The following is a 117,336-nucleotide window of genomic DNA, read 5'->3' as shown; positions in this document are numbered from 1 at the left end:
TTTTTGTGAACTCAAAATTGAGATAAGGGACCCAAAGTTTAAGAAGCAGTATTTTAAGTGACTGAAGGAGCAGGTAAGATTGCTCCATCCAGGAATGACTATTGACAAAATTCAAACCTCTTATTTTCCTACACAGCATAAATGTGTCTTAAATACTTGGGAGGCCTAGACAGATATCCCATCTTTCCAAGTAATATCTAGTGGAAGATATGATGCAGTGTGTTTTTTATTAGGCCATATTTAAGAAGTATACCAAAAAGGTCAGTCAACAGTAAAGTCTTCTTAATAATGTGCACAAGAAGAATGAAGAGATTGTCTGAAGAGATTTTAGCTTTGCTGTTGAAGTTTTTAAGTAGATCTGTAACCACAAATCATAATTTGGGCCTTTTTCCTAGCTGCATTAGGTCTGTAATTTCCCATTTGTGAGTTGGCAGGGAGACTTATGCCTGGCTTTTTTCAGTGAGGTTTTCTGCTAGCATTAACCCAATGGAACCAAAAACTACAGAGAACGAAATTCATCAAGTTTTCTATTAGAAGTTACACAACAGCTGGAAGCAGTTTTACATTCCATGTTGGAGCAATTAGAATAAGGCTCTAGCTAACCAAATAAAATGCAAGGCAGAGTATAATGTATTTGCATACTTATTTACATGGAAAAATTATAATTTTCTTCACTTATTAGGAAAAATAGCACCAGCACTAGTCAAATAAGTAAAGCAGAATTTATTACTAAAATAGAAAATTCAGTGAAAAGGCCCTGGCCTTTTATATTGGTAGAACTGCAGAAATTAGGAAGCCTCCTAGTACTGGAAGGATGCCAGTGGCCTTCCAGTGTCTTTGCAACACCTTTCGCTGTGGATTGTTTCAACAATTTGCCTGGTGTGTTGTTTGGCTGGTTGGGATCCTGAACAAGTTAAAGGTCACTCCACCAGGTCAGTAGCAACCTCCACCTTCTTGAGGGGCGTTTCCTTGATGCTGTTTGCCATGCTGCAGCCTGGTCTACGCTGCTTACCTTTGACTCTCACTACAAATTGTATGCTTCCTCCAAGAGAGATGCTGCATTTGGAAGAGCAGTCCTCTTGTCTGCAGTGGCACGACGCCCACCTGCCAAGGTCAGTAGCTCAGTAGTCTACCATATGTGTGCTTTCACAGGGACCACATTGGAAAAGTAATGGTTGCTTACCTATAACCATGTTTTTCCGAGTGGTCACCTGTGAAATTTGCACATCCCCGCCCTCCCTTCCTGCTGCATGTCATGCCTTGGTCCTTCTAGCGGCTACTCGTAGCAGAGGAACTAAGGCAATTCCCCCCCCCCCCTTACTGACTTTAGGGAGAGTGGGTGGGGCTACCGTCTAAAAGTGTCTAAAATTTTCTAGAAGATTCCGAACCTGACTGTGCAGGCACAGGAAATAACAAGTGCGAATTTCACAGGTGACCACTCAGAGAAGCATGCTTACAGGTAAGCAACCATTACTTCTGTGTAGCAGTATTCAAGAAAGTGTACAAACTTCACAAAAGATGCTTTTGCAATAATTAGAATTGTAAGTGTGATGTCCCTATGAACGGAGTCATTTATTTGATAAACTTGAAACTCGATGCTGTAGATAGGCAATCTGTACTTCTAGTCCTGGAAGGTGGTTAAATGTTAGCTTTGTACAGTATTGTACTTCAATGAACTGGTTTTAAACAACTGGCTTCGTGTCAGTTGTGCAAATAAGTAGAAATATTTGCATATCAGCAATGTTTCACTATTTGAAATCTGGGGTGAGAGATCCAAGTACAGTTAAATTGAGTCTACATCAACTTCCACTGACATTAAGTGAAATGGTAATTCACATATTAGGTCAAATGAAAGAATCAGCAGGAGTCGTAAAAGTTTAATTTATTAAAAATTTCCAAAGATGGAGAATATCAAAGTAATAATTTTATAAATTTTGTTAGCTTTGATACCTTATGCTCTAGATTTCCCATACAATTTTCCCTACAAATAGTGATAATTCCGTAACAGCTGAATTACTGAAGTAATATTAAAGACTGAAGCAATACGATGTAGTGATTGAACAAGGAAGCTGGAGACCATATTTTGAATCCCCCAAGAACAAATCTTGCCAGGAAAACCCCATGATAAGATTCACCTTATAGTCGCCATAAGTTGGAAATGACTTGAAGACACATAACAAAATATTAAAGGTGGGCATTCAGGTGCTTGGCTTGTTCAAGAAGTTCTCGTTTTGCAATTGCTGAGAGGTGAACTTCATCAGGCCCATCAGCGACACGTAATGACCGAATGTGGGCATACCTATGCAAGGGATGAGATATCAGTTTGTAAAGGTCTTTTTGACTAAATGAAAGCACTACAGGCTATTTCTTAAATCATATTTTTAACACCAACATTTGTTTAAGATGAAACATCCAGAAATAATCAATGGTCAGGACTTTTAAGGCTCACTGGACATTCTACGAGTACAAGATCTCATAATTCTTAGTGTAACATAAACATTTTTATAAGGGGGGAACTACACTATCTCTTTCACTGCCACCACCCATTACCATTCAGTGAGGAAGGGAATGAGATGAGTGCCTTGATACATCCCCAGAGCCAGATGGCATCCTCTTAGATCTATTGGGGTCCTCCAAAGAACATGGTCTGGTTTTGGAGACAGACATTTCTCAGATGGCCACAGCTCTCCATCAGCTAACGAATGAGAATGTTTTCAGACTTAACTTAAAAATTACAACCATCCCTCCACATTTGCGGATTTCATCATTTCTGGGTTTGATTAAAAATATCCTCACTAGGAATCTCTAGGTCCTCCAGTGTGACTATTATGGTCAACTTTCTCCAGTCATACTGGAGGACAAAAAGAGAATACCTCTCTAGAAATGTCTATCTCCTCCAATGTGGTGCTATGTTCAGCCTCCAGTGGAAGTTGACCTCAGAGACATGCTGGAAGACCTAGAAATTCCTATGATGTAAAAAAATAGCAATTTCTTTATTCATTGTTCATTATTTTCACAAAGGTCCTCTGCAAATGTGGAGAGCTGTGTTGGAGTTCAGCCTGTGATTGTGTCTAATGATCAGGGTACTCTGGATGTTGGGAGTGACCATGAGGTTCATGTATCTAATGATGTTTCTAATGATGAGGTTGCTCTACATACAGAGAATGGCAATGGGATTCCTGTTCAAAGTGACTTTTCTGATGAGAATGTTCCTGAAGGATTTGGGGATGATGGTATGTTCCCTGGGCCTGAATTGCTACCAGAGAATTCCCAAGGCTTTGAGCCTGAGAAAAGCTCGGCACCTGGGCCAACTGCAGAAATTAATGAGCCAGTAGATAAGAGAAATGCTTTCAGTCAGCACAGACAAACAAACCAAGCTCTTAGGCGCTCTGCCAGATTGCATTTCAGTAATCATGTTGGCCAGCCAAGTAAATAGCAAAAGAAAGAGACTTGAGCCAAAATCTTCTGGGGGCTTCAGATGGGTTACACCAGTGTAAATCCTTGTTCTGCCACAAGTCATCCTATAAAGATGTTAACTTGTTAGCCACCCTGAGTCCATACGGAGAGAAAGGCGGGATAAAAATAAAATAAAAAATAAAAAGGAATTATATACCAAAACCATTTATGCAAGGCATATGCCTGAAATGGAAACCAGATATGGCAGCCAGAATGGTTAGGAACCCACCAGGCATCATCCATGCATGTATACCAGGAAGCCTTTATGCTCTGCTAGCACTGTAATAAGATTCCCACCATGATCTACTACCTATCATTGGTAGGAAAAAGTTTGAATTTGTGTATTTGTACTAATATCTTTCACTCACATTTGAGCCAATGGGAAGTCTTCTGAAAATCCAGCACCTCCACACACTTGAATGGCACAGTCAATTACTTTAATGACTGCCCGAGGCACTACCACTTTGATCATCGCAACCTGCAAAGATGAGTGAGAAATGCTTAGATTTTTGCAGAAATAGAATCACAGTTCTACTGCAGAAGACACACCAAAAAACAACAACTGTGCATCAGCTTTTATTGTTTGTTAACCTGCCTATGATAAATGGTCTCAGAGTAACAAAAAGTAGGACAGTCTTCAATTAATATACAGGGTGTGCAAAAATTACAATTTCAATCCTATATACAATGATTTCAGGACATTTTATGGACATCAATGTTTTGATGCGCAAATCCCATTATATACAATCAAGGAGTAAAAAGGTGTATGCTAAATAAAATGGATGGACATGTTAAAGTTTGCTTTTTTAATTCTTAAAACATTTTTAAGCCATGGATAACTGAATCAGTGGGTGCAGAATCTCCAGGTACACCGGGGGGGGGGGGGCGTATCGTGTCAATTGAAATTGTAAAGATAATTTTCAGACATGCTTCTTTTAAAAGTCTAATGGCAGAAAAATATCAAAAGATGAGCAAGGGCCTCTCTAAAGACACTCAATCCCAAAGTGGGATCAGCACTCGATTAAATGGGTCTATGCTAACCAGGATTAACTAATAGGATTTAGGTCTATATTGCTCAGAGGTGGTTATGAAACCTGACAATTCTTTTTGTTCTCAACTCAGGCAATGGAATTCTCCTCCTGCCCCTTTGCACTTAGACACTTAATTTTGTTACCTCTTTTGTGGCAGCTTTGTTGCCCAAAGAGTCTATTTTGCTGGCTCCTTTCAATGTAAGAAGTCTTGCCTGTTCAATAGCAATACGGCATTCAGCAATCCAGTGAGCCACAACTTCCTTTAGGAACATAAACAGAAAAAAGAAAGGAAAGATGAAAAAGAAAATGGTAACTACCCTGCTATAGCAACACAGTCATGGATCTAAAAAAGGATCCTACTTTGGAAAAAAAATCAGGTACATATATTAATGTGTAATACTTCGTACAACTGCTAAAGATCAAAAAGAGGCTGGAAGGGATATCAGAGCACAAACAGCAGCTCTTCTGAGGCTCCAGAGACTTTTGGAGCATTTTTGGCACCGAGAAATTGGGGTGAGGTCGTAATAATAACAACAACAATCATCATAATAACAATAATTTTATAAATAAAGTTGTTGCTGTTATTATTATTATTTTATTACTATTATTTATTAAGAGGGCTACAGCATGATGGGGGCCACACAAAAAAAAAACTCCTGGTAAGGAGCCATGCTCTCCTCACCCCCAAAACAGATATAGCATTACTGAAGGTTTACCATCTCTCAAATATACAAAACAAGAAGTTCTTCTTTCTTCCTGAATCGGACCTTAAGGGCATAGAAAATGACAAGAGACTATGGACTCACATGATGGTACAGTTTCTTTCCAAATGTCACCCTCTGGGCTGCACGTTCACACAAGATCTTCAGCGCAGTTTCAGCCGCCCCTATTGACCTCATACAGTGGTGGATGCGGCCTGGCCCAAGTCTTCCCTGAGCAATTTCAAATCCTCTTCCTTCTCCTGTGTAACAAAAAGTCAAAGAGAGGACCTTTCAGATGTGACATTTGCCTTTCTGGGACATCATCTACCTCATGGCAACTGACATCCTTAGATGGCTGGCACAAGACAGGATTTCACTAGGGAAGCAGGAACACTTTCATGTTGTTTGTATTGATTTTGCTTCACACAGCAGTGAGATCCATGCATATATTTTAATTACCAAATGAATTCTGTTTGAATTTGGTTGCATTTCCCAGCATTCTGATCTCCTCCAGGTGCCATATTGGATTGTATAGAAGCAACCCACCAGCTGCCCCAATCCAATATAGTATTTGGATGGATGAAATGTGCATGTAGTTTTCCTAATACAGCCAGTCCCCAAGTTACAAACAAGATAGGTTCTGTAGGTTTGTTCTTAAGCTGAATTTGAATGTAAGTTGGAACAAGTACAATTTTTAAGTGTGACTCCAGCCAAAAATATATCTTTTTAAGCTTTGGATTGCATAGGGAAGGCTTAAAACCCCTGTGGTATTTGTTTTGCTGTCTGCGCTCATATTCAGATTTCACTTTCTGTCCCTGTGAGAATTAGATTTTGAAAAATTTGGCTTGTTGCAGAAACAAGGATTGGTGAAAAAGCTTCAGTGGAAATACTTTTTCTCCATGATAACTCTTTCAGGTGTAAATTTCCCTCCCGAGGGGCAGATTTCTCTCAATTCCTGTCTCACCCCTGTTCTTAACTATGAATCATTTGAAAGTCAGGTGTTTGTAACTTGAGGACTGTTTGTATATGCATTGTAGTTTTTTTGAAAGTCACCATGTAATGGTTTGAATGTTGGACTATGGCTCTATCTTTCATGGAGACCAGGATTCAAATCCCAATTCAACCATGAAAACCTACTGGGCAACCTTATGCAAATCTCAATCTCTCAGGTTCCAAAGAAGGCAGTAGGCAAATCCACCTGAACAACATTAGTCAAGAAACCCATGATAGGTTCACCATATGTCAGAAACGACCTGAAGACACACAACAATGTATTTATATATTTTTCTTAATGCAGCCACAGACTGTAGCACCTTTGTGCATTTTTCAAATATCTGCAAATAAGTAGTGAGGAGAAAGCATCTTTCACACATAATTTTTCTGAAATATGACACTGAAAGGTAGAGTTGCTAGTCTTGAAGATCTTGAATTAGATACATTCATTTAAAAATCAGAGAATCACCATTTCCTTTGGACCCATCACGAGAAAACATGACTCAGAAGAATATACAATAATGCTGGGGAAAGTTAGAGGATCATGGAAAGAGGAAGAGCATGTTACAGAAGAATTGACTCAGTACAGGAAGCCAGAGCCATGAGTTTGCAAGACCTGAGAAGGGCTGCTGATGACAGCTTCTAGAAAATCTTTTCCACTCAAGAGTCACCATATATTACAGCTGGCTTGATAAGAGCACACAATTCATCTTTATGGCTACTCAGCATCTTTATAACGCCCACAAAATCAGATGTAGCAAATATCTATCTGCAGCTATCTGCAAAGATCTGTTTCAGAGACAGAAGGGAAAACAGTCTCCAGTGTTATTTATTTATTTATTTATTTATTTATGGCATTTCTTTCCCACCTTTCTCCACTCTGGAGGGGACTAAAGGCAGCTTACGAGTAGACAACCATACGAAGCCATGGGATATGTACAATTACAGATATACAAATAGTTATAAAACACAGGTTAAAAACATATAAAACAATACATTAGCAGCACTTTACAGTCTGACTTATTATTCAAAAATCATATCATATACCAATTTTGTAAATCAGCTATCATCATTAATATTATCAGCCTTGGATGAGGGAATATACTCTAACATCTCTGTCTGCTGGACCAAGAAGCTAAGAAATACAATGAAATGCTCTACATGACTACTATTTACATTCTATTCAACTGGGGCTTCTCCTCAGTAGACACGCAGACCATTGTGTAGGAAACATATTTCTTAAGTCCCAGTACCAGAGGCAGAACTGCTAGCCCGTCTACATTAGTGATTTAAATCCATCACCAGACTGTGTCGCCATTTCTTTAAATGGTTTCATATCACACAGATCAACAAGTGAACTACACAATATGTTGTTGTTGAGATGTAACAAATTCAATATGCAATTAAACATTGCTTTTGTTTGAATCTCAGGTAGGTACACAAGATCCTAATCTACGTATATCCAGTCCACTATGGACAAATAAGAAAAGCTTAAACCTTTCTACCAGTGCTTTTTCACCTAAACAAGAAAGAACGAACATTAGTATCAATGTTTTTTATTAGTTCCCTGGTTAAGGGTAAGATTATGTCATGTACCCACACAGAATAGGAAAGGAAAGATTGAAGCTTGTGCCATGTACCCATGCAAAATAGCCCCAAAAAGAATAAAGTGCCTAGTTTAGCTAAAATACTCTTCTTGTTGTGTGTGACATGGTGACCAAAGAAGGAGCTATCACAAGATGTGGCAGTAAGCCTTATTTTGAGGCTGAGAAAGTATGACTTCTCCATGGTCATCCAGGAGGCTCCCATGACTAAGTGTGGATTCGAATACTAATGTCCAGAGTCATAGTCCAACACTCAAACCGCTATTATGATTATAAGTATTATTTGAAACACAACAAGATGAGTCCACAGCAAACAAGATCACTCTGCTGGCTGTTGTATTGGATCACACGTCAGATACTTCCCAAGTGTCTAGGACTGCGTGATGTATCAGCGAATAATGTGTGCAGATCCCAGTAAGGTGGCCTTTTGCAGATGGCAGATGGTAATTTTGTATTTAAGTGCAGGCCAAGGTCTTTAGGCTCTGCACCCAGTGTGCTGATCACCACCAGGACCACCTTCACTGGTTTGTGCCAGTCATCGACTTATTATTATTATTATCATCATCATCATTATCATCATCATCATCATCATCATTATTATGCTCATTATTATACTAAATTTATAACCCACTCTTCTCACCCCAATGGGGGACTCTGGGCTGCTTACACACCATGGCATACAATGCCGCATTACACATATAATAATAAACATGATATATCAATTTAAACAATTAGCATATCAATTTAAATTAAACATACAATAATAAACATGACATATCAATTGAACAATTCAAATATAAATACAATAAGAAGCTATGCCACTTTGGCTCCAGTGAAATTTAGCTGCACATTGAATGTGGCATGTAGTTTAACTCAAAGTCCTGAACTGTCCAACAGAACTGTAGATATAAACCTGGCCAAGCTCCTCCTGCCTACAGATGTTCACAAAGTTTCTCAGGTTTTTGACAAGAAAATAAATACTCACCAAGTATCAAATTGGAGGCAGGCACACAAACATTGTTAAAATGGACTTCAAAATGTCCACCATGGAAATAATCTAGAAAACCAAGAAAATAACCAAAGTGAAGGTCAGTGGAGATAAATTCTGCTAATGTTAATATTTATTTAAAGTAACAGATCTGTGTCATTCTTTGTATACACAGAAAATACGGCAAATAACCTTTTTAAGGGTGAAACAAGCATTTAAAAAATAATCTGCTGCTTGTCATCTGAAAAACAAACAAAGGAACTTGACAGAAGAAATATTTTCAGCAGTTCTTTATCTTATGCTAGTAATTGAGACTGCTATATTCCTCATTTCTTTTGTCTCTTTCTCTGCCCACATCTCTGGGATAGCAGTCGGGTGTGCACTGATTTTTATTACATCAACACAATGTTGTCTTCCTCATTTCTTTTCTGGTCTTCCTCTCCCTGTCCCCTCAATTTAGAGCAGTGCATCACCAATCAAAATGCAAACCAGCTGCACAAAAGGTAAAGGTTTCCCCTGATTCTGGGAGGTGGTGCTCATCTCCATTTCTAAGCTGAAGAGCTGGCGTTGTCCGTAGACACCTCCCAAGGTCATGTGGCCAACATGACTTCATGGAGCGCTGTTCTCCTCCCACAGAAGTGGTACCTATTGATCTACTCATATTTGCATGTTTTTGAACTGCTAGGTTGGCAGGTGCTAGGGATAACAGTGGGAGCTCACTCCACTCCCTGGATTCAGACCACCAACCTTTTGGTCAGCAAGTTCAGCAGCTCAGTGGTTTAACCCGCTGCACCCCCAGGGGGACCAACTTGTTTACTATCGCCTTTTACTTATTCTTATAGAGACCGCCTTTAGGGGCTGAGGGATTGTCTGGGGGGAAGAAATCAGAGAATGGGTAATTTACGAATCCAGAAAAGCACTTTTAGAGTGAGAGAATTACAAATCTCAGGATCTCAGAGTCTCTAAAGACTATAATCAAAGCAGGTTGTTTTCCCAGCTCAGCTAGTGTTGCAGTGTCAGATTTATTCATCACCTCAAGAGCTGATGACCCAACTACATAAAAAGGATAGGAAAGAGGAAGGACTTTAGCATGTGCTTTCAAGGATATCAATCCATTTCTTCCATACGGAACAAAAAGATGCAAATTGTGCCCCTGGCCATAAACCTTCAAAGAGCTGTGCGAGATCATATATGCCTATCAAGGTCTGCTTAAACTATCAAATACAGTTGGAGTATCCTTGACCAAAAATGCTTAGAAACAGAAGTGTCTTGGATGTTGGATTTTCTTTGCATGAGAATGCCTTCACAGGATTTGCATATACATACATACACTAGAGCAGAGAACCAAGTCCAAACGTAAAATTATTATTTTAAAATTATTTTATTCCTGAAACACAGTGTGGGAACATTGAACCATCAGAAAGCAAAAGTGTCAAAGGTGTCTCAGCCACTTGGACATGTGGACAATTATGGCTTTTGGAGTATTTTGGATTTTGGAATTCTTTATATGTGATGCATGATCTGTACTGCACTATTAATGTCACTCTATCAGAGGATCTGATGCCTGAATTGATATCGAGGGAAGTTCAGCCTAAAACAGATATGTTAGTCTTAAAAGTGCTGCTAGAGCTAAATTCTTCCTCTGCCTCCTTTTTAAAGTCATTGCAACATGACTATTTCTCCAATAACTAAACTACAACTATCTTATCTTGTAAAAGTTTTGCTCGTCAGAGTCTTCTTACTCCTTTAAAGTGGAGGCAGAGGAGTAAATGAATGATAGGTGGGGTTACAGTTAACAACAGCTAATATCTGGAATGTAGTTTCTATTTCACTCTCAGAATTTCCAGTTTTGCGTAACCTCTTGAAAAAGCTTAAAGTTGTGGCCATCCACTGGAGGAAGTTCTCTACATTCATTTTGCCCTAGGCAAAAAAGGTGGGTAGATGGATTTAGTTCTTTTTCTCTTTGCAAACACACAGAAAAGCTGGAAGGAGGAGAGAGGGCAATAAAGGCCATGCAGCAAACAGCAGTCAAAGTTGTATTGTTGAAGGCTTTCATGGCCGGAATCACTGGGTTGTTGCAAGTTTTTTCAGGCTATATGGCCATGTTCTAGAGGCATTCTCTCCTGACAGGTTTATATAAACACATTTTCCTAGTTCCAACAGGCCTCACTACCTCTGAGGATGCTTGCCATAGATGCAGGCGAAACGTCAGGAGAGAATGCCTCTAGAACATGGCCATATAGCCCGAAAAAACTTACAACAACCCAGTCAAAGTTGTGATTAGAAAAAAAGAGAAATACTCTCTAGAACACCCATTGGGCTCAAAAGAGCTTTGAGAGCATTAATACAACATTGCAACACAGATCAGCTCCAACTCAATTATAAGAAAACCAAAATCATGGCTTTCGCTAATAGGCCCAGGACTTACTCTTGGAGCATAGATGGTCATAAAATTGAACAAGTTACATCCTTCAAATATCTAGGTGTAGTTTTCCAATCTAATGGTAGCAGAAGAGCTCATGGGGATCAAGTATCCAACACTGCGCAGGGGAGCTCAATTGCCATTCTCAAATATCTCAGGACAAGAGGGGGCCACTTCACACCGGCAGCGCTCAAGCTGTTTGAAGCCAAGTCATTAGCCCAACTCTTGTATGGTGCTCAGCTGGGCCCCTTCCCCAGTTTTGCCCCATTAGAGCTGGTCCAGTCCAAGTTTCTGAGATCGGCCTTGCAGGTACCTAAATGTGTTTCTAATGCCACCCTGCGACTAGAGACTGGTTTTATGAGAGTGGAGGCCAGGGTGTGGGTGGCCATACTCAACCTCTGGCTCAGACTGTCCAGTGCATCCCTTGGCCTTGCCCCACTAACCATGGAGGATGACTTCCAATCCACATGGAAGCAGGCGGTAGCATCCAAAATCTCCTCGTTGGGATTTTCTCCAGGTCTACTATTAGCTATGGATTACAATCAAGCCAAAGCACTTATTAAACACCGTATCACAGACACAGAGCGCCAACTAGATCTGGCCTCGGCTCCAACCTTCCCTGTCAGTGAAGACAGCAGATACCTTGCCTCCCCTATGGCATATTTAACATACTTAGAGGTTCCTATTCATCGGAGGGCTTTCACCCTGGCCCGATGCCACGCTCTCCCATCAGCTGTACTCGAGGGCCGCTACCGGAAGATCCCTTTCCCAAAGAGACTCTGCCCCTGTGACTCGGCCCCTGTGACTCGGGTCATGTGGAAACAATAGAACATGTGCTCCTTCAGTGTCCGTTCTACAGGGATACCCGTGCCAGGCTTATCTTACCCTTGATAGACAAGCACCCAGGCCATTCAGGACAATTTTATATCTCCCTGCTACTTGCGGATACTAATTCAGCTACAACCTACAATGTCGCAAAGTTTTGTGCAGCAGCATACAAAATCCGCCAGGGAATGACTAGTTCCAAAAGTCAACTGTGTGTCCAGTAATCTTCTTCCCTGAATCTACAATTTGGTGATGGATCTGGGCATTGTATGTTTTTATCCTGTTTCCCCTTCTGCTCCCTCACCCATATTGTGTTTTTAGTAGTTGTATTTATATTTTTAATGTACCAAACATGACAGGTTTGTATGGAAACGTGACACTATTTCCTGTGCTGGTCAATGACCGAAATAAATGTTTTGATTTGATTTGAAGGCTTTGTGTTTGTGGGCTCAGATTCCAATTCTGTTTCTGTTGATAGTCTTGAGCAACTCTTTTGTCTCTTATCTACTCCAAGCCTTGATTTGCACACATTTCCATGGACTGACATGAACAGTCAGAAAAAATGGAAGAGATTTCCAAACTAAGGAGCAGCATTCCCTGGTCACAGATGGGGCCACAGTCAAAAGCAAATATGGCCTTCTTTTTCTTTCTGTCATTGCTCCAACTCACCCTGGCTCATCCATTGCAGTGAACTGCTTTTGTGGTTTATTCGTTCAGTTGTTTCCCTAGCCCATGCCAGAGCTCCCTGTCAGCCTTCGCCACCCCCAGCTCCTTCAAGGTCAAGCCAGTCACTTCAAGGATAACATCCATCCATCTTGCCCTTGGTCGGGCCATCATCCTTTTTCCTTCCATTTTCCCCAGCATAATTCTCATTTCCAAGCTTTCCTGTCTTTTTTATGTGGTCAAAGTACTTCATCTTTGCCTCTAATATCCTTCCATCCAGTGAGCAGTTGGGCTTTATTTCCTGGAGAATGGACTGATTGGATCTTCTTGTGGTACTCTCAGAATTTTCTTCCAGCACCACAGTTCAAAAGCATATATCTTCCTTCGCTGAGCTTTCTTTATGGTTCAGCTCTCGCATCCATAGGTTACTACAGGAAATGACATTGCTTAACTATATGGATCTTCATTGCCATTGTGATGTCTCTACTCATCACTATTTTATTGAGATTGGTCATTGCTCTCCTCCCAAGAAGTAAACATCTTCTGATATCCTGGCTGCAGTCTGCATCTTCAGTAATCTTCGCACCTAGAACTGCGAAAAGGTCTGAAAATGTTGTTTACAGAGAGATATTGTTATTGGGTTGAGGGGCACAGGATTGGTCTGAGAGCCACAAGTTGTCCATTCCTGGATTTAGATAAGAGAAGGTCAAGTCCAGATATCTAGGACTTCCAATATTATTTTTCCTAACCGATACTACGGACAGAGTATAGATATGTTCATCCAGGAGTTAAAAATACTCCTTGTATAGTTATATATAAATCTAAGGACTACTAAGAATCCTAAACCTATGCATTGAAATTGGCTTTGGTAGGTGCACAAATGTTAATGATTTAAAGCAGACACTAGGAAACCTGCTCAATTTGATTTATCAAGCACACAATCCTAGGTTAACAGGCAAACCTAGACAGAAATGGGATGGAACCTTGACAATTCAAGACGTATGATCAACAACATCAATTTTTGATGAACCAGGTCTGAAATGCATCAGATTTAAAATTAATTTGACAGGTTGATACTCTAAAGTATCGTATGTTCAACAACTCTACTTACCCATATATCCAAAAACGGAAAGTGGCCTTACGATCTTGAGCCCTGGAGTATCCATCGGCACAATTATCATACTGTGCTGTTTGTATCTAACGGAAAAACAACATAACTGAATCTCAGTCTTTAAAATGTAAGGGACATGATACACAGGGAATTGGCTCTCAAAATGTTATGGGGATTTCCAAACTTTTATTACCAATGCATCTTAAACAAAATCTATCCAGGTGCTTAGATTTGCAAGATAATGACATTGGCAAGAGGGTGAAATAGTCCAATGTCGCCTATGCAAGATGCTCCAGAGTTTTGAGTGCAAAAAGGACATTTTCAAAGCTCTACACCAGAAAGAGCACAGCCCAATGCTGCAGAGCTATACACACAGGACTACTCTCAGAATAGTACAAGGCCACCCCATAGTTTCCTTTCTTTCTCCAAATCTTGTAGGCCAACAGAGAAATGAGGGTGCATAAACATTTCTGTCCCCAAATACAATGCTGAAAAATGAAAGGTAATCAGTCTAACTGCTCCTCTGTGCCTCTTTGGCAATATGAAACCCATCACAAGTTTCAGTTCCTGATGCTATTATTTTAAAATTATACATCATTTCTTACCTGGATCCAGATGTGTTTTTATCTTTGACCATCACAATAGCTAACTTGCAATTTGGATTTCCTGCTCCTAAGAGGCAAACAGAAAGAAGACTGCTCAAGGAACAGTTTTAGAATGATTGGGCTGTAAGGCCCGTTTGGCAATGAAGACAATTCAAACAATGGCTCTGTTAACAGGAGACACAGAAATTGCTCTGGCTGAGATCCTACAGAAGTGCTATCATTTGGAACTGAAAATACTGGGTTAGATTAATATACTGACATGTTGTAAATGCTTGCAAAAGTTACTTGTTTGAATTACAGTCCCTAGTATCCAAAAAGGAAAGTCTCCAGGCTCTGTTTAAAGCTTGAAACCTGATACACATTTAACACACACATTTGAGTAATGCACATGATAGTTTACAGCAGGGGTGTCCAATCTTTTGGCACACTGGAAGAAGAAGAAGAATTGTTTTGAGCCGCACAGGGCTGTAAACCCAAGTCATGCAAGAGTACAAATAACAAAAGAGTGTAGCATGCGTCAGCACTATGCCTAGTACAGAATGCACACTTGAATTCTTTTTTGCGATTTACAATTTCACAATTGTACCTCTTGCTCTTCTTTAGGAAATTATAACAGGTTTTGTTTCTTCTGACTGAAGTATTTGCAATTATAATGTGAATTACTCCAGTATTACTGGATGGAACATACAATTCTTTTATTCCATTCGGTTTTCATCTATAAAGTTTGTACTTGAGAACCATGTGACGGAAATCGCAAAAAGATCTCATAATGTGTTGTTGAAGGCTTTCATGGCTAGAATCACTGGATTGCTATGAGTACTCCGAGATGTATAGATGTGGGCAAAACGTCAGGAGAAAATGCTTCTGGAACATGGCCATACACCTGGAAAACTCACAGCAACCCAGATCTCATAATATTTTAAGCAAGGTCACTTTTTTTGTTATATTCATAGCCTTCCTAGACCACATAAAACCCATGGGTCAAGGGTTGGACAGGTCTCATTTACAGCCTAAATTGAGATGTTTTTTCATTTCTTTTAGAACATAATCTGGTGATTAACACTTGTCCTCCTAAAATGAGTACTAAATAATGAGAGAGATATATTTTAAATCAAAAGTCAGACATTTACCCAGGGGTGGAAAACCTGTGGCCTTCAAGATGTGATGGGTTACAGCCTCCATCTTTTAACAAGACATGAGGTCTTGGTTCTCTAAATCTTTGCCCTATGGACTGCATTAATACCACTGATCACACAAAAGCCATATCTATTTTCAAATGTCTTCACTATTCCTTAAGCTTAACACTTGGGAGCTCTGTGACTTTAGTGAGATTTTTAATTTTTTTGCAAAGCTTTGGACTTGTAGGTCGAGGGCAAATTTGGAGCAGTCCAGATGTGACTGATGATTTTCAGGAAATCCCAACCCATGCCGACAATGGCAACTCATGAGCAATGATGCACTGGAAACAAAAGGCGTGGTAATGTTGGGAGAGAGGCAAAAATCCTGAAAGCAGAAAAAGAAACTGCATTCCACCAGCAAAGATCAAAACAGCAGCTCCTTTTACTGAGAAAGAAAAAAACCAGGTTGGTTTTTCTTTTTTATTCTGAATTGTAGCAGGCTTACTTGCATTTGAAAAAAGGAGGAAAATCTGGGAGTGTTTAGTTTAGAAACAATTAGCAGTTTTTCCATCATAGAAACAAGGGGATGAAGAGACAGAAGAAGTTGTCTTCTATTAACTCTCATTGCTCTGTCTATCTCCATCTCAACTTCACTAAGTGGAATAGAATAGGTTTTCTAGAAATGCTATTATAATGATTTTACATAGCTTTGCATGGAGGTGGCAGGAATTGAACCTAGGACTTTCTGCATCCATGGTGAGTGAAGGACAGCTTCTGTTCCCCTTCCCTGATGTTGTCTATAAAGATTTCCTTTTCCCCTAATAATTTTCTATCTGGAAGAGGAATTACTGTGGAAGAAAATAATGAGCATATATGTTGACGCCACTGAGATTAAACACAATTCAGATTCAAGTTATATCAATCCAGCCTCCCTTTGGGTGTTGTTGATACCAGAGTGCTATAGAAAAGTGAGCAATTGTATGTATGTGTGTGTGTGTCTACAGAGAGAGAGAGAGAGAGAGAGAGAGAGCATATGACAGTGTGGTGTTGTAGCTAGAACCAGTGATGATGGATGGAAATTCAATCAATCAAATCTTTATTACAGTCCAAAGACCAATTTGCTCAGTGGTAAAAAGTGCACAACTGCAAACAGATTAATAAACTGATAAGACTAAACACAGGACGACGTACAATCCAAGATGCATATGAACAAGGGTAAGAACACTGAAAATAAATACAGAACAAGTTTCAGCCTGAGTCTAATACAGGAAGATAATGAGAGTTGCAATCCATAAGTTCTTCCAAAAACTAGGAAGCTTGCCGGGTAACCTCAGATCAGTCATTGTCTTAAAGTCTAATTTTCTTCTCAGGTGAACATAAAATGTGGAGATAAAATGAGTGATGGAAAAATGAAGGCTGTCTGGCTTAAGAAATTATTATAATCCAAGAATGCTTTTTACCTTGTTGTATTTCTAACTTTCCTTTTGAATATGAAACATGCTTTTAATACGCACACATTGGTTGCTCCCTCACTCTTTTATTTGAGTGGAAGGGTAGATAATGGCTGCCTATTTTGTGGGTAAACACCCTTTTTATTTTGTTTTAATTGGGTTTTTAAAAGTTATTTTGTGGCAGTCACATCTGCCCACAAATTATTCTCTGTCTTAGAAATGAGCAGAGATGGCAAAACCAGAACAGTCCTTGAATTTGGAGCAAAATGTTTCACATACTTTCAAAGTTCCAACCAAAGAAAATTGCTGTCAAGCATTTCGAAAACATTTTCAAACTATTTGACTAATTATTTGGATAGGCTCTTGTTTCTCATTTCTACTTCGCTAATTATTACCAGACTGTCTTGCAACATCAGGCTTTATAATTAGTAAGACTGATAGTTGCTAGATGTATCCTGGGATCTTTTTGGTGAAGGAATTAGGATGGCTAGATGCCATTTCCAGCTTTTCTCCTGTTGGGAATAGATTGTGCACACATTCTTTATTTACCTCCTTACTGGCACGATAAATACATTCCTTAGGCTGCAATCCAAAAACTGGATAAACCATAGACAGAAATTTGCAAATTATAACCAATCTTCCACATTCATGGGGTTCTCTTGCTTTTTTGCATATTTGCTTATATGCAATGTTGTACCTGCATAGTAGGTTGGCATGCAGACCTGCATTAAGCTGAGTCTTTGACTCACTGAACAACATCTGATGCCCCTCACTGCTACTACTTGCTTAATGGGGATCAAAAGGGCCTGTAGATGGAAGATCCTGACAATTCATAGTGCTGATATCGTCATTTTTGCATCAGGCTAAGGCAGTGGTTCTCAACTTGTGGGTCCCCAGATGTTTTGGCCTACAACTCCCAGAAATCCCAGCCAGTTTACTAGCTGTTAGGATTTCTGGGAGTTGAAGGCCAAAACATCTGGGGACCCACAGGTTGAGAACCACTGGGCTAAGGGGAGGCACTTCTGTAAACCTTTCTACTCCCCACAAAGCAGGGAATGGCAGTGGTTGCAAGGGAGGGTGTGTCAGAGACTGTTCAGTAAGATGAAGAGGAGAGGTCAGGCTCTGAAGAGGAAGGAAAACAAAAAGATTCTCATGTATAAGGGAAGCTTCAACATGCATATGTCCTAAACAGGATGCCGACCATTGTTTGGATATTTTTTAAAAAAACAACCCCCCTCCTTGAGAATGACAACAACAACTTCCAGCAACCACCGTGCACATTTGTGGGGACTGGAAGAACCCAAAGTCTCCTTCCCTATAACTATTAATATTTTCACTAGGAAGAGTAAAGGGAAGGCTGGGAAATCCCAATAGATCGAATATAGCTCTTGAAATCCTGGCCTTTCAACATCAAAGAAGCTTGAGGATGTTGTTCAACATAATCATCTCAAGAAAAGACCTTTTCACTCACATCTGCAGGCTGCTATTTAAAAGATGTGAATACAATGTTAAATGTTAGCAATCTCATAAATGCAGCATTTGGACAAATTCTTCTAGAAATCTCAGTTAGTGCAGATTTCATTTCAAACCTTGCATACAGCCAAAGGTATTATGGATCCTTAATGGAGCATTATGTTGGAAGTGCCAGTGCTACGCTATATAGGAACCCATATTTGTGCTGGGATCTACTCAACCAATATGGTAGGCCTGGGCAGGGATCAAGGATCTCTTGACAAACTGCCCTGTTTCTGTCCAGCCCATCTCCCAGTTGCTCTAGGTCAATGGTTTCCAAACTATGTTTCTCCAAGAGTTTTGAACTTTAACTACCAGAAGCCCTAGGTTGAAGTTCAAAACCTATGAAGGAACAAAGGATGGGACCACTATGTTCTCAATCACTCTGCTGCAGTTCCCATTTTTGACAGCAGCTGTGCATTTATTATTTCATCTTCTTTTGCCTGACATGCAGAAAAGGTACATTATTTAAATACATTTGTGTTTAGAGTCTCAAATTCAAATTATCTGGCCTTCTTTAGTAATTGAAAACATGCTCATAAATGTTTCACAATACAAATAACAGTGACCTTTTGTATCATCTGCCAGCTTCTTCCATGGAATCCTCTACAAACTCTTCTGAACTATATTACGACTCCTATTATGATGAATCTAATGATACTTTGGATTATGCTTTACATGAAATGCTTTGCCTCAAAGAAGAGGTGAGAACATTCAACAAGTCTTTCCTACCAGCCTTTTATTCCATTGCTTTTCTTATTGGACTTCCTGGAAATTTGCTTGTGGTCGCAATCTATGCCTACATCAAGAAGCTAAAGACCAGGACTGACGTATACATCATGCATTTGGCAATTGCTGATTTATTATTGCTTTTTACTCTTCCATTTTGGGCTACAAATGCTGTTCATGGATGGGTGTTTGGTACCCCATTATGCAAAATCACCACTGCCATCTACACCATGACCTTCAGTGTCAGCATGCAGTTTCTGGCCTGGATCAGTGTGGATAGGTACAATGCCATTGTCAAATCCACAGGTCAACAAGGAACCACAAAACTATGCAGTAAAATCTGTTTCTTTGTCTGGGTGGTGGGTACAATTCTCTGCCTTCCTGATCTCATTTTCAAACAAGTCAAGGAGTTTCACGGCACGACTGCATGCATTCCTACATTCCCAGAGAGTCTGGGCAAAATAATTAAAGTAACAATTGAAGTAGGAGAAATGGCCCTAAGTTTTGTGTTGCCCTTCTTATTCATGATGGGCTGCTATTCAGCTGTGGCCAGGGCTCTCTTCAAGAGTCCCAGGGTTAAAAAGTCCCAGCCTCTGAAAGTTCTTGCAGCAGTTGTTTCTGTCTTTATTGTCACCCAGCTGCCCTACAATGTGATCAAACTTTGGAGAGCCATAGACATTATCTATCCCCTGATCACAAACTGCAAAGCAAGTAAAGCCATGGATGTTGCATTTGAAGTAACCAACAGCATTGCTTTGTTTCATAGTTGCCTTAACCCGCTCCTGTATTTTTTTATGGGAGCATCCCTCAAAATGCATATGGTGAAACTGGCAAAACGTTATGGGTATTGGAGAAGACAACAAAACACAGCACCTGAAGAGATTCCCATGGGCTATGAAGAGTCAGCAGAACAAACAAGCAGCCTTATTATTTAGAAAACTAACAGCCTGTTGCTGGACATTTCAATATCTTTGACCACTAGCCATGTTGGTCAGGGACGATGGGATTTGAAGTTTAGCAACATCTGAAGTTTACTAACAACAGGGGCTTCAACCATTTCGGAAAATGCAGAGATAAATTACATTTAAACTCAGTCTGTTTTGGTTCCTCACTGCATAATAATTTGGGAATAATTCCTCTGTTGTTGTTAACTGCCATTAACTTATGGTGACCCTGTGAATGGCATTCTTCCAAGTCATGCTATCATCAACAGCCCTGCACAGTTTCTTCAGATTCAGAGCCAAGGCTTCCTGCCTTCCAACATATGAAGCATTACTAGGGTTTTTTTTCTAGTTAGTTATGCCTTCTCATGAATAATCTAGCTTATACAACTTAATTTACAGGTAGAGCAAATATTTTATTTTGAGCAATTTATTTCAGGCAAAATGAGGGATGTGTTTAAAGCCGGAAAGTGGGGTATTCAGAAACTATTGTTCTTCTTTTAACATTTTTGTCTGGAAGCCTGGATTAGAAAAGAGGATGCTGTTTTATCTGATCCACTTGAGAGTTTCTAGGAAAAAGGAGGAGAGCCAGGCATGTCTGGATTTTCTTCTGAGATAAAAAAAATGGCTATAAAAATCATCCTCTTCCCCCAGATTCCTTTCTTCCTTTGTTATTGGTTTGTCCTTGGGACTGGAATGCAAAAGGAAACACACAAACTAGCCAAATGGGTTTTATTTAGATCAGAGAGCAAGCTACAAAGCTGCATGACGCCTGAAGTAATTGAAGTTTGAGCCTCCCAATGAAGATGAAGATGATAATAATAATAATAATAATAATAATAATAATAATAATAAACACCAACAACAAATTTATTTTTGTATTCCACCACCATCTCCCTGAAAGGACTCAGGGCAGCTTATATGGGGACCAAGCCCAGTCAAACACAATTAAAACATAGAACAATAAAATGCATGTAAAAGCATCATAAAAACATAACCATCATAATCAACAATAAGTGGCCAAGCACAGCGAGCATGTTCAAAACTAAAGTGTGAAGCAAGGGCTTGTGCGATACAACTACCAGGACGGGGTTGATAGTAAAATGCAAGGGCCTGAGGCCTGATAAGGGCTAGAGGGGGCAGATCAATTAGTAGAGTACACAGCAAGGGGAGAGATAACAATAAAATGCAAGGGACCAGTATTAAATTATAGTTTGGGGAGTCATATCATCTAGTGGGCCCGATTAATCAAAAGCACACTGGAACATTCAAATCTTTAGGTCTTTATGGAAAATGGACAGTGTAGGTGCTAATCTAATCTCCCCAGGGAGAGAGTCTAGAGCCAGAGGGTCACCACTGAGAAGGCCCTCTCTCTCATCCCCACCAACAGCGCTTGAGACGGAGGTGGGAGCGAGAGAAGGGCCTCCCCAGCAGATCTTAACATTTGCACCAGTTCATAGAGGAAGGTGTGATCGCGAAGATAGGCTGGACCCGAACCATTTAGGGCTTTGTAGGTAATAACCTGCACCTTGAATAGGGACTGGAAACTTATCGACAGCCAGTGGAGCTGTTTAATAGGGGAGATGACCGCTCCCTATAATTCGCTCCTGTTAGCAACCTGGCTGTCAACTTTTGTACCAATTGCAATTTCCTGGCCATCTTCAAGGCAGCCCCACATAGAGTGCATTGTAGCAATCCAATCTAGGGTAACTAAGATAGAGAGCAAAGTTATCCCCCAACTTAAATAAAACAGAGAGGTTTTCTTCTATCTTGCAAAAGTTAATTTGGAATCCCATTTTACTCGGAACAAGTCAGAAAGAGGGAGCAAGTAATCGAGCAAGAAATTTCAGGAACATTGAGAAATAAACTCTTTAAATAAGTGTTTCATGCGACCTCCCTCTCCCAGCCATAATCACATAATCAAAGGATCTTGACACAAATATGTATCTGCAAAGGATTACGCTTGCACCAACTTTTTACTGCTGAGTAGATCTGAATTCATGTCCTGTGCTTCTTTTTACTGTGGTAGATATGCAATAAAAGAGATCTCCATACTGCACAGTTCTTAACAATTAGATCCCACTTTATGTAATCTTAGGATTTGTAGTTTGCAACTGTGCTTAGAATTCTCAGCCAGATAACTAGTATTTTAGCAGAAGTACTTCAACGAATTACACATTCCAGAATTCTATAGGAAGGAGCCATCATGTTTAAAGTGGGATCAAACTGTTCACAAGTATGCAGTCTGGACGCTTGGGCAATATAAATCCCTATCTAGTCTAATGGGATTAACTGTTAATTTAGCCCAGAAGGCAACATATATCATACTGAAAGAGGAACAATTAAATTAATCTTTTTAATATCTAACTCTCCTAGCTTCCTTTAAAGAAACTAGTTTTTGAAGACTTTGATTCAAACATGCCTATTTCAACTTATCAGGCTTCAGCTGTGGATTTAATCACCCTTTTCTTAATTTTCTTTTGATTAAAATTTTATGTAGCTGAATATCAGGAATTGAAAATGCTTTTATTAACTGGGCAGGAGGGAGTACAGTGAACAATTCAAGGACTCTTGAGAATATTTTAACTGCTGTTACAATAATTTTCAAATTGCTGCTATTTTAATATTTGTTTCTGATTTTAGCTGTTGCATTCTGAGCATAGTTTTGCTATAATTTTAGTTTTGTTGATTGAATGTAATCCCATGTTGCACTTGTTTTACAACCTTTTTAATTTGCATCACTTGATTCTGTATTTTATTTGCACATTATCACCTTAGTGCTATGTTCGATTTTGGTTCTATTGTAGAAAAATGTACTCAATTGCTTAGCAACCTCATGCTCTATTTTCTTTTATGCCTCCAAGCCAATGCCATTGCATTTTGCAGGAAATAATATCAGTATAGAAAACATAATATGCTTTTTAAAAAATTATTTTTTTGGAAATATAGTTTTGCAGAATTTTAGCAAAAATATTCCTTGTGACTCCCCAAATAATAAAAAATACTCAAAAACACATAAACTCAATTTACAGGAAGACAGTTTTGGAAATGCTTCATTTTCACATGTCTAAATGAAATAATGCAGATTTCCCATTGCCATGGGTTCTTTTCTGGCCAGACATTCTGGCTTTTCTAGTCTGAGCTGGAGATTTCAGGGCTTGAACCTGAAACAGTCTTCATGTCAGAGCTATATTCCAATGTGTAATAACAATATAATAATAGGTTGCTGGGAGTTTTCTAGGCTGTATGACCCTGTTCCAGAAGCATTCTCTCCTGACGTTTCACCCATATCTATGGCAGGCATCCTCAGAGGTTGTAAGGTCTGAGGATGCCTGACATAGATGTGGGCGAAATGTCAGGACAGAATGCTTCTGGAACATGCCATACAGCCCAGAAAACTCACAGCAACCCAGTGATTCCAGCCATGAAAGACTTTGACAACATAATGATGGAAGTTGATTTTTTTTTGGTAGAAATTAACAGAGTTAGAACACAGAGATAAAACATAATGCCATTAAAATATGTATATTAAAGTACATAAGACAAAAATGAAAACACCAATACTAATGAAATTAAAATTCATTGTTTAAAATTGACTGGATAGGCCTGCCAGAAGAGATATGTTTAATTCTGTTTTACAATATGATAGCTCACAACAGGATGCTCCTGACACGACAAAAAAGAAAAAGAAAAAAGCTCATTCAGTGGTCAAATATCTTCTGGCAGGCCATTCCAAAGTATACTCTATATCAGGAATGGGCAACCTTTGGCCCTCCAGGTGTTTGGACTTCATCTCCCACAATTCCTAACAGCCTACAGACTGTTAGGATTTGTGGGAGTTGAAGTCCAAAAGAAGAGCCAAAGTTTGCCCATTCCTGCTCTATGTGATAATAACACATCTGTAGGCATTTCTGTGTGCTACTTAAAGACCATGATGTATCATGATAAACCTAAGCCTAGATTTATCAGTGCTTCAAATCAAGTAGGCTGCATTTAAAAAACAAGGAATTGTATTCTGGCATTTGGGAACTTAGTAGGATATCATTCCAGATTTTCCATAATAATATAAGTTACTGTCACTGAATACGCAGTTATGTTAATGTGTAATGTTTGAACAAGATTTGCATTGTATCTTTTATACTACCTTTTAACTCTGAATTGTAAAAAAATAATTTGTATATGTTTTACTGCTATTTTTGTATGTATTTTAATCATTTTTGTTTTAAATTTGTAAGCTCTTTTGAATCTCAATGTTTGGGGAAAGGCAGGAAATTAAATAACATGCTTGGTGTAAACTTCAGAATTTGTTTATATTAGGCACTATAAAACATAAACACTGCATCTAAATAAAACAGTTTTTTCAAACAGCTTTTGAAACATTTACAAGCTTTCTTTAAAAATATGCATAAAGCATATTCCAACAGTTATTGGATTTATTTACATCCAAGAGACACAGAATATATAACAAGATTCAGGCTCCAGCTTAAAGAGAAGATTCTATATTTAAGTCACATGTGGGCTAGTCCATGAGTGAAATAAACATTGAATTTGTAACTTCAGGTTCGTACATGCTATTCAAACAAAACATATGCTCTCCAAAGTCTATCTTTCTAGCATTTGTGAAGTGAATGCAAAAATATGGATGGAATAGATTAAGGAGTAGAATCAACACATTTTGCAATGGAAAATATTTTAACTTACCACTGCTCCACCATTTCTTGCCATTGATAATACAGATGTCACCATCTCTCTGAAGGCTGCACTGCATATTGGTGGCATCACTGGAAGCAACATCAGGTTCTGCATTAAACAGAATGACAGAAAATTGGAGTTAGCTGTCCCTGAAACAGAGCTTTCCAAACTGTGTGTTGGGAGACACTGGTGTGTTGGCTGAAGTCCCTAGATAATTGTGTGAAAAATGCTCTCCCTCGCCTCAGGGAAGGAGCCCATGTTGAGAAGAGAAATAAATATTTAGAAGGGACCATTAGAAGGGACCATCAAAGAGCATCCACTCCAACCCCCTTCAGAGACACAGTCACAGCCCCTCCAACATCTAGCCTCTGTTTGAAAACCTTCATAGAAGGAAGCTCCACTGGACTTCCAGGCAGACTATACTTCCCCAGAGTTGGAAGAGACCCCCAGAGTGCATCTAGTCTAACCGCCTTCAGCTAGGCAGAAAAACACTGTCAAAGCACCCCTGAGTAGCCATCCAGCCTCTGTTCAAAAACCTCCAGAGATGTTTAATCCCTACAGAAGTGGGAGGTAATGCTGCTCAAGTGTAGGTATAACTGCTATTCCTTTTATTATTTGCACAATGTGTTGATTGAGTTGCAGTAATTACCACGACAGTGGATAAGTTTCTAATTAAAAAAGAAAATATGTTGACAATGATGTGATTAACCCTACAGTGCGAGAATCCACTGTAATACATAAGAAATGGAAAGGGAAAAATATCCAAATCTCATATATACTGTAAGGATAATATGAAACACACACACACACAAGTAACATATATTATGTGTTGTATATATAGTATGAAATTCTTTTAAAGGGATGGTTTAACTTCCCATTTGCTAGTAAAACTAAATTGCCATGTCACAAAAGGATGCATGTCTAAAAAGCCTGTCACCAGCATGAAAAGTTTGGAAACCTCTGATCTAGACGTTCATGATCCAAGTGGAAAGAGGAGGCTTATGCAACCATTTTGGGATGAAACATGCCTGCTGCTTGGGTCATCGATCACTTCTGTCTGAAGCCACACTAAAGAGACTTGGAATATTTTTATCTATTCTCATGTGCAAGCAACAGGTGAGAATAATATTATCAGGGTTACTAGGCAAGAAGAATGAAGTAAGATCCTGCAAAAGATGAGAAGCACCATAGAATAATGAGTTAAGAGATACAGTAGGATTCCATAGCTGAGTGAGGTTTTAATCCCCATTCAGCCATGGAAATCCACTTGGTCCAGTCACAGTCTGTCGGCTTTGCTAGGTGCTTTCAAACCATTCTTAATTGATGACAAGCCTACAAACATATCATGAGGTTCTCTTGGAAAAATTTGTTCAGGGTAGGATTGTCATTGCCTTCTTCTGAGGCTGAGAGAGTGTGACCCGAAGGTTTCTATGTAGAGATTTAAACCCTGGTCTTCCAGTGTCCCAGTGCTATGCTCAAATCTCTACAGCATGTTGACTCACTATGTTAGCCTTAGAGGAAGGGAAATCTTGTCAAGATAGGATTGTTCTATGGCTGTTCTATGTCAGACACAACATGAAGGCACACAACAATAATGGGTTGTAACTCTTCAATTGTTTTTCCCTCATGGAGAAAAAGTCTCCCTGCTGTAAGAGAATACAAATACTTTACACACTATTATTTCCATATTTGAATGTTCCAATGTGTTATAGATAATTTTCTGTGAAAAGAAGGTGGGTGTTTTGTGCACAGAGAGTATTCTTCCTTTTTTATTGTCAGGAAATCCTACTTCCAACGGGGAAATGAATAGGATAGAATATTCTTTCTATCCCTAGTTCTCCCTCTTTTTCATCCCTCTTGAATAGCAGCGCATCAAGATGCATAGACTGTAATTGCAGGTATCTCTCATACACAATTCCCCATCATGCACTCAATGCTCCTATATGCTCCTATAAAAAATGGGAGGATGATGGGGAAGGAAGAGCAAAAGGGAAAGCAGCTTCCTTCCCCTCCCTTCTTCCTCAGTATATCTTGTGCTGCTGCCACCATCAACTGTGCAAGGAATGACAATAGGATTTTTCAGGGCTGAAAGCAGAACTTGGAAAACTTACCATTTAAAGATTATAACTCCAAAATTTCCCCAGGCAGCATGGTGATTGGCTACATCAGAGTTTCTCAAACTGTGCTCCTCAGGATGTTTTGGACTTCAGCTCCCACAATTCCTAACAGCTACTAAACTAGCTAGGAATTGTGGGAGGAGCACAGTTTGAGGAAAAACTGGGCTACACTGCTGGGGAAATTATTTTTCCAAGCTCTGGCTGAGAGGAGAGATTGAGGTCCCTTCCACTCAGCTGAAAAAACCCCATAGTATCTGCTTTGAATATATGGCAGTGTGGACTCAGACAACCCAGTTCAAAGTAGATATTGTGGGATTTTCTGCCTTTATATTCTGGGTAATATGGATGTGTGGAAGGGCTCAGAGAAGACTTGGGGGTCAAAAGGCTTGAAGGTTTCTGAAAGAAACTTGGAAAAATCAAAAGAGGTTTTACATTTACTTTTTGAAGATATTTAATAATTTCTAGATTTCTATAAGCGTGGAAAACCTCAACTATCCAAACAATATATGCACATTTGCACTAACCATTCTTTCTAATTAGATTTGAAATACTACATAGATATTTAATTCTATGAGACACAGAAAAATGCAGGATGTTGAGCAAGAGAGAGATTTGGAAATGGGTTAATCTATATTTCTGTTAGAACAGAAGTTATGCCCAATTTTTTAAAAAATGTGTTATTCCCCCATATTGCATGTGAACAGTTCTAACTACAAAAGAAAAAAACCATTACCTGTCATGCAGAAGCAAGAGTTAATTTTTCCTTCCAGGAGAGGTTCCAACCACTGCTTCTTCTGTTCCTCTGTCCCATACAAGTGCAAGACCTCCATGTTTCCAGTATCTAAGGGACACAAAGAAGGATATGATTTTAAAGCTCAACACCAAATGGCATAAGGTATAAAACCTATAAAAATATTGACAAGGAAGTTGGATTCTCACAAACCTGGTGCATGGCAGTTGAACACCTCTGGAGCATAGAAACATTTTCCAGTCTCTTCTGCAATTAATGCATAGTCCAGTTGGCCAAGACCACTGATTGCAGGCAAGAAAAGATTCCAGAGACCCTCCTGTTTGGCCTTTTCCTGACAAAAGGAGGAAGATGAACCAACAATATGATCACAGTATGAAAAAGTGGTGGGAGGGTTTTATTTTAATACAGTTCTCCAAATCCCTCATACAGCAATTGTACTGGAGATTCCTTGGAGCAGGAGTTCAAAAAAGTAACTTTTCAAATCTGAGGTGCTCAATAGTAATTGTAATATAATTGAAATCCTAAGCAGATGTTGGCTGGGGTCTATTTGTACAGAAATCAGCAGCAAACATGTCCATGTATAAATACTGTATTTAGTGTAATGCTCAATTTTTTTGGTTAAATTACCTTCCCAAAATTAGGATATAAATTAGATTTATAATATGGAAAATTGGTAATCATAACACAGACACAAAAAGTTTAAAGTGCTGCAGAGAACATCATCAGTAAAACTTTTGTAATTAATTGTTTGATGCATAAGCCAGTGAAAATAGAGAGGAGCTTGGCCTTGTCTTATCTGCTGCTAAAATCAGTGGAATAAATCTCTTTTACATCTGGATCATCAGAATCCCTTTGTGTGGCCTATGGACTGACCAAATACACTGTATTCCCCCTTTCAAGCTTTATAAACGCCTCTAAATTTCATAAGAGATCCTAAGTACAACTTATTTTTCAAGACATATACTGTATACATCATTCTTCAACTAAACATGAAAAGGGTATAAAGCTACATAAAATAAGTCTTGCTATTACAGTATCCAAAATTGAAAGATGAGTACCTTCAGTCTTTCAATAACAGCAGGCTTTTCCCATATTTCAGGGGAATTTTTATTTTTGACATAATACTCTACCATTTCCTGAGAAAATGAATGAAATCAACAGAGAACACAATAAGGTAATATACTGAGATCAGTGCATAATATTTCATCATATTATTATTACAACTTCATTCTATTTTCCTCAAATTGAAAGGAATGTGTAAATAACTAAAGGAAAGATCATTCAAATCAATAACAAAAAAAACCATGAAATGGACAAATAGCAAAAATACAAAACCATAATTATGTTGCTTCAAAGTAAAATCTATTAAACGTACACATTACTTAATATTTCACCTATTAATTCAATCACAAAAAAAAACTGTTACACGCTGTTTCAGTGTCTGTTATTTCCTTATTATTAACACAGCCATTTACACATTGCCAAGCAAAACAAGACACAGTGGCATAAAATGTGTGGGTGCAAATTTAGAAATACAGGTACAAATTCTGAAAGTACTGTAACACACTATAAAGAAGAAGAGTGTGATCATCAGGCAACTTATGTATCTGCCTTATCCATTGCCCAGGAAATGTTTGTATCAAGATACCCATTTTTCTTACAGTTCTTTATATTTGTATCAAATTTGGATTACATAGTTTTTCATATCGAGGGGAGCTTTAAATAGAAGACTGCCTTCTGCCAGCCCACAAATATGGCACTATTTTCTACAAAAATGACACATGGCCTTGAATCTGACTTAATTAGAATAAACTAATTGAGTACAAGGAATGTACCTATGTTTTGAATCATCATTTAGCGAGTCAGCCATAGCTGGTATTAGCCAACAGAATTCAAACTATGATCACCCTACAATTATGAGAAATGAAGATGGCAGAAAGGTCTAAGATGCTTAATGCAAATCACACTACACTACTTAGTTGGTGGGACCGAGGGGGCAACAAGAGAGGTAATTTCTCATTAAAGGACACTTTTAAATGACCTAAAGGGACTCCTTGCCACAAAACCAACTGAAATCTCTTCATTATACACCTATTCAGGAAACCCATGGAAATCTCTTTATAGATGTTACTAATGATACAGGAGGGAGCCCCCAGTGGCGCAGTGGGTTAAAGCACTGAGCTGCTGAGCTTGTTGATCGAAAGGTCGCAGGTTCGATTCTGGGGAGCAGCGTGAGCTTCCGCTGTCAGCCCTAGCTTCTGCCAAACTAGCAGTTCGAAAACATGCAAATGTGAGTAGATCAATAGGTACCGCTCCGGCGGGAAGATAACGGCGCTCCATGCAGTCATGCTGGCCACATGACCTTGGAGGTGTCTACAGACAACGCTGGCTCTTCGGCTTAGAAATGGAGATGAGCACCACACCCCAGAGTCAGACATGACTAGACTTAATGTCAGGGGACTACCTTTACCTTTACCTAGTGATACAGGAATCCTGAGATTTTTTTATATGTGATCGCCTTTGTCCAGTAAGCATGGAACCAATCAGGAAGAAACGAGAACCCTTATAACTAGAGTTATTGAGTGGTACTAAGGATTAAAAATTGTGTCTCGTGTTTAGAATCAATCCCCGTACAGATACAATATAAACTAGAGCAAAATCAAGCCTAGTTCCTGTTCACAAAGTGATGGTAGGACCCCAAATTCTGCGTGTTTACATCAATGTTCTTAGTTCATCTCACCTTTTCAGCTGGGAAGACATATTTTTTCATGAATTCCTTCACCTTTTGGAGCATTTCCACACCCTCCTTAGACTGCTGGAACCCTTCCCTTGTGCCACTATATTGGATATCACTCAGGGAAAATGTCCTGGAAGAAAAACTAAAATGAGGCCAGAAAAAAACTTCCAACTTTTTCAAAACAGCAACATTTTAACCCATTTATTGGTAAGAATGGAATCCCTTCCAGGGTTAGCTAATAAAAGAGAGAGCTTATTGGCTATGGAACTCCTTCCCTGACAAGTTTAGATCAGCCCCCTCCCTACTATCCTTCAGAAAGATGGTAAAAACATGGTTGTGTGACCAACTCTTGAGACAGTGCAATAAGGTAGTCATCCAGTATAGCTGGTTTGAGATGGCTTTTAACAATTTAATTTGAAAGTGGTTACACTGATTTCAATGTTTGTGTGTATTTATAGCTTGTTTTTATTCTGGCATTGAATGTTTGCCGTATTTAAGTTGTGCTCCACCTTGAGTTCCCTTCCAGGTGAGAAGGGCGGAATATAAATGCTTTAAATCAATCAATCAATCAATAAAAATTATTCTACTATGGAACTGAATAGTTTTGGCCTTTTGATGACCTTGCCAAAAGCTGGGAAACTAACACTGTATTTAATCAGCAGTGGGACATCAAGCAACTGATAATGATGGGTGGAAAACAATGGGATATAGTGTTCAACCTGCCCTGTATGTCCCTAAAGTACCCTGATGCCATCTATGCATTGGAGGACGCTGTCTCATTGCCAGGACTGAAGTAAAACTCAACTGCCAAATCAGGAAGTTGCTGGATGTGGAACAAAAGGATACCATTTTGTCCTTTATCTCCAACAGCAGAATGCTTTTAGTTAGCCACTTGTAAACCTGACACTGGTGCTACTGCCATATTGATTTAGGGCTACAGATGTTCTATAAGCTTTGCAAATATGAATTACATCTTTCTCTTTGGACTAGGAAGGATTATAATTTGCATTTTTTCCCATGTTAAATGGACTAGGGGGTTAGACTTTCTGCTTACTTTTCACAAGAACCCCAAGATCAAACAACCAAAGACCATTCCAAACTATACACATTTCGAATTTCAACAATTCTTATCTCAGGCATTGAATACAACAGAATGGAGAGTTGCCATACATCCACCACCACTCATAAGTGGCAACCTCAATTACTTTGGCATGAATGAGAAACATGCCAAAAACCTTCCAAATAAACAGTGCTTACTTTTTTGTGAACTGCAATCCAACTTCTGCCAAAGGTTTTACCATCCCACCAAACTCAACGCTGCTTTCCGCAGAAGAATTTCCAATGAGATATCTGGCATAAACACCCTAAAGAACAAATATATTACATTTGGGTGATGAAGCTGGCAGCTCAGATAAATTGATTTGGCTGTGGTTTTTAAAAATATATCAAAATATGAAAGACAAATGTGAATTGTGGCTAAAGAAAGAAATACATTCCATCACTTCCTCCCAGCACACCTTCACATTCCCATTTGAAACTTACACAACATTCATATATTCATAACAGTGGGTATATTACCTGGCTTATTGATGCTAATTTAAAATATGCTAATGCACGAAAGAAATTCAAGTCAGGCAGAGCATGACCGATACCTCTGCACCGAGAGTAAACCGTGCAGAGTTCTTCAAATGAAGGAACTCCTAGAAAAAAACCACACAGAATGGGGTCAGAACTTTGATTTAAGCATATGATTTACACAGATGTTTTTAAAAAATCTATATCCCCCTCAGATATACTGATCCAAAGCTTGGACATTGTTTTGGACTTCAGCTGACAGAATGCCTTGTTCCAGTCAGCATGGCCACTGGGACTATGGTCACACTTACCATAGCAAACTCAGAGAACAATACAGCAACTGGTCAACCTAGGAATCATCTTGAGGCCCAAGTATTTGATCCACGGAGGAATAACAAGTGGAAAAGGGGACAAATGAGTGACAGAAGCCCAGACGTTTGAAACTGTGGGAAGAGCATGAAGAAGGAATCCAATACAGAAGGGTACATACCTTCAACATTTCTTACATTCTTGAAAAGCCTAGAGGATACATGCAGAAGAGATCTGGGGGCAAAGAGGAATGAAGTAGCATAAGCAAAGTCTGCGATAGGATGTCCCACAGTTGAAAGTTCCCAGTCCAGCACCGCTACAACACGAGTCTGGAGGTGGAGAAAAGCAGAATCAGGATTCACCACCTTGAAACAGCAAATTTATATGCATGTTATTTAGATATGTGCCTATAAATTTTGTAACATATATATTTGCAGATACAATCCCCTGTATCTGCAGGACTGTTATCTGTGGTTTCATTTATCCTTGTCCAACAAAACATGACCATTCTAGGCACTTTTTACATCCTTCAGCATGACTCTATGGTATTCTTGGGCTCCATCCATTTTAAAAGGATGCACTATTATCCATGGTTTTATGTACCCATACGAAGACTGGGAATAATCCCCTGAGGATATGGAGATTAAACTGTATAAACCTTTATATCCATATTTAGTCACACCATTGCTAAGAAAGAAAAACAAATGTGATAGCCAATGTAATAGGATTTTTTCCACTTTTAAATATAACTGAAATATACCAAAGCCTCTGAACTGAGCCCTACCATTGCTTCCAATTGTATTTAACAGGTGTTGATGCTACAACACAATCCTAGAATCAATCATACTAAAGATCAATCTTGGTATCTAATACCCTATGTGGTCACCTGCCACAAATCCATTCCTTTTTGTCATAACAGTTTACAAACAAATTGCCTTGGTCATGGCTCTGTCATTGTGTACAACACCCTGAATTCCAGATGCTTGTGTTGACTCATTACCTAGTTTCCACATTCTTAGGATCTCACAGAACACAGTGAAATGGTCCAAACTAGTGTCACTACTTGATAAGCAATTAAATAAATCCATAGAGGTTGGATCCCAAAATAGTTGACATATTATCGCTTCCATGATCAAAATCAATAAAACCATACCCGATTTAGCAAAGCTTCTACCAAAGGCACTCCTTTTTACAAAGTCTTTTTATACTTGCTCCCTGTTTCTTCTTTATCTTAGTAAGGTTTTTAACATTATAATTACTACAGGAATGTTAAAACAGAGTTGGAGTAATACTATTAGTATCATGTTGCAGAGTATGCAATAAAGTATGAGCTGAAAAAGAGTGGGATTCTATTGAAGCTGCATGGGCTTGTCTACAAAAGGCAAGGTGAACAGCAGCTGCTTCCAGAATCCAATACCAACCATGTGTGAACAGCAAAATTAAGAAAAGAGAAAAAAGCAGTTGTTTATTTCATCAGCTCTATCCAGCATGTTAAAAAAAAGCAGATATATATATGCATGGTGATCAAAATGGAACCATAACAAAAATAGAGACTAGTGGAATAAAGAAAAATGATCCTTGGATATATATTTTTTTGAAGAAGTATTCATGTGGTATTTAGCACAGACATTTCCTCAGTCATTTTTAATTTAGTACTTAGATTAGGATTGCAAATTCAGTTGATATTAAGTTAAGATATTAGATTAGGATTGCAAATTATGTTGATATTAAGTCTCTATGCCAAAGGAAGGGCATAGAGGCTTAATATCAGCCACTACCAATGTCTGAATTTTGGAAGGTCAATCTCTACAAACAGAATTGCGAATGTTACAAGCTGCCTGACAGATACCTCTCGTGGATGAAATATGACATTTTCTAATCTGAAGTCTCCATGGGTTATCTTTTCTTCATTATCATTGGTAGGTAGATTGTTCATTAACCATTCAGCCAACTGATTCATTGCGGGGATGTCGGTATGAGCAGCTGCTTCATACTGTCTTTTCCAAGCAGATGCCTAAAAACCAAATCCAAATGGAAATGTCATTTGCATTTCCTGAACCCACTGAGAATTCCCAAGTCAGTTCAGTTCCATCATGGTTTGACAGTCTTCCAAAAAGCAATGGCCATGATTCGTACTAATAAATTACAATATGGGGTGTCTAGGGGGGAAACTCCAACGGAAATAATCAGTAGATTTGTTGAGAAGAGAGTCATTCCGGATTTCACGCCCACACCCATATTTGCTTATAGAAAAAATAGACATGACAATCTGTTCATAAGTGTTTGACACAATCATCAAATGTCAACACTGAAGATCTATTTCTATAGGGATTTTGCAAATAAAGAAATAAAGAAGAAAAGAAACAAGAGATTTTATGGAAGTTCAGGTGTTCACAGAACCCCAAATGCTTACTTTCTTAATAAAAAAACTATATACAGTAGGCCCTTCACTTTTTGTGGATGTTAGGAGTTCAGGACCACCATGAAAGTGAGAAAAGCATGAATAAAAATACAATTATTTTCACTTGAGGTAACACTTCTCTAGGAATCTCTAGCCAGACCATATAGTGTGACTCTGAAAGTTGGTCATGGAGTTGTCTCTTTAGAATTTCCAAAGCAGCTCTATGGTCAACTTCTACCAGACATTAATCAAATCTGTGAATAATCAAATCCACAAAAATTAAACCTGCAAATTTGGAGTTAAACCTGCAATGTCTGAAATGCAAAATAAATTCTTTATTTCTTCAAATGGCAGGGAAAGTGTTTGCATACAAAATACTAACACAAGAAACCATACAATAAAGTGGAGAGTTTAGGAACTTACTTGTCTCCTACAGTAGCCAGTTCCTTTTCCATAACTTTGAAGTCCAAGTGAGTTCACATTGAATGAGTGCAGCTGGGCCAAGGTTTCCATCAAAGCTACATATAAGGCAGACCGCTCTACTGGGCTTACTTCAGACAGTGTGATGTCACGAAAAATGCGACCCTATGGACATTGTGAGTTAGACATTGAAAGACAGTAACATTAACACTTGACAAAATGAGAAGAATCTAATACATCAGCATTAATTTTGATGGGTCTTTAGTTGCATTTTAAATTCTGACAGCTCATTCTTTCAAGGGGAATGTAAACCCATCCAGGACTGGGTGACACACTTTCATCCCCAGATAAGGACCCTTAATGGAAAGCATCTCTGTCTTATCTGGATTCAGTTTTAACTTGTTTTTCCTCATCCAGCCCATTACCTCCCCCAGGCTTTAATTCAGAGAAGATATGTGATCATTAGCTGTTTTGGAAGGCATGGAGAAATATATTTTTGTATCATCACTGTACTGATAGCACCCTACCCCATGCATTCAGATGATCACTTTCAACTTTTCATGGAATGTTAAAAAGCACTGAGGACAGAATGGTCCAATACCAGCAATGGCTCAATTTTCATATTGGCACTAAATATTTATTTCTGAAATGCATGCCTTTTTCTTTAGTAGTTGATTATCATTCTCTGGTAACTTTACAATAGAACTTTTAATAATAATAATAATAATAATAATAATCTTTATTTAAACCCCGCCACCATCTCCCCAATGGGGACTTGGGGCAGCTTACATGAGGCCAAGCCCGAACAACAAATTACAGCAAAAGAAAACCAAAAACACATGCAAATATACAATAAAATTATGGGAATACTTCAATCAACAAACATCTGACAATGAAGCTTATTTTTACAGTCTTTTAAAGGGCCTCCAGTCTCAAAATCTCAACCTAAAAGCAGCAACATTGGGAGGATGTTGAAGGAGAGATAAAGAAACACAGACTTTTGGTACTGGATTGCAAAGACAGACGTGCAATGCAATAACAGCCAGAGCTAAGAAAGCGTGGGATTCTATGCTTTGCCAAATGCTTTCATGGCTGGAATCACTGGGTTGCTGTGAGTTTTCCAGGCTGTATGGCCATGTTCCAGTAGCACTCTCTCCTGACATTTAGCCCACATCTATGGCAAGCATCCTCAGAGGTTGTGAGGTCTGTTGGAAACTAGGCAAGTGAGGTTTATATATCTGTGGAATGTCCAGAGTGGGAGAAAGCACTCTTATCTGTTTGAGGCAAGTGTGAATGTTGCAATTGGCCACCTTGATTAGCATTTATTGGCCTTGCAGCTTCAAAGCCTGGCTGGTCGCTGCCTGGGGATCCTTTGTTGGGAGGTGTTAGTTGGCCCTGATTGATTCTTGTCTGGAATTCCCCTGTTTTTTGAGTGCTGCTCTTTATTTTTTCTGGAACATGGCCATACAGCCCAGACAACTTACAGCAACCCAGTGGGATTCTAATTTAGAAATCCAGAAAACCAATTGCACAGTTGTTCATGGGTGCTTGCTGATAACTGGCAAGATAAACATAGGCAGATTATGCACAAGCCCTAAAACAGACAGAAAGGGGAGAGCAGGTAAGCTGTCCTCACCAGATATATCCAACATGTGTTGTTTGTTTTGTTTGTTTTTAAAAAAGCATAGATCTATAACTCTGGCCACTGAAATAAAAAAAAGACAAGAAAACTGGAGACTGTTGAAAGATCAACTCAGGATGCATTTTGGAAGAAGCTTTAAGATTGTCTCTTGAAAATGAAGAATATTTTTCTTTATTTATGCAAGGCTTATCCGAGCTGATTCTTTAATTTCTCACATCTATAATGTTGGTTTTGAATACAAAGTTTGCTGTTCCTTTTCATGGTGCAGGAACCTGTCACTATTCTTTCAAGTTATTTTGACCAAAGTACCAAAGGTAGGTCCAGTAACACATCTACTTTGTTAACCAAGGTAGAGCTGTACATCACATGGTAAAAAACAGAAACCAATTTTTAAAACAACATACCTGAAAGAAAAAAAAAATTCAAATGGAGAGAGGAAGATGGATCAGTCATGTCCCTCCAGATGTTAAAGGCAAGTCCCATCATTCCCAAACATTGACCAGGTTGGTTGGAGATGATGGGAGCTAGAAGGAATATAGTAGCATCCCACATATTCTTCAGATGATGATGGTATTTATTTCTATCCAGTAATTCTCCCAGTTTGGAACCAAGGCATCTTACAACATTTTTAAATATATATATATTGTTTAAATTCACAAAATACAAAAAGGAAAATACTAACCTGCACATGCTGCATCACATAAAATTCTGTTCCAATCACAGAAGTATCACTGCAGTATAAGAGGGGCTCAGGAACAGGAAATCCAGTAGCAAGCAAGGCTTTTTGAACACGGTATTCCCTGTCAATCTGAACAGAACATGGAAGATGAGAGAAGGTAAAGACATAAATGATTTTGGGTGTAATAACAGAAAATTATGTGCCTGGCCCTTTCAGGTCAGGCGCAAATCAAGTCTAGTTGTATCCAACTCTGGGGGGGGGGGGGTGCTGCTCATCTCCATTACTAAGCAGAAAAGCTAGCGTTGTCCACAGACACCTCCAAGGTCATGTGGTCAGCATGACTGCATGGAGCACCATTACCTTCCCGTATAAGCGGTACCTATTCATCTACTCACATTTGCATATTTTTGAACTGCTAGGTTGGCAGATGCTGGGGCTAACAGTGGGAGCTCACACCGCTCTCTGGATTTGAACCGCCAACCATTCGGTCAGCAAGTTCAGCAGCTCAGCAGTTTAACCCACTGTGCCACCGGAGGTTCCTTCAGATCAGTAGAAATGTGTAATTCAACAACTTGCTTGATCTATGTAGATTACCGTTAGTCCTATAAAAAGTTATGGGGCAACATGTGCCTTATGTGTGCCTGACAATTATGTAGGAAACGAGACATCTCATTCCCACTCATCTGAAAAATATAAATATAACAAGGAGAAATAATTATCCTCCAGAAATGGTGATTATCCTTTAAATATAAACGTGGAATGAGATCTTGCTTTACCAAATGGGTATGCAATGGAGTAGGGAAATAAAAACTCTAGGTAAGCTTCTGGTTACTTTGAGATTGGGATGAAAGCAAACAAAGTCCACATTAATGTTGAGAGTTGCCTTGCAGGAAGTTCAAGGGGATCAAAATTGGGATTGCGTGACTACAACCCATTATACATGTTCTACTAAGTTAAATGGAAACTCCTCTAAGGTTGTTGTGGAACAATTCACTCAAGGCAAATGACAAAATGATACTTTTTAAACAAAACAACCAACCATATTGGCCACAGCAGAAAGAAAACTATTTGGGGAGGCCCTGTAAAGGAAGCACTGGAAGAAACAGAATTGGCAGGCATTCAGGAGAAATGGACTGCTACTGCCTTTAGCACCTTGTGCCTGTGGCAGATGCCTTATTCTGCCTAATGGTAGGTTGTTCCTCCGGACAAAATGTTTTAAAGACTACAGTTTGAATGCTGCAATTCCACAGTTTCCTGAGAGTAAGTACCACTGAAATAACAGAGATATAATGACATTATTGCAGTCTTTAGCACCTATCCTATGTTGAAGAACTTGTGGCTCTCGTAGTCCTCTGGATGTTAATTAAACTCTGACTCACATCACGATACTATGTCCAATGTTAGATATGATGGCTATTGTAGTACAGCAACATCTGGAGGGCACAAGTTTCCCAATCCTAATCTGCCCAAATTACTTATGCTACTACTAAAGGAATCAGTGCTTCTAAATGAAATCCATTGCACAAGCGTACAAACTGAAGGGAGTGTTATAACTAATTTTATTATACCCTGTGAGCTCCAGAGAGTAGAGGGCCATGAGGCTTCTTCTTAAGCACATAGGTTCTTGAGCCTTTCTTCAAGTAAAAGGTTGGGTTGGATTGTCCAGAGCTAAATCAACAAAGAAACAGATTACAGCCATCGTGGGCCAGAGAGAAATGCATACATTTTATTTCACTTGGAAACATTTCAGAAAGATGCTTTACTAACCAAATGATACTGAAGTGACAAAAATCAGTACAGATGTTTCTCAACCTTCCTAATGCCATGACCCTTTAATACAGTTCCTCATGTTGTAGTGACCCCCACCCATAAAGTTATTTTTGGTGCTACTTCAGAACTGTAATTTTGATACTGTTATGAATTGTAATGTAAATATCTCATATGCAAGATGTATTTTCATTCACCGGACCACATTTGGCACAAATACCCTAGCCGTCCAAATTTGAATAATGGTGAAGTTAGGGGGGATTGATTTTGCCATTTGGGAGTTGTAGTTGATAGGATTTATAGTTCACCTACAATCAAAGAGCATTCTGAACTCCAGAAAGGATGGAATTGAACCAAACAAGGCACACAGAACTCCCATGACGAACAGAAAATACTGGAAGGCCATTGACCTTGAGTTTTGGAGTTGTAGGTCACCTTCATCCAGAGAACACTGTGGACTCAAACAATGATGAATCTGGACCAAATTTGGCACGAATACTCAATATGCACAAATGGGAGCACTGGTGGAGATTGGGGAAAATAGAACTTGACATTTGGGAGTTGTATTTGCTGGGGTTTATAGTTCACCTATAATCAAAGAGCATTCTGAACCCACTAACGACAGAATTAGGCCAAACTTCCCACACAGAACCCCCATGCCTTGAGGGGTCTTGCTGGCATGAGCCTCCCTCCAGCCTTGCACGCTCTCCCTGGCCCACTGGTGTGCACCACGCTGCCATACACCAAGCATGCCTGCTCTCCCCTCCCTGCTTGGAGTATCACAAACAGTCCCCTGCTTGGCTGAAAGGGTGCCCAAACAAAGCAGGAGGAGGGCTTTTTGTGGGAGGATTCACCATCTGTTTCCAAAAGGGAGAGAAGGACAGGCAGAGAGATCTTCAGCCTTCTCTGCCAAAAGGGTTCCTAAGACTATAGGAAATATAGGGTTCCTGATGGACTTTGGCAACCCCTCTGAAACCCCCTCATGACAACCCCCCTCCCAGGGATCCCAGCCCCCAGGTTGAGAAATGCTGTTCAAGAGGCAAACTCTAATTTCAGAGTCATGAAAAAGTAACATAAACCAATCCCCAAGAAAACCATAGAAACATTCTAAATAGGAATTAATCCACACACTATCCCACAAACATCATGGGTCCCCTAAATCAGGAATGAACACCTTACATGCCAAAGGCTGTGTGCAATCCTTCTGAAGACCTTACGTTGATCCCCCAAGATCTATGACACATGTGCAGACACCTCCCATATAAACACAGTTTAATCCTTCTGGGCAAAACCTGTAATCTCTACAAACCCATAGCAACAGTTACTTAAATTCCACAAACTATGATACTGTACTTCATTACTTTGTAATGACAGTAATCTCAGGGAGTACATGGAAGAACAACCACACCTAAGATAATCTTTAATTAAATTCCTATACACAAACATAATGATTTGATGATAAAACTGACATACCTTTGGCCTAGATGCCAACTCTGTAACTGATAGTCAAAACATGTGCTATCATGATTAATAAGATTAAACTACATAGACAGTGATTTCTTTCTCCTATTCTGAATTGCAATGGGAAAATAGTCTGAAAGAAAAATACAATGTGTTTCTCTGCTTTATGGCATGAGAAATAATTTAATTCTATAATGCCCATTCTAAAAGCTTACAGTTGCTGAAGAACAAAGAGTATTGTAATATCACAATATTCATATTTGTTAACAATGTTCCAAAACTAGTTAAGTAGTAGCAATGGCAGTAAGCAATGCGAGAGCTAGCCATGGTTTCAAATCTTCATTTGGCCATGGAAACCCATTGGATGACCTTGGACAAGTTACACTTTCTCAGAGGAAGTTGAAGGCACATGCAAACATACTTTTGGCATGAAAATCCTGTGGGTGGCTACTAGCTGGAAACAGCATGAAGGGACGCAACAACAACTGTAGGCAATAATCTCTTTTGCATCCTCCCTAACCACTTTTAAACCTGTTCAAATGCAACCAGCACAAGCAAGTTATATTAAGGTTACACAATTTCACGTTCATGTGGGCTGATCCTAATAAAGCAATTGCCAAACTCTATGAACCTATAGGCTTAGAAACAGGCTTATTTTTTTCTTGAGAGAGAAATAATTGAGCAAGATTAACTGGAAACTGTTTAGTACTGTACTAAAATTGGAAGACTGGACAGGAAGGAGTTAATGGATCGAGGGCCACTGCTGTAAGCTGCTTTATTTGACCTGGCAAAGCTACCAACTATTGCTTGTCAGGTAAATCTCAGTGCCTTAGAACAAAAAAAAAAAGTTGGATATTCCTCGGCAAGATAAAAGACAGTCCTTTCTCTCGCTTTACTCACACATATATGTGTTTATTGGTTTGATACCCTGCCTTTTGAGCAATATCAGGACCCATGGGCCTCACAACATGACAGGTGGTAGAGTCTCCTTCTTTGGAGGCTTTTAAGCAGAGGCTGGATGCCATCTGTCAGGGGTGGTTTGAATGCAATTTTCCTGCTTCTTGGCAGGGGGTTGGACTGGATGGAACACAAGGTCTCTTCCAACTCTATGATTCTATGATTCTATTCTATGATTCTATGAAAACTAAAAAAACCACCCCTGACAGATGGCCATCCAGCCTCTGCTTAAAAGCCTCCAAAGAAGGAGACTCTACCACCTGTCATGTTGTGAGGCCCATGGGTCCTGATATTGCTCAAAAGGCAGGCTATTATAACATCAAGACCCCATAAGTGGATCATATTCTTATGATATGATTTTTAAGGATCCATTTATAAATTAGTAAAGAACTTGGAGTGAGACTTAAGAAGACACAACTTGAAGTTGTAGGTATTTTAGGAACACAGCCAATGTCTCCCTAGAATTCAGAGATGGGATAATGGTGACAGCTGGAGCTTTCTGGTGTGACATACTACCTATATTCAACCTGTATCTAGATATACAATTTTAACCAAAATAAAACACCCCCCCCCCCTCCAACCTGACAAAAACATCTCTCCCCTGCCCGCAATTCCAAACTCCTCACTCACTAGAGAACTTGCATAATGGTGCATTAAAAGTCCAAAGTCAGAAAGGAGACGGGGTGAATCTGACAAATAGCAGCAAAGAAACTGTAATAATGACAATAATCACTCTGGGCCTGTTCTTTATACCAGAAGTTGCACAATTGGGAATGGGGAAGGATTATTCTGTTGTGTTTTGAAGAGCAGCTAGTTTTAAGAAATTATACATAACTCTTATTTGGTGACATCCAACTTTCTAAAAATTGCACGTGGGAAACACAGATTTCAAAAAGGTAAGAATAAGTTCCAGCATTGTTTCCAGTTTTCAACATTGTTGTGAGTATCCAAAAGGCAATAGATCATGTCTGATTTTGGAAGCTAAGCAGGTCAACCCTAGTTAGTACTTGGATGGGAGACTGGCAACGGATGGGCTGTATTTCAGAAGAAGTAATTGGCAAATGACCTTGGGGTATTTTACACCTAAGAAAGCCCTATGAAATTAATGATGTTGCCATAAGTCAAGAGGCAACTTGAAGGCAGGCACAGATATACCCCCCTTGGGTCCTCCATCAGGGGAAAGGTAGAATATTAATTAAATAAAACAAGAAATGATGAAATGTCTGCAATTTATGGCACAACCTTTGCCCTGAACAAAGTCAGCCAGCTTCTGTTTGAGCCATTCCATTTCTCTTCTTTGCGAATGTCAAGGCAGTAATTCTATGCTCACTAAACTTAGGGGATTTTTTCGTATCAGGAGCAACTTGAGAAATTGCAAATTGCTTCTGGTGTGAGAACTGGCCACCTGCAAGGACTTTGCCCCGGGGTTGCCCAAATGTTTTACCATCCCATGCTTGTCCCGCATGAGAAGCTGGAGCTGACAGATGGGATTTGTGAGACTATGAGAGAGTCCAACAATTCATTGCTAAAAACTGGCACAGAGTGTGGTCAAAATAGTTAATCTATCTATGTGTATAATAAAAAGTCAATATATGTATCTAAGTCAGTGGTTCTCAACCTGGGGTCCCCAATGTTTTTGGCCTTCAATTCCCAGAAATCCTAACAGCTGGTAAAATGGCTGGGATTTCTGAGAGTTGTAGGGCAAAACCTTCTGGGGACCCCAGGTTGAGAACCACTGATCTAGGTATTCATATACGTATTTTATGTATGTATCTGTATGTATGCAAGGATAGCTTCCACATTTGGAGAGTCGTGTGAATCCCACCGAGGATGGATCTGGACCAAACTTGGCACATATATCCAACATGATCCAACTTTAAATGCTGACAAGGTCTGGGGGTGACAGGGGATGATCAGAGTCATGATCAGGTCTTGGGCTGATGGGAACTGCACCCCATCACAAGGTTTGCTAGGCATTGACCTTGAGTTTTGGAGTTGTAGTTCATTTACCTCTAGAGAGCACTGTGGACTCAAACAATGATGGATCTAGACCAAACTTGGCATGGATACTCAATATGCCCAAATGTGAACACTGATGGAGTTTGGGGAAAACGGACCTTGCCATTTGGAAGTTGTAGTTGCTGCGATTGATTGTTCACCTACAATCAAAGAGCATTCTGAACCCCATCAACGATAGAATTGGGCCAAACTTCCCATACAGAACCCGAGTGACCAACAGAAAATACTGGAGGGATGTGGGTGGAATTGACAGTGATTTAAAGGAGATGTAGTTCACCTACCTCCAGAGAGCACTGTGTTCCTAAGACCATCAGAAATATGTTTTCTGAAGGTCTTTGGTGACCCCTCTGACACCCCCTTCACAAGCCCCCCAAAGGTCCCGACCCCCAGGTTGAGAAACACTGGTGTAAAAGAAAGAAGAAGAAAACAGAAGAAAACAGAAAGAAACTTCTGTCAATTGTGAAATCCTTTGTGGCCGACAAGAACTGGCTCAAAGAGCAAAGATTCAGGACCTATTTACTTGTAAAGAACCTTTGGACAATGATGGTAATTTCAGGGCCTTGTTGAAATCTCCTGCCAGATCAGAAGACACTGGCCTGAAACGTCATCTCAGGTGGAAAAGTTTCAAACCCTCCCGAATTTTTTTATATTATTATTATTTGATACACAACAAAATGAGTCCACAGCAGACAAGGTCACTCTGCTGGCTGTTGTATTGGATCACACATCGGATACTTCCCAAGTGTCTAGGACTGTGTGATGTATCGGTGAATAATGCGTGCAGATCCCAGTAAGGTGGCCTTCTGCAGCTGGCAGATGGTAATTCTGTCAGCGCCGATTGTGTTTAAATGCAGGCCAAGATCTTTAGGCACTGCACCCAGTGTGCCAATCACCACTGGGACCACCTTGATTGGCTTGTGCCAGAGTCTTTGTAGTTCGATCTTTAAATCCTCATATTGTGTCAGTTTTTCTAGTTGTTTCTCTTCAATCCTGCTGTCACCTGGGATGGCAATATCAACAATCCATACTTTGTTTTTTATCACAACTGTGAGGTCAGGAATATTGTGCTCCAAAACTCTGTCTGTCTGAAGTTGGAAGTCCCAGAGTAGCAACAACAACAATTTGGGATGACCCAAAATGCAGACTGTGCAAGGAAGCTGATGAAACCATGGATCATATCCTCAGCTGCTGCAAGAAAATCACGCAGACAGACTACAAAGACACAACTCTGTGGCCCAAATGATTCACTGGAACATATATATATCACAAGTACCACCTGCCAGCAGTAAAGAATTGGTGGGATCATAAACACGCAAAGGTCGTGGAAAATGAACATGCAAAAATACTGTGGGACTTTCGAATCCAGACTGACAAAGTTTTGGAATACAATACACCAGACATCACGATTGTGGAAAAGAAAAAAGTCTGGATTATTGATGTCACCATACCGGGTGACAGTCGCATTGAGGAAAAACAACAGAAAAAACTCAGCATCTATCAAGACCTCAAAATTGAACTGCAAAGGCTCTGGCATAAACCAGTCCAGGTGGTCCCAGTGGTCATTGATGCACTGGGTGCTGTGCCAAAAGATCTCAGCCAGCATTTGGAAACAATAAACATCAACAAAATCATGATCTGTCAACTGCAAAAGGCCACCTTACTTGGATCTGCAAGCATCATTTGAAAATACATCACACAGTCCTAGACGCTTGGGAAGTGTTCAACTTGTGATTTTGTGATACGAAATCCAGCATATATATCTGATTTGCTGTGACATACTGTACTTTTGTGTCAATAATAATAATAATAATAATAATAGGGTGCAGTGCCTAAAGACCTTGGCCTGCCCTTAAACACAATGGGTGCTGACAAAATTACCATCTGCCAGCTGCAGAAGGCCACCTTACTGGGATCTGCATGCATTATTCACCCATACATCACACAGTCCTAGACACTTGGGAAGTGTCCGACATATGATCCAATTCAACAGCCAGCAGAGTGTCTGCTGTGGACTCATCTTGTTGTGTATCAAAGTATTATTATTATTATTATTATTATTATTATTATTATTTGCTACAGGCCTGCATCTCAGTGATGAAACCCACTGGAGGTGCCTCTTTACTGCAGAATGAGTGCAGTTTGACACCACTTTAGCAGCCCTGACTAAATGCTATGGAAGCAAGGGAGTTGGAGTTGCAAAACAACACCTTGGGCCTCCTTCTCTGCCAAAGAGGGCTGGTGCCTCACCAAACTGCAGCCCCCACTGAGAGGAGAGCACTGGGTCCTTCGCCAGCCTTACCTGTACTGCCTGACTTCTAGTGCTTCGTGCTGCTGCTGAGGGAAGCCCGAGAGGTGCTGGGACAGGTATTTCTCCAAGGCTTCTTGGTCAAACCTGTGCTGGGCCCTCACTTCGGTGGTGTCCGGCTCACTGGCCATGTTGGGCCGCCCTGGCTGGCTCCACAGCCTGTCTGTCCCTCCGAAGACTTGGTGGGAACTGTCCCGAGAGGCAAAGGGCCCAGGCTCCACGCCCCTCGCTCGCGCCAACAGCGTAACGCCTCCGAGTGGCTGCGGCAAAGTCGTATTCTCAGAGCAGGGAGACACTACCGCACGCAAACTGCGTACCGCCTGCTGGAAAGAGAGCCCAGGTCAATTAGCAACACAAGACTCTTTGCCTGCAGCTTCTTCTTCTTTTTGTGTTGTGGAAGGAATGCAGTTTGAGGACACTACTTTCAGTGACAAGACCCAATGCTATGGAAGGATTGTAGTTTTACAATCTCTTTTGCAACCTCTCTGACACCCCCCTCGCAACCCCCCAGGGATCCTGACCCCTAGGTTGAGAAGCGCTGATGTAATGGATTGTGTTTAAGTGCAGGCCAGGGTCTTTAGGCACTGCACCCAGTGTGCCGATCACTATATATATATAAATATAGTTTTACAACAACAACAACAATAATAATCTATATAAATAAAAATGTAATGTTTGTTTGTGGGATTAACAGAACTCAAAAACCACTGGACGAATTGACACCAAATTTCGACACAAGACACCTAACAACCCAATTTATGTCCTTCACTCAAAAAAAAATTGATTTTGTCATTTGGGAGTTGTAGTTGCTGGGATTTATAGTTCACCTACAATCAAAGAACATTCTGAACCCCACCAACGATTGAATTGAACCAAACTTGGAACACAGTTCTCCCATGACCAACAGAAAATGGTTTGGTGGGCAGTGTCCTTTGGTTTTGGAGTTGTAGTTCACCTACATCCAGAGATCATTGTGGACTCAAACAATAATGGATCTGGACCAAACTCTACAAGAACAATGTGAACACTGGTGGAGTTTGTGGGAAATAGAATCTTAACATTTGGGAGTTGTAGTTGCTGGGATTTATAGTTCATCTACAGTCAAAGAGCATTCTGAACCCCACCAACGATAGAATCGGGCCAAACCTCCCACACAGAACCCCCATGTGGGCCACAGCAACACGTGGCTAGTCTATATAAATAAAAATGTAATGTTCGTTTGTGGGATTAACATAACTCAAAAACCACTGGACAAATTAACACCAAATTTGGACACTATACATGTATCAGGCCAACAAGTGACTATAACTCATAAAACACTGAAAAACACATCGGAAGAGACATAAAAAGCCAAAAAACAAAAAATACATTACAACGCATGTGCAAAACCACACATAGATACGCAAACACACATATACACATATATACACACACAACAAACATATATACAGACCAGGCCACAGCAATGCATGGCAGGGGACAGCTAGTCTATATAAATAAAAATGTTTCCTGATGTTTCACCTGCATCTTATAAACATTCAATGCCAAACAAACAGCGAATCAGATAAAAAAAACAATCAACAAAACAAGACGCTGTATTAATTCTACAGTGTTGAATACACCCTTAGGTATGTTTTCAAGTCTTTGATGTTGATCCCATCGTAGGGTTTTCTTGACAAGTTTTTGTTCAAAGGAGGTTAGCCTTGGCTTTCCTCTGAGGCTGAGAGAGTGCGACCCGCCCAAGGCCCTTTGACTGAGCGGGGGATTCAAACCCTGGTCTCCAAATCTATAAGATGCCTCTTCTATACTGTGGAATTCCAATGATGAATAAGGGTGCATCTACACTATAGGATAAATTCAGTTTGACACCATTTTCACTGCCCATGGCTGAAAAATCTATGGGACTCTGTGAGTTGTAGTTTGGCTAGGCTCAAGTTGGGCAGAGAAGGCTAAAAGCCTTGTGAAACTACAACTCCTGGGATTCCATCAAGGGAAAACTTGGGCCCTGCAAGTGTTTTGGACTTCCAACTCCCACAATTCTGGAATATTGTGTCCAATCCTGGGCACCACAATTGAAGAGAGACCTCACTAGCTCTGAGGATGCTTGCCATTGATGTAGGCGAAACGTCAGGAGAGAATGGCCATATAGCCCGAAAAAACGTACAACAACCAGTGATTCCGGCCATGAAAGCCTTTGACAATACGAAGAGAGATATTGACAAGCTGGAATGTGTCCAGAGGAGGGCGACTAAAATGATCAAGGGTCTGGAGAACAAGCCCTATGAGGAGCGGCTTAAAGAGCTGTGCATGTTTAGGCAGAATAAGAGAAGGCTGAGAGGAGACATGATAGCCATGTATAAATACGGAAGAGGAAGTCATAGGGAAGAGGAAGCAAGCTTGTTTTCTGCTGCACTGGAGATTAGGACGCGGAACAATGGCTTCAAACTACAAGAGAGGAGATTCCATCTGAACATGAGGAAGAACTTCTTGATTGTGAGAGCCGTTCAGCAGTGGAACTCTCTGCCCCAGAGTGTGGTGGAGGCTCCTTTTAAACAAAAGCTGGATGGCCATCTGTCGGGGTTGCTTTGAATGCAATTTTCCTGCTTCTTGGCAGGGGGTTGGACTGGATGGCCCATGAGGTCTTTTCCAACTCTATGATTCTATTATTCTGTGCTGTAATATTTGGAAAGCTGCAATTTATTCTGTTTTAGAATCATAGAAGCTGTTAAGAATTGTGGGAGTTGAAGTCCAAAACACCTGCAGGGCCCAAGTTTGCCTATGCCTGGGATATAGGGAGGGACCGTTTGTGGCCGGAACCCCAGCAGCGGGATTTAGCAGACCGCGGACGCCTTTTGCTGTTACTCCAGGAAGCGTCATTGGCGGCGACGTGTCTCTTGCCGGCCGAGCTTCTTCAGTCACAAAGGGGAGAGCGGCTGCCTTGGGGGATCCTGGGACTCCTTCCTGAGGTGTTGTTTCGCGGGGGCCCGGCTATGGCTGCCTCGGAGGGCCTAGTGGAGCGGCTTCGGAGCCGCGTGAAGGAGCTGGAGGAAGAACTGGCCCGAGAGAGGGTGAGGGGCGGCGGCGAGGGGCTGAGTGGCCGGGCGCGGATCGAGCAGATGAGCCCGGAAGTCACGGACTCCAACCCATACAGGTGGGCACAGGCCTGTGAGGCGGAAGGGGCACCTGGGTAAACTTGGGCACTCCAGGTGCTTTGGACTTCAACTCCCACAATTCCTAACAGCCGGTAGGCTGTTAGGAATTGTGGGCGTTGAAGTCCAAAGCACCTGGAGGGCCTAAGTCTGCCCAATGTCTGGTTTAGCTCTACTTTGTGACATATTATTCAAAAAGAGAACTACGAGGGTTGAATGAAAAGTAATGCCTCCACCTTCGTAACTCCTCAAGAGTACTGGTATACGGCAGGTACTGGCTTGTTCAGTAGACTCTCCTCTACAGTTCCATTTTGGCGGAGCCCCCGGTGGCATAGTGGGTTAAACCCCTGTGCCGGTAGGACTGAAGACCGACAGGTCGCAGGTTTGAATCCGGGGAGAGGCAGATGAGCCTCCCACAAGGATGATAAAACATCAAAAATCATCCAGGCGTACCCTGGGCAATGTCCTTGCAGACGGCCAATTCTCTCACAACAGGAGCAATTGCTCCTGACACGACAAAAAAAAAGAAGAAGTTCCATTTTGGCGGAAAGCCTTAGCATTGAACAGTTGTGTTGTTAAAGTGCGACATATGGAACCCTGCGCGGACAGTCGGTCAATGCGACTTAAGCAACGTGCAATCATTGAATTCTTGACAGTAGAAGGTGTCACCCCAAAGGAGATTCATCAGAGAATGTAAGCTGTTTATGGTGATTGTGTTGATGTGAGTACTGTACATCGTTGGGCGATTAAGTTTAAAGGAGGCTAATTTTGACACCATTTATTTATCGTGTCATCCGCAACCAGAACATTGTATTACATTTCTAACAGAGCAAAACAAACAGACAGATAAAAAAAACCCCACAAATTTTGCAAACTTGGTAGCTGATTAAATGTCCTTTGACCAGTATCTGGCCACTTGGAGTGCCTCTGGTGTTGCCGCAAGAAGGTCCTCCCTTGTGCATGTGGCAGGGCTCAGGTTGCATTGCAGCAGGTGGTCAGTGGTTTGCTCTTCTCCACACTCGCATGTCGTGGATTCAACTTTGTAGCCTCATTTCTTAAGATTGGCTCTGCATCTCGTGGTGCTAGAGTGCAGTCTGTTCAGCACCTTCCAAGTTGCCCAGTCTTCTGTGTACCCAGGGGGGAGTCTCTCATCTGGTATCACCCATGAATTGAGGTGCTGGGTTTGAGCCTGCCACTTTTGAACTCTCGCTTGCTGAGGTGTTCCAGCGAGTGTCTCTGTAGATCTAAGAAAACTATTTCTTGATTTAAGTCGTTGACGTGCTGGCTGATACCCAAACAAGGGATGAGCTGGAGATGTCTCTGCCTTGGTCCTTTCACTATTGGCTGCTACTTCCCGACGGATGTCAGGTGGTGCAATGCCGGCTAAGCAGTGTAATTTCTCCAGTGGTGTAGGGCGCAGACACCCTGTGATAATGCGGCATGTCTCATAAAAATGCCGGAGAGCAAGGAGGAAATACTACAATCAAAAAGACTCAGCGTCATAGTGGACGAAGTGACAGCTCCCCCTGTGGCCAAATCGAGCAACCTCCAGGATCCAGTGGAAGAACTGCTGAATGGCCTCTATCTGTCTGCGTGTCTTGTATGTCAAAAACAGCATTGAATGTTTGCCGTGTATATGTACATTGTGATCCGCTCTGAGTCCCCTTCGGGGTGAGAAGGGCGGAATATAAATAATGTAAATAAATTGGCCGTCTTGTGACAGCAACCACTAAGTTTCACAAGCAAAAGGTTGACCGATTGATTCAGGACGATTGTCGTATCACTCGGAGAGAAATTTCAAGTATAATTGGCTTTTTACAAGAACGTGTGGGTCACTATTGCTATTGGAAGATCTGTGCATGATGGGTACACAGCAGAACTTCAGAGACTGGACCTCACCAACGTATGGCATCCTCCATACAGTCCAGATTTAGCACCGTCTGATTTCCATCTGTTCCTGATAATGAAAGAAGATCTGCAGGGACATCATTATGCTTTTGATGAAGACGTTGAGAGAACTGTGAGACGCTGGTTGTGGAAACAGAGTGTTGACTTCTTTCATGATGGCTTCAGAAAACTTGTTAATCATTGGCAGAAATGTATCCAATTGTCTGGTGATTATGTGAAAAAGTGAATAGTGATAGGTAAAGAGCACATTCTAAGGATTATTTCAGCGTTTGATTTATTAAAATATTCCCATCCAAACTCAAGTAACAAAGTTGGAGCCATTACTTTTTATTCAACTCTTGTATTATTCACCTAGAGGAAGCCTAAAAGACCATTAACACTCTAAACAACCTTCCAAAAAAGCATGGCATCCAGGAAAGACTAAAATAAAACAACACATTGATTTGAACAATCTGCATTGTATTTGGGGTCACTCAAGTGCCCATTGCGTGTGTTTGGTAAAAAAATGTGAGAGTATCCAGTCACCTGATGTTAATTTTCATGCGGCTAATTTATTTTTATTTCTTGTGTCAGAAGCGAATTGAGAATACAACTATAATACAAGAATACATAATTTTTGTATGCGGCCAATAACGCAATTTTTGTTCCTGGGTTATAAATGCCATTTCCTAATTGGTTCTATAATACTAAACTGGAAACACTTTTGTTTTCATGGGACATCCTGCTACACATTTTGCTGTAGTTTTTCAATGAATATCTCACTGAGTCTCAACCAATTCAGTTGGTGATGGTGTATCAGGATTGTGTCATGAAGGGCTGAATTGTTGGTTTCAGACTGGAATTGAAATAACAATGATGTGTGTGAGAGGGTTGAGAAAAATTATTCTTAACAAAAGTGTTTTTGTTTCCTCCTCTCTTTCTCTAGTCGTTTGATGGCTCTGAAAAGAATGGGAATTGTGAAAGATTATGAGGTGGGTCCATGTTCTTGTAGATATTTGGCTTCATGGTATAGCCTCAGGGAATGAAGTACAGTAGACTCTCAATTAACCAACACCTATGGGGATTGATAGGTGCCAGATAAATGCAGTTTCTGGTTCTTTGAGAGCGACTATTAAAAGTAGGCCCAACTAATACTATACCCCATACTAGGTCACACCATAAACTCTGTATTGACTTGATATTAATATTGAAATACAGTAAAAATGGAAATAAAGACAAATGTATCATGATATAGCAGAGTTTTACTGTTTTAATACATTATAAAAACAGCTTTTAAAATGTTTTATTATGTTTATGTTTATTTATACCCTGCTTTTCTCTCCAACAAGGAGACTCAAAGCGGCTTACATTAAAAGCCTTTCAGTACAGTTTAAAATCTTCAAATATACAAACATTAAAACAGATTTAAATATAAATGTTATTTTAAAAATCACAGAAAAATCCATAAAAACATAATCAGAGTTTAAAAAGTATTATTTCTTTGATTATTTTTGCCAGTTGCTTGAGAGTTTTGGTTGCTTGAATTCTGGCTGAGAGCCTGCTGTACTTATCAGAGTTGATTTCATGTTACAGAAAATCCGCTCCTTTGCAGTAGCCATCGTGGGTGTTGGTGGAGTTGGCAGCGTGACGGCTGAAATGCTGACAAGATGTGGCATTGGTAAGGTAATATATATTTCTTCATTATAATAACAATATAATCATGCATGAAATCATTGGTGCTTGGAGAAAGTTCAGTGTCCGTGGAATCATAGACTTGTGAGAAACCACAAGGGCCATCCAGTTTAATCCCTTGCATGTAGGAACAACCAATCAAAGCACTCCTCACAGATAGCCATCACACCTCTACTTAAAAACCTGCAGAGAAGGATGCTCACAACACTCCAAGCTTGTATAGTCAACCGTTGAACTGCTCTTACTGTTAAGAAGTTTTCCTTATGCTCATTTGGAATCTCTTTTCTTGTACAGCAATTTGAATCAATTGCTCCGCAGACACATACTGTATGTGAGGGCCTGTAATGGTTTGACAAATACATCTTTGATTCTAAAATGCTATCAATTGTAAGTTGCACATTAATTTCAGTACTACCTGCAGATTTTTAATATTTATATAATTGAAAGCACCCATGATTCTAATATGCATCCTGTTTTAGAGGTGTTTATATGGGGAAAAGTGTGTTTTAGAAGCAAAGAAATACAATGTTTTTGGCTGAGGCTTCTGTATGTATGCCTTCTCTGGACGGGGTCATATTGGTGGCTTGTGCTGGTGTAAAGGGCCATTATTTCAGTATGAGTACATTGTGTCACCAGGCATCCAGTACCACCTTGTGCATAATCTTTTCTCTGGTTGTGTAAGAGTTAGATGATACACTCTCATTGATTCAGTGGTCAGAGAGCAATGTTATACCTCAGTGCCAACCAGCTGCCATATGCACAGTAGGAGAGAAAGGAGCAGTTGTTGCCCGGGAGAGTACAGCATTTTCCTCGGTCAGCAGTGTAACAGCAGCTAACTGTTAGTCCTGGGGGCACAGTATTGCCCTCTCCAAGCTTTAATCTTGTCATAAACCAATGGTTGGAAAAGAAGAAGCAGCTTCCTCCATCTGAACCTATAACATAAATGTGCTGGCAAAATGTTTATGCTTCACTGGCTTCAATTAGGATATCAGCCCATGTGTTTTGAAACATGAATTACTTCTCATGTTTCCAAATCCCCTGGTTTCACATCCACTTCCACGTATGTGTGTTTGTACTATTTTATTTAAATCCTGCTTTTTTCCTTGTCCATGATCCAAGGTACATATACATTTGAGTGCCACTCTTGAACAGTATCCCACTCTAGTCTTTTCTGTCTCTTGCAGAGACATGTGGGAAACAAATGGGAGCTCATCCTTCTCATAACATGTAACCCTAAAAGGTTTTTTTTCTAATGGATGGAAAATTGAGGTGCATGACAAGTGCATGAACTTCTTAAATTGTCCATTCTGTAGAAATGAACGTTGTTCCCATTTTTGAAGTTATTATTTGTTCTTAAGGGAATATTGCTAATGTACGACACTGATTATTTAATAAGATTTTATTGGCTAAAGAGAGATTTTTTATTTATAACAGGTGTTAAATTCTTATTGGATATTAACAAGACCAAGGGGGGGGGGGTTGTCATATATGTATGCATTAAGGTGCTGGATCTGTCTGAAACCAAGGTCTGGGTTTGTAAGTAAAGAAAAGATCCCTTCCCCATTTTCCATCTGGATTTGTTTCTTGTGCTTTGTACTTACTGGTATATATTCCTTGCTATAGTGCCAAGATTATTGTCTTATTTTAATCCCATATTTTTGTCCTGCAAGCAGGACTTCAGGCAGTTTAGAAAATTAAAACAAAAACAATTTAAAACCACATGGATACATTGAATAAATATTAACAAGGCCAAGAGGTTTGACCATATTTCTTCTAAAGTAGAATTGTTTGTACTCTTTCTTTTAGCTGCTCCTATTTGATTATGACAAGGTGGAGCTGGCAAATATGAACCGGCTCTTTTTCCAACCTCATCAGGCTGGACTGAGCAAAGTTCAAGCAGCGGAGCACACACTGAGGTATGTGGTGGGAGAAATGGGGGCCCAAGTGTTTGGAATGTGGGGTGCAAACTCAGACTTTCAGATCTTCTAATTAGTTTATTTGTAAAATAAACCAATCTCAAAAATTGGTCATCCTAATACTTCATATTGTTATTAGGAAGTTGGTTTATTTATTTATTTTATTTATGTACTTTATTTCTACCCTGTCTTTCTCCCCATGGAGATTCAAGGCTGCTCATAATTACATGACACAACCCAATAAATTTAAAATGGCAAATATAAAAAACTGAAAAACAACTAAATATTTGTGTCATGGATAAAACTTAAAATACAGTTACGATATAAGAAATAAAATAAAAATTGTATTTAGAACTTCCAACCTCCCCAGCGTATTTATTTTCCACAGGACTTCTTTCAAGAAGGAATGCACCCTTAGAACTTGCAAAAAGTAATGGTATAAGAATTTCTGTTGGATGTTTTCACTTTAGGTCTTTAGATAACAGTATAGGTTTTTTTTGTACTTTAGGAACATCAATCCTGATGTCCAGTTTGAAGTACATAACTACAACATCACAACTATGGATAACTTTCAACATTTTATGGATAGGATCAGGTAAAGTTCATTTCAAAGTTAAAAGCATGGTGTTCTTTTAGCCTAAATGTTTTTAATGACAGTATGAATGAATTGAATGAATTGTTTATTGTACCAGCCATAGGCCATGAAATCAATATACCACCTTGAATAGTATGGTAAGCACTTTCCAATATAAACATTTAAACTTATTCCATATACTTGCTCTTTAAAATTACAGTAGCCGTGACATGATAACAATAACAATGTCCGATTTGTATCATTTTCATTTCCATTTCTAGTATATATTAGAGTTGAGCCCAAATCACTGTTAATGAAAAGATTTGTAGTTTTTGGATGGCTATTTTCAAGTAATTTTCGAAAACAGGGGAAGACAGAGATGAAAAAAACCAGTGAAACTAATTCAGAGAGACAATATTTTTGGAAGGATTTTTGACTCGAATGCACATAACTAGTATGTTGTTGTTCAGTCGTCTCCGACTCTTCGTGACCTCATCGACCAGCCCACGCCAGAGCTCCCTGTCGGCCGTCACCACCCCCAGCTCCTTCAAGGCCAGTCCAGTCACTTCAAGGATGCCATCCATCCATCTTGCCCTTGGTCGGCCCCTCTTCCTTTTTCCTTCCACTTTCCCCAGCATAATTGTCTTCTCTAGGCTTTCCTGTCTCCTCATGATGTGGCCAAAGTACTTAACTAGTATATATACTGGGGATACGATCAGGGACCTCCTCCCTCCCCCCTTCCAGTAGATACCTGAAATCATAAATAAGAGCAAACCCAGCATTTTGACTATACAGTCATCCAAAGCTCTTTTGTGTGTGCGTGGCTGGAATTACACTTAAAATGTACCTGTTCCAACTTGCATGCAAATCAACTTGGAAACAAACCTACAGAACCTGTCTTGTCTGTAACCCAGAGTCTGTCTGTACTTGGGTCAGAAGCATAGTGTAGAAATGCATTGGAGGACCTAGAGTGGCTCAAAACACTTCCAGGTGGGAATATTTTAGGAGCAACTGATTGAAGAAAGAAAGGCTTTTTTAGAAAAATTTAAAAAGCCCCATGTTCTTAGTTTCAGTCAGATGTAATTATGATTCCAGGGGAAGGAAGGGGAACTGTTGAAAGAGCTTGTACTTGCAAGTTATTTTTAAAAATCTGGATTTTGTTGGTTTTTTGTTTATTTGTTTTTTTGCTTTTAGTTATGGTGGATTAGAAGAAGGAAAACCTGTTGATCTGGTATTAAGCTGTGTGGATAACTTTGAAGCTCGTATGGCAATTAACACAGTAAGTACAGTGTAATGTCTGTGGGTTAATGTTTTCTATCTGATAACCTACTCTCATCTAAATATAAATAGGACATATGCTGCCAGAGACTGTGAATGCAAGTGCTAATGCACCAATGTTACACAAGCTCAATTGTTTAATCAGTGCAGGAAAAAAATCACACAGTTGTTGTATTTTAGGGTATTGCAATTGTAAATACTTTTCTTTAGTCTTGTGAATGTTTCTGTTAAAAGCAATTATACATTTGGTGAATGCATAGTATGACATAAATTATTGTGTATCCTGTATGACATAAATTATTGTGGCATCTCTCTTTTGGAGAATGAGATTAAAGCATTGTCACGTGGCACAGGTACGAAGTGAATTATCACTATCAAATCATTGGGAAGTTAGGAAAGGTTTGGTTTAGAGAAGTGGGGTTTTAATTGAAGCATTTTATAAAATAGCATGCTGTGGAGAAATTGGATAGAAAGTGTATTTGCTGTTTCTCATGAGATTAGAGCCTAGAGCCATTCAGTGAACTACAGTGATGGGACACAAACATTTGTTTGAATAGGTTGGAGTAACTAAGGAAAATTGATGGCGAATATGTCTGTTCGTGGCTACTAGCCATGTTAGCTGTGCAGCATGCAGGATCAGAGGTAGTTTGCATGTATATTGTTTCTAGAGAACAATAGTGAGAAAGATCTATTCTCTGTTTATCGTGCTAATAGCTGCTCTTTGAGACCGAATGCAGGATCACATCTTTCTTTGGTCTGCTATAGATTTTATAGCGGACTTGCTTAGGTATCTGGCGATGCCTGGGTTAGCCGTTTTGTAATGATCAATATTAGAAATAGTATCTGTTTAGTTTGGGATTTTATGAATGGTCCCATTAGAAATACAGATGGCTTTCCAGATGTAGGATATACATGAGTCTTTTTATATGTATGGACTACAGCTCCCATCATCCTCATTCAATCTCAGCTGAAACCTTACTAATATTTTAAGTTGGTCATGAAGAGGCGGGGAGTCCGCGTGCCAAGTTTGGCGCAGATCTATCATCTGTGGGGTTCATAGTGCTCTCTGGATGTGGGAGCCATCTTGGGAAATACAAACATAGATACTTATCATAGAATCATAGAATCAAAGAGTTGGAAGAGACCTCATGGGCCATCCAGTCCAACCCCCTGCCAAGAAGCAGGAATATTGCATTCAAATCACCCCTGACAAATGGCCATCCAGCCTCTGCTTAAAAGCTTCCAAAGAAGGAGCCTCCACCACACTCCGGGGCAGAGAGTTCCACTGCTGAACGGCTCTCACAGTCAGGAAGTTCTTCCTCATGTTCAGATGGAATCTCCTCTCTTGTAGTTTGAAGCCATTGTTCCGCGTCCTAGTCTCCAAGGAAGCAGAAAACAAGCTTGCTCCCTCCTCCCTGTGGCTTCCTCTCACGTATTTATACATGGCTATCATATCTCCTCTCAGCCTTCTCTTCTTCAGGCTAAACATGCCCAGTTCCCTAAGCCGCTCCTCATAGGGCTTGTTCTCCAGACCCTTGATCTTACTTACATATATATATACTTATTTTCACTGTTATTCTATAGAGGGGTAGATAGATAGATACAGATTATGTATGTATAAATTGATTGCACTCTCATTTTGGTTTTTTAAGGTTTGCAATGAACTTGGACAAATATGGATGGAATCAGGAGTAAGTGAAAATGCTGTCTCCGGCCATATCCAGCTGATCATACCTGGTGAATCAGCTTGTTTTGCAGTATGTGTTGCTCTACTTACCTTTTTTCTATTTACCTGAATTTTTTTTGAATTCAGATTCTTTTTTTTATAGTAGATAAAATCTAAATTAATTTTAAGTTGCTTGTTTGTTTAATTTGTTTTGACATGTGGATTTAATTTCAATGTGTGTGAGTTTAAAGTGATATACGTTGGTTATTTTGGGTTTGGGGTAGTTTGTTAGTGTATTTGTACTTGTAGTTTTTACTGTATAAGCATTGAATATTTGCCTTCTATTGCTGTATTCCGCCCTGAGTCCCCTCAAGGACATAGGGTGGAATATAAATAAAGTTTTATTTTATTACCTCTTATTCTTTTGCCTCCTAGGAAATGTGTGGGTGGGGACTGATGGAAATTATTGATAGTCACTCACTCACTCAATTGATTTTTTTCTCTGCCTTTTTCACATTGTTTCTTAAACATGATTTCTCTTTTTCCCTATTGGTCAGTGTGCACCACCACTTGTTGTTGCAGCAAACATAGATGAGAAAACATTGAAACGGGAGGGTGTATGCGCAGCCAGTTTGCCCACGACTATGGGAGTAGTTGCTGGCCTCCTTGTGCAAAATGTCCTCAAGTACGTGATTAAACCTACGTTGCTTTGATTTTTAGCTGGGTCATCATGAGCATATTGTGAATCTTCTTTTTGACATGCATTTCGTGTATTCTCGCATTTTCTCCAGGTTTTTATTAAACTTCGGCACAGTCAGCTTTTACCTTGGCTACAATGCAATGCAGGATTTCTTTCCCGCCATGACCATGAAGCCCAATCCACAGTGTGATGACAAAAACTGCAGAAACCAACAGGAAGAATACAAGGTATATTTAATGAAACGTCAGCATTTTTAATTCCTTTAAAGTTCAGGATAAGCTTTAAAGTATTGTGTGAACTCCTCCATAAATACTTTCCCAGCATAAATACTCACATTAAGTCATTTGAAAGCCGCTGCTTAATTTTGCTGTTGTCGCTCACAGTGCCTTTGTATTTCCAGAAAAGAGCAGTAAGCAATCCTAAACAAGAAATCTGTGAAGAGGCAGACGAAATAGTACATGAGGAGAATGATTGGGGTGAGCCCTGAATTTTTTTTAAATAGGATTACCAAGGCTAATGGGGGATTGAGATGGGACCCTGCTCAGAGAAGGCTAACCAGAGTCCTATAGTCTTTCTCCTTCAGCATGAGGCGTGTCCTTCTCATAGGGAATGGCTATAGAGGAATCTTCGAAGAGTGCCAGGCAGTATAGTACAGAATGATGGACCCAGTTTCAAAGCAAGATATTTCATGATGGCAACATGTTACAATTACACAAAAAGTTATCATTGGTTTAATGAGCCACCAAGTTTTACTAACCACTAACAAACTGAAAAGAATTACTCTGCAAATGGAGAATGTCTCATTAGGCCTAATGTTGTGCAGTCGCCATCTTGCGATTAACTGAAGCCAGGGGCTATTTGTGACCCGGGAGAAGCATCTCTAGCAGCTGTAATTTGAAACTCTGTACCACACTTTTTCAAGTAATAAGAGTTTCATTTATGGGCAACTCATGATTGCAGAGGCACCGCAATTTTAAATTTACAATATGCACAAGAGTCAGTGATGGAGGCCCCCCCAAATAATTTGTCCCCCACTGACAGTTGTCTCTAAGGTACAGAAATGTGGTTGAATATAAGATAAAGGGCTGTTGAGGCCTTTGACGCCTCTGAGGATGAGGACAAGGATTGAGGTTGAGCCTGGTGTTTCTGTGGGGGACGTGAGAATGTTTTGGGTAGATCTGTTGTCAGGAAAACAGGCAATGATTCGCATGAGAATCAGCCAGGGATTGACTCTGAAATGAATATGGAGGACACAAGAGAGTTACAGATAACCCAGTGCTTACAGATCAGAAGAGATAGTATGAAACAGAGACAAATCCGGTGTTCCCAGAGACTGAAAGATAAACACAGGGAACCCAGGATGATGTCATAGGCAAGAAAGAGTATTCTGAAAGAATTGGAGTCAATGTTTGGTGGGAAGATCAACGCTGGATTTTCATGTGTCAAGCTGCCTGTCTTGGAAACTCTGGGTTAGTTCTGTTCTTGGGGCTGTATCTTGTTTTCTTCTTCAAGTTCCATTTCTCCTGTTTGGATTACAAATCTTGTTTCAAGTTTTAAACCTTGGGATTATAGTCAAGTTCATGTATCAAGCCTCTGGATTATAGTCATGTTCATGCTTCCAAACTTTTGGATATAATTCTAGTTTAAAAGCAACAAACCTTGGATTACAGTTTCTTGCTTTTTGCCTAACGTGATTTTTGGAATTCCTATTGAGGGTTAGTTATTGTTTTTTGTTAAGCTTCTGGAAATCTAGCTCATGGATGTATTTTGAAACTTTTTATATTAAATACTATTTTCTTAACAAACTTACTATTCTTGTTCATCTTTGTGATGTTTGGGTGAAAAGGGGATCAAGTAGGTGGCTGGGAGGAGGAAGAGAAAGGATGGGAGGGTTTTCCCTTAAATCTGTCTCCTATAAAGACGAAATGATAGAGATGTCAGTATCTTGGCAAGCCTGCCTGCTTTTGTTTGAAGACTATCTGATCAAGAGTTTTGTTGACCCAAATTGCAAAGGGAAGCTTTCACGATGTAAGCCAAAGCTTTTTCTGTTCCTCTTCCAAGGAAAGAGGATCAGTTTGCAACAGTGGTTAAAAAACCCACCAAATAATCATTATGTCTTTATGTTTTGCTGGCTATTCAGGTATAGAATTGGTTTCAGAGGTTTCTGAAGAGGAGTTGAAAGCTGCTTCAGGTCCAGTTCCTGATCTTCCAGAAGGCATCACACTGGCATATACAATACCTGATAAGGTCACTAAAATTTCTTAATAACATACTTTTTAAAAGTAATATTTTCAATTTAGACTGGCTTTGAACTTGAATTTACTTATGAATAAGCTGTGAAAGCTGCTAATTTCTAGTTGTGATTGTTTTCTTCATGTATATTAGGTTGCCCATTTCCAGTAATAGTTGCAATTTCACAGAAATCAGAAAATCAAAGGCAGATTTTTTCATCACTTAATTATTGCACCCTCATTTTTCCAACAAAAAGGGGCAAAATGCAGCTATTATGTGATGGAATATCACACGTTCTACTCAAGGCCTGTATTATGTGCTATTGAGATGCTTAGCTTGTTGGAGTTGTTTGTCTTGGGCAAAGAAGCAGGGGATCATGGTAATTTTCTTTTCTGTCCTTAACAGGAAGAAAACTCTATAGATGGAGAAACTGTTGCTGAATCCGAGGAAAGTCTAGAAGAACTTATGGCTAAAATGAAGACTATTTAATACTACTTCAGGGGTGCATTTTGTATCGTACTTGGCCTTTCATGGATGATGGTCCATCTTTAGTCTGCTTATTTATGTTAACTTAATAACTTTAAATTCACATCTTTCTGAATGTATGGGGGTCCAAATGTGTGATGTAAACTTAAGGCAAGCTGACAATAAAATTTACTTGTCTGTAACCCTGAAAGGCAGCTGCCTTGTAGACCAAATATGGATGGTAAACAGGTTACTTGCTAGCATGACAATATAAGAAAAATAGACAAAGTTATTGTACAAAATATCTAATATTTTCTAAAATGTATTATTTAGAATCAAATACCTTAATAGCTGTTGTAACCTTAGTTCCGATTTAAAACATTATTTGGACACTTCATAGACCTTCCCCTACATAAGCAGCTCTGAAATGTTTTGGCTTACAGTTCCCACCAGCCTTAGCCATCGTGGATGATGAAATACTGTGAGTTGTTGGTTTAAAGGGGCATATATTAGTTAAGAAAACAGTTTTCTTATGTTTATTTATCTCTGCCAGCATAGGAAAAACTGCAGGCTTGAGCACGCCTCTCTTACTGTCACATTGTCCATATTAGAATACTGGTATTTCTGGATTGTCATGTAGAAATTGGAAATATGGCTTTGAATGACTATGTTGTTAATTTAACCAGTTTTATTACACAATTGTCTGTTTTGCAATGGACTTGCAGGATGAATGGTTTATGTGTAACTACAAGCCAGGAGCTGGGAAAAGTGAAAGAATTATTCCTTCTGGCAGCCAAGGCTGAGACAGACCTAAAACTTTGTTAAGACTGACAGAAGGGAGGACATGTCACCTTATATCAGTGGTTCTCAACTTGTGGGGCCCCAGGTGTTTTGGACTACAACTCCCAGAAATCCCACCCAGTTTACCAGCTATTAGGATTTCTGGGAGTTGAAGGCCAAAGCATATGGAGACCCACAGGTTGAGAACCACTGCCTTATATCATAGTTCAGCATTGTATATAAACTAGGTCTATCATTTTGTAATGCATCACACATGCCTGTTACTTCCATTACAACACTTTGCCTCAGTATGAATCATGAAGTCTTTAAGTGTTTCTTGAATCCAAAAATCATGTTTTCCTGTGTCTGTTACTTGTAAGTGCAAAACTGAATATACTAAAAATTGTATTCTGCTGGCAGCATAGTGGGGGAGACTAAGACTTCTGCATAAAAACCTGCCCACTGATTATGCAGCTAGCAAAAATGTGGAGCAGGAGGAGGAGAGAAAAACATTAAAAATCACGATGTGCTTTAAGTTCATGGAGTGAACACTCAAGTTTCGAAATAAGGTACCATTGGCCACAACCCTCAAGCTGAAAAGCAGTTCAATTAGTTCCTTCAATTGATAGATACTCCCTAACAAGTGAAAGAAATTACAGCTTTTGTCAGAGTGGATAATTAGCTGTAGTTTATACTGTTAATAATTATCTTACCAGATTAAAAGGTAAATAATCACACACATGCAGCTAGTGGTAAGTGATTATAGGCAAGGAGTTACTTATGGACTTTGGAATTTCATTGACTTTTAACTATGTGCATGCACTTCCCAAGCATCCAGGAACTCAATCAGAGCAGTAAAGCACCGAGCAAAGGCAAATAGGGTATACTGGGTGTGTGTGTGTCAGGAGCAACTTGAGAAACCGCAAAGAGTAGTTAAAACTTGTGAAAGTATGGCACCATCTCTGCAGTACCCTGTAGCAAGTATTTGTAATAATACAAATTTAAAGTAATGGTTACGTTTCCTGTAGTATATATTTGTAAGTTATGCTCCAGCTATCTGAAGGAGGATGCTGCACTCCATTAGAGAAGCAGTCCTACAATCAGTGGGTTTCCATTTAACTACTGTGGCATTTAAGCACCCCTTTCAGTAAACCATCTTTGCTTGCTGAAATAAACATAGATTTCGGAAACTATAAAATTGCCTTTCTACTGAACTCTAAACTGAAAGACTTCTTGTTAAAATACTATTCAACTGTGTAAGAAGGCAGGGAGAGAAAGAATCAAACATGTTTATATATACATGTATATATGCTGTGTGGGACTTTGATACAAAACAAAGTAAAAATTGGCTCAAAACCTAAATTCCTGTAGATTACACTGTAATTTCAGTGCATTTTTGCAACTGTGTTCTTATCTGTAGTGAGCCAACATGAACTAGGACTCTGGAGAACAGGGCTGGAAAAGTCACATTTTCTTGGCCTCGGAGGCAACGACAGCTTTCCCCTCCTCAAAGAAAACCTTAAGATAAAGTCATCTTAGGGTCTCTATAAGTCGGAAACAATTTGAAGGTACACAGCAACAAAAAGTTCTTACCTCTTCCTTGGCATTACCAGCCCCAATTGCCAATAAATATTATTAAAAGGCTTGGGTTGCTCCTATTTATTTATCAAATTCATGCTTTCAAAATGCAGGCAGTTCCTTCTTCCCTAATGTATGTGATTCTCCGAAGCTTTCTGCTATAGAAGTTAGGAATGAATTTGTAACTATTCAATGTTTATGTAATGGTTATAGATTTTGGAAGTTTGAATTGCAGAAGAGTTCAGCTTCCAGCAGAATGAATTGTTTTGTGCACATTTTGCTATCAACTCTTTATGAAATAAAATCATTTCAACAGAAAATAAGGATTTCAAAAGTGTAGCAGACTTTCTGAATGATTTATCTTCATCTCTCCGCTTTCTTATGTAAATCCATTCTTCCCCATCGCCGCAGCCTTTAATTATTTTCAAACAAGTCTTGAAATAAGATTATTGCAAAGTAATTTATTTGACATATATCTGCAAAGAAAGTGCTTTTAAAACTCAAAACTGGCATGGTCAAGTTGATGCTACAACCAAGACAGAAGAAACCTGGTTTCTTTTTCACTTATTTGCTTCTGAGCTATAAAAGACTTCAGAGATTAGCATTAACTGGAATAAGGTGCACTCATGTATAACACCATAAACATTGGAACTGTTTGCTTCTTTTTGTGAAAAACACAACTTACAGATTGGATGACTTGCTAAAAAGCAGACAACCTGATAAATCAGTTCGAAGTTGGCTTGTTTCAAAAGGCCATTTTCTGTAGATCCATTTATCACTATCCAGGTTTGATGTAATCATAGCCACAATTCAAAACAAAGGGTGGGATAAATAAGCCAAAGTCTCATTTATGAAATGTTCAGCCACTATTTAATGTTATATATGAGCAGACTTGGTTTGTTTTTAACCATTCCACATTTTTTTTTACAAAATTATACGAAACTTCATATTATTGTTTGTGTAGTATTTCTTCACAATACCTCTAATTTTCTCAGTTCTATACCTCACCAATTCCACTCATACAAATGTTAATAAAATTAAATTTGACTAAAAGAGTAATCAAAGAGTATTAATCTCACTGAGATCAAAGCCTGAACTTAATGACTGCACATACAAACTGTTCACATGTGGATAGAAGAATGTGAAATGTACTAAGTATAAAGACCCTTAATGGAATTTCCTTTACAAACTACCAAGTACCTTTAGAACAACTTCGTACACTGAAAATATTCCTGAAAGCCCATTAGTGATTGGAGTGATTTCCACACAAGCTTTATCTTCAAAACAGCACTCCTAATTCAAAATCCGCCTGAAAGAGGTAGAAATTAACCAACATTTTCTTACAGTGCAAATACATACTAACCTTAATGATATTTCAATAAAATCTGAAGCATAAAAATTGGTAAACAACTCAAGCTCAAGTCTTGAAATAAATGGGACAGAAACTCCCATAATATACTGAGGTTTTGGATATCATAAATAATACTACTTTTTAAACTGTTAGGATTTATCCCCACAGTATTTTGCAATACTGAAAATGGTTGAATGTTTGTGTCTTGAAGTGGGATAGTGTTCTAGACACATGTTCTGTTCCGCTATTTCTTCCTCAATATAGTGTCCAACATTGACCACTTTAATACTTTAACACTTCATTACAGCCATTAAAAGACTGACATTTTGTCGTACTTTCTGGCCAGGATCCAATGGTGTGCTTAGCTGTATTGGTCCAAGGCATCACTCATCCAGTTTGCAATCACCTTCACACTAAAAATGCTCTTGGGAGAAAGGGGCCGGGAGTCTCTTCGGACTGTTTTTTGCTGCCATGGAGGGCTGCAGAGAAGGGAAGAAACTCAATTCTCTTGGTGCTGGAGACACAATTGCTTCTTGGCCTGTGTGCGCATCACCTTCGAGCATTCTGCAGCAGCACATTGGGAGATAATACACTTTTCAAACTGAGGGTATCTCCGCTTGACGAGTGACGGGAAGCTGCCTTTCCGCCCATCAACAAAGTCTCTGCTTCTTTGATTTCCATGGCTCTCTTATACAGCTCTGCAGCCTTCTCAAAATCCCCTCCTTCATAGCTTAGGGAAAAAGAAATAAGTTGAATAAATATGTTTTCAACAATCATAGTGGTAACATTTACACAATGTGAAGATCATACCATATGTGATCCTCATATATATGCTGACCCAAATATAAGATGAGGTACCTAATTTTACCACTAAAACTGGGAGAATGTATTGATTCAAATATAAGCCGAGAGTGTGAAATGCAGCAGCTACTGGTAAATTTCAAAATAAAAATGATACCAATAAAATTACATTAATTGAGGCATCAGTAGGTTAAGTGTTTTTGAATATTTACATAAAACTGTAATTTAAGATCGTTCAATTTTGATTAAGCCATTATTCTAACCTTCTTCAGTGTACATGTGCCTACTTATCCTTCCAAAAATAATAGAGATTAAAACAATAAAAATGTAATAACAGTAATAATAGAGTAAAATAATAAATGTAATAAAATAATAGAGTAAAATAATGTAAATGTAATAACAGAGTAACACAATACATGTAATAACAATAAAGCAAAATAATAAATGTAATAATAGAGTAAAATAATGTAAATGTAATAATCATAATAATAGAGTAAATTAATACATGTAATGATGATGATGATGATGATAATTTTGTGATTCGAAATCCAGCATATAGATCTCATTTGCTGTGACATACTGTGTGTTTGTGTCAGTAAAATAATAAAAATGATAACAGCATAGTAAAATAATAAATAATTTTGAGTCGAGTATAAGCCGAGTGGGCCATTTTCAGACTAAAAGGGCTGAAAAACTCGGCTTATACTTGGGTATATACAGTTCTCCCCAGAATAAATTCCGCATGCTACAAGAATAGTATTCAGAGACACTGATTAACACCAATGTAAGCAACAGGGGCAACACAGAAGAAGCAGGAAAATGGATACGGGTTGAAAGCAAGTTGTTTTGACAGCTTCTGGGTTGCTTGGTTGTCACCAAAGCAGCTCTTTTTGGTGATGGAGGCATTACTATTCTTTCCCCTCGTCTCTACCACACACAAACCTAAAATAGGTCACCAAGAAGACTCTAGCTGAAAAACTCCCAGGGCAAACCTAACCTCCTAAAGATCCCCATAGTCAAAAGAGATCCATAGAGAGCTTGGTTATGGCCAGGAGTTCACTTCAAGGCCCTCCACCAATCTTCTTTTCTTCTACATCTTGCAAAAACATCCACTGATCAGAAGAATTACTGTGTTTCAAGTGTCTTAGTTCAAGCCATTGCTCTCACTAGAGCAGTAAATCTATGCTGATTTCAACATTAACCAAGCCGAGTCTCCCTGTGGCATTCTATATGGGGTTTCCTTATTACAGTGGACATTTTTTGTATTCTTTTTTAAAGACAGAGCCTTATAACCAAGGTGAAAGAAGAAAGTGCAAAAGCTGGGTTGCAGTTAAACATAAAAAACCAAGATTATGGCAACCAGACTGACTGATAACTGGCAAACAGAGGGAGAAAACGTGGAGGCAGTGACAGACTTTGTATTTCTAGGAGCAAAAATTACTGCAAACACAGACTGCAGCCAAGAAATCAGAAGATGTTTACTTCCTGGGAGGAGACCAATCTTGATAAAATAGTGGAGAGTTGAGACATCACATTGGCAACGAAGATCCATATAGTTAAAGCAATGGTATTCCCTGTAGTTATCTATGGATGCGAGAACTGGATCATAAGGAAGGCTGAGCGAAGGAAGATAGACACTTTTGAACTGTGGTGCTGGAGGAAAGTTCTGAGAGTGCCTTGGACAGCGAGAAGAAAAAAACAGTCCATACTCCAGGAAATAAAGCCCGTCTGCTCACTGGAGGGAAGGATATTAGAGGCAAAGGTGAAGTACAAGGGGTATTTTTAAGTAAGGTCCATTTGAACATAAGTACACAACGAAAGTTTATTTCAAAAAAGTAAGTTTATTTTCAGAAAGTACATACTTCACTCTATTTTTCGACATAGTTGCCAAGCAAGTTTGTTCAAACACTTATCATACCTCTGAACCAATTTTAAAATACCCTCTTCATAAAAACTTGCCGCCACCAAATCGTCTGTAATCAAAGAAGGGCGACCGGAGCGGTCCTCATCATGGATGTTGTCACAGCCATCTTTGAATTGTCGTACCCACTTACGCACTTTGCTTTCACTCATATCAGTATCACCGTACACTTCACAAATCTGTCGATGAATTTCTGCAGCAGGCAGGTTCCTTACTGACAAAAACCGTATCACTGAGCGAACCTCACATGCAGCGGGTGAGTTGATAGTCTTAAACATTTTTAAAGCACAGAACAGAACCGTACAGGTTAGCTACAGAGCGGAAACTGAGCACAGTTGTTCCCAAGGCATGCCGGTACACGACGCACGCGCTCGTTGTGGTATGCGCGCGAACTACTAGTGTCTACAACAAAACGGACCTTACTTAAAAAATACCCCTCGTACTTTAGCCACATAATGAGAAGACAGGAAAGCTGGAGAAAATGGAAGGAAAAAGGAAGAGGGGCCGACCAAGGGCAAGATGGATGATATCCTTGAAGTGACCGGCTTGACCTTGAAGGACCTAGGGGTGGTGACAGCCGACAGGGAGGACTGGCATGGGCTGGTCCATGAGGTCACAAAAAATTGGAAGCAACTGAGCGAATAAACAAAAAAATTTAACGACGTGAACCTTCATCAGGTGGGGTCCAGCCCACGGACTTACCACCTGAACACAAAGACGGTGTCCATCATTACTTCGTACTATTTGAAACAACCCTCCCCCCCCCCGAACTCCTTTCCAGCTTGCAAGTTTTAGATGATACTCATCATTGCTATTTTTATTCAATACAATTTACAGAACTTTTTCCATAGTTCAGACGGTTAACTTTAAAAATGCCCTTGATCTCTAGAAGGAACTGTGATCTACATAATAACCAGTCTTTACTTCATAAAAAGCATATTTTTATTGCCATTCTGTAAGTGTTTCAGAATTGCAAGGTGATAAAACACGACTCTCTCTAATTTATATTGACTTTCTAGGACAGCTTTATAAGGTAAAGGTAAAGGTAAAGGGTTTCCCCTTACATTAAGTCTAGTCATGTCTGACGCTAGGGGTTGGTGCTCATCTTGATTTGTAAGCTGAAGAGCCAATGTTGTCCATAGACACGTTCCAGGTCATGTGGCTAGCATGACTGCATGGAATGCCCTTACCTTCCCACCTTACTTCCCACCTATTGACCTATTCACAATTGCATGTTTTCGAACTGCTAGGCTGGCAGAAGCTGGGGCTAACAGCAAGAGCTCACCCCACTCCCCTGATTCGAACTGCTGACCTTTCAGTCAGCAGGTTTAGCAGCTCAGAGGTTTAACGTGCTGCACCACTGGGGCCTTGTAAAGCTCACACAAATTAACAAACATATGAAGGAAGTCATTACACTGGTTTATTACATTTTAAAAATCTTGAATGGAGGTTTGTGGTTGACTAAAATATAAAGTGAACTGATCTTTATGCTCCCATTTGGGGATGCAAGAGGTTTTGGTGGGGAAGTATTCTAAACTGCTACCCCTTTATTTCAATGGAAATTGAAGGCTCACGGGCACAAAGAAATGTGCAATCGAATTTGATTTGTTGGCTGAAATGAAAAGGGCAGTCTAAGAGTATGTTAAAGGTTAAAACGCATTTGGATTGCATGAAGATCATAAACATTAGATCAATTATCTGGACAGAACGTACCTCAGCACAGCCAAGTTCTTTAACGTTTCTCCTACTCGAGGATGCATACGCCCAAAGCTGTCTTCATAAATTTTTAGAGCCCGTTCATAAAGAGGCAAGGCTTCTGAATGTTTTTTCTAGAGGGGGAAGCATAAAAGACAACCAGGAAAAAACTTGTTAAATATGTATTATCATTCCCCCCTCAACTGAAATACATCTTAATGATCTAGATGTCCTTTTTTGGTGAAATTTTGTAGGACATATACTGAATATCTTATCAGCCAAAGGGAGGAAACTGTAATTATAAAGAGGTGCACAACAAAGACTTATTCATTGCCAAATCAAAAGATACAGAGCCTGGAATTATTATCGGCTACGAATGCTACTGAGAGCCATTCCTCCCCTAAACTACACATTTTGGTACTTCTCCAAAACTAGAAACAGTTGATATCATTGGGCTGCTATGAGTTTTCCGGGCTATATGGCCATGTTCCAGAAGCATTTTCTTCTGACGTTTCGTCCACATCTATGGCAGGCATCCTCAGAGGATGTGAGGTCTGTTGGAAACTAGGCAAGTGAAGTTTATATATCTGTGGAATGTCCAGGGTGGGAGAAGGAACTATTGCCTGATTGAGGCAGATGAGAATGTTGCAGTTGGCAAACCTGATTAGCATTGAATGGCCTTGCAGCTTCAAAGACTGGCTGAGTCCTGCCTGAGTGAATCCTTTGTTGGGAGGTGTTAGCTGGCCCTGATTGTTTCATGTCAGGAATTCCCCTGTTGCTTGAGTGTTCTTTATTTACTGTCCTGATTTTAGAGGTTTTTTTAATACTGGAAGCCAGATTTTATTCATTTTCAACTTTCTTCCTTTCTGTTGAAATTGTAGATATCATTTCTGATTTCATTTTGAGATCATTTCTGGCTAGATTTTTCCCCCTTTCGGAGGATTTGGCAAGCAGGGACAAAGGGGGCAAAACAAAACTCCTGTGTCTTTTGCAGCAGTTTTAATCATTTAGGACAAAAAATGCAAAGGAAAAAATGATGTTTAGGTTGTCTGAGAGGACGTAGAGAAATGGGTTTGGTTGAGGGAGAATATTTAGTGTAAAAAGAAGAGAGGGAGGAAACCTACCATTTGACAGCAAAGAACTGCCAGATTCACCAAAGCAGTAGCCACGCTCGGGTGCTTCGGACCAAAGGATTTCTGCCTGATTTCAACAGCCAGCTCATACAGGGGCACAGCTTTGTCAAGCTTTCCCTAGGGAAGAAATGAAACGTGCTTGAATAATTTCCATAGGCTTTTTTAACAGTCCAGAACACTTAATTTATGCTATAATAAACAGCTGGGCCTTTAAAAATATTCTAGATTTAAAAGAACAGAACTCTACAACCTGACCATTTCTTTCAATTTCCACAATTCCTAACAGCCAGTTGTGGGAGTTGAAGTCCAAAACAACTGGAGGGCCTAAATTTGCCCATGCCTGCCGTAGTGCAACCTTATGGCCACATTCTGGCAGATGCTGATCACAGAGTTGGAGATTCACAGAGCCATGTTATTTCTAGGAATCTTTATATCTTCCAGCACAGCTCTATGTTCAACTGTAAGCAGGATTTGTCCAATGAGTTACGTTGGAGGAACTAGAAAATCTTAGAGACACCATTTTAATCAAATCAACAATCTTATCCGCATGACCAAGCCACAAATGTGGAGAGCTGTTTATATTTGCAGATATTATGTTTGACATTCATTATGATCCTTCAATGCAACATTCCCATTCTTCCTTTATGAGCTAAAAATTCTGTGCACAGATTGTAACAAAGACCAAATTACAAGACCTTCTATAAGATTTTTTCCTTTCCTTTCTTTGTACAAAATTCAAAGACGATTTCCAGTCCTTGACAAGGTTCTTCTGTATTTTTTCCAACCACCGTAACCAGTTTATGCACTTCCACCATTGCGAAAACATTCACTATCCATTTTCTTTTCTTTCCTCTTTTGCCATTAAGTCTTTGTTTCTTCGTCTTTCTATATTTTGAATAGTTTCCCGCTATTCTCATGTAAGTACATATATTCTATGGATTATCGAAGGGTTTCATGGCCAGAATCACTGGGTTGTTGTAAGTTTTTCGGCTGTATGGCCATATTCCAGAAGCATTCTCTCCTGATGTTTCGCCTGCACCTATGGCAGGCATCCACAGAAGTTGTGAGGTCTGTTGGAACACACCTACCTCCAACAGACAAGAGTCCATTCCACAGATATATAAACCCCATTTTCCTAGTTTCCAACAGACCTCACAAGCTCTAAGGATGCCTGCCATAGATGCAGGCGAAACATCAGGAGAGAATGCTTCTGGAACATGGCTATACAGCCCGAAAAACTTACAACAACCCACATATGTTCTGTTTAATTTTTGTTGTATTCTCTTTGCTTTTTGCAATTTGCCCAAATTTTGTTTTTGATCTATTCCCCTTCCATTTTTGTTTCTGTTATTGGCCAAATTAAAAACATAAAAATTTAGATTAGCTTGGTGCATGGAAGTGGCATTTTTAATATGGCATTCGTAGTTGTTTGCTCTTGAAACATCCATTTGCATGACTACATTTTTTTTTCAACTATGGTCTCACGGATCATCCTAAAAGCACCCAGATAACTTATACAATGTACAGTAGCATAATATTAGAGGTGCTATTGTAACAGTTAAAGCAACAAATAGAAAATTCACACATATATTATGCCAATTCTTACCAACTTCTTGTAGAGCACAGCGAGGTGTTTAACGGTGTAAGCTAAAGAAGGGTGGTCAGGCGCTAATGCTTGCCTCCTGATGTTCAGGGCCCTCTCATACAGCTCCTCTGCCTTGTCGTAATTCTTCTTCTCATTGTTGAGTGCGGCCAGGTTGTTCAAAGACTGGGCACAGTCTGGATGCTCAGGCCCAAGAACTCGTTCTCTCATTTCCAGGGAGCGTTTCAAAAAAAGCTCTGCTGTCCTATAAGGGAGTTTAACTTATAGTTAGCATAAATGTACACGAAGTTCACCAAGACACGTAAAGGAAGTATTTGTCTGCAGTGGAGAGGAGAAAAAGCCTGACATTGTAATGATATTTGGGAGGGTAATTGGGTTTCTTTTAGCAAACAATTGAAGGGTGTCTTGGCACACCATGGGAAGATCATAGAAACCTCTATATGCAAAACTAATTGAATTTTTTTACTTCTATATTAAATAGTGTCATGAATAAAGATTTTATGGTATTGCTTATGCCTTAAATGAAGGTAATCTAGGTAGGAAGCCACTAATAATTACTTACTCAAGATTATTTTGCAGGTAGTAGAGGACTCCAAGCTCATTAAGTGTTCGAGCATTATCAGAAGTATCTTTACCCGAAGTCAACTCCTCCAGCTGCAGGGTTCGTTGGCGAAGAAGTGCAAATCCATACTAAAAAAATGAAAAATGTACTGCCTTGACATAATATTTGAGATCTTTAAGTGAGAAATCACACACACAGTGAGTTACACCAAAGGACCTGTATTATGTTTGCTCAAACCAATGATTAGCTTGGAATCAATTTGCACATTACCATCAACAACTCTAGTTGCTTATGTGCTGAGCCTTCTCATCCAGCCATGAAATCTGTTCCCCAATTGAGTCAGTTGGGCTTTCAAGTGCAAATATTATACTCGTAGGCCCCTCTTACACTGCCATACAATCCAGATTATCAAAGCGGATAATCCATATTATCTGCTTTGAACTGGATTATATCAGTCTACACTGCTATATAATCCAGTTCAAAGCAGATAATCTGGATTTTATATAATAGTGTAGATGGGGTCGTAGTTACACTTTGTCCAGGTGGTAAATGACCGTAGACAAAATTTGCCAACTCTGAGAAGCCTACCTATATTTTCGCTCCTTATCTCCTTTATGGAAGTGACCATGGCATTTTCACCATCTCCACTAGTGCTTCCTAAGTGACCTAATATGATGCCCATAATGTGCCAAGGATTTCTTTCTACTGAGTACAACTTTCCCCTCATACTCTATACCAGGGGTCCTCAAACCTCACAGTCCCACAAACTGTTGGAGGGCCGGATTATAATTTGAAAAAAGCATGAATGAATTCCTATGCACACTGCACATATCTTATTTGTAATGCAAAAAACACTTAAGAACAATACAATAATTAAAATGAAGAACAATTTTAACAAATATAAACTTATTAGTATTTCAATGGGAAGTGTGTGCCTGCTTTTGGCTGATGAGATAGAATTGTTGTTGTTGTTGTTGTTGTTGTTGTGTGTTTTCAAGTAGTTTCAGACTTAGGTTGACTCTGAGCGAGGGCTGGGTAAATGACCTTGGAGGGTCATATCCAGCCGTCAGGCCTTAGTTTGAGGACCCCTGCTCTATACCAAAAGAGACATGCCTTAAGATAACAGTGTTTGCTATGGTTTCTTATATAGACTAAATAACAAAATGAAGTTGTATGCATTTACCAGGCTGCCCTTCCTCCTAGCAGCTTTTTGCTGAATTCTGAATGATTTTTTCCTTAGCTGTTCAGCTTGTTCATATCTAAAACGAACGGAAGGAGACCCAATTAACAACATGACTAGGACATCAATACAGCTTTTAACAGAATAAAATAATCTTTCCACCAAGTTATTGGAATATCTGGGTTTCTCAGAAGGAAAATATACGAGAAAATGGTATCAGGACCGAATGACAGAGTGAGGATACGGGGGAGCTCATATCTGTTCACCATTACAATGAACAACATCACCAAATATCTGCTTCTATTCTCATCCTATTTTCTAGAATTCTGAAATACTCCAAAATCCAAAATAGTCTACACAGGTGCTTGAGATAGCGACTCGTTTGTTTTCTGATTTTTTTGAGTACGTAAATGTATAAAATTATCTGTTTAAGGTGTATATGAAACATAAGTGAATTTCATGTTTAGACTTCAGTCCCCTCTCCACGGTGTCTCATTATTTACACAATTTATACATACAAGTATTCCAAAATCTCCCCAAAAACGGAAATCCAAAACAATTCTGGTTCTCAACCTGTATATGCCATCTAGCATGGTGATAGAAAACTGACATTTCTCCTCATGTAGCCATTTACGGAATTCACAAAGGTTCAATGTTTGGGAGATGTACGCATACAAGTTAGGCAAGCCCCCACGCTGGCAATCTTCAGGAGGAATCTGAAAACCTGGCTATTCCAATGTGACTTCAGTGACTGAATGTTAGATACTCCCTGACCAAACTTTGCACAAAATGTCCTTAGAAGCACTTTATTTATTATTTACGGCTCGTGCAATTAAATCCTCCCACACTCTCAGATCCTCATCCTGATATTTATTTATTTATTTATTTATTTATTTACTGCGCTTATATACCGCAATTCTCAGCCCTAGGGCGACTCATTGCGGTGTACAACATAGAAAAACAGGTGCAAAATACAAAACATAGTGTAAAATAATCCACAATTCCACATTATCAGACAACATCTCATCAAAACATCAACATTACTACAAAGCCATTCCGAGTCGTCTCATCGTCAAACCCACAATCCGATATCATTTCCGTTGTTCCATTCCTATGGTCAAATTACCAGTCATTGCACTTCTTGATCAAATGCCTTCTTAAATAGCCAGGTCTTTAACAGGGAGGGAGCTAACCTGATGTCCACGGGAAGGGTGTTCCACAGCCGAGGAGCCACCACCGAGAAGGCCCTGTCTCTCGTCCCCACCAGACGTGCCTGTGAGGCAGGCGGGATCGAAAGCAGGGCCTCCCCGGAAGATCTCAAAGTCCTCGTGGGCTCATAGGCCGAGAGGCGGTCAGTTAGGTATCTTGGGCCGGAACCGTTTAGGGCTTTATAGGCCAATGCCAGCACCTTGAATTTTTGATAATTTTAGATTGTCCTATCTCCCAGTGTTTAAAAATTTTATCCTTGAATGTGGCCTGCCCAGTGAAATCTTGTTTTTAATTGTTTGTTTTTATACGTTGTTTGCTTTTTATATTGATTCTTGCATTTTATGTATTTTATTTCCAGGTATTGTTACGTTTTGGTTTATAATGTGTGTACTGTACTGATGGGTGTGGCCTCATGTAAGCCGCACCGAGTCCCCCGGGGGAGATGGAGAGGGGTATAAATAAAGATTATTATTATTATTATTATTATTATTATACAAGTAACCAAATAAAAATTGTCACTTAAATGTTTTATGTTAACCCCCCCCCCCCACACACACACACACAAAGTTAATAAGGTGGGTTGCATATAAGTGCTATTTGTTTAATAGTATCCTTTGCTTCATGCCAAACCCCTTTTCATAGCCCTCTCTGATGTTCTCAAAGCCTTGGGATATACAAGGCTTTGAGAACATTAGAGAGGACTATTGTGTATTCAAAATAGTTCTATACTCTTATGTACACATTTCCTCAATTCACTCAAAATATTGAGAAACTCTTTCCTTGAACCAGTCTAAAAACTACAGCAATCTTCTTCCCAGTCTGCACACCAAATATCTCCAAAGCCAAGATCTTTGCCCAATAGGTCTTCCACTCTGTCATGAAATTCCACCTCCACTCCAAAGCAAAATCTTTGATGAGGAGCAATGTTTCCTTACTTGTTCTGCTTTTGATACAGCGTGGCGAGAGCATCCAGTTCCCGAGCAACCCTGAGATGTTCAGTCCCGTACGCACTTTCAGAGATTTCAAGGGCCTGCTTGTACAACTGCTCAGCATTGCCAAACTTCTTCCACTGCATGTAAACACCTGCTAACTGATGGAGCGACTGGGCTACTCTGGGATGATCTGGATCGAGGGCAGTCTCTCGGATCTCCAGGGAGCGTTGCAGGGGAGCAATAGACTTTGAAGACATTAAAAAGTGAGACGTAAGGATGAGAAAGGGTACATTAAAACAGTGCTTCTTCAGCTACTTGGGTCCTTCCCCCATAACAGTTGTAGTATTACAATTTCAATAATTTGATTCCTATGACTGCATTCTTCGGCAACCTGGGGTTTGTAGTTTAATGAATCACTATATAGTTTGAGAATTCTACATATCCCCCTTGAATTGCAAATCCTGGAATTACATGGAAGTTAAAATGCGACCATAATACTCATATTATACTCAAAACCTTCCCCCCAGCACCAACTGCCACTCTGGGCCAGAGTGAAGAGAGAAGGGGCCAGGTGACAGTTCCACCTTGTCTCCTGTGCTATGCTAATAATATAATGTAATATATTGTATATACATATAATATTTATAATATTATAATGTAATTCAATATAATACTAATACTAATAATATGATATTATAATTATATAATTATATTACATGTAATATTACTAATAATATTACAATATAATGGTATAGTACAATATAGTAATATTTAATTCTGATATCGTACTCTGCTAATAACATAATATATTGTATGCATATATATCTTGTAAGCTGCTCTGAGTCCCCTTTGGGGTGAGAAGAGCGGCATATAAATGTCGTAAATAAATAAATAAATAAATATTGTTGTGTAGTGTAAAAATACCCAAATTAGTATTTTCCCCCAGTTTGCCAGGCACCAGTATAATATTGGTTACCCAAGCTCTACAACTGTTTATTTTATGAAAATTCTGCATACCCTGGGAACTGATGGCTAATGGACCAGCACTGATCCTAGAATGCACTAAAATAATATGTGGAAAGAACACAATAAGATGGTATTGGGGCTGAGTAGGTCACCTTTGGGTTTGATTCCACTGAATACAAACCTTTGGGTGATAAGCCCTCTTCTCCACAGGCCTCGAGTCTGTTGGTTCCTGCCCAAAGCACTGGATAGACTTTTTCATCTATCATTTGGGAGCCAGGCTTTTGGTCCCCCTCTTCCCCCTCATATAGGAAATAGGGGTGAAGCTCGGCCAGCCATTTTAAGACCCAGCTGCATCCTAAGTAGAACTCAAGTAGTTCCTGGAAGCACTCACTCAGAGAGGAGCGGGAATCATTAAGATATCTAAGCATTGATCAGAGATAATGTGGACTTCTCTCGCTCTTTCAATGAAAGAGGATAGAGTTAGGGACTTACAGGTGATAATTTTGGCCAGAGGTTCTCCGTATCCCCAACTACATCATGTAAGAGAGCTCCTTGCTACCACACTTTCATAACCACAGCTTAGGTAAAGGTTTCTCCTGATATTAAGTCTAGTTGTGCCTGACTCTGAGGGGTGGTGCTCATCTCCATTTTTAAGCCAAAGAACTGGCATTGTCCATAGACACCTCCAAGGTCATGTGGCCAGCATGACTCCATGGACCCTTCCCTATTGATCTACTCACATTTGCATGTTTTTGAACTGCTAGGTTGGAAGGAGCTGGGTCTAACAGCTTACCCCACTCCCTTGATTCGAACCGCCAATCTTTCAGTCAGCAAGTTCAGCAGCTCAGTGGTTTAATGTGGCCTTGCCATCAGGGGACCCCTAATTGCACCTTAAGGTAATTAAACAATTCACATTGTCTGAGCCCTTCTTTTTTAAAATGTGTGGTTGCTATGCATTACTTTTCTGGAGCTGCATTTCTGTTGATTCTGTCACTTAGATTCTGCAGATTTGCTGGGTGTTTGGAGGGGACCACTAAAATAATCCCATCCAGAAGGCCTGCCACATTTCCATGTCAGTGGGAAAGTTAATCTGCTTTGGATTTGAGTCTAGACATTATACCAGCCTATCCAAGTTGCTGAATCCCATCTCCCAAAGTATGTTGAACAACTTGGACAGATCCTTTCAAATTCACATAAAACACAGAGTGGATTTACCCTCTGATATGGAAGCCATCAACAGTCGCTGCATGAGTGTATGTCATTCCACATGTATTTGGTTCTGAATAACTGTTTTTGGAATTCACTCAGAGTGCTTTAAGCTAGGTGGCAAAAAGGAACCAAACACTCTTAGGCCTCTGTGGAGATCACATACACATGTTTGCACATCAATCTGTACAGCAGGCATGGGCAAACTTCAGCTCTCCAGGTGTTTTGGACTTCAACTCCCACAATTCCCGCATGGCACAGGGGGTTAAACCCCTGTGCCAGCAGGACTGAAGACCGACAGGTCACAGGTTCGAATCCGGGGAGAGCACGGATGAGCTCCCTCTGTCAGCTCCAGCTCCTCATGTGGGGACATGATAGAAGCTTCCCACAAGGATGGTAAAAACATCAAAACATCCGGGCATCTCCTGGACAACGTCCTTGCAGACAGCCAATTCTCCCACACCAGAAGCGACTTGCAGTTTCTCAACTACAAAAAATAAATAAATTCCTAACAGCCAGTAAGTTGGCTGGGATTTCTGGGTGTTGAAGTACAATACACCTGCTCTATAGACATAAAACTGAGAAGCTTGTTATGTTGAAAATAAAACTGAAGCACTCTGGGAATCCTCTTCTCCACAAGAACCCACACCTGTGCACATACCACGGAAAAGCCCTCACCTGACTGAGAAGACCTAGATCTTTAAGAAATCGCCCCAGAGTCTCATAGAGGTCAGCCAACGTGATCATGCTTTCCTCTCCCTCGCAGCTTTTCTCATAGAGCTTCAGAGAACTGAAATATTCTGCTGCCATGGAGCTCTTGTCTTTGCCAAGGAGCTGCCAGTAGCTCAATAGTTCTGCAAAATGGCCCCTGTGTGCAATAAATACAATGGACGAGAAGGTCAAAGGAGCACATTCTAGTGAACAAAACGAACAGCAAGCATTTTTGTTTCCAGCATGGTCCATCTGTATTAGGAGTGTAATAAGCAGCACATCATTGCAATCTTGTACGTCAGCTCAGAAACATGACAAGTTGCACTTTTTATAGAAGTCTGTATTTCCCCGCTGAGAGTCAGCATGGTGTAGCAGATTAAGCATTGGACTTTGGAGACCAGACTTAGCATTTCCACTGACGTAGAATTCCCATTGAGCGATTTAGGGCAAGTCACACACGTTGCCTTCCCCTCTCATCCTCAGAAAAAGAGATGACAAATCCCACTCTGAACAAATCTTGATTGAGTCACCTTAGAACCGCCTTCAGTCAGAAAATGACTTAAAGGCACGCAACAGCACACCTCCTTGCTATTTGTGGGGGAATGAGAAATCTGCTCTTCTCCAAGGCCAGCACAGGAATGCAGACTCCTAGTAGCTAGTTAAAAACAGACAAAAGCACCGCCTACCAAGCAGAGGAACAGGATAGTGGAGTAGAATTGTATGTTGAGAACAGAAGAAGGAAGTTTTAACACAGAAACCATGAGCTGGAGGAAATTCCTAACTAGTTAAGAAGCCTAGAAGGGGGAGCCCATCATTTCAGTAATTTAAGCAACCTTGAGTGCACCAGAAGGATATAACAGAAAACAAAAAAGACAGAAACCCTGCATCTCTTCTTCTAGCACTCTTTGTATGTGCTAACCTTTTTACAGATGAATTTGAGCTCTCCGGATTGTTTTTTTTCTACTTAGTTCAACCAGTCCTGAAAACATGTAAGAACTGTTTTGTAATCTGAATATTTAAAATGATACGTATATAAAATTTCCAGAATCCCTGCAACCAGCACAATTGGAAACATTCTGCTAACTGCAGTTCAAAAAGCAACCCAGCCAAGTGGTCATCTCACCAAGGATAACACACCTGTTAGCAGCCCTTATCCGAAGTTTTAGGCCCCTCTACACTGCTGTATAATCCAGATTATCAAATCAAATTTATTTATTTATTTATTTTAAACATTTGTACCCCGCTCTTCTCAACCCCCCCCCCCTGGGGGGGGGGGGACTCAGGGCAGCTTACATCCGGCACAATCAATGCCATTGCAAATAAATAATACATACAGAATTACATATAAAACATAGTAAATTAGTTTTAAAATTAGTTTTAAAATAAAAAGAATATTAATAAAAAGTGCAATAATATTGGCTATCTAGCCTAATGTAGAAACAAATTCAGCGAGCACAACACAACCCCAACTCTAACCCTAACCCTAACCCTGTCCATAGTCCATTTTCCATAACATTATCATTATTACCATTGTCAAATTATCTGCCGGCTACCCAAAGATCTGGTCCCATAACCACCTTTTCAATTTCCTCCTGAAGGCGAGGAGGGATGCTGTTGACCTGATTTTGCTGGGGAACGAGTTCCACAGGTGGGGGGCCACCACCAAGAAGGCCCTGTTCCTTGTCCCCGCCAAGCATGTTTGCGCCAAAGGCAAGGCCGAGAGCAGGGCCTCCCCAGATCTTAAACTTTGATGTGGGACGTAGAGGGAGATACGTTCGGACAGGTAAGCCGGGCCGGAGCTGTATAGGGCTTTATAGGTCAAAACATCACTTCCATCCATTCAGCAATCCTACATAGTGTGGACAAAGGCAGCTCCCCCAACACTTCTGATCTCGTAACAGTTTATTCTTTAGAGAAGATTCATTCCCTTTTATTAATCTGTTCTACTCACACCAAGACACAGAGAAGGAGATCTTTGACTCCCTGGTCCAGTCCTGGCCTAAGATTGACAAAAGCCCTCATCTCTCTCTCTCTCTTTCTCATATCTTAGATGCTAATTCTTGTGCAAAGATCAAAATACAAGGCAAATGAGTCACACAGACCAAGAAGTCAACCTTGAAAATCTCTGTTGCTGTTCAGAAGGAATAACAACAACAACAATAACAACAACAACAACCACCTTATTTTAATACCCCACCAACCATCTCCCCAAGGGGACTCCAGGCGGCTTACAAAGGACAAGCCCAAAATTACAAATAAAACACATCAGATAAGATATAAAAACAATCCCAATTGTAAACAACATCAAAACAATATGGCTTAGAAAAGAACATAGCTGAGATACATAGCTGGAACATAGCTGGAAATACTGTCATCAAAAGTGACAGTATTTTTACCTAAGATATATTAAAAAGGAGTATAGTTCTTTATTTGGTTCTAGAATACAAACATGGTTGAACTTTCAGAAAACAAATTCTTGGCAAGAACCAGCAAACGAAGGAATGCCTTAACTCCAAACTCCTTACCTTTTATACAAGTTTTGAGATACAAAGAGATTCAGGAGGCATTTATGTAACTTCTGTTTGTCACCTTGTTGCTGGAACAACCAGGGAAGCTCATCTGCGCTCCGCCAAGTCACTCTCTCTTCACTGTTGAAAGAAGAGAGGGGGAAACAAAGGGCAAGAGGAAAAATAAAACATTCTGCTTTACACTTAAAATAACAGAACTTTACTTGCCAAAACACTTATTGGAATACTTTTATATTTATTCTCACATCCTGCCTTTCTGTTTATCATACATGAAGTGGTCAGTAACAATGATAACAAGAAGACAAGACACTGTTTTTGAAGATTCTATGACAGCAAATTGAAAAATAAAGATTAAGTTGAAACCACTTCTAACATCAAAACTGTCCATGTAACTAATGCCTTGTCTTCTGCAGATATATTCATCTATTTCATGTATTTATAAGCAGAACTGGATTATATGAGTCTACACTGCCATGTAATCCAGTTCAAAGCAGATGACAGTGTAGAAGGAACTAGGATCGGGGAGGACATTTTGATTATGTGTGGACTAGAGATAGGAAGACATGGGGGGGGGGAATGAAAAATGGGAGGGCGGGAAGAGTTTTTTTTTCCAGCCTTCCATCTCCAAAGCCATTTTTTCCAGAAAAATTGAAAAAAAGTATATAGAAACAAAGAGTATCAGAAATCATTCATTAAGATCTTCATGTTATATAGATTTAATACCATGTCATAGATATATTATCATTGGAAAAGAAGGTACTGTTCCATTTTCAAGATGGAGGCCACTAGGGGGCGCTAGAGAGAGAAAGATAGTCCATTTTGGCAAGTGAGTTGAAGGAGCAAAACCATTTTCCCCGTTTTCCTGTTATTCTCCCCCATCTATGTCCCTGTCATGGAGATAACTTTTGTTTATGATATGGGAAGAGGGGACGGGGAATAACCAGCAAAAATGGGGGAAATGGTTTTCCTCCTTCAAATCGCCCCATAAAACGAACTATCCTTCTCTCAAGGACCCCCTAGTGGTCTCCATCTGGATAATGTAACAGTATCGAAAAGAACATATTCTACACTTTCCAATTTTTCCAGAAAAAAAGTCCTTTGAAAAAAGAACGGGGGAAAAAAACCTTTTATTTTCAATTTTTTTCTATTTTTTTTGCAGGCCTTCCCATCTCTAGTGTGACTCTCACCCACTGGATCAAAAGATTTTTTTTCAAGAATCATGGTCCAATATGCCTTTTAGAAGAAATAGACCTAATTATATCCTGGAAAGGCCTTTATGAAATGGGAATGAAACAGGAAGTGACATGGGCTCATTTCTGACAGTTGCAAAAATGGCCTCTCCTAGGCCCAAAATGGTTTTTAAAAACATGCGAAAAATGCCCCAATGTTGCTAGAGGTGATGGTGGGTACAGCCCCCCAAGGCCTCCTTGGGACCAATGTGCCCCCTTCCTACAGTAGTTCATCCCTGATCTAGTGTGATCATCACAAAATCTGAAAATAGAGAATTGGTTTACACCTCAATCCCTTCATCACTATGCTAAAAAACATACCTGTTAACTGTTATTATATATTAACTAAATTATTTCATTGCTTTGTATGTCAGAAAGCTCACCTTAATTGCATGCTGAAGTATGCAATCAGTTTTTTTCTATAAGCAGCCAAAGTGTTCTGTTCTTCCATGTATTCCAGCTTCACTGTTTCCAAAGCCTGAAAAAGGACATTATTTGTACTGGGTGAATTGAGCTCTGGAAACAAGTTTGCAAATGACATCATAGGAAGCCAAAAAGAGAAAATAAGATGTACACACTGCATAAACTAACATTTTAGACTGATAAAGCAAGAAAACAATGAGTCCAGTTCAAAAAGATGTTAAATTTGTTACCTAAAGAAATTCTGAAATTTGTGCCCTGTGTGCGTTTATGTGTAAATATGTGGTATATAAGTTTTCTAAGATCTACAGAGGCACTCGCTGGAACACCTCAGCAAGCGAGAGTCCAAAAGTGGCAGGTTCAAGCCCAGAACCTCAACCAATGGCTGATACCAAATGAGAGACTCCTTCCTGGACACACAGAAAACTGGGCGACTTGGAAGGCGCTGAACAGACTGCGCTCTGGCACCATGAGATGCAGAGCCAACCTCAAGAAATGGGGCCACAAAGTGGAATCTACGACATGCGAGTGTGGAGAAGAGCAAACCACTGACCACCTGCTGCAATGCACCCTGAGCCCTGCCACATGCACAATGGAGGACCTTCTGGCAGCAACACCAGAGGAACTCCAAGTAGCCAGATACTGGTCAAAGGACGTTTAATCAACTACCAAACTTGCAAATTTTGTGTTTTGTCTGTCTGTCTGTTTGTTTGTTTGTTTGTTTTGTTCTGTTAGAAATGTAATACAATTGACTGGTTGCCCTGATATGACAAATAATAAATTTGGTATATATTTGAGGGGAGGCTCACATACGCACACTGAGGGAAATTTCTTTGATTCCAAGCTACACTTGGATCATTTGTTAAGTTGGATGGATGGTAGATAAATCTAACAACATTTGAAAAATGTCCTGTTCCTGGTTTCAAATTGTAATTTCCTGTTTAAGTGTGCGGTACTTATTTTGAAAGTAGTTGTTTTACTACAGAAACTGTTTTTGTGGCTGCCACAAATTATGTTGAATTGGTTGAGGCGCTTATGAGATATTCATTGAAAAACTATAGCAAAATGTTTGCAGTTAAATAAACTTTATCCATGTTTTTATGATAGAAGCAATTGGGAAATGATATTTATAACTCAGGAACAAAAATTGTGTTACATAGTGTAATTTAAAGCAATTGCATCGATCTTAAAAGACTCAACATCAAACTGTGCAGATGTGTAGATGTTTGAATGTTGCTGAATTTACTTTGCCTTATGCTCGATCGTTTCTGAACTTTAAAATGACTGTAAACACAAGCAAAAACTTGCAGATAACTAATATTCTTGTCAAAAGAACATTACCTGGAGGTGCCGAAACTTTAACAAGCCACAGCCATAGGTCAAAAAACACATCTTGTGTAAGTTGTAAACTAAGGAGGCCAACAATTCCCAAGACAGTTCAGGACACAGTTCTGTCAGTTCTGATTCACTGATTCCATTGTGACTGACACTAATGAGACAAAGAACCTATGCAGCAAAAATATAAAAGCAGTTTTGACAGATTTATTAGCATCATCTGCTCACTGAATCTGGTAGACCAAATCTGACTACAGTGGGCCCATGTTATCCGCTGGAATTTAGTTCCAGGAACCCTTGTGGGTACCAAATTACATGATTACTCAAATCCCATTATAGTCAATGGCTTAGTAAAACAGTATCCCTTGTATACAATGGAGAAATCAAAGTTTGCTTTGAGATATTTTAAAGCAAACAGTTTATTCTAAAAACCTATAAAATATATGAAAAATCAAGAATAAGGAAAGAAGATGTATAATCCAAGAAAGGATTAGCAATAGGTAATAATCAGGCAGTAATCCAAATGTCTCATGCAAAATCCCAAGGTAATATAGTCCAGGAAAAGACAGAAAGTACAGCATGTCCACAAGCAAAAGTATATTAATAAAACTTGAGCAAGAATACAAAAACAAGAACATAGAAAGCTTCCAGGATACTTGAATCCAAAACCAAGGTTTGACTTGAAACAAGAACCAGAGAACTCAGGCCTAGCTTCTCCCTTGAACGCTACATTGCCTGAACTAACTCTTAGGTAGTTGCTAATTGAGAACTTGCTAATTAATAGGCACCTGTGAAATCATTTCTTTCCCCATGAATTCTCTCCTCAGCTTTCCCTCGTAAGAACTCTGACCAGAGCTGCCGATTTTCTACACTAAAGACTTTTGTTGACCTCTGTAGCTTCAGGTGTTTTTCCCTGGGAGCCTTCCCTATCACTTAGCTCTTCGGCTGACTCCTTATCTAATGTTGCAGGTTCTGGCTCCTCTGATTGACCTTGGAGCCTTATACTTTATGAGTTAGCTTTTTCGCAGAGAGAACCATCATTTCTCTGACTTGAATTTTCATCACTTTGTGCCCCAGGAAATCTCACAGGAAATCCCACAATTCTCTCTAAACCATCAGTGAACCCATCACCCTTAGGTTCATGCTGTAGTACAACATGGAGCTACATAATTAAATTCTTTCCTCTAATGGGCTCTCTTCTGAAGACAAAATATCTACAAGAGATTGGACTCTTTAATTTTATGTGTAAGATTAATCCACGTGAGTTTTCATTCTTTCAGTGAAAAGCACCCATGGCAGTTAGGATTAAGCCACTATATACACGCACGCACGCACACATACACATATATATTACTGATTGCTAAGCTATGGAGAAAGCTTAGCTAGTTAACAAATCAATATCTTGGTCTGATTGTCCTGACATAGTAAAACAAAAGAACGAAGACACAGACAAAGCTTCCTACAGCTGAGATGTGTTTCATAGGATACGAGAGGAAAGAGAAGAGCTGAGTGAGTGGAGGTATACTAGTAGGAGCATTTGGGAAATTGTCTAAAATCATATCATTTTTCCAAGCTCTAGTTAGTACTGTGCTAATTTTTAAAGTCACATGTATGGAAGCGCACGCATCTCTCCAAAACAACCAAGACAAACACAGACTTGCCTCTTTCATGAGGTCTTTGTCTTTATCACTTTTCAAAGATTCTTCAACTGATCTGAGAACCAGCTTGTACAGTGACACTGTATCTTGGCAGTGAAGACACTTTTGAAGAATCACATCACTATTTTCGATGCTTCCAGCACTGGAAAAGAGAGGAGACAGGTAGACAGAAAAGACTTAGAAGAGAAAAACACATCAAATTTGAAGCGTAATAACTACAGGCAGTGCTTACTATTACAAATTTCAGCAACTGCTAGGCATATGTATAATTACATCCCAAATTTCAACAGCTAAAGACATGGGCTGATGCACACCAGATTTTGCTTGAAATAAAAGGAAGGGAAAATAAACCAAAGCACTGCCTGCATTTAGAGATACTGTGAAATACGTTCCCCCAAAGAACCCCTACGATCTTGACATATAGTCAGTAAAACATCTGCTACAAAAAAAGCCTTAATGTAAAAAAAACCATTTCAAAATAAGAGGATTGAAATATAAAAGAATGGAAGCTAAAAAAAACTAGCTTTCATTTATTTTAAGAATGTTCAAATCAAGGTGAGCATTTATTGTGCGTTAAATGAGCAAGTCCCAATTAAAGTACAATAAAAGAACGCTTCATAAACTTTTGTTTGGTGAATATTTTACAATTGTAACTGTTAAGAATTCCAACATCTGTGTCAAAATAGAGTCACAGCTTGTGGGGTTTTACTGGCCTCACTGAGATAGATCTGTTAAGCGAATGGCAGCTCTATCTCTATTACAAAGTGAAGTGAAGCCTGCCTCTATATATATATATATATATATATATATATATATATATATATATATATATATTCTAGATTCCATAACAGGGCAGAGTAAAAGGCTGATCTGGAAACAAAGAAATATTGGGGTTTTATGCACACCATGATCAGTTTCAATCTTAACACTAAAACATAATGGAACAAGCAAAAATGAGCGTATGCCCTTCTTTCATCCTATGCACAGCCGAGAGATCGGAAGCGCATCTCTTTCAAGTAATTACCATATATACTCAAATAAAAGCTGAGTTTTTCAGCCCTTTTTTAGGCTGAAAAAGCCCCACTCAGCTATACTCGAGTCAATAATAATAATAATAATAATAATAATAATAATAATTTTTGTATCCCACCACCTGAAGGGACTCAGTGCGGCTCACATGGGGACCAAGCCCAGTCAGACAAGGTTAAAATATAACACAGTAAAAATACAAATACAACATCATAAAAACATAATTAAAAATAATTCATTATACAACAACCAGTAGCCAAGCCTAATGGACATTTCCAAGCTAAGGGGCGAAGGGAAAGGCTTGTGCAATACAACTAGTAGGACAGGGATGATGGCAAGGTGTGAGAGACAGATGATAAATTAAAGCTGTAAGGTACAAGTCACGTTGTACAGTACAACTCCAGGGCAGGGACAATAGTAAAGTGCAAGAGGTTAGGTTATTTATTATTTTACTCTGTCATTATTATTTTTATTAGATCTATTTATTATTATTATTATTATTATTATTATTATGACATTATTTTATGCTATTATTTTTATTACATTTATTATTTTACTCTGTTATTATTTGCTACACAACAAGATTAGTACACGGCAAATAAGATCACTATGCTGGCTTTTGTATTTGATCACACATCAGACACTTCCCAAATATCTGTGTGATGTATGTAAATAATGTGTATAGGTAATTTTGTCAGTGCTGATTGTTTTTAAGTGCAGGCCAAGGTCTTTAGGTACTGCACCTAGTGTGCTGGTCACTGCTGGGACAACCTTTACTGGCTTGTGCCAGAGTCTTTGCAGTTCTATCTTTAAATCCTTATTATTATTATTATTATTATTATTATTATTACATTTATTATTTTACTCTATTATTAGTTATTATTACATTTCTATTATTTTACTCTAATGTTATTATTTTTACTACATTTATTGTTTTACTCTTTTTATTATTATTGGAAGGATACATAACCACATTTACAATGAAGAAGGTTAGAATAATGGTTTAATCAGAGTTGGACAGTCTTATCTTAAATTACAGTTTTGTGTAAATATTTGTGTAAATATTTTTCAACATACCTAGCCACCATTCTGCCCAAAAGCATGGCATATAAAGCATTGCAAGTTGTAGTAGAATGACTGTGTTTCTCCAGCTTCTTTTCCTAGAAGAGGTTTGAACACACAAAGCAAATATGAAATTGGACCTGAAAACTACACACAAACAACCTCAAATGAAGCACTAAAAACACATTGTCATAACATCTGTCACACACACACACACACACAAAGAAACCTCACAGCTACACACTGGAGTCATACCTCCCACAAACTATGCTCATGAGAGTATAGGAAAGATGGATTGATAGGAAAGATGATGTCTTTCAAAATTATCATTGGTTTACAGGATGTAATAAAGATACTTTTATGGATTCACTAAGTAACAAAATTTGAAAAAAAAATCTGTTCCTGGTTTGAAAGTGTTATTTCCTGTTTAATTGTGCAGTATCTTACTTTGAAAGTAGTTACTATATTCCAGAAACTTTGTTTTTGTGACTGCCACAAACTATGTAGAACGGCTTGAGACTCTATGAGATATTCACTGAAAAACTAGAACAAAATGTGCTGCAGGATGTCCCACAAAAACAAAGTTAGCAATTTTCCAAGTTTTATGACAGAACCAATTAGGAAATGACATTTAGAACCCAAGAACAAAAATCATGTTACTTGGTGTTATTTATACTTTATGTGTCGTATCATTTTCACTGAAATATTATTCACATATTATACAGTAATTGTGCTTTTTGTTTCACTAGAGTAGCAAATCTGCCTTCTCAACACTCTTCCTTTTTCAGTTAAAAATATAACACCATGGTTACTAACCCTAACCTTAACCCTAACCCTAATGTAACACCATGGTTTATACTAAATACTATTCAAAATCCAAACCATGATTTCAAGATGTTCAGGGAAATCATAGCTCAAAATAGTCTGCTAACTTTGTTTTCCATATTATTAAATATTCCTGTTGCTATATCACTGAGTCCTCCAAAGGAAGCATCATGGTCCACCAGTTCAGGCATCTCAGTAACTGTAATTAACACAAATGCCCATTGTTTACACACTTCAAAGTATTGTTTCTGATGCTAGTTTTCTAACTAATCCCAAACCATGGTTTGTCAAACCATGGTGAGTCGCCCTAAAGGGCTGAGAATGGCGGTTAATAAATGCATCAAATAAATAAATAAATAAATAAAATTGTCAGCAAAACATCCCAAACCATAGTTCTATTGCCTTTGGTTTAGTGTAATGCCTTAAACTAAAGATAGGGGTTTCCCCTTGACATCAAGTCTAGTTGTGTCCAACTCTGGGGGTTGGTGCTCATCTCCATTTCTAAGCCGAAGAGCCAGCATTGTCCATAGACACCTCAAAGGTTATGTGGCTGGCATGACTGCATGGAGCGCCGTTACCTTCCCACTGAAGTGGTACCTATTAATCTACTCACACTTGTATGTTTTTGAACTGCTAGGTTGGCAGAAGCTGGGACTAACAATGGGAGCTCACCCCATCCCACCAACCTTCCAGTCAGCAAGTTCAGCAGCTGAATTTGCTGACCGGAATATAAGAATATAAGAATGTTGATGATAAGGACATAGGTGTTGGTCACTAGATATGTCTACTTAGATTATCAGAAACAATCCAGAAGACAGAAACATGAGCCAAGCAACAATGTACTCAATATGAAAATCATGCAGTTAAGATGTATGTTAAATCTTTCCTATTGGGAGTATTCCACTTTTGTTGATTTATTATCAGCAGGCAGCACTTTTTTAAAAATTAAAAGAAATACAGTTATATGCTAAGGAATATAAGGGTTTTCTTGCTTGACTTAGGAAGGTATAATAGTAACTAGATTTGAGAGCTATCAGGGTAGGATATCCATGAAGATATAAAACATCAATACCTGTTCTTTAGTCAGCTTGAGGTCTGCAGAACTGCATTCTTCATTAATGAGAGATTTCACATCTTCAGCATTTAATGGATCAAGGTGAAGGGTGGGCCATAGTCTTTCAGCGAGAAAATGGAAAATCACTTTCTAGGTTGTCAATATATTATTTAGATCAGCCATCTGCAAACTCCAGCCCTCCAGGTATTTTGGACACCAACTCCCACAATTCCTAACAGCCTATTGGCTGTTAGGAATTGTGGGATTTGCAGTCCAAAATACCTGGAGGGCCAAAGTTTACTCATGCCTTATTTAGATTCAATATACTTAAGTCTGTAGAAATTACAACATATGTAGATTCAAATGCAAGATTCTTCCAGATATTGTACAGATTACTATCATTATAATTTACTGCATGAAAGAAACCCAGCAGTAACTCGGTAATAACAGAGGAAAAACTTTGCACAGTAAAGCAACCATAGTCAATAGCAAGAGCGACAAAGAATTAAAATATACCCGGAAACCCAGGGAAATTATTCCAGAATACATATATATATTTAAAAAAACACGAGAGCAAATAAATAAAAGTTCTTTCACCTGAATCTTGAATAGAGCGGAAAAGTTGCTTTTCTGTCAACAAGCCTCCGAATTTTCCATCTAGTATTTACTTGGCAGGAAATTATGAAAGTTGGGGTCTAGAAAAATAACCTTTCCAAGTTTTAACAGATATTTTCATATCCTTTATTTCTGACCCTCATTTAGTCAGAAGATACAGATCTTCCCCATTCATTACACTGGGAAAGTGCATTATACTGAACAGGAGTGTGGTTTTTTTGTCACTTTCTCAACTGCAAGTCGCTTCTGGTGTGAGAGAATTGGCTGTCTTCAAGGACCTTGCCCAGGGGACGCCCAGATATTTTACCATCCTATGGGAGGCTTCTCTCATGTCCCCGCATGGGAAGCTGGAGCTGACAAATGAGAGCTCACCCCACTCCCCGTATTCGAACTGCCGACCTTTCAGTCAGCAGTCCTGCCAGCACAAGGGTTTAACCTACTGCACCACCGGAGGCTCCATGGGAGTCATACTACACATATTCAATTGATTTGAATATTAAATATTTTGCTATCAGCTTAATAGATACAGAAATTTCTTCTCTCCCCGTGGTAGTTGGGATACACTGAGACAGCACAGGATTTATTTATTGATGTAAAGTATTATAGATCATTTCTCAGGCCTCTACAGTTCTGAAGATATGCACAATGGGCAAGCTATTTTTAAAAAAACAGAAATAAACAATTGAAAAACAAATTAAAATATTCCTTAAGAGTTGGAGAAAGGCTGCTTTAAAGTGTTTCTAAAACCAATGTACCTCCATGCTTGCGGACAAGTTTCGACATTCACGGATACTATAACCCTTACGTTCACTGGTAGAGGATCGATCAACCACTTCATGTGCTTTTCAGCTTGCTGAAAAACAAGATGGTTTTAATGAAAAATTGAGAAGTCCAAAGCATGCTAAACATATGAGTATTGTTTCCTAGTGAAATAGCGTCTTCAGATTTTCCTCTTTCGGAGGCCTCTATAAGCAGATATGCATGACATGTGATATTTCTCACAAAAATACCACCCGAATGTGTAATGCTTGCCACTCTCTAATTAGAAACTATTCCATACTGATGAGGGTCAGTGGGCCAGAGCGCTAACACGTTCTTTTTTCGGTCTACCACCGCCTGCGCCCCATAGCCAGCATGGCCATATGTGGTCCAAAAAGGAAATTTTCCAACTTTTGCACCAGTGTTGCAGACAACAGCAACAAGCTTTCCCAGACAACTTAAAATTAATTGGATTTCAGTAAGTTTTGCTGCCAGGTCACCCAGTTCCAATAATGTTTCTCTCTTTTGTGTGTGTGTGTGTGTGTGTATTCTGACAGGAGACTAATTTGTCCACTTTGTAAAGTTAAAAGGAGAAAAAAACTCTACACAGTTCATTTGTTTTACAAAACAGATAACCTTGGACATGGCTACATTTACAGAAGCAAAAAGATTGAAGGGTAAAATAGCTATATAGAAAAACATGCAATTCTCGTTGGAAATAGAAAGCTTCTACAAGCTTATGCATATACTTGAGATTGCTTAGTGCATTGTTTATGTATGTTTCGGTATGCAGCTTCCTCAACTCTATGTTGTTTGAGGTTGTGGGAGGGACTGCAGGCTATATGATCAGATCTGGGACTATTCAGACTGAGACTCTATTTTAGAAACCAGTCAGTGTTCAGACAGTATTGTATAGTCAGTGTTTGTTATGTATTAGACTAGTGGTTCTCAACCTGTGGATCTCCAGGTGTTTTGGTCTACAACTGTTAGGATTTCTGGAAGTTGAAGGCCAAAACATCTGGGGACCCACCGGTTCAGAATCACTGCATTAGACATGAGAAGAGACTGCGACAGAATGCCTCAGAAAACTTACTGTTTGAACTTTCAACTGATAAGCAATGTACCTGAATGGCGAATATAAACCAACTATGTTATTTTTAACGATGACTACTACTTATTTTTGTCTCTTGAGAGCATGATTTAGAGCCAAAGGTATTTTATGGGAGAGTAGATGTTTTTGGGAAACTGAAATAACACTTCTGAAGATCTGCTATATATTTTGTGCATTGGCATAATCTTTGTTCCTAGCAGTTCAAAGACATAACCAGGTATATTAGTCTGACAACTGAGAAACCTAATTTGCTTTGCATGAATACTAGTGGATATATACCACTAAAGAGGAGATTCACTCAAATCTTCACAGAAAGATAATACTTTACAAAAGGGCTATGATTTTCCAAATTGTATTGAATGCCAAATTTCCAAAAGGTCACGCTTCCAAAAGACTTTGGAGATTATGATTTTCCAAAAGAATATGATCTCAAAGGCCATCCCTTTCCCAAAAGTTCTAGCTTCACCTCTTGGTAACATGGGAGATAATAATGTTACAAAATATTACCTGGATTCGATCAATAGAGTCAATTATTATAATAACACCGCCTTGGTGATGAGCAGAAAGTTTCTCTAGCCAATGAGGAAATTCTTCCAATAGCTTTGTGGGATCCAGAGTCAAAGGAGAGACTGACCAGGAATGCTGCATAAGCTACACAGTGATAGACATGAGAGTGTGTTATCTACATTTGTACATATAAAAAGGAAAGACATGTACACACAACAAGCAGCAATTATAACAACTATTTTGGTCTGGAACTCCCTGGCTGGTGGATTTGGGGAACAGTAATCCAGAGAATAAAGTTTTACCAAGCTTCCATCCCTTTTCTTTTCTTAAGCACTCTGCATTTGGAAATTCAAGATAAACCTTCCAATCAATTATCTCATGACATTTCCTGTTAATTGAATTTTCACTGGAAAAGGAAGATACAAAAATGAATGAAAACACAATTATGTTAACATTTGAAAATTAAAAACATGTCTTGCATGAGAATGAACCATTCTTCCTGTAGATTTGTGAAAGACGTCAGAACAAACGAGCACTTTTGTGATTTGTTAGAGCTGGGAGGCAAAATCTGGTTTTATGGTGATACTATTCAGGATAGAGAAATGGACATTGATACATGATTTTGAGCAGTCCAGTCCTAAACATTATACAATGGTTTCATATATTCTCTTTGTTAGCAGTGTCCAAATGCAAACTGATAAGAAATGAAAATGGATGGTAGCATTAGGTAAACCCACTTACTCCAAATAGGGCTGAAAAGCGTAAGGAGAACAGATGGAGAACCTGGCCACTGACTTACATTTGGGAAAAAGTACTCATTACACAGAACAACCAAAAGAATTTTTTCTTGGTATCTTTTTTAGGCCTGTTCCTGTTGTTATTTGGGGTGCTGATTCAGAAAATTGTGTTGGATAGACTGCATCGGCCCTATTTTCTTAAATATGATTATGTTTTTCTATGAGTGAGAAGATGGCAACTGCTGGAAATAGCAACCTTCTTCAAGCCTACACTAATTATTTGTTATGTATATAATTCAGACTGCTTACTGTATTGTATATGTGTGTATTGGTATGCAATTTTCCTTAACTCTATGTTGTGGGAGGGGCTGCAGATCATATGATCAGATCTGGGACTATTCAGGACTCAGACTCCATTTCAGAAATAGTACAGTATGCTTTCAGAAGCCATTAGACTTTCAATTGAGAGACTTCTGTAGAAACAGAATGCTTTAGGAAGACAGAGGCTCTATGAAACTCTCAGAACAGAGAGATGCTTTAGACCAGGGTTCCTCAAACTTTTTAAACAGAGGGCCAGGTCACAGTCCCTCAAACTGTTGGAGGGCCGGATTATAATTTGAAAAAAAAATGAATGAATTCCTTTGCACACTGCACATATCTTATTTGTAGTGCAAAAAACCCCACTTAAAAATAATGCAATAATTAAAATGAAGAACAATTTTAACAAATATAAACTTATTCGTATTTCAATGGGAAGTGTGGGTCTGCTTTTGGCTGATGAGATAGGATTGTTGTTGTTGTTGTTGTTGTTGTTGTGTGCTTTCAAATTGTTTCAGACTTAGGTTGAACTTGAGCAAGGGCCAGGTAAATGACCTCGGAGGGCCGCATCCTGCCCCCGGGCCATAGTTTGAGGACCCCTGCTTCAGACAATGGACTGTTAAGATCCTAAGAAGGATGTCCTGTGCTACCTACACAGAGAAACTACTTCAAATCCTATCTGCAACTGGATTGATATGCATTGCATGGCATAGCATGGCATGGCATACCTTTGTCTTTGCCCCTAACAGTTCAAAGAAATATCTAAGTATATCAGTTTAACAACTGAGAAACATAATTGACTTGCATGAATGATGGTGGATATTTGCCACTGGGGAGAAGATTGAGTCAAGTAAGTTTTTAACTCTTCTTAGGGAGATTCCATTTCCCAAAAAGTTATGGCGAATGCCATTTTCCAAAAGGTTATGGTATCATTTCCCCAAAAGGTTATGTTTTCCAACAAGCTCATGTCTTTCCAAATACTGCTAGATGGCATTTGTTCTATATCTCAAAAACTAGAGCAGATAGGAGAAAACTCATGCCATTTTATTTAAAATCAGCAGGTCAAATATACTCAGAAATAACTCTAACATTCAAAGCACTAAAATGTGTGATGGTCAGTGTTATCAGTATTTCACCAGAGTGTAACTACTTTCAGACATCACAGATGAGACAACTAGCTGTACTAAGAAAATCAGTAGAAATTTCACTTCTCTTCAAAATCATCCTCTGGGCATAGAAGGTATTTTAAATGGTTGTATCACATATCTCTAAACACATGGCTAGGGGTTGGACTGGATGGCCCTTGTTGTCTCTTCCAAAATTTATGAGTCTATGATTCTAACTCAAGTGAGAAAACCCCAGTGGCAGTGTGATGTGCTGCCAACTGGAAAACTGTAGGCTGGAATTGCTGAAGGCTATAAACAAAAGAAATACCACATGTCTTCTCTTCCTTGTCCAGATGGCTAGAAATAGCTACAAAAACATATTACTCTCTCTACTCTCTCACTCTCTCACACACATATACATACATAAACACAAGCATACGCACGCTATAGCCATGACATTTTTTAAAAAGTTTATAGGAATTTAGAACAATATAGGTACTGAGTTCAGCCAAAAAGGAAATGTAAGAAAATATATTATAACATGCTTTGGTGACACAGTTCCAAACTTATTATCGGAGACAGAGGAATTCAATTCCTTAAAAGCATGCAATGATTCAGAGTAAAATGGGGATACCTTTAAAGTGAGACGTTTGAGGATCAGTGAAGGCTCTGAGCTGCTTGACATGGGTTTCCCAACAAAATGATATAGAATGAGTGTATTTGGTGAATGCTTTTGTTGCAACTGAATCCTATGACAGATGGAGGGAGAAGAGGGTTCATCAAACCACATCACTTGAAACTGCATGTTAACATCTAAATGGTCCTGCAAAGCTATCATAATGTCAATTATTAATGTAAATTTAAACTTTTATTTAATGTTTTCATATTGTTTTACTTATCTGTTGTTAAAACAGAAGAAAGAGGAGAAAATCACAGTAAGATACCACAAGTCGTAAAATTGGTTCACCAAACACAATATGGTCAACACAGAATCTCTGGCCTTCCAGGTGTCCGTTAGACCCACAACTCATAGTATTCCTGGCCAATGGCCATATTGGCTAAAGAAAGTATGGGCAAACTAAGGCCTGCAGGCCAGATGTGGCCCTTTAGGTTTTTTCCTCTGGCCCCCGGAGGGAAAAGTTTGCCCATACCTGGCCTAGAGGAATCAGAATGGAAACACAACCCAATATCTACATAATATAGCTTCCACATCAATAATAATAATAATAATAATAATAATAATAATATCAGAATGAAGAGAGGTGAAAAGGGTGGCATATAAATGTCGTAAATAAATACATACATACATACATACATACATACATTTTATTTATACCCCGCCTCCATCTCCCCGATGGGGCCTCGGGGCGGCTTACGTGAGGCCAAGCCCAACAACACAATACAATAACTAAAATCAAAACACAGACAATAACTTGATAAATTACATAAAACATAAACATACAGCAAACAATATAAAATTAAAATCAATCATAACACAGTGATTGTGACAGTGACAGCAAGCAGGCCGCATGTACAGAATAAAATACTAAATCTAAGAAACTAAAATCACGGGGGGAGATAGGAATGGAGCAGATTATTTGTGAAGGAGAAATTCTTCGGACATGAGGTCAAGAAAGGTCTTCATACAGGAGAGGAGGAGGTATACTCTAAGGAGAAATGTTGAGGGGTAGCAGCAACCTCAGATTATATGGTTAATCACCAAAAGCGCAACAGAAGAGCCAGGTTTTGAGATTCTTCTTAAAGCTTTCTAAGGTAGGGGCTCGCCTAATCTCATCGGGCAGTGTATTCCAAAGTCGAGGGGCTACTGACGAGAAAGCTCTCTCCCTTGTCCCCACAAGGTGGGCCTGAGATAACGGCAGGGATGAGAGGAGAGCCTCCCCTGGAGAACAAAGGGATCGGGCAGGTTCATGGAGGGAGATATGGTCACGAAGGTAGGCAGGTCCCAAACCGTTTAGGGCTTTATAGGTGATGACCTGAACCTTGAATCGGGACTGGAAAATGAATGGCAGCCAGGTTGCTTACTGGAGCGGGATTCAGGGAGCGTACAACCCCACTGTTACGCCAACACCACTGGCTGTCTGTCTGCTACCAAGCACAATTCAAAGTGCTGGCTTTAGCCTATAAAGCCCTAAAATGTTTCCGGCCCGGTTTACCTATCCGAATGTATCTCCCTCTACAAACCATCAAGAACACTGAGATCATCCAGGGAGGCCCTGCTCTCGGTTCCATCTTGTTCATAGGTGCAACTGGTGGGGACGAAAGACAGGGCCTTCTCCGTTGTGGCCTCTCAGCTGTGGAATTAGATCTGCCCCCTCCCTCCTGGCCTTTTGTAAAAAACTCAAAACCTGGCTGTGGGATCAAGCATTTCAGCAGTAGATATAGCAACTAGGAAGAGATTGTTTTAAGACCAACTACGGACTGACCTGGACCATGAGTTTGAACTGGCAGACTGTCTTAAATTGAATGTACATAAGTATTTTAATTGCTGTTTTAATTGTGATATTTTACTTGTATCTTGCTGACATCTAATGGTTGCCTTTTGTAAGCCGCCCTGAGTCCCCCTCCGGGGGTGAGAAGGACAGGATATAAATACTTGAAATAAATAAATGTTTTGCTTCCTCTTCTATGTACTATTCTGCTACTGTGGTGAGAGATGTCTATTTGGACGAAGATAAATAGTCCCCCCTCGGGAATTGAGAAGGGTGGGGTTGAAATATTGGAAATAAATAACCATAATGCCCTGAAAAAGACATTTTGAAAGTGGTACCATTTAGACAGAAGGAGAGATTTCCCAGATCCTGGTCCTCCAGAGACAAGAAGTGGGGGGATTGGTGCTGGGGCGGCCACCAGGTCATTTAGTCGTTCGTAATACTGTGGACAGAACAAACAAAACAGTGGAGAATTCAACTAAAAAGAATAAGAAAGGACTATCATCCCTACTTGGTCTGAACATTCCTACAGCAGGATATACATTTTGACATGCCCAAATCTCAACCTAAACTCTGTTAATTTGGGTGTGTTTTGATTGTGCTTTTCCTGTATGGCAGGGGATTGGATTGAATGACCTGTGTGGCCTCTTCCAACTCTATGATTCTAAGTCTCACTGATTTTAATTTGGATCCATGTTAAGAGTGTTTAATTTTTTTATAATTTTAACATTAGAAGGTCCTGATAGATTGGGTTTTATGCAATTCTTACTTCCCCGAACCGCACCCATACATCCACCCAACCTGGGAACACCATAGACTTTAAGTTTGTTTATTTTAAAGACTTCAAGAATTATTCCTTTTTATCTTCATCGTTGGAAGCATAGAATATGCTGCAATATTATCACAACATTTCCTCGCCAAAGGCAGAAATGAAGACCACATTGGCAAGGCATTAATATAGACACTTTTGGAATCTCTCCCAGAGCCAAGTGTGTCATCTGCCTACACATATGGCCTCCTTTAGCTTGAGGGCTGAAAGCCTCCAGGGCTGTTCCTTCTGCAGAGCAGCAGCCTTCTTGAAAGGGAAGGGAAAACAGATGCAGATGCTTCCTCGGCCTTAAAAACATGGGTGAACCTACCTTCTCGAATCCTAGCTCACAAGAGGAATTGGAAGCCTGCTGGAAAGCCTCCATCTGTTCTTGTTCGTCATGAGCATCCCACAGGACATCTCCAAAAACCTCCTCTTCAGAAACAGAAGAGTCACTATTATCAGTTATGTCTTTCTTTTCTAGCTGTGTAATTTCACAGCCTAATATATCCTGTGAGGGGACATAAGGAGATCATATGAAGAGGCAGTAAACGACTCTTTCCTAAGAAGCAGCTAATTAGAAAAACCAAAGTACCGTATATACTCGAGTATAGGCCGACCTGAATATCAGCCGAGGCACCTAATTTTACCACAAAAAACTGGGGAAATGTATTGACTCGAATATAAGCCGAAGGTGGGAAATATAGCAGCGAATGGTAAATTTCAAAATAAAAATAGATACCAATAATATTACAGTAATTGAGGCATGAGTAGGTTAAATGTTTTTAAATCTTTACATAAAAATGTAATGTAAGAGAAGATTGTCCAACTCTGATTCAACCATCATTCTGACCTTCTTCCATGTAAATGTGCTTACGTATCCTTCCAATAATAATAAAGAGATTAAAGTAATAATAATAATAATAGAATAAAATAATAAATGTAAAAATAACAATAATAAATTCACCCATGGGCTGAGAAAGGCGGTATACAAATATAGTAAATAAATAAATAAATAATAGAGTAAAATAATAAATGTACTACTACTAATAATAAACAGAGAAAATAATAAATGTAATAATAATAGAGTAAAATAATACATGTAATAATAACAACAATAATAAAGTCACCCATGGGCTGAGAAAGACGGAATACAAATATAGTAAGTAAGTAAATAAATAAATAAATAATAGAGTAAAATAATAAATACAATAAAATAATAATAGTGTAAAATAACATAAATGTAATAATAAATATAGAAAAATAATAAATGTAATAAAAATGAAATAGAGAAAAATAACAAACAACCTTGACTCGAGTATAAGCCGAGGGTAGCTTTTTCAGCCTAAAAAGGGAGCTGAAAAACTAGGCTTATACTCGGGTATATACAGTACTAAGTTTAGACCAGTGTTTCCCAACCTTTTTTGACTAGGGACTACTTTGACCAGGGAGCACTCTCCAAAATTAGTACCAAAAGGGTTACAAACCAGTTTTTGGTCAATTTTACAATCAGTTTGATTATTTGGGGTGCTGATTCAGAAAACTGCATTGGGTGAACCACATCAAATCTACTTTCTGATACAGAACATATGCCATCCCTGTAGTTCTCATCTGCTTGCCCACAGAAAACCATATTTAATAATCTAGAGCTGATGTGGTAGTAGTAAGTTTTCGTGGCTAGTCAGCCTCTCCCCTCTCAACATCCCTGATGCCTCGGCATTACAACAGGGTTTCACGAGACCAGTCAGTCTCATTGCTGCATGGTTTCAAGGCAATGGTGTAGTAATGGTGAAGCTGTGGACCATATTTTAATTCTTGCAGACCACTAATAATAATAATAGTAAACTTTATTTCTACCCCGCCACTATCTCCCCGATGGGGACTCGAAGTGGCTTACATGGGACTACATGGGACTAGTGGTCCACGGTCTACTGGTTTAGACTTACCTCTAAATCCTTCCTTTCTAATCCTAAAAGAAGCTAGGATGCTAAGGACAGAAGCTAATACTCAAATACAGTATGACCCTCATATCCACAGCAAAACATTCCAAGACTCCCATAAATAAATGAAACCATGGATAATACCAAACCCTAAATTTTATTATACCATAAAATCACATTAGAGGACCTAGAGAGGCCCACAAAGTATTCTTGGAGTGTGGACAAATGAAACTGAATATTGAATCTGTGAATAACAGTCATACTGTACTGTCCTCAATTCATATCTATGGCACAGTTAAGACATAAGCATGGAAAGTGAATGAAGCACCAATGATGGAAGAGTGGATTGTTATTGTTGAGTTGGTCCAAACTACTAAATTAAGATGCCCAATTGAAGTTTTTTTTAAAGAATTGAAAGTGCTTATGGATTTTTTTAAAAGCTCTAAGAAATTTAATAATATAACAATCTGTGCTTATTTATTTATTTATTTACAACATTTATATGCCACCCTTCTCACCCCGAAGGGGACTCAGAGCGGCTTACAAGATATATATACATATATTACTAGCATAGTACAATATCAGTATTAATTATTTCTATATTGTATTATACCATTATATTGTAATATTATTAGTAATATTACATATAATATAAGTATATATTATTTATTATATTGCATTACATTATAATATTATAAATATTACATGTGTATACAATATATTATATTACATTAAATAATAATATTATATTATATTATTGTTATTACATATGGCACAAAGCATAAAATAAACACACAGTATAATACAGTAAATTAAAAACTATAGCATATAAAAACAACAATTTAAAACAACAATAAAAACAACAATTTAATAGTAGGGAAAGGGAAGTGAATATTTTGTTCAATGAGTTACATTAATAGATACATAATACATACATATATACATAACAGTAGTTATATGTTGTTTTTCTATCACAGACATGATGCTTGAAACAGGGGTGAGAAAAAAATACCTGTTTGATGGTTTTTTCAACGTAATTATAGACTTCATAGGCTCCTTCCTCTAATCCTCCTGTATGGTTGATAATCTGGAGGAAGGGAAAGTAAGACAGAAATGATGAGGTCTTCCAATGTTGCTGAGATAGAAAAGCAGTAGTTTTTTTTCAAGCCTTGTATAAGAACTATATCCTACTCAGAAAGCATATAGAGTGGTATCCACTGCAGTTTAGCTCCAAACCTAAACTGGATACCAAAATCTATGGATTCTCAAGTCCCATTTATATTATAGAGAAATAACATTGCATCCCTTATAGAAAATGGCAGTTCCCTACGAGAATCCTAGCCAGCATGCTAGAGCCAGCTCTTATTAGCATGTGCAATTGCATTAGTTTCTTGGATACTCCAGTGTACCCTTAGTATTTAGGGAAAAGGGGGGGGGGCAATGTGGAGATTCTGTAAACAGTGGTTGTAACAAGTGCTGTGCAATAAACAAGAAGAAAAGCAGTCACAATAAGGATACTAAGGATGGACAACTCCTCCTTACCTTGGCTTTGTTCACAATTTGAACCTGCTCAACTAACTGCTCTACGGCATCCGAACTGACTTGGCCTTCTTCCAGCCGGTGGTAAATAAGCCGAGGCTTCCCTTCGGGGTTCTTCAGAAAGGCTTCTTCACACTCATCCATGAGACAGCTGCAACAGAAACCAGCATACTTGAACTATACTATTTTAGTACAGTAAAAAGTCCAATGAACATCAGCCCTCAAGGGTGCCCTTTTTCCTGTAACAACTCTACTGCAAAAGGTCAAGCCATTTCAAATTACGTGTTTTCAAAAACCAAGACCAAAACAAGTATTGAGTCAAGGAAATGTTTCAACATATATCTCAACCTACCCTACCCTAATGTCGTCAGCGAAAGCTCTGAGCTTGTAATCCTGACCTTGCATTCTTGCACCTTCTATTTCTTTGTCATCTCTTATTCTATCTAATAATATTTCTAGTGTTAAAATGAATATTAGGGGTGATATGAGTCACCCTTTTCTTGTTCCTTTCTGGATATCAATTGTCTCTGTTTCCTGGCCATTCACTATTATTTTTGTTTCTTGTTTATCGTATATTGTGCCAATTACATTCTCAAAATAATATCCCATATCCATTTCTTTTATTAAAATTTTGATAAAATTCCAATTTACATTGTCAAAAGCCTTTTTGGCATCCAACGCCAAAAACATTACTTACTTTTGAATACTTTACTTTCTTCTCACAGCTAAACATCCCTCAGGAGGGAAGGAGAAAGGAAAAAGCTAAAAAAACAAAGGAAGAGAGGGAGGGAGGAAAAGAAGGATGGATAGAAGGAAGAGTGGAAGGGAATGGAGGGAAGGAAGGAAGGACGAAAGGGTGGAAGGGAGGGAAGGCTGGAAGGAGAAAGAGGGAGGGAAGGAAAGAGAGAAGGAAGGAAGGATAAGATGGTGAGAGAGAGGAGGACCTAAGAAAAGAGCCCAAGGGGCCGCATGCAGCTCCCAGGCCTGGGTTTGCCCATAACTGGTGTAGAAATATACCGAGATGGAAGGTAACTCTTATATATACACAAAAAGATAGTTAGTGGGTATGCCTTTCATCTTTGCCCCTTCCACCACACTAAAGTGTTGCATTTTTGGTAGAGCGAAAGGCATCATGGAAAAAATGATGAAAAATCTGGAGTATCACTTAGATCATAGAAACATAGAATCAAAGAGTTGGAAGAGACCTCATGGGCCATCCAGTCCAACCCCCTGCCAAGAAGCAGGAATATTGCATTCAAATCACCCCTGACAGATGGCCATCCAGCCCCTGTTTAAAAGCTTCCAAAGAAGGAGCCTCCACCACACTCCGGGGCAGAGAGTTCCACTGCTGAATGGCTCTCACAGTCAGGAAGTTCTTCCTCGTGTTCAGATGGAATCTCCTTTCTTGTAGTTTGAAACCATTGTTCCACGTCCTAGTCTCCAAGGAAGCAGAAAACAAGCTTGCTCCCTCCTCCCTGTGGCTTCCTCTCACATATTTATACATGGCTATCATATCTCCTTTCAGCCTTCTCTTCTTCAGGCTAAACATGCCCAGCTCCTTAAGCCGCTCCTCATAGGTCTTGTTCTCCAGACCCTTGATCATTTTAGTTGCCCTCCTCTGGACACATTCCAGCTTGTCAATATCTCTCTTGAATTGTGATGTCCAGAATTGGACACAATATTCCAGGTGTGGTCTAACCAGAGCAGAACAGAGGGGTAGCATTACTTCCCTGGACCTAGACACTATGCTCCTATTGATGCAGGCCAAAATCCCATTGGCTTTTTTTGCCGCCACATCACATTGTTGGCTCATGTTTAACTTGTCCACGAGGACTCCAAGATCTTTTTCACACGTACTGCTTTCGAGCCAGGCATCCCCCATTCTGTATCTTTGCATTTCGTTTTTCCTGCCAAAGTGGAGTATCTTGCATTTGTCACTGTTAAACTTCATTTTGTTAGTTTTGGCCCATCTCTCTAATCTGTCAAGACCATTTTGAATCCTGCTTTAAATAATAATAATAAATAATAATAAACTTTATTTATACCCCAGCACCATCTCCCCCAACGGGGACTTGGGGGCGGCTTACATGAGGTTAAGCCCAAACAACAGATTACAATAAAATAAGATACAAATTGCAATAAAATAAACAACATAGCATTAAAGTATAATGCACAATATGCACAAAACATAAAGAGAAAAAAAGCTGTAAATCAAACATAATGACAGTGAGTGGGCCGCATGTACATAAAATGATTTAAAAACTCAGGGTGAGATAAAAGAGCTTTGTTACTGAATGGCTGTATTTTGTAAATAATTCTTCCCAGCATTAAAAGCATACCTACATTACATAAAAATTATAACTGAATGAGGAACAGTTCACTGCTTTTGCAATGCAACTCTATTATTTTTATAATCATGGAGTATAACCTCCCTAAATGATAGAGGAGAAATGTCATATACTTCAAGAATCGCCCATGCTACTGCTTCCTGCTTTGCTGTGGTGCTGAGGTAACAGGAAGACACAGTGTTTTGCCCCATAGCCCTGGGGACTGTAATTATCAAAAACTAATTACAGTCAGCTCTCCGCATTCTCTGGAATTAGAGCCATACGACTTCAGTGAAAGTGAAAAACCACAAATAACATTATTTTTATTTGAGAGAGCACCTGTCTTAATAATTTCTCAGTCTTCCAACATGGTTTTATGGTCAACTTTTGCTGCACAGTGGCCATGTAATTGCAATGGAGGACCTAGAGATTCCTAGAGGTGTTTTCTCTGCATATTTCTAGGTCTAAGTTGCTGCTTTGGGATTCTTTTGGGAGAAAAAGTAACATTTAAATAATAATAATAATAATAATAATAATAATAATAATAATAACAATAATAACAATAATAATAATAAAGGAAATTGACCACAATCACACTGGAGGACCTAGAGTTTACTAGAGATAACATTTCAATCAAATCCATGAATAATCAAATCCACAAAAATCAAAATCTCGAGCTGTAAAAGTAACCATTCCAATTACACTTACAAAAAGGTAATACAAAGAGCTGCTACTGCAACAATAATGGAGTGGGGAGTAATAATTACTCTTTAAAATAATATTCCACACTGTATATTCGAAAATCAAACACAGAATTTACAATCATGCAAAGGGGACAGCGAAGGATGCATTTGCCATCCTTTGCCCTCTTGCTCCTGCTCACACAGTGTTCTTATCTGATTTAGATACCTTCATGACCCATCTAATTCCTTCATTTGATCTCAATCCCATTTGGAAACTCTACATGCCATGGTATCTAGAAACAGTCAAGTTTTTCTTTTGACAGGTAGCTTTATGATTAGATGAATGTTAGGTAACCAGGGCCCTCTGGTGGACCAGCAGGTGAAACCACTGAACTTGCTAACCAAAAGGTTGGCGGTTCGAATCTGGAGAGCAGGGTGAGCTCTTGTAGTTAGCCTCAGCTTCTGTCAACCTAGCAGTTCAAAAACATGCAAATGTGAGTAGATCAATAGGTACTGCTTCTGCAGGTAGCTAATGGTGCTCCGTGCAGTTATGCTGGCCACAAGACCTAGGAAGTGTCTACAGACAACGCCGGCTCTTCGGCTTAGAAATGGAGATTAGCACCACCCTGCAGAGTCATATACGACTAGACTTAATGTCAAGGGAAACCTTTACCTTTTAGGTAACCAAGATTATTTAAATTTTATTGATAGTCTCAACTGTTTTCTCCTAAAACATTTTCGTATTAATATGTCCTATCCCTTTTCATAGCTGTGGACTTACCTAGGCAAACTGAGATGTAGGAATAAAATTGCTAAGGAACTCTTCTCGATTTCCCATTTCCTTACAGCTTGGAAAGGACTGTCTGTTTCCACTGCAAAATGGACCACTTGGAAGAAGTATTCCATTGTCTCACAATATTTTTGTAGTTTTGGTGAATATTTCTGAAATGGAAAGAAAAAAGCCATGGTTTGTTTTGGGAGGACAAACAAGAAGCGCTATACACAAACTCAGGGAATTAAATCATCATTTCATTGTACAGTTAGTATATTTACCAGGATTAATATAATAAAGCACAGTCTAAATAATAATAATAATAATAATAATAATAATAATAGACTTTATTTATATTTCGCCCTTCTTCCCTAGGGGATTACAACATTTACACGCATAGGTAAACATTCAATGCCTTTATAATAAGAAACAATGAAACACACAAACACAAACAAAGGCTTCACATTTTCATTTCCGGCTTCTGGAGGCAGTGCTCATCTCTGGCTCTGCGAAGGTGCTTTCCTCCATTTTTCAAGCTGGGGAGCCTTCATTGTCATCTCCTGATTGTGTGGCTGGCAAGACTGCTTGGAGCATCTCTTTGCCTTTTCCCACTTTAAGCAGTACCTATTTATCTACTCACATTTTTGCCTATAACTTCCAGAAGCATTTAACAGCTCTGCAAATGCTGGACAATGAGAAACTGTGCAAAATCAATACATCATGGTTTGCTTTTTATGCTGTTGTTTATTCATTCAGTTGCTTCCGACTCTTCATGACCTCATGGACCCGCCCACGCCAGAGCTCCCTGTCAGCCGTCACCACCCCCAGCTCCTTTAAGGTCAAGCCAGTCACTTCAAGGATACCATCCACCCATCTTGCCCTTGGTCGGCCCCTCTTCCTTTTCCCTTCCATTTTCCCTTTATTTCATTTGCTTTTCATACCTGTATGAAAATGTCGACTTCTGGTTGAGTTTCCTCTGTGTTGATGAGATATATCCTTACTGTGTTACTCCACAAAGAGTGGGAAAACAACGGAGTCACCTGCAACAAACTGGCAACAGCTGTATCCCAATCATCTACAAAAAAAAACAAGAAACAACAGGGAGAGAGAGAGAAATAATATTTTACTCAGTATGTTAAGAATGGAGAACTATCTTGAACTCCTGAAACTCTAAGTAGTATTTATTTATCTACTTACTTACTTACTATATTTATATAACGCCCCTCTCAGTCTGCAGGTGACTCAGGGCAGTTTACAGTCAGCACCAAAACCATAAAATACAATTCAAAACATTAATACAAATATAAAACCAAGCAAAATCAATAAAAAATGTACCATTAGGGTCTCCTTGTTAAAAACATTGTTCAGTCACATCTTCCAGTCATTCCATTTTTCTATGTCTGTTGTATTGCATTTGCAAACGCTTGCTCAAAAAGCAAAGTCTTGACTTTTTCCGAAATGTTAAAAGGGATCTAATGTCCCTGGGAAGGGCATTCCATAGCCGAGGACCACCACTGAGAAGGCCCTGTCTCTTGTCCCCACCAAACGTACTTGTGACAAAGGCGGGATCAAGAGCAGGGCCTCTCCAGACGATCTTAAAGTCCTGGAGGGTTCATAATGGGAAATGCGTTTGGACAGGTAAGTTGGGCCAGAACCGTTTGGGGCTATATAGGCTAAACCAGCACTTTGAATTGTACTTACAATGTGCCTTTGAGTTTCAAAATAGAAAAGGATTCATATAATAAGATAGCTGGCTATAAAATGCACAGTAATACTTCTAAAATTAGCAGTAAAATTACTTGTTTGATTGAAAGTAATAATATGCATTGATGTAAAGTATGAATTCATAATCACATAAATGTACCCTGTAATGCCGCAAATGTTATACCTAGCAACATTTTATCTCAGATCTCTTTAAAATAGAGTATGAGGAAACGGATATTAAGATAGAGGCTATGATATCTTTATATGTACTATAAAGATACATATAAATAAACCATATTATCTGAGAAATAATTATGGAACACTAATAGCTGAAAAGTATTGTACTGTACACAACAAACACAAATGTATGTCTATTTGAATAAATAAATCTGAAAAGCTCTAAAAAAATACAGTATGACAACCTTATCTGCAGAATATTTTTTTCCTGAACTTACAATGAAAACAGGAAACCATAGATAATAGGAAACTCTATTGGAATGAATGACTTCCATTGGAAGGGTGACTCTATGCTAATCACAGCTGAAACATAGCACAGTCCTCTCTGGAGGACCCAAATACCTAGAGAGGACATATTCATCACATCTGGGTAAGTAAAACACACGTATTAGTATTGTGAGTACAGGGGTATTACTCTGAGTGTCTATGTATAGATATATATGTGTATGTTTGTATATCATTTTTGTTTCAGAGAAAGAATGAAGTACTTACCCCTGTTGACATTTGCAAATGGCCCTTCCACATCAATGGAACTGTGTGCAAACTCCGGGCCCCGAAAAGACTGCTGGAGCTGCATCATGCTCCCCATGGATGGTTCGCTCCCCAATGCGCCCCCCGTCCAGTATTCAGTCTGAGCGCCAGCGGCTTAAAATAAAAACCAAGACCAAATTGAAACAGTATAAATACAACCAATTTACCATTCTTTTCTGAGGGTAGAGTATTTCACTTATTTTTGGACTACAGTTATCAGAAGAAGCGAGTCTGCAAGAGCTGACTCGTGGCTATGTTGACTGGGAAAGTTTGGGGGCTACAGCTCCCAAAAGTTACTTTTTCTGGCTGTGTCTGAAAAGCAATTGGGGAAGGGGAGGGGGATTCTCAGCAGAAATCTAGAATGGGCTTCTAATTCAGATTAATAGTGGTTATCAGTAAATTGTTGGTTTACTTGGGTTTTTTTTTTCAAAATATGTTCACTGTAATGCATAGTTCCCTTGTGAGCAAATGTGTCATGTTGGATTGGGGCTTTGGCGCTCCAAGATGTCTTCCCTATTAAACCATGAAACTCAGGCCAGTCACTTTCTCTTACTCTGACTTACTACACAAGGCCATTGTGAGAATTAATTAAAGGACGGTAAATACTAATAAATAACATGCTTAAAAAAAAAACAAGTCCAAAGAGGATATGAGACACATTTGGGATTTTATTCTGAAAGAAAGCCTTTCAAAAATTAACTTTCAGGGCAGATAATAATAATAATAATAATAATCAGCTGATGACCCAAAATGCAGACTGTGCAAGGAAGCTGATGAAACCATGGACCATATCCTCAGCTGTTGCAAGAAAATTGCACAGACGGACTAGAAACAGAGGCACAACTCTGTGGCCCAAATGATTCACTGGAACTTACGTCACAAGTACACAAGTACCACCTGCCAGCAGTGAAGAACTGGTGGGATCATAAACCCGCAAAGGTCATGGAAAATGAACATGCAAAAATACTGTGGGACTTTCGAATCCAGACTGACAAAGTTTTGGAACACAAGACGCCAGACATCACGATTGTGGAAAAGAAAAAAGTCTGGATTATTGATGTCGCCATACTGGGTGACAGCCACATTGAGGAAAAACAATAGGAAAAACTCAGCCGCTATCAAGACCTCAAAATCGAACAGCAAAGGCTCTGGCATAAACCAGTACAGGTGGTCCCAGTGGTCATTGGCACACTGGGTGCCGTGTCAAAAGATCTCAGCCGGCATTTGGAAACAATAAACACTGACAAAATCACAATCTGTCAACTGCAAAAGGTCACCTTACTTGGATCTGCACACATCATTCAAAAATACATCACACAGTCCTAGACGCTTGGGAAGTGTTCAACTTATGATTTTGTGATACGAAATCCAGCATATAGATCTCATGTGCTGTGACATACTGTGGTTTTGTGTCAATAATAATAATAATAATAATAATAATATAAAAAACTTTATTTATACCCCGCCACCATCTCCCCAAGGGGACTCAGGGTGGCTTACATGAGGCCAAGCCCAGCAATACAGTAAAACAATGTAACACAAGAACACAACAGAAAATAAAACATAAAAAATAAAATAAGATACAAAAATCAATACAAATAAACAGAGCAACAATATAAAATCAGAACATTAAAATACAGAAAATTGATCACAGTGAGTAAGGCCAAGAAAAGAGGTTAACACTTGTTTATTCATTTATTAAACATGCATATCTGGCTCTAAATCCCAGCATTTCATGACAGCATACTAGAACAATTAAAAAATTCAATTTAAAACTGTGAGACATATTTGAAGCAATTTGTATATCACAGATTTCAAACTGAACTGATTTTCTTGCAGTCAAAAGAACTTTCAAAACATCACAGTTCTGGAATATGGCCATACAGCCCAAAAAACTTACAACAACCCACTTACCAGTAACCTCTGTACAGCTGTCATCTGAATCAGACTCTTCAGGATCAAATACCTGGATGCCTTGAGCTTGTAGCCTCTGCAATTTTGCTTCCAACTCTCGCTTGGCTCTCAGTAAATCCTGGATTTCATTTTCCTTAGTTTCTCTAAAAATCTGTATGCGAAAGAGAATTAAATGTGTAACAATGATGACAAGACCTAGAATGATATGCACCTCTTTTTAAACCCAACATACTTTTTAAAGCCTTGTTTGAACTTGTAATTCTTGTACTCACTGAGTTCTCCTCAAAGATTATTATATTTTCCTCTTCTTTCTCAGTGACCCCATTTTTGCTTCATAGCAATTTGCACCCAAAATGTGAATTGGCTCTTTGAAGAAGCAATTTACAGTACCTTGAACTGTCTCTTGACTTTGTCTCGATCGTGTTCGAATGTAGCAGCTCTCTCCATGGCTTGGTACTTGGCTTCCAGAGCACTTTCTTTCTCTCTGAGTATTTTTTGATATGTTTTCTGGAGTGCCTGCAAAAGACCAACATTAGTTCTCTTTCCCCAGAGTGAAAAATTGCAGCCTGCAAACATTTAACTCCTAACTATCGAAATGTTGAACAAGGAAATCAGCAGCTTGCAGAAAGCGTCTCTTGGTGCTGCACAATTACAGAATTATAAGGCCAACAGCATAGCCTTTTTCTGAGTAATTTTAAACACTCCCCATTGAACTCAGTGGGACTCAGGGGCGGCTCAACCCATTACGCAAAGTAAGCATTTGCGGTATAGTTGATTTTTCCCAGGGGCGCTCTTGAGGCGCTCTTGGGGAAAAATAGACCTTGACATATGCGAGTTGTAGTTACTGGGATGTATAGTTCACCTACAATCAAAGAGCATTCTGAACTCCACCAATGATGGAATTGAACCAAACTTGGCACACAGAACTCCCACGACGAACAGAAAATATATATCAGTGATTGGTTGGGGGGGGGGGGGGCACCAAAATACTGTTTGCTTACCATTGAAAATCACCTAGGGCCACCTCTGGTGGGACTTAACGACATGTAAAGAGTATGCTGCTCGTGTTTTAAGTGATTTTGATTTGAATTGACTGGTTTGTTTAATTCTATATTAATATTTGTATCATCCTGTATTTCTCCCTCTCTTTTAGGAAGTTTTAAAACCAAGTTAGATGTTAAAACTTACTGTATATACTTGCGTATAAGCCTAGTGTTTTCAGCCCTTTTTTAGGCTGAAAAAGCCCCCCTTCTCGGGTTATACTCAGGTCAGGGTCCTCGTGGGAAGGCATGGGGCTGAAAGAAGGACTTCTTTCAGCCTCACGCCTTCCTGCCAGGCCCTCACCTCTCTACACAGCAACCCAGCTCTCCTTCCTCTCCTCCTCTCTCATATAGTGCACACCTTCCTCTCCTCCTCTCTCAGTGCCAGTCTTTCCCACTTTTCCTTATTCATATACACACAGCATTTTCCCCAAAATGTATAGTTAAAATAAACCATGGTGATTATTGGAAGGATATGTAAGCACATTTACAATGAAGAATGTAAGAATAATGATTTAATCAGAGTTGGAGTCTTAAGTTAAATTAGTTTTATGTAAATATTCAAAAACATTTAGCCTACTGATGCCTCAATTAATGTAATTTTATTGATATCTATTTTTATTTTGAAATTTACCAATAGCGGCTGCATTTCCCACCCTTGGCTTATACTCAAGTCAATACGTTTTCCAGTTTTTTTGTGGTAAAATTAGGTGCCTCGGCTTATATTTGGGTCAGCTTATACTCAGGTATATAGGTATTGAAGATGTTTCTTAAATTAGTTTTTAATGTGGTGAACTGTCTTCATTGTAAACAGTGTTTGCTTTTATTATATTTTGGTTTTTATAGTTTTAAGGCTTTTTTGTATTGCATTTATAACTTTGAGTATCTATTAATAAAAGGGGAACGCATATAAATTTATTTATTTATTTATTTATTTATTTTTTATTTATTTACTGTGTTTATATACCGCAATTCTCAGCCCTGGGGTGACTCATTGCGGTGTACAACATATAAAAACAGGTACAAAATACAAGACATAGTGCAATACAATCCACAAATTCATCATTATCAAAACATCACATCAAAAATATCAGCATTACTACAAAAACCATTCCGTGTCGTCTCATCGTCAATTCCACAATCCAATATCATTTCCGTTGTTCCATTCTTACGGTCAATTACCAATTATTGCACTTCTTGTTCAAATGCCTTCTAAACAGCCAGGTCTTTAGTTTCCTGCGGAATATCAACAGGGAGGGAGCTAGCCTGATGTCGACAGGAAGGGTGTTCCACAGCCGAGGAGCCACCACCGAGAAGGCCCTATCTCTCGTCCCTGCCAGCCAGTTTTCTTTGCGGCTTTTATTGCCGCGACATATGCCCTTAAAAAAGGACACAAATCGTGTTCGATTTGGCTCGCTCGGATCCGATCGCCACACACTCTCTAGTTCCCTCTTCCTTGATAACAACAACAATGGCCAACAGACATTTGTCGCCTCAGATGTTAGATCTGTTTCCTGTTATATCTGACCTGCTGATTCCAAAAATGGCACTGGATTTCCCCTATCAACTCTAGTTCTTGACATACAGAATGTATGCCATCTACCAATTTCTATCTGCTTGCTCATAGAAAATCATGATAACTATATCTAAGAAACTATAGCTAATGCGGTCTATCCAATGCAATTTTCTGAAACAGAACCCCAAATAACTCCAGGAACAAATCTAAAACCAAGATCCCGAGATTCTTTTTTGTTGGGCTATGTAATGATGATGATGATTTTAGCGAACTACCACTCCCAGAATATTCCAATCAGCATTACTATTGCAATGGTGTTGGGGGATTTTAGGAGTTGCACTACAGAGTGAAGCTCTCTGCTCTTTTTGCCATCTCATAGCACCACCACCTTCCAAGTTATTTATTTACTACATTTATATACCGTTTTTCTCCCCCAAAGGAAACTCTAAGCGGTTTCCAACAGTTCAAGTGGTTACCTGCAGCTCTGCCCGCAAGCGCTTGTTCTCCTTGTCCAACTTGGCCTCCTTCTTCATCATGGAGGCCACCTCATTGTTCTTGCTGATGCGGAAGATCTCATACTCCTTCCTCAGGCGCTCGTACTCGGCCATGCACTCCAATTCTTGGACCGAGGCCGTGGACTTGAAGCTGGCCCCAATGAGGCCTCCAGGCCGCGAGGTCCCCACACGGCGGAAGGAGCTGCGCAGGAGGCGAGCCTTGGGCTTCACCTCCACAGGGATCTCACAGGCCTCACCGCCACCACCTTCGTAGGTGTCCTCGATCACCTCCCCAACTGTGCCTATGGGGCTTACTAAGGAGGAGGCGGTCCCCATGACTGCAGAGGATCCCGCATCAATTCTGCTTCCTCTGGATAGAAGATAATGCCCCCAATTTCTGTGCCAGAAGATGATCCATTCTCCTTGTTATTTATACCCCAAATCACAATTGTGGTATGGACCGTGATGCTCCCATCTCGTCCCAGTTATCTTCTAACAGGCGAGATGCTTCTTGCCTTCTTTTCTATAGACAGACTTTTATATACGGCACATGTGCATGGTTTTAATCTCTGTAAGCAGCCTTCAAAATCTTCAAGATGGAAACTCTGCAGTTTACAATTACAGTATGTAACACGGTTTTTGTTTCTGGATTATAAATGTCATTTCCTAATTGCTTCTATCACAAAAACACGGAAAAGGTTTATTAAACTACACAAACTTAGTTTTTGCGAGACATCCCGCAGCACAGTTTGCTATAGTTTTTGAACGAATATCTCATAGTGTCTCAAACAATCCAACATAGCTTGTGACAGCCACAAAAACAAAGTTTCTGGTGTAGAACAACTACTTTCAAAGTAAGTACTGAACAATTAAACACGAAATAACAGTTTCAAACCAGACACAGAAAATTTTTCAAACTTTGTTACATAATGTTATACTAGAATCTCAGTTAAGTGGTACGGTATAGTATGGGATATAGTATTGCTGTATTTCTTCAATTCTAAGACACTTTCCCCCTATATACACATCTCTTAAAATAGGGTGTGTCTTACACTTAATAGCATCTTCCAATTGAAGAAATAGGCATAGTTAAGCCTCTTTTAATAGGAACTCTCAAGCAACCGGAAACAACATTTATCTGACATATAGGGATTGATTGGTGCCGGATAAATGTAGTTTTCTAGTTGCTTGAGTTATTAACTAATACTATACCCAAAACTATACCTAAGTAATTTCTCCACCAAAGCCCCTTGTACATTGACTAGCTCAGTGGTACATAGCAGACTCTCAATTAACAGGCACCCCTGGGAGATTGGTAGATGTCAGATAAATGTTGTTTCCGGTTGCTTGAGAGTTCCTATTAAAAGAGGCTTAACTATGCCTATTTCTTCAATTGGAAGATGCTATTAAGTGTAAGACACACCCTATTTTAAGAGATGTGTATATAGGGGGAAAGTGTCTTAGAATTGAAGAAATACAGCAATACTATATCCCATACTATACCATACACTTCTGTATTGACTCTATATTAAGAATAAATATAATGTAATATAATATATTGTATATACATATATTTATAATATTATAATGTAATGCAATATAATACTACTACTAACATGATATTATAATTATATATTTATATTACATGTAATATTACTAATAATATTACAATATAATGGTATAGTACTATTGAATACTGATATTGTACTATGCTAATAATATAATATATTGTATTACAATATAGTGGTATAGTACAATATAGTAATATTTAATATTGATATCGTACTATGCTAATAATATAATATATTGTATGCATATATACCTTGTAAGCCGCTCTGAGTCCCCTTTGGGGTGAGAAGGGTGGCATATAAATGTTGTAAAAAATAATAATAAACCAATGTATTGTCGAAGGCTTTCATGGCTGGAATCACTAGGTTCTTGTGGGTTTTTTCGGGCTATAGGGCCATGTTCTAGAGGCATTTCTCCTGACGTTTCTCCTGACCATGAAAATTAACAAAATCTGGCTACCAGTATTAAAAAACTCTAAAATTACAACAGCAAAACAGCAGAGAGGAAACAAACAGGCACATCTTAACACCTCTCAACAAAAGATTCCCCCAGGCCCAGCCAGGCCTTCAAATGCAAATGAAGGTGGTCAGTTGAAACATTCACACCTAGCTCCAGCAAGGAAGAGCTCCTTGCCCCACCCCAGCCATTCCACAGATATATAAACCCATTGTCCTATTTCCAACAGACCTCACTACCTCTGAGGATGCTTGCCATAGATGCAGGCGAAACGTCAGGAGAAATGCTTCTAGAACATGGCCCTGTAGCCCGAAAAAACCCACAAGAACCTAATAATAAACCAGCTCCAAAAAAAGGAGTATTTTTTAAAAAATCTACCCAACCATTAACTGCTGAATCTTTTCTTTGACATTATATGGGAAAATGCCATTTATGAACATATACAGATTTTGGGAGATCCAGCCATAGCCACCACACTTTGACTTCAAACTCATACTCACAATCACAGAGAATAATATCTACTCCACTAATAAAAGAGATGTCAGTGCAGTGGAAAATCCAAGGAAGTCACACTTTCTCAGCCTCAGAGGGCGGCCAAGGACACCTTAAAAGTTCCAAAGGACTTGAAGACACACAATAACAACATGTTTAAAAGAATGGGAAAGCACATTCCCCCTCTGACTTTAAGATCTTGCAAATTAAATTAAGATTCAGAGATGAGACTAAATCCCAATAAAGTCAGTGGGACTTACTTCTGAGTAAACCTAGACATGGCCACATCAAAGCTGCAAGTCCTGCCAAGATTTACAGCTTAGCAACTCCCAGCTGGGACTCTTTCCATCCCGATTGTCCTGAAAAGGGAGCAGGATTTGGCCTCAAAGCCTTCGGCAGGCTCCTCCGGAAAAGCCCGAAAGAAGCCCCGCCGAAGGAAGAGGCGCGCCATAAGTTTTCACGGAGCCGAAGGCGATTGGCGGAGACAGAGGCTGGGATTGGCCAATCAGCGCCCTCTTTGTCTTCTTCGCTCTCTTCGGAATTCCAATGGCTTTGGACGGGGGCGGGGGGCGGGGGAGGAGGGCGATGACGTGGCAACCCTCCTCACTCTGACTTAGAGGCTTGGGAGAGGGAAAGTAGGCTCTCTAAAGGATGGCTCTCCACTCTAGAATTCTGGGATTTGTAGTTCTACAAGGTCTTAAGCCAGTGGTTCCCAACCTTCCTAATGCTGCGACCCCTTAATACAGTTCCTCATGTTGTGGTGACCCCCAACCATAACATTATTTCCATTGCTACTTCATAACTGTAATTTTGCAACTGTTATGTATCGTCATATATGCAGGATATATTTTCATTCACTGGAGCAAATTTGGCACACATACCTGATATGCCCAAATGTGCATACTTTGAGGGGATTGATTTTGTCATTTGGGAGTTGTAGTTATAGGGATTTATAGTTCACCTACAATCAAAGCGCATTCTGGACTCCACCAATGATGGAATTGAACTAAACTTGGCACACATAACTCCCATGAACAAGAGAAAATACTGGAAGGGTTTGGTGGGCACTGACCTTGAGTTTTGGAGTTGTAGTTCACCTACATCCAGAGAGCACTGTGGACTCAAACAAATTGGCACAAATACTCAAAATGCCCAAATATGAACACTAGTAGAGTTTGGGGAAAATGTTTGTTGTTCATTCGTTCAGTCGTCTCCGACTCTTCATGACCTGATGGACCAGCCCACGCCAGAGTTCCCTGTCGGCCGTCACCACCCCCAGCTCCTTCAAGGTCAGTCCAGTCACTTCAAGGATGCCATCCATCCATCCTGCCCTTGGTCGGCCCCTCTTCCTTTTTCCTTCTACTTTCCCCAGCATAATTGTCTTCTCTAGGCTTTAAGTCTC

At 39.2% G+C, this 117,336-nt stretch overlaps 4 protein-coding genes across 7 annotated transcripts; 2 read left to right on the top strand and 2 right to left on the bottom strand.

The window, feature by feature from the left end:
• Positions 1–1,867: 1,867 nt before the first annotated feature.
• On the bottom strand, positions 1,868–46,233 carry ACAD11 (acyl-CoA dehydrogenase family member 11). The gene is made up of 20 exons (XM_060781813.2): positions 45,977–46,233; positions 39,042–39,141; positions 37,477–37,602; positions 35,156–35,317; positions 34,181–34,345; positions 32,513–32,660; positions 32,026–32,147; positions 31,705–31,811; positions 30,451–30,577; positions 28,769–28,846; positions 27,903–28,041; positions 27,693–27,800; positions 24,852–24,950; positions 14,400–14,466; positions 13,795–13,880; positions 8,771–8,842; positions 5,294–5,448; positions 4,631–4,747; positions 3,825–3,934; positions 1,868–2,299 (listed from the first exon to the last, which is right to left on the bottom strand). The coding sequence occupies exons 1-20, from the start codon at positions 46,111–46,113 to the stop codon at positions 2,185–2,187; spliced, it is 2,340 nt and encodes a 779-aa protein (XP_060637796.2). The 5' UTR covers positions 46,114–46,233; the 3' UTR covers positions 1,868–2,184.
• ACKR4 (atypical chemokine receptor 4) lies at positions 15,681–24,512 on the top strand. The gene is made up of 2 exons (XM_060781814.2): positions 15,681–15,982; positions 19,069–24,512. The coding sequence occupies exon 2, from the start codon at positions 19,077–19,079 to the stop codon at positions 20,142–20,144; it is 1,068 nt and encodes a 355-aa protein (XP_060637797.2). The 5' UTR covers positions 15,681–15,982; positions 19,069–19,076; the 3' UTR covers positions 20,145–24,512.
• Positions 46,234–48,832: 2,599 nt separating the features above from the next.
• UBA5 (ubiquitin like modifier activating enzyme 5) lies at positions 48,833–64,233 on the top strand. Of its 2 annotated transcripts, XM_060781809.2 has the most exons (12): positions 48,833–49,133; positions 51,965–52,010; positions 52,612–52,701; positions 54,517–54,626; positions 55,135–55,221; positions 56,395–56,479; positions 58,131–58,235; positions 58,702–58,829; positions 58,936–59,071; positions 59,245–59,320; positions 60,985–61,091; positions 61,482–64,233. In XM_060781809.2, the coding sequence occupies exons 1-12, from the start codon at positions 48,973–48,975 to the stop codon at positions 61,563–61,565; spliced, it is 1,215 nt and encodes a 404-aa protein (XP_060637792.2). In that variant the 5' UTR covers positions 48,833–48,972; the 3' UTR covers positions 61,566–64,233. The 2 variants fall into 2 exon arrangements, with proteins under 2 accessions (XP_060637792.2, XP_060637793.1); XM_060781810.2 differs by lacking the exons at positions 48,833–49,133; positions 51,965–52,010 and having other exon boundaries at positions 52,610–52,696.
• Positions 64,234–64,340: 107 nt separating this feature from the next.
• Positions 64,341–116,389, bottom strand: NPHP3 (nephrocystin 3). 3 transcript variants are annotated; one of them, XM_060781811.2, is made up of 28 exons: positions 116,195–116,389; positions 113,400–114,093; positions 110,758–110,883; positions 110,368–110,518; positions 108,415–108,567; positions 106,923–107,056; positions 105,991–106,151; positions 102,203–102,350; positions 101,673–101,747; positions 99,052–99,231; positions 98,251–98,354; positions 96,097–96,211; positions 93,302–93,445; positions 91,680–91,777; positions 90,328–90,430; positions 88,446–88,528; positions 86,343–86,481; positions 84,688–84,852; positions 83,310–83,404; positions 81,695–81,817; positions 79,137–79,326; positions 76,290–76,531; positions 74,149–74,224; positions 72,966–73,093; positions 72,407–72,647; positions 70,792–70,917; positions 69,686–69,801; positions 64,341–65,980 (listed from the first exon to the last, which is right to left on the bottom strand). In XM_060781811.2, exons 2-28 carry the CDS (start codon positions 113,751–113,753, stop codon positions 65,800–65,802), a joined length of 3,951 nt encoding a protein of 1,316 aa, XP_060637794.2. In that variant the 5' UTR covers positions 113,754–114,093; positions 116,195–116,389; the 3' UTR covers positions 64,341–65,799. The 3 variants fall into 3 exon arrangements, with proteins under 3 accessions (XP_060637794.2, XP_067326311.1, XP_067326312.1); XM_067470210.1 differs by having other exon boundaries at positions 113,400–114,022; XM_067470211.1 differs by lacking the exon at positions 113,400–114,093.
• Positions 116,390–117,336: the final 947 nt, after the last annotated feature.

The sequence above is a fragment of the Anolis sagrei genome, chromosome 6 (genome assembly GCF_037176765.1).
Source record: "Anolis sagrei isolate rAnoSag1 chromosome 6, rAnoSag1.mat, whole genome shotgun sequence".
Lineage (NCBI taxonomy): Eukaryota > Metazoa > Chordata > Lepidosauria > Squamata > Dactyloidae > Anolis > Anolis sagrei.
Note: the sequence above shows the minus strand (reverse complement) of the source record. Positions and strands in the feature narration are given on the sequence as shown.

What these genes read in the sequence shown, in the direction of transcription:
- ACKR4 (XM_060781814.2), top strand. Translation starts at nt 19,077, where the DNA reads ATGGAATCCTCTACAAACTCTTCTGAACTATATTACGACTCCTATTAT.
- ACAD11 (XM_060781813.2), bottom strand. Translation starts at nt 46,113, where the DNA reads ATGGCCAGTGAGCCGGACACCACCGAAGTGAGGGCCCAGCACAGGTTT. An exon ending in TCATATTTCATCCACGAGAG is followed by an intron (nt 32,661 to 34,180) that starts GTATCTGTCAGG and finishes CTCCACCTCCAG; the next exon opens with ACTCGTGTTGTAGCGGTGCT. An exon ending in ACAAAGCTGCCACAAAAGAG is followed by an intron (nt 3,935 to 4,630) that starts GTAACAAAATTA and finishes TCATCTTTGCAG; the next exon opens with GTTGCGATGATCAAAGTGGT.
- UBA5 (XM_060781809.2), top strand. Translation starts at nt 48,973, where the DNA reads ATGGCTGCCTCGGAGGGCCTAGTGGAGCGGCTTCGGAGCCGCGTGAAG. An exon ending in GCAGCGGAGCACACACTGAG is followed by an intron (nt 54,627 to 55,134) that starts GTATGTGGTGGG and finishes TTTGTACTTTAG; the next exon opens with GAACATCAATCCTGATGTCC. An exon ending in ACCAACAGGAAGAATACAAG is followed by an intron (nt 59,072 to 59,244) that starts GTATATTTAATG and finishes TTGTATTTCCAG; the next exon opens with AAAAGAGCAGTAAGCAATCC.
- NPHP3 (XM_060781811.2), bottom strand. Translation starts at nt 113,753, where the DNA reads ATGGGGACCGCCTCCTCCTTAGTAAGCCCCATAGGCACAGTTGGGGAG. An exon ending in CAGCTGTACAGAGGTTACTG is followed by an intron (nt 108,568 to 110,367) that starts GTAAGTGGGTTG and finishes TTTTATTTTAAG; the next exon opens with CCGCTGGCGCTCAGACTGAA. An exon ending in CAGTTCTTTGCTGTCAAATG is followed by an intron (nt 69,802 to 70,791) that starts GTAGGTTTCCTC and finishes TTCCCCCTCTAG; the next exon opens with AAAAAACATTCAGAAGCCTT.